General features: G+C 38.7%; 2 protein-coding genes across 3 annotated transcripts; one reads left to right on the top strand and one right to left on the bottom strand.

Annotated features, from left to right (window-relative positions):
- Positions 1 to 87,103: 87,103 nt before the first annotated feature.
- Positions 87,104 to 130,436, top strand: CEP162 (centrosomal protein 162). Of its 2 annotated transcripts, XM_081314244.1 has the most exons (28): positions 87,104 to 87,202; positions 90,839 to 90,943; positions 91,170 to 91,296; positions 93,461 to 93,583; positions 94,947 to 95,096; positions 95,691 to 95,877; positions 96,774 to 96,820; positions 97,484 to 97,566; positions 99,153 to 99,180; positions 100,216 to 100,335; positions 101,490 to 101,681; positions 105,180 to 105,261; positions 107,310 to 107,589; positions 108,236 to 108,491; positions 108,758 to 108,924; positions 110,232 to 110,456; positions 110,929 to 111,066; positions 112,366 to 112,478; positions 113,202 to 113,307; positions 115,576 to 115,702; positions 117,760 to 117,923; positions 119,516 to 119,620; positions 120,773 to 121,003; positions 122,839 to 123,491; positions 124,623 to 124,764; positions 126,389 to 126,487; positions 128,372 to 128,506; positions 129,955 to 130,436. In XM_081314244.1, exons 2-28 carry the CDS (start codon positions 90,884 to 90,886, stop codon positions 130,162 to 130,164), a joined length of 4,350 nt encoding a protein of 1,449 aa, XP_081170370.1. In that variant the 5' UTR covers positions 87,104 to 87,202; positions 90,839 to 90,883; the 3' UTR covers positions 130,165 to 130,436. The 2 variants fall into 2 exon arrangements, with proteins under 2 accessions (XP_081170370.1, XP_081170371.1); XM_081314245.1 differs by lacking the exon at positions 93,461 to 93,583.
- Positions 130,437 to 133,991: 3,555 nt separating this feature from the next.
- MRAP2 (melanocortin 2 receptor accessory protein 2) lies at positions 133,992 to 140,714 on the bottom strand (the record flags this gene model as incomplete). The annotated part of the gene is made up of 3 exons (XM_081313043.1): positions 133,992 to 139,015; positions 140,374 to 140,473; positions 140,585 to 140,714. The coding sequence occupies 3 exons, from the start codon at positions 140,712 to 140,714 to the stop codon at positions 138,649 to 138,651; spliced, it is 597 nt and encodes a 198-aa protein (XP_081169169.1). The 3' UTR covers positions 133,992 to 138,648.
- Positions 140,715 to 144,179: the final 3,465 nt, after the last annotated feature.

The following is a 144,179-nucleotide window of genomic DNA, read 5'->3' as shown; positions in this document are numbered from 1 at the left end:
ATAGCCTCTCCACTAGGTTAGGTTGGCACCAACTTTGATGTTATTTAGGAAGACTGTTGCTCCAGATCACTTTTGATGTAATTGCTGCCGTGGGCACTGGTTGGCTTTGGGTATTATTCTCTACATTGTTTCTTGGTGGCTTGGGGCTATCGTTGTGGTTATGTGCAAACCGTCTTGCACATACTCAGCTGATATAACAGTTAGTGAAAAGAAGAAAGTCTGATTCATTGGTGTTGCTATACTGAATGATGCTATGATTGAGGAAAAAGCAATTGGGGAAAAATATGAAATAATGGGAACTTGCAGATCCAGGTTGAGCATTTATGGGGGAAAAATCTGCTGTTGTACCAATCATGATTGGAGCAATACCTAAAGGATTCCCTTAATAACTGGGAATTAGACTGTAAATCTAATTGTAAATTATCTAACAACAGCAACAACAATTCCCCAGTGTGCCGCTACCTTGATATGGTCATGGGGATTGTGAGCTCTGAAGAAAATGAGCTATGCCAAAGGTGCAAGCATACTGAATAGGTCTCACCAAGGGAGCCAGATGAAAAGTGCCTCTCCCATAAAAAATATGGTGAGATGTAAATTACAAAAGCACATACCAGCTAGGTCATCACCTGGGTCAAGAGTGACATGTGAGGTATTGGACTTCCTGGGCTCCTGGAAGAACTCCAGACTGTTGATTAAGCAATCAGGGCCAGCAGCTGTAGAACTACTGGGAGGAAAGGTGTGTGCCCATCACAAATATACAGAGATAGAAAACAAAGAAATAATGATCTGTTATTACAGATCAAGCTCAACAGGAAGAGGACATTGGAAATGAATGCGCCAATTCTGGAAAGAGCATCATCCAGAATCAGAAATAACACAACGGAGGCTATGAGGTATGTTTTATAATATGAAATAAAGTACTCACAGAAGCAGAATTGGAAGAATTGCAAAGGTCTGTTGTTGTTGTTAGTTGCGAAGTCGTGTCCAACCCATTGCGACCCTATGGACAATGTTCCTCCAGGCTTTCCTGTCCTCTGCCATCTTCTGGAGTCCATTTAAGCTCACGCCTACTGCTTCAGTGACTCCATCCAGCCACTTCATTCTCTGTCGTCCCCTTCTTCTATTGCCCTCAATCTTTCCCAGCATTAGGCTCTTCTCCAGTGAGTCCTTCCTCCTCATTAGGTGGCCAAAGTATTTGAGTTTTAGCTTCAGGATCTGGCCTTCTAAAGAGCAGTCAGGGTTGATCTCCTCTAGGACTGACCGGTTTGATCGCCTTGCAGTCCAAGGGACTCGCAGGAGTCTTCTCCAGCACCAGAGTTCAAAGGCCTCAATTCTTTTGCGCTCAGCCTTTCTTATGGTCCAACTTTCACTGCCATACATTGCAACTGGGAAGACCATAGCCTTGACTATACGCACTTTTGTTGACAGGGTGATGTCTCTGCTTTTTGGCTGTCTAGATTTGCCATGGCTTTCCTCCTGAGGAGCAAGCGTCTTTTAAGGTCTAGTCAGAGCAATGAAATCAAAGCCTTGCCAGAAATAACTCAGACTGTAGGGGCAAACCAGTGGGGCTTGGCAGTAGAGGAAGCCAGCAGAGCTGTTAAATTATTTTCACCACCAATTTCTTGCAAGTCTGTATTTGTGACAGGAGAAGCAGAGACATCCTTCAATCCAGATAACCTCATTTGCTGAATGACCAAGCAGCCTGATCCTGAGGTGGACCAAATAGAATCTCATCCATTAAAATTTGAGATAAATCAAAGGAATGCTGTGTGCTTAAGGGGGTGCCTGTAATGTATTGGGCTTTGTTTTACTGAGTGTATCATGTGGGTTTGAATACTGGAAGGTTGCTTAAGCAGGGAGCTGGCTAACGGCTCCCAGCTCCTCAGACAACTGGTCTCCAGCGCTGCCATTGGCTGCCTCTAGGGCGGCAATAGGTTGCTTTAAACCTATTGGCCGCCACCTAGAGGTCAGGGTATAAATAGCTGCATTCGCAGCCCTGTTCCCCAGTTCAGTTCCTGCAAGCAAATAAAGAATGTTCCTGACTGAACTCACTCGCCTTGTCTCTTCTCTCAAGCAACGAACCCAATACACAACAGTGCCAATATTTAAAAAAGGTTTTCCTAGGTAGTTTGGAATTAATTTAAGAAGCATAGTAATGCAGCCGTATTGGGTCCTATGTGTGCTCAGAAAACACTATCAAATATTTCTCAGAGCAACTGAACCCTAATTTATAATTGCATTATTTTATCGAGAATCATTTTGGCCTCCCCTGTATTTTACCTGGCATCTGAGAGAATGTCTGGAGGGAAATCTAAGCAGGAAAGAATGCTTTGGTGTTCAAGAGACTAGAAATCTAGAGGCAGTCATAAAAAGAGTCCAGCTTTCCTAACTAGGTTTCCTTCGAGTTGGCTTCCATCGTTTTCAGTGAGTTTGATTTCTAAGGACTGCTTCCAAAGAAGCAATTTAAGAAAATGAAACTGACTGTAAAATTATCAGGAGAAAAACAGAAAGAGAGAAACTGAACTGGAATAATTGGCAAGTAATTTCCCCTAGCAGAACTTAATAGAAAAGGAGAGCTACAGTGGTCTAGAATTGCAAGTTTCACTTTCACAGGTGTGGGAACATACCTGAAATAATGCTATAAATGTGAAAGGCATTGGTGGAGCAGTGGGCTAATGCCTCCTTAAGTAACACCAGCTGCCTGCAATTAGTGCAGGTTTGAGTCCCAACAGGCTCAAGGTTGACTCAGCCTTCCATCCTTCCGAGGTAGGTAAAATGAGGACCCAGATTGTTGGGGGCAATTAAGCTGACTTTGTAATAATGCCGCTTGGGGGTGTGTGTGAAAGCCCTAATAAGCAGGCATATACATAGAATGAAGGCTACTGCTAAGCTTGTAAGCCGCCCTGAGTCTTCGGAGAAGGGCGGGATATAAATGGAATTAAAATAATCAAGTTTACAGCCAAATTTGCAACCCTATTGGAAAATCAAAAAAAGGGAAGTTGGAGAAGACAAATTATTCCTTCACAGGATTTTTTTTTTAAAAATAAAGGAGGTAAAATGTAAAGTAATACTGCTAGTAAGCTAAAAATAAACTGCAGAGTATCAGATCTTAGAAAATATAACGCCTTTTCTTGAAAACAGAAATATAAGACAGCAAAGGGAATTCTTTCCTCACTTGTCCCACTTTTATCCCAGAGATCAGAGGAAGCCAAATGGAAATTTCCTGGCATCCTGGGGTAATAAAATAATCTCTGTCTTCTTGTGAAACCACATTTGTGTGGATATTGAACAGTGGCTCTTTGAGAATCATAAGTGCTATATAAGCATCATTTTCCCCAAGAAATTCGGGCTTGGCTTATTTTCACAGACTTAAGTATGAATGTAATGAGAAATAAGTAAAAAAAAGAAAATCCTGAAAATCGGGCCTGTTGGGTGAGAATCTAATGGAGTTGCCAGTGGATGAGTCCATAATCCGCACCTGAAAGAACTGGTAATTATAAGAGCAATAGATCCGATGTTCTTGTCATTATTTCATTTAATTTCTGCTTCAGACTTTCACAAATTCATCTGTTTTATGTAATATAAATATGACCTGATAATCCTGGAAAACATAGTGTAACATCTCTGAAAGGCACTGTTGGGATGGTTATGTGTTTAGCTTTCCCTAAATACAATCTGTTCTTTTTTCCTAAGCAACTTGATTTCCAGAGTGAAAATGCCTTCAGTTGAAGAGCTGGATAAAGCTGAGAATTCCTGGGCTACACATCTGGAAGGGGCCAACATCACTGATAAGTATGGTTCTGCTAGTGCCATTCTCTAGACTAAGGTAAGTAATAACTTACAGCGCAATTCAGATGTTATTACTTCTCTCAGCTTCCTCCTTCCTTCCTTCCTTCCTTCCTTCCTTCCTTCCTTTCTTCCTTCCTTCCTTCCTTCCTTACCCAGTCACCCTCCTACTGAACAAGTAGCATTCCTTTATCCATCTGTTATGATTCTCAGCTCAGACATTAAGAACCATCTCCATCTGAAGTAGTGAGACTGTTATTGAAGATGAAATTTCTCATTATAACATATAGATTGTGGTTTCAGCTGAATGCCAAGCTGCATTACTTACTATCATAAGGTAGAAAAGACGGATTAGGAAATAGCCCTTCCAACTTTAATCAGATGTCTATCTAGATTTTCTGGATCTGCCGAGAGATATGAATGGATAGTTACCGAGAGTATCTTTCACTTTGATAAATTTCACATGATTTGAGTAAATAATTATTTAGGATCTGTAATACATTTCTCAGCTTTGTCATTTAAGCCAAATCAATCACTGAATTCAATGGAACGTAATCTCAGAAAGATTGCAGCCTTTCTAACCAGTTTGTTATTATTTTTAATCTATTGATTATACATTCCATTGTACAATAAAGCATGGTGTCTTTCTAGCACTTATTTTAGTTACCAGGGTAAAAGCAAAGCCTGTTACAATGGAGAAAATTCTCTTTTTGAGGTAACAAAAGTAATAATACTGACTCAGAATTCAAACAGCCAGTATTTCAATAATCCACATCCCCAAAACTGCTTCTCACTGTTAACAAACTCTATATAACTGTGACATAAACATGCCACTAAATTCAAAATATGCACAGTTTCTCTGTTCTCCTTCCTAACTGAATGATATCACCTTCTAAAGCTTAGCAAAGGCCTCAAGGCCACTCTTTCCCAAAAGTGTTGCAGTACAACATCCATCATTGCCTACTTTATGACCTTTGATTGGTGGAAGAGTTATATCATGACTTTTGATTGGGTGGAAGAGTTCGAAGTTATAGTCCGAATAACATCACATTGATTTTAAGTTGAAACTGACAGATAAGGACACCGTAATATATTACCCAGACAAAAAACTGGGCACTTAACAAGTATAGTAAATAAATAATGTACACACACTCACATATACATATAATTGTGTCCTTTTTTCAAGTAGAAATTAGGTATGAATTTAGTATCATTCAAATCTAGTCTAGCTCTTTCTGCTGACATCAGTCTGAAACTATATTACTAGTACCTCTTTCTGCAATGTCTTTTATTTTTCCATTCTAGCCTATCACCCTGGTATTCTTGATATTCCTCATCCAAATACTAATCCTACTCAACACTGCTTAGCATCTTACCTCAGACTACATCTGCCAGGTGCTGCAACCAATCAAGACCTTTATTATTTAATTGCCTACAGCTAATTAAATTTCTGCTGTAGCTATATATGAATGAAAGTTAAATGCTTCCATGTAAATCAATTTAATCTTATGAAACTTAATAAGACTGTAGGGCTTAAACCCATCTTAGTGGTTTGTGGAGTAAGAATGTATAATTATAATGAACTGATGAATTTTTTGGTGGGCTTTGACCTGTATTTTATTTAGGTTCATTTTTTCCCTATAGCCTTATTTCTAAAATATAGAGTTTCTTGTCTAATAACTAAATCCCCAAGGGTTCTTTTAACTCAAAATATAACCGGACTAATTTATTTGATTTAGAGCAGGGTAGCCAAACACTCAAGTTCTCAAAGTATTTAATGGGCTTTTCTGACAAGCTGAGATGCTACAAAATGCAAACACTCCAAATAAATAACTAGGCAAATCCGACCCTCTCTAATTATTAAGTCTCTGAAATGTGATTTGGAAGATAAGACACAGAGACAAAATATTTACACTGGGGAGGAAGAAGGGGGAAATAAGGATTAAAGAACATGTAGGTAAATCACCCAGAAAACATAAAATGATATTCTGTGAGCTAAGGGGACAAATTGAACTTATCTAATCAAAAAGAAAATTAAATATTTTCCTTATATATGTCAGAGGAGAATTGCGGATACCTCTTTAGATTGCTTTGCTCCAGATCGTCAAATATTTATTGCTTTTCTCCAGTTTTCTATGAGTGCCTACAGTTCTTTTCCCAAGACTGGGATTACTAGTTACAACCCTGCTGGTCTGCTAATTTTTAAATAATTACCATCAGGTTTACAGGATTTATTTTGGTTTGGTTTGGGATTGTCTGTGTGTGTGTGTGTGTGTGTGTGTGTGTTAGAACCTGTAGAGTCCCCAGTCAGAACTGGTAAAAAAGAAATACATTTGCAGAATATTGAGGGATCGTCCCGAGCTTTCATTTTTTTAACAGTTTAATTTATAGAAGGGTCATTTTACTGTGGGAACTCAGAAACCCATTCCAATCTTCCAAAATTGTTCGGAGATTTACCAGTAAATTATATCCAGGTCTATCTTCTCTGCATATCTTTTTAAGCAAATATATACTGAGAACCCTAGCCACTGCCTATTTTGTTTTCCCTCACTCCACCGGAAGTACAGTAGACACTCTATGATCATGACAACAATTTTCAATAGAAGCTTAGAGAGGAATCTTTTTTGGAAAAAAATCAAGAACCATACTACATTAAATGTGTGTGTATGGCCCAGGAAAGTAAGTAAATAGGAGAAAATGGAAACGCCAGAGCAAAAATAAATCGGGTATCATTATGTAACGTGCTCCATAAATAATCTGTTTAAAAATTAAATATCTGGGACCTTAGGCAAGTCACTTTCTCTCTCAGCCCAACCCACCTCACAGGGTTGTTGTGGTGGGGAAAGTAGGTGGAAGGAGTATTAGTTATTTTCTCTGCCTTGAGTTACCGGTAGTTACAATATGGTTCTTTCAACCTGAATGTGAATGCTTACCATTTGTCAGTTCATTGAGTATTCCTAAGAGATATCCAGAAACCTCATCAAGTGATTTGTCTCAGAAAGTTGGCAGCAAATCATTCAGCCAGATCTCATTACTAATTATGAAATGAGGAAGAAGGCAACATACATTTCCCAGCTTTACTGCATGTGGATATGCATGGAATAAGTACCAGTCAAGCAAAGAAGGAAGTCCTGGTATCCCCCAAAAAGTCACGTAAAAGAAAAACACATAGGACACCCTATCTCAGTCCATCCCCTACGTGTCATCCCAGATACTATTTTGAATGATAACTCCTTTCACAACTATCCAGGCAAATGAGTCAGATTGTACAGAAGCCATAATTAAAGGAAGCCAATTGTTAATAGTTTGGGCTGTAGGATGATTTATTCTGACATTTCACCAACTCAATATCTCAACATTTATATTTAAGCCACACAAAAACTCAAAAGGATAAAAATATTTAGCATTTTTGGCTGTTCCTTCAGGCAATCTCAATAAAATATTTCTTGTTCTCTTTATTCTGTGGTATCATTATGATTCACAGTCAAATGTAGGTGGTTTTCAGTCTATGAATATTGCTCCGTGTAAACCTCCCTATTTTTCACTGCTGTTTTTCAAGTTCTCAACATTTTTATTATTTTTGCAAGTGATCGAACCATACAGATTGTGCGTCTCATGCATTGCTTACCTACAGTAGCTTGTTGTAGTGTATCCAGCCTCCAACATTTGTTGTGACCATTTTTTTTGTTCCTAACAGATTGAAATTGTTTATAAATCATGATGCTCCCTAATAGTAATTTGCTACCTCATAGTTCTGAAGTGTCTTCTGCCAACCTAGCAGTTCGAAAGCACGTAAAAATGCAAGTAGAAAAATAGGGACCACTACGGTGGGAAGGTAACAGCGTTCCGTGCGCCTTTGGCGTCTAGTCATGCCGGCCACATGACCACGGAGATGTCCTCGGACAAGCGCTGGCTCTTCGGCTTTGAAACGGAGATGAGCACCGGCCCCTAGAGTCGGAAACGACTAGCACGCATGTGCGGGGGAAACTTTACTTTACTTTACCTAGTTCTGAAGTGTGTTGTGACTGGACATATGTGCAAAATTATATGCATCATACACCTATGCAAGGCAGAAATGGGAATGACACTTTTTATTTTTAATGATGGATTTGCCCTTCTCTGAATTTTATAATGCAATCCACTTCTAAGAAAATGTAAAAAAATGAAAATAATTTAACATATATTATTATGGAATGTATATTGTATAAAATTGCAAACAAAAATGCAAATCTTTGGAAAATGTATATACAAATTATATTGTAACTATCTTTTTAAATAAACAAATAAATCTCTAACATGTGAGTAGAGTTGAATTAAACTTATAAATGAAAAATTATTACAAGATGAGGAAATCAGAATAGTATATCCACCCTAACATAAATATATCTTCATTACTGCTCTAAGTAATAATAATAATTTATTACACTTGTATGTTACCTGACATTTCTTACCCATACAGAAATTATATAATAGATTATTTTTGTTATGCAATTTTTTAAAAAAAAATATTTGCCAGTAATTAATTCCTGTACACTGCAGGGTCAAAGTTGTCTGTTTTATTTCTCTTAGAGATGATGAAACATAGATTAAAAGAGCTAAACAATTTAGAGAAGTGTGGGGGAATATAATCTTGTGACAATTAGAGCCCTTAAGTGCCCTACTGACAGCAGTGGTGAAAACAGCAGTAAAATTAAACTTTGATGAAATTAGAAAAGTTCCTGTCTTTTTTATCCCTACTCAAATAAACTTACATGCTTTGTATCACTAGCCTGTTCATTAGGGAAATTTATCTTTCTGGTGACACAGACATAAAAGATAGCTTTAAATATTTATATACTATACTTTCAGTTTGCATTTTTGACTGGCACAGAATTTGAAATTCTTACATATGGAAGTAATTGATGCTAAATCATCAATTGCTCATGAAAAGCAAACTCCCTTTAACTGATAAATTAAAGTTCAAGTGGTATGAGATTCAGATGCAGAGGTATTCATTTTACCTCTGATGCCCAACAGATAGATTGTTGAGGGTAGGTAAGGCTATTTAGCAAGAGAATGTTGCATCCTGGGAGCCACAGGAAAGAAGATTCCCTCTCAATTGGATAATAAATTTCTAGTACAACAGACAATGAAGGAAATCCAGATATCAAAAGACAGCCATCATTAAGCCCTCTATTGACTGGGGCAAGCAGAGCTCTAACTATTATGTTACATTACTACTTGTTCTGCTTATGCAGTTCTATGATGGAAAAATATAGCAGTTTGCCAAAGCAGTAAGAAAGGTTTGGTACTTAGAGGAATTTGAACCCAGGTAATCTCTGCCTCCTCTTCATGGATTACTGCCTTGTTGTCGCGAAGGGGCTTGCATAATTCAATGAAGCTATGAGCTATGTCGTGCAGGGCCACCCAAGACAGACAGGTCATAGCAGAGAGTTCTGACAAAATGTGATCCACTGGAGAAGGAAATGGCAACCCACTCCAGTATCTTTGCCATGTCCATGGGGTCGCGATGGGTTGGACACGACTTCGCAACTAACAACAACAAATCTCTGCCTATCTCCAGCCCTCGTCTCTCCCATCCCAGGCTGGCTCAGCATCAGATGGAAGCAAGTGGAAATCATTTTGCTTTTGCTTGGAGATATTCATGGCTAGCACTGGAATGGAGCATACAATTGTCTCTCCCTAGGAAGAGTGAGTTATGATCAAAATGCCATTTTAGAGAAGAGATAATTTCTCAACTCCTGGAATTCCTCAGCCAGCATGCTGATTTCCTTTGAACCTTTCCTTGTTTGGGGGGGGGGGAAAAAGAGAAGGAACATTTGTTCTTTGATGACCTTAAGTCATCCAGGATGAAAACCAAAGAAAGCACAGTGCTGGCAGAAACCTGCCTCCAAGGTGCCTTCCAGCTCTATTCTACTCTATTTAAATACTCTCTTCTATTAGTTTAATAAGAGCTGAAGGCTTTAGGACCAGCCTACCAAATCCACATTCTTGGGATGAGTTGCTGAGTGAAAAGTTGAAATATAATCTAAGTAAATCCTTTCAGCTTCCCAGTTCGTACTGAATTAGACCAAGATGGTCACTTGTTTAACCAAAATGACAGGCATGTGCAGAGGGATAGTTAGAAAGGGATTTATAGCCCATATTCTGCCTACATGAAATACGTAGTACGACACCTGATGAATATGACACAAAACAAGTTATGAAAGGTTCATTGATTTCAAGTGCACCTTTGAAAGCCACCCACGAAATCTATACAGTAGTTCTCTACATGTGCATATATATATATTTTAATCCCATTTATATCCCGCCCTTCTCTGAAGACTCAGAGCGGCTTACAATTAAAGCACAAATCAATGTGCTTAGCAATAGCAATAGGAATATTCAGCCAAATGTAAGAGTGACAATTGAGATGTGGGTCCCATGCAAAAGATTCCCATTGTAAAATATAGAAATGCCGTTGAGGGGAAAAAGAAACAATACCAGCAAAGTTCAGTGATTAAAGTTTCTTTAACAACTTTGAATGTTTAACTAAAAGAAGTAAAGAGTTCAAAAAAAGTCCCTAACAGAGGATCATCCAGTTTTGTTTCTGTTTGGAAACCGCTTCTGAATTTTGTGCTTGAGATAAAAAAAAATATGAAAGTTTGACTTTGGGTTTTGCTGATTAGATAAATTTGTTGTTATAGAAATGGTGAGTATATATTAAATATGTAAAAGTAAAAAGCTGGGGCTGTAATATTATTTTATTCTACTGCATTGAAAAATGGAAGACAATGCTTTTTTCTTCTTTTTCCCCCCTCATCTGTCCTATACTTTTCTCTCTTTTTTCCCCTTCCCACTTTCCCTCTATTTTCATTTTTATTTGTATTTTATATTCTGATAAGTTTAATAAAAAAAATTATGAAAATTTAGTAGCGAACAAAGAAAAAGGAACACATTTAGGAGAAAGTTAGATTCTTCTTTCATATAAAAGAGAAGTGCAAACAAATGAAGAATGCCTTAGGCTGCCATCCTCTGGTGACTCCAGAGAAAGACCCACAAATAATTATTTCTCTTTCAGGACAACTTTACAAGTACCTTCTCCATCTCCTGGTTTGAATGTTTCCACTTGTTTTCTCATGAGAGTCTAAAAGTACCAGTTCCTCTCCTAAAGAAGCATTCTAACTGCTCTGAAATATTGGTGCAATGGATTTTTCCATTTGTAAAAATCAACACACCTTTCTAACATATAATGTGTGTTAAGGATCCCCATCAAACTTTTGAAAAAGACAGAAATTCCAGAAAGAGATAATGTGACATGGCTGAAACAATTCCCCTTTAAAGGAAAAGAAACATAATGGTTGAAATTGTTTTGCTTAGGAAGAAGAGGCAAATAAGGAGGTGCATAGCAACAAGAGGAAACAACATGTTATTTGTCATTATAATAATAGTAGAAATTGTGATCATGCATGCTAAATTCAAAATAACTGAAATAGGTTTGTCTTTCTATAAATACCTAATCTGGACATGAAAATTCACTGTAACCAATAAACTAATTTATATGGCTTTAAAAGAATTTTTGTAACCAGAGAGAGCATTTACTAATGGTGATAATATAATAAATATTATATACTAAATAATGTAATAAATGATATCATTAGGTGTAATTTATTAGAATATTTGGTATATTTCATTTGGAATAGTTATATTTAGTACTATATGCATTGCATTGCTTTGAACATAGAAAGATTTTTATATGGTTTGCCTAATAAACACATTTTGGCTAGAATCCTAGTTAAATACTGGGCTCCCATGTATCAGTTAAAATGGATGACACATATGATGGGACAGATTTTTGTTAGAACAAAGTATGGTTACTATTATGTATTCCACATATAACTTGGAGGGAGCAAGCTGATTGGTTTAATGTTTAAACTTTATGAACTAGCTGAAAGAGAAAGAGGGAGGGCGAGAGAGGGCAAAAAGCTGAGGGAGAGGGAGAGACTTCATATCTTAAAAGGCTGGCTGATCTGTTGGAATGTTCACATACAGTATATTGTGGGTAATGAGAATGAAGTAAAATAGAAACAAGGAAGTCCAAATATTAACTGGAGAGTTCAGATGAATTTATCATTGTCAATGTCAAATTACACCAAACATTTAGGACCAAAGAAACTGACAATTCCGATAGAGCAGACATGTCAAAGTGGTTTCATGCGGCCCGCGAAGCCATCCTGGAAACAGTGAGGGAACAGCCCCCACTGCCTTGGCCCTGGCCCAGAGACCCTCCTTCTGCCAGAGACCCTCAGATCTGTCCCACTCCTGCCCAGGCCCCCATAGGCACCCTCGATGCGAACGATGTAGAGCTGGCCATGCCCACCCAGTAGGCCATACGCACTCTAGCCACACCTACCCAGTAGGCCACGCCCACCCTGACCATACCCACCCAGCCCCCTGAGGGCAACTGCAATGCTGATGTGGCCCTCAATGAAATTGAGTTTGACACCCCTGTGATAGAGCAATGAATTCACAATGTATTTCTTGCTAGCAACAAATCCTGCAAACTAAGTAGCGACCAGAGATAAAGAACCATTATAATGTTTATATCAACCAGTGTTTCTCAACCTATGATCTGCGGATCCCTGGGGGACCACAATGTCATCACAGGGGCTCTGCAAAGGCTTGAGGAGATGTTATGATTTAAATCTTGAGTTAAATCTTTGGGGTCATTGGCCATGGTTCGTGGCCACAAAAGGTACTTAAAGGGGCTCCATGGTGAAGAGAAGGTTGAGAATCACTGATATCAACAATGCATGACTGTAATGTTAGATGGTGCAAGGGAAAACAGATGGTAGCAGCAGTTACCACCAAACAATTTCTCCAAGGCAAGAAGGAGAGGCCAGAGCATACAGACCCAGAGGATTATGGGAGAAGAGGGCTGAGGACTTCATCCTTTCACTCTATGGGCTCAATATCACAGATTCAGCACCCTTGCTGTAATGTATCTTGAATACTATTATGCATAATAATAATAGTAGTAATCTAGAATTAATTGGGTGGAATGCTTGAAGATAATGAACAGAACTGGCATTTAAATCTGAAGTACAGGTTTCTAAAGAGAAGGAATGAATGAAGAGTTGTGCAAAGCATTTTGAAAAGGTGTTTCTCAAAGCATACAGTATTAGCATGATGAAAGATGTCTTCTTGAACACATTAAAGAAGCCATTGTCCTCTGGAAAGTTTAGGAATTGGTTCTGTGCATGAGCATAGATGCAAAGCAATTGCAACAGCATGTATGTATGAGGTTTGGGGACAATCTAACTTCTGCAAAAGCCTTCCAAAGATGCGGTTGCCTCAAACCATTGAGGAGGGGCTCTGTGTTCTGTTCCATGAATTAGAATATTAAGACATACTGTACCATAAGGATCAACATACAGTTGGAGTTTTCCTGTGATATAAAGATTAAAGAGACATGATGACTGAACTAGCAATTAGGTTGTAAGTAGTGCAGTGGTTAGAATGCAGTGTAGCAGCCTAACTCTGCCCACAGCCTGGAGTTTGATCCTGAATGAAACTCAAGGTTGACTCCATCCTTAAAAGGTCGGTAAAATGAGCACTCAGATTGTTGGCAGCAATATGCCGGCATTTGTAAACTCCTTGGAGAGTGCTGTAAAGCATTATGGAGCAGTATATAAGTCTAAGTGCTATTGCTAACTAGCAACTAAGTCATTTTCCTCCTTAAGAACACAGCTAAAAGATTTTGACGTCAGGATGATCTGCTCCTGGTTATTTATTTCAGTTCTGTATACTAATGTGCCTTAGATACATACTACAGATACTTTCTTCCAGATGCTTTCTTTTCTCAGCAGTGACTTTAATGCAACTTGAACTTGGCCTGGAGTTTTTATGTTATTGTCTCATGGAGTGACCCAACCCTAGTATCATTTATATTGGCATAACAATAGATAACAGCCACAGAATTCAGTAAACCTGGTGTAAATAAGATTAGAATCAAGCAGTAAATATCCTGACATTCCCAGTTTACAACCATGCAAACACACACATCTTTGAGAACTTGATAGGTTCAACAAGATCAATGTTGCTGTCTTCAAAAAAACATTTTAGATATTAAACGTTTCTATTTATGTTGCCTCAACATGGCTCTTTAGGGTGCCATAACATTTTTTGCTTATACATTGCTTTAATGAAAGTTTGTGGTGGGCTACATTTTATGTTTTAAGGAAAACAATATTTACTGCTTAACATTCACCAAATATTCCAATAGCTGGTATTGTTCTTAATGATCATAACGTATCCTATTATACAGATGCCAACAATTCTAGACATTCCCTTCCATTTTAATTTATATCTTCTCAAAAAAGTTCAGTTCTTTTTTTAAAAAATGTCATGTACTTTCTGAGAATACTATGGCAATGACTCAAACTGAACTATGAAAACCTAATCATCATTTATTTGCTCTCTCACTACTTACCGACTCGTGTCAGTAACATGTGAAATTTGCATCTAAAAACCCGTGTGTTTTAATTGGGATCAAGTCATACGAAACTACTGATTTGAATAGGCTGACTCATACATGCAAGCCATTATAATGTTGTTAAACAATACTATCAACCACGTCTAGGATTTAATGTGCATTACTGTTAATACCAAATTACAACTACAATTCTCCTACTGAACTGTCAATGGCAAATCCAGAAATGAACACGAAGGGCAGAGACATATTCAGAGGCAGAGGAGAAAGACTTTAAGATATATTTTCAAATGGTAAAGTTTATTGGGAAACATGATTCTCCTGAAGCACCAACCCTCAAAATAAGCAGAAAGAACTTTCATATTTTAGCCATTAAAGTTTTGGACAAACATTCCAAGCAAAAATTGTTCTCCCACTGATAATTTACAGGTAATGCCAGCCAATGGAATGGAAGAATACATGAGGAAAGAGCATGGCATTCTTAGAGAAATCCATCAAAGGGGGTATTTTTATATTTTTCACTCAGGCCAATTCATTATTTAATCATGCAATAAGAGAAACTCCTGTGCAATATTTAGCCTCCTCTTTTTCACCAAATGTGAAAAATTGTTAATTTATTTACATTTTCACACAACAATAGCAATAGCACTTACACTTATATACCGCTTTGTAGTGCTTTCCAGAACTCTCTGAGTGGTTTACGGAGTCAGCCTGTTGCCCCCAACAATCTGGGTCCTCATTTTACCGATCTGGGAAGGATGGGAGGCTGAGTCAACCTTGAGCCGGTCAGGATTGAACTCCTGGCTGTGGGCAGAGTTTGCCTGCAATACTGCATTCTAACCACTGCACCAACAGGGCTCAAACATGCTATGACTGAATAAATATTTGGGCTCCATACCAATACTGAAGGGCATCCATAATTGCCTTGTGTCATGCCTCGGCACACCATTTCCCATCTCCCTAAGAAAGATAAGTACTCTGTTCTATACTATGGAAAGCCCTACAGTATTTCCCTCAGGAGACTTTTTTTTAAATTGAATCCGGTTATTGATGTCCAAGCAAATTTGTAATGAAATACATTTAAAACTGTTTAAACTAATCTTTCTGATCAATGTTTTACTGAAAGGATTTCTATCAGCTGGATTTCTGTTTTTCATTTTAGCTGCAACATCTTAGTATACGTTTAACTCGCAATATATGTTTTATTCTTAGCTGCCATGAATACTATTTTTACTGAAGAGGTGGGATAAGCTATAATAAATAAAATAAAAACAGATGCTCAAAATCATGAAATGGATTTGTTCAGATCCTTGCAGATATTCTACTATATATCCAGAAATTCTGCACATATGGATGCTGATCAAACCAGGATTTACTTTCATATCAATAACAAAAATGGTCACCCATAGGAAACTAATGCTTGGTATAATGGTCCCCAAGAAGTATATGTTTCTTTTAGTCAATAGGGTTGAGCTGCCATTAGGCACCTCAGGCAGCTGATTGGAGATGCCATGAAAAGGCATCTCAAACTAGTTGTCTGATTGACTAGGTGATTTTGGGCCAGTCATTCACTCTCAACACAAACCATCTCACAGAGTTATTGTTGTGGGGAAAATAGGAGGAAGGCGTATTGGATATGCTTGCTGCCTTGCATTATTAATAAGAATAATAAAGGCAAGACAAATCTAAAAATAAAAATAAAAATAAAAATGCAACGAAGTGGTTAGTTTGATGTATTTAGCTTGGGTTGGGTCAAGTTGGGCTGGGTTTGGGGGGAGTGTTGTAGCAATGAAGGAGAGAGGTTTTTGTGTGAAATTCTGTCCTATCTACCTTCCAGGGGATTTGAGAGGAATAACATAGTTTAATCGAGGATGTTACCTAGCCAATTTGATCCAGTTCTTGCAAGCCATTTGTTAAATCTCCCTTTTCCTCTGAGGAAGAAACAGAAGTCCAGCAAGCTCAGACGGAGTGTCAAGCACATGATTCCCAGTATATCCCATGCTGGCATAGACACACCTAAACTAACAGCAGAGGCTAGGCCCATTCCCTGTTAGGCAAGTCAAGGATGAGAATGCAGCAGGCAAGCCAAACTGTAGGGGGAAGATCCAGGAGAGGCCAAGTAGGCCACCTGGGTCAAATCAGGTGACCGAGAAATAACAGAACATGATGACTGGGGTGCAAACGCAGCATAGCGGTTAAGGATTCAGGTGGGACACAAGAAAGAATTTGCTTTCTAGAGTTTCGAGTTTGAGTTCTGTATCCCTCAGAATTGAGGTGGACAGTTTCTAGCAGAACTCCCATTCCCTATGGCTAAAGAAAGAAAAGGTAACTTTCTTGCCGATTTCATCCACCCACCTGCCGTCTGCCTCTCAGCACAGCAGGATACAACTTGTCTTATTAATGTATTTTTTAAAAAATCCTGCAGCCACGGGACCAGATTTTTCCTTTCATATCTGGCCACTGTTTGTTTCCAAAGTCCAGGTCACAGCTCTGAACCAGTGGCTGAAAAACAGGCAAAGGCTCTCCATTCTCAGGACCTGTCATCCCAAGCCCATATTTTGCTCTCTATTTATAAACAGCAGAAGGAAGGATAGAGGCAGGGAGAGGGGAAAGGGAAGGGAAGGGGGTAAGATTAGAAAATTGGATTTTGCCTAATTTTGTATAGAATACACTTGTCAGGTGTTTAGGGATATTATATGTAGAATAATGAAATTGTCAGTCTAATGTTGTGGTCATTTTGCTTTGAATATGCATTCAAGCCAGTCCCTTGTTTTTGAGACACAGGTTTATATTCTATCTTCTCAATTGCTTTCCACTTCATTGAACTGATTCCATAATCCAGAATTCCTGCCTTGTTTCAGAGCGTATATGACGATTCCTTACTGTTGTATTCCTTCCACAAAAATAACTTATTTGAAAGCATTATCGTGTTATTCTGATCTATGGGATAATAAAAAAACATTCTTTGATGTAATTTGACTTTGAACTGTATCAAATGTTCAGAACTATCTTCAGATCTATTTGCATTTTGCCTATGAAATTCAATTCTCCTTCCCCAGTTCTGTTTTCTGAAGAGGAAGGGATGACATGCAACATGAAATAACATCATGCTTGTTTTCTTCATATTGCCCCAGTGTTAATTCATGGAACAGCATACTTTGGAATATTATAGGCAAAAAATACATTTTTCTTGCTACAAGAAAAGCAGATTTCTTTTTAAATAGAATCTCCTGTCATTTGACCTGTGCAAATGGTTGAGTTCAACTTTCTTTCTTTCTTTCTTTCTTTCTTTCTTTCTCTTTCTTTCTTTCTTTCTCTTTCTTTCTTTCTTTGTTTCTTTCTTTCCTGGTTTAAAATATCAAAGCTATGCCAATTGCCTATAGGAGTTTTCAGCCCTTGTCTAAGGCCCCCGCAGAAGGAATGAGTGCCCTGGTCACTTCTGTTGAAGATTGGTAGAGAAACCTAAGGGCATCTTTCAGCACCACTATCAGATTTACTGTACTGTAAATATTTTCTTGGGCTGCCACCTTGATTTTATTAAAGGTGTTGGACTTGACTATTAAACAGCTGTTCCAAAACTCCAAAAGAGTCTTTACATTTTTTCTGGAATTTATAGAAGCCACTTGTTTTCAAACAACAGTAGCCTCTTTGTCATAGTTAATTTGGGGCATTATTGCAACCTAATCAACTTCATCAATATTAATCTTTTACTAGGTATTCTGACTTGAAATTTCCACTGGAGACATAGCTGGGAAGTATCACATTAAATCTGCTGACTGAGAAGTAAATCAGTGCCAATTAATTAAAATTCAAATATGTGTGCATAGGATTACAGCTACATTATTTTGAGTTAATTAAATTTTCCTGTGCTAAAACACATATACATATAAAAATATTTAAGATCATATGTTTGTACATTTATTTTAACAAGATTCAAAAGTACATATTTTTTAAAAAAAATACTCCAGAGCATTATTTATGAATTTGAAGGATGATCTGTAATTTATGCTATCTTAATTTTCTCTTAAGATCAAACATTTTGGCAAAATACTTTTCAACTCTTTTTTTTAACATTATGGCTGTGCTGCTGACTTAAAAGGCTTTAAGAAAAAATAATATGTATACCCATGTGAAGATCTCTGAGCCTGCTGTTTATACAGCAAGGGTAAAGCAAGTATATGCTTAGAGGCTCCACATGCAAGCCAGAAGATTTGTGTGTGGTCTGAATGAAATTCTTTTTTCTTCTCTTTTTTCTTTTAATCATCCTGTTTGGGAACAAATTCAGGAACTGTTTCTGTTGGCAGATTCCTCCTGTTGTGAATATGCTACTATCGTTCTCCAGGTCTCTGTAGAGATCTGCTGTGTTAACAGTGTGAGCCTGGGGGCTGATAAACTATCAAGCTCCATCAGGTCAGATGTTGGTAATGAGATGAAGAATAAAAGATTACCTCACAAGAAAGAAAAGAGTGAGTGGATACCATGCCATCTGTTTCACCATAAATGTCCAAGAGGGCCTTATCTCGGCTCTGAAAAGATTATGGGAAAGAAGCCGCCATAGTCTAGGGAAACCAAGTGGATCTAAAGATTAACAACAACAAATCATGAACCGTAGAATAGTCCTGCCAAATCAGATCAAAGCCTTATATAATCCGGCATTCTGCTCTCTTCAGTGTCCAACAGCTGCCTGAAAGAGTCCCATAAACAGGACATAAAAGCTGTTGCACCATATTGTCTGGGATTCCTAGGAAAGTACATTCAAACAGGTTGGTGCCATCACGAGTCAGGGAATGTTTTCTTTATAAATATTAGTATCAGTTCCTAACAGTATCAGTTCTTTTTAGAACAGGGGTGTCAAACTCAATTTCATTGAGGGCCGCATCAGCACTGCGGTTGCCCTCAGGGGGCTGGGTGGGTGTGGCCTACTGGGTGGGTGTGGCTAAAGTGCATATGGCCTACTGGGTGGGCATGGCCAGCTCTATATCGTTCGCATCAAGGGTGCCTATGGGGGCCTGGGCAGGAGTGGGACAGATCTGAGGGTCTCTGGCAGAAGGAGGGTCTCTGGGCCAGGGCCAAGGCAGTGGGGGCCGTTCCCTCACTGTTTCCAGGATGGCTTCGCGGGCCGCATGAAACCACTTCGCGGGCCGGATCTGGCCCCCGGGCCTTGTGTTTGACATGTCTGTTTTAGAACATTCAGTCTGATTCCTGGAAAGGGTACATTATAATCATCTCTTTAAGGATCTTCAAATCACTGCTGGAATGCTAGGAGGCTTCATGGAATTGCTTAATAACATGATAGTGGCAAATTTCTCCAGGCCTCAAAAATGCAATGTGAAATACACATCAAACGGAGATAGTTTCAAGGTGAATGCAGTATGCAAATATGTTCAGTATTTTCCTCTTAGTCTCCTTTTTATCTTGCAGTGTTTAACACAAATTCTTCTTTTATACCTGTTTCTCCAACTCCTATATCTCTGCATTTGATTTTTCTTCTTTTTTCTGATTCAAAATACTCTTTAGAATTTGACAAGCCACCTTTCCTTCTGCCTTTCTGATTCTTTCTGTACTGGACCTAAACTACTGTACATAATCTTGCAGTTAGATATTGTTTGCCCTCAACTATACCGATGAGTCGCCGGCTTCTTTCATCTTTGCCTTTTCCTTCTACTTTAGATTGCCAAAAATAGAAACCTAGGATTTCAGTACCTCTAGGATCTTTGCACTAGTGGACAATCAATATATAGGGAGATCCATTTTGGTCTAATGATTAAGACACCAAGTTAGAAACCAGGTGACCAAGAGTTCAAATCCCACCTTAGGCATGAAAGCCAGCTGGGTGACTTTGGGCCAGTTACTCTCTCACAGCTCAACTCACAGGGTTATAATTCACTGCCTTGAGTTAGTTATTAAAAAAAATTAAGCCAGTATATAAATAAAATAAAATAAATATTGCAACCCTATCTCTCAGAAGAGTTCAATCAGGCTTATTATCAGTTGGGTGTGTAGGATTATGTGGTGGAAGTAGTCTGGATTTCCAAGAGAGAGAAGATGCATTCCAGAGGGCAAAGAGGCAGCAAAGCTTGGATAGTCTGATTGGGAAAAAGAGAGTTAAAAAGGCTCCTCCCTAGCCATTCTCAAAGTATATCTACAGTCGTGCAAATAGCTGCTTTCATTTTGGCAAGATTACTGTTTATAGGCGACAAACAGTAAAGGAAACTGCTGAGAAACAATTCCAAGTATCCTTCTTGGTTCTTGGGGCCTGACAAATTGCACCATAAATGTTAGAGAAAATAGGAGAAATAATTTTTTATTGTATATTTACAACCAGTTTTCTTCTGTGCATACATTGGCCATGAGAATAGAATAGAATAGAATAGAATAGAATAGAATAGAATAGAATAGAATAGAATAGAATAGAATAGAATAGAATAGAATAGAATAGAATAGAATAGAATAGAATAGAATAGAATAGAATAGAATACTTTGGCCACCTAATGAGGAGGAAGGACTCACTGGAGAAGAGCCTCATGCTGGGAAAGATTGAGGGCAATAGAAGAAGGGGACGACAGAGAATGAGGTGGCTGGATGGAGTCACTGAAGCAGTAGGTGTGAGCTTAAATGGACTCCAGAAGATGGTAGAGGACAGGAAGGCCTGGAGGAACATTGTCCATAGGGTCGCAATGGGTCGGACACGACTTCGCAACTAACAACAACAGAATAGAATAGAATAGAATAGAATAGAATAGAATAGAATAGAATAGAATAGAATAGAATAGAATAGAATAGAATAGAATAGAATAGAATAGAATAGAATAGAATAGAATAGAATAGAATAGAATAGACCTTGTAGGTCTTCTAGTCCAACCGCCTTCACAGATCCCTTCACAGTTGGAAGGGACCTTGAAGGTCTTCTAGTCCAACCCCCTGGTTAAGTGGTCCAGACAAGAAGCACAATCAGAAGTTCTTGTTCTATGTTTATTAGATTACATTAACAGAATCTTGTAAGGCTGAAAGATTCTGAAATAATCTTTTGAAATGCTTCCTACACCCCCATCCTCTCTCCTGTGTGTTGAGACTTTTTTTACATGCTGGTTGTCCAGTCTGTGGCTGGCAGTCCCTTCTCTCTCCCAAGGTCATTCTTACATACCATTATACCATATTTAGTTCAGGAGCTGGTATTCAAGTTACGTCCTTCTTGTGTTCTTAGTATGCATAAAATTTTAGCCACAGTGAAGACCATATGAGGCATTTTCGTCTTACAAAGATAGAACTGAAAAACAGAGATGCCTTAAGTTACCCCAAAAGCTGATATCTTAGCTTAGATCGGATCTCAACTACTAACTTGAAATACCAAGCTTTTTTTTAATCTGATGAGCAGTCTGCCTTCACATTGTAAAAACAAAGACAAAATAGCACTTATTAAAAGAGCACCTAAGATTTTCATCCTAATTTTCTCATAGGAAAAGTGCAGTTTGTTCTCTGAATGATTAGATAATTTGATATCCTGAATGGCTCTGCTTTAAAAGGATAAAATGCGCTACATGTCAATCAGCTCCAACATAACAGTTACAGAGCTGTAAGAGTAAGAAAGTACTTATAATTATGGAACAAAGTTTCTGTATCTTACATCAATGCATCTGAAATCTTATGCACGTTTCTTTGGAAATAACACAAGGATATTATGTCTGCATTTTTTTTAAAAAAATGTTTTTATGCAACAGGCAATATTTGAGAGAAGAACCAATAAATCAAGGTTCAGAAAATTCTATTCACTTCCTAGATCATGATTCTGATCTAAATTGTTGACCTTTTTCACACAACTTTGAAATGACTAATTTTTTTATATTAGTGTATATCTGAAAATGTTTTTATTTATTATTTATTAAGTTTTCACACTGCCCATCTTACCTAAGTGATTATGGGCTGTTTACCACACCACAATAAAACTATACATATATGAATAAAAGCATACATTAAAATCGTAATGAAAAACAATTTAAAACTTACAAGTAAAAATAAAAATCAAACTTAAACAATCTGAATTTTTACAGAGAGCATTCCAATGTTGTTCTGTTTCACTTTTTTTAACTATTAAGATATATGTAGTCTAATGTTATGACTATATTATGATTGTGGCTATAGAAATTGAATAAATAAATACATTTCCTTATTTAGCTTTTTATTGTTTTATTTTTACCATACATAACTTAATTCCTTTCCTTGAATACATTGTATACCTCCAAGAGTCACGAGATTCTGATGTGACATAGATTCAACAAGTAAATAAACTGTTAAATTTATAAAAGACTAAGGATTCCCAAATATAAAAATGTAATGATTTCCAGCCCTGAAGAACTCAGCAAAGCAAGGTCATGTCTGTGCAGATTATGAGCAAAGCATTCAAAAATTTCAGGAGCCATCAATGATGTCTCTACAGTCTGAGTTTAATTCGAAAGCAATTAAAGGCACTCAGAGAGAAAATTGCTAACAATCTAATCTACCAAAAAAAGAGGGGTAACTCTAAATGCAATGGATGATAACCGATTCAAATGTAACTAATGTAAATTAGTTTTTTCCTACTTTTAATGGATAGTTTTTTCTTTCTGCAAAGACATGAGTTCCTATGCTATTTTAATGCTTGCCCTTTGTTAAAGAAAGAGGAAACATAAAAAGATTAAGCTAATATTCCCAAAATGTACACTTACTTCACATGTAAACTGCTGTTTGCTTACTAAATCTAGCAATTATAGAATATTTAGTATGATGAAGAAACCTCTTCTTGCATCAGGCGGTTTAAGTATAAAAATAAATATTAGGGGCTAGTTAAATATATATTTTTAAAATTCTTTTCTTCAAGTATTTTGTGGATAGGAAAGCTAAATATAAAGGGCTAATAATTCTTTTTAGTAACTATTAAAAATAATATGCTGGCCTCAGAGTATGAACATTATTTTATGTCATTTTTACCCTAATTTCTCTTCTACTATCCCTTGTTTTCTTTGATGTGATTGCCATTCTTATCTCTTTCAGAGCAGCTAAGTTCACATTTTTATATATAAACGTAGGCTATCTAAAAAAAATAAAAAAGCAAAATGAAATACTTAAAAATACTAGCTAATAGGATACAGCCAAACTAGAGTCTTGGACTTTAAAAGAGCTAATTTCAATAAACTTAGAGAGACCTTGGGAAGAATTCCATGGATGAGAATCCTAAAGGGGAAAACAACTCAAGAAGCTTGGGAAATTTTGAAAAGTGACATAATAAAGGCCCAGTCTAGCACAATACCAACAAAGAAGAAAAATAACAGCTTTCAAAAGAAACCAGCATGGCTGCATAAAGAACTCTCTGATAAACTGAAAGATAAAAAGGACACGTATAAGAAGTGGAAAGAGGGGCACATAACTAAAGCAGAATATCAGCAAATAGCCCGTGCCTGCAAAGATGAAGTGAAGAAAGCTAAGGCTCAAAATGAACTAAGGCTTGTGACCAAAGTCAAAAATAACAAAAAAAAGCTTCTTTCAACATATAAGAAACAAGAAAAAAGTTAAGGAAATGATTGGTCCACTCGTGGGGAAAAGTGGCAAGAAGGTGACAAACAACAGGGAGAAAGCAGAACTATTTAACTCATTTTTTGCATCTGTCTTTACACAAAGGGAAAAAACAGTCCAACCTACCAAAACCAGTGCCATAAAAAACAGAATAGAAACGCAAGTTAAGATAGGCAAGAAAATGGTACCTGTCCAGCCTAGACGAGTTCAAATCACCAGGACCAGATGGATTACACCCCAAAGTTCTCAAGGAACTGGCAGACGTGATTTCAGAACCACTGAACTATATTTTTCAAAGATCCTGGAGCACTGGGGAACTACCAGAGGACTGGAAGAGAGCTGATGTAGTTCCCATCTTCAAAAAAGGGAAAAAATAGATCCAGGAAACTACAGACCTATCAGCCTGACCTCAATACCTGGGAAGATTCTGGAAAAGATAATCAAACAACAAATCAGCGAATACCTTGATGAGAACAAAGTTATCACTAAAAGCCAACATGGGTTTGTCAAAAACAGATCGTGCCAGACAAACCTTATTGCATTCTTTGACCAAGTGACAAAACTAGTGGACCAGAGGAATGCTGTAAATATAATTTACTTGGATTTCAGTAAGACATTTTAAAAAGTAGATCACAACCTACTACTTGATAAGATAGAAAAATGTGGGTTAGACAACATCACCACCAGATGGATTCGTAGCTGGCTGACAGGCCGTACTCAGCGTGTGGTCCTCAATGAAACTGCATCTACATGGAAGGAAGTGTGTAGTGGGGTGCCCCAGGGCTCTGTTCTGGGCCCAGTGCTCTTCAACATCTTCATCAACGATTTGGATGAGGGAATAGATGGGGAACTCATCAAATTTGCAGACGACACCAAGCTGGCAGGAATAGCCAATACTCCAGAAGATAGGCTTAAGATACAGGAGGATCTGGACAGACTCGAACACTGGGCACTATCTAACAAAATGAAATTCAATTGTGAAAAAAGTAAGGTTCTGCATTTAGGCAGGAAAAATCAAATGCACAGGTATAGTATAGGTGGTACCTTGCTCGATAGTAGTAACTGTGAGAGGGATCTCGGAGTCCTAGTGGACAATCACTTCAATAAGAGCCAGCAGTGTGCTGCAGGTGCCAAAAGAGCCAACACAGTGCTAGGCTGCATTAACAGAGGGATAGAATCAAGATCACGTGAAGTACTAATACCACTTTACAATGCCTTGGTAAGGCCACACCTGGAATACTGCATCCAGTTTTGGTCACCACGATGTAAAAAAGATGTCGAGACTCTAGAAAGAGTACAGAGAAGAGCAACAAAGATGATTGGGGGACTGGAGGCTAAAACATATAGGGAATGGTTGCTGGAATTGGGTATGTGTAGTTTAATGAAGAGAAAGACTAGGGGTGACATTATAGCAGTGTTCCAATATCTCAGGGGCTGCCACAAAGAAGAGGGAGCCAAGGTATTCTCCAAAGCACCTGAAAGCAGGACAAGAAGCAACGGATGGAAACTAGTCAAGGAGAGAAGCAACCTCTAGAACTAAGGAGAAATTTCCTGACAGTTACAACAATTAATCAGTGGAACAACCTGCCTCCAGAAGTGGTGAATGCTCCAACACTGGAAGTTTTTAAGAAGAGACTGGACAGCCATTTGTATGAAATAGTATAGGGTTTCCTGCCTTAGCAGGGGGTTGGACTAGATGACCTCCAAGGTCCCTTCCAACTTATTATTATTATTATTATTATTATTATTATTATTATTATTATTATTATTATTATTATTATTATTATTATTAATTTTCTATCAAACTCTGGAAAATTGAATATTCACTCTCCAGTATTTTCCCATAGCCATTTATAGATATATTAGCATGAGGATTATAAGCATCCATTTCGGGTTAGTTTTTTTGTTGTTAAGCTCCCAGGCAAGAGAGAACAACTGTTTGACCAGTTATCACAAGCAATTTAGACAAAGGCCATTTCCAGCAGCCAGTGATTAAAGAGGCAGAGCTTGTCAGCTAGAAAGCTGACGGCCCAGTTCAAGAGCCAAGCATCACGCAATGGGATGAGCTCCTATTACTTGCCCCAGTTCCTGCCAACCTAGAAGTTTGAAAGCATGCAAATGCGAATGAATAAATAAATAGGTACCACTTGGTGGGAAGTTAACAGAGTTCCATACATCGCGGCATGTAGTCATGCTGGCCATGTGACAATGGAAGCATCTTCAGACAAAGCTAGCTCCCTCGGCTAGGAAAAGGAGATGATCACCGCCCCCTAAAGTGAGACATGACTGGACCTGGGAAACCTTTACATTTATCTTTATTTCCAACAGCCACAAGAAGGCTCTGACACAGAATCACAAAGAATGCCACAGAGCCGCTTTCAATCCTTCCCTGCAAGCTTCTGGGTGGCTCAAACTAATTTTAGCGAGGGAGAACATTACGCTATGACTGTGGTCGGTTATGGAAAATCATCACAGGACCACCACCATCCACAATTGGGGTGCCAAAAACATGGCATGCACACAGGCATTCATTCCCCCGTCTTGATTTTAATCTACCCATAATCCCGTCCAGGAACATATGAAGAATTTGGAAACTGGTAAATTGTTCTTCTCTGCCAATAGTTATTTGGGAAGAGAGATATAATACCAGAAAGCCATGAATTCAGAAGATCCCTGCTGTCTGTCTCTCTGTTTGTCTTTCTTTCCATAAAATGAAAGGAGAATCAAATGCACGTTCTATGGAGTGTGTTCACAGAATTCTAACAGGGGATGAATAGCAAGTATGTACATAACTACACACACATGTATGGAGAAATTTACAAGCCATAACATCAGACATCGTGAGGTTCTGCTAATAATTTTCCCTATGTCACAGACTGGTTACATTTATGATTTGTAGATTTATTGATTTTAATTATTTTATCCTTCCCATAATAGGAGAACATTTACTTACTCTTGTTATAAATATAATCTTTTTTATCATAGCATAAAACTCCATTCAGGTGGAGTTCTAGATGTTATTTTGAAGAAGGTGGTTATAAAAAAAATAAGATTTAACCTTTCAAATATGTATCTAAGATCGTTTTTAACACATCTGTTACTGCAACCAAGCTGGCTAGCCAAAGGCAACAAGTCATTGTGACAGCTTTGGCATATAGAAACCATGTGGCTCTCTTACTGTGATTTGAGAAATAGTCACTAATCCAAACTGCAAGAATAAACGAGGATCCACAGAAGGCCCATAAGCTATTGATTAAGGGGAAATATTTAGGATCTAGTCATTTGTTATATTCACAGGTCCAGGCTACTACAAATCTTCCCCAAAATTACATTTCATCACCAAACAAGCTACAAAGAATAGTAAAATTTTCCTTAAAGATACTGAATAGGATAAAAGAGATTAAGAATCAGTGGCCCTCCAGATGTGGCTTTGCCCCTTGGCAAAGATGCTGGCAGTTGTAATTCAACACTATCTGGAGAACCACAGGATCTGCCCTTCATATAAATCAGTGACAGAATTTGGAGTGAGATGAGTTATCCTAGAATTGACCAAAAATTATAATAGTCCAGTATTTGAAACAATCACTTTATTTCTACATGGAATGTAACCACTGAAGCCAATGAGCTATAGTAATAAAAAAGTAAAACAATGTTATCTAATATACTGATTTTAAACATACCAATGCTTCTGTCATTAGCTATCTTAACTCAGTACCTCAGCAAGTTGCAACACCTAGCTAATTGTGGGTGATGTCAGAAGCTAAGCATAGTTTGCCTTGATTAGGACAGGGCAAAAAAAGCCTAAGCAACATGAGCAACTACATGGATGGATTAATTATGCTATAAGCTTAATAAATACATATTAAGAATTTTAATTATAATGGTAAAAAGTAATGGAAACTAAACTTAGAGAAAGAGATGAAAAGAAAGTATTAAAAAGTGCAAGAGAAAATAAAAAAAGAAAAAGAGAATATAACAAAAAAATAGGAAAAGAAATATGTAAAGAAATGACTTTCAACCTTCATCACAAGTATAAACAAATTTAATAACTCTTTATCCACTATAAGATTAAACAGATATTTTGTAATCCCATACCCCACCTGTTATTTCTAAGCAAATCCATAAACCATCAACTGTTCAACCCTGGTATCAGCAAAAAATCTATAAAGAATTGTCAGAACACTGCAAAAATATATTATTTTTTAATTCCGATCAAATAACTTCTTTTTGCTTCTAACAGTCTTAATCTTTAATTCAAATATTGTTGTGGGATTCAATTTCTCTTCAATTCTACTTTATTCCATTACACAGATTTCTTCAAGGCTTTAAAATATCTGTTTTGTGGATCCAGTAAGAAAGCATTTTCCAGGTCATTCTCTTGATTTATCACTTGTATTTCCTTAATTTTTAAAACTTCAGTCAGTTTCTTTTGTATATCCAGGAAAGCGTCCTTTAGAAGTAAAGCTTTCACAGAGCCATTTTCAGTTCATCATACCATCCCTGGAATCCTCCACCAGAAGTCTGATGGATTGGACACAATTCTAATTAAGAGAATTTGTTTAAAAATATGTTTAGTGTGCAAAGCAGGAAAAAGTCCCTTTTGGCTAAAAAAAAGCTTCCAGAAATATCTAACTAAATAAAAGATGGACTATACTACACTTTAAATAAGTTTAATCATATTTTGGAAAACACTTTTAGTCGTACAAAGATTTGTGGATGTATTATAGGTGCTATCACAACTGCTGTTGAACACTTGCCTTTGCTCAAAACTTTTTCCCAAAGGGCATTATAAAATACCAATGTCCCAGAATGACCCCAGCCTACTCCTAATTGACATTCCCGCTTAAAGCTGTACAAACCTTTGATTCAGAGATTTGCACTTTAGATCTCCTGATGTTACTTGAAACTGATGAGCAAGTTGCTTTCAAATGTGTATGATATTTAATTGTTCCTGTTGTTTGGGGTCTTTACTTTCTGCTTTGGTAGAGGACAGGAAAGCCTGGAGGAACGTTGTCCATAAGGTCGCGATGGGTCGGACACGACTTCGCAATTAACAACAACAACTTTCTGCTTATTTTTATTTTTCTGTTCTATATAATGAAATAATGGCAGCATTAAAATAAAACTATGTAGATCTACTTATCAAATTAGGAGATAAGAATTGAATGCTTTCTTTTCTTCATATTAAATCAGTTTTTTGAATGAAATCACTTTGAAAAATCAAATCAAATTAACTTGGTTTTTTAAAAAATTTAATTGACAAATTAAATTTTTTAAAAGAAGCTGATTTGCACATTCATACCCCCTATTCCTCCTATTTTCCTTTGTCTTTAGGATTCAAAGAATGCTATTTTAGTTAGGACTGACATCCTTTAGAAAATGAGTTCAGAGAATGGGTGCTTCCAGACCAGATGCAAAATTCCTAACACTGCCAGTTTGTAATATTGGCCAGCCATTCTGGTTTTTCCTCTTTAATGGAAGTTATTTAGAAATTTAAAAGGAGATGGCAAAAAGCTCAAGAATGTTTAATATTTCACAAATTATCCAGGACAGATTCACAACAAAAACTCATCTTAAAGTCAATGCAGGAAAATGCTATTTTATAGATGCAATATGAAGTGCTTTATTGTTATAGATGCAGTTTTCCCAGTATAGGAATGAAAGTACTGTACAAGTTTTTAGGACTTTAATGAAAAAATTATGTTTTGTGACCTGCTCACCACCAGCCTTGGTAACAACAATGAAAGGAATCAGCTCATCTCCCAATTTTGGCTTTAAGGAACTGTAACCAAGACCATGGTCCTAAATTAGAGAGATCAGTTGTCTAAATTCATATTTTTTTAACTTGTCCCTATACTTCTCCAACCAGTAAATTCAGCAACACTGATAGCTTACAAGTGGGAAGATTAGATGGTAGCCATTAATATTTGTCAGACAACAAACAAATAGAAATAAACAATACACACCAACCTTAATTTGCTAACGAGACACCGAGCTTTAATTTAAATATTTTCATGTGATATCTGACATGTGGCTGTAATGCTGAAAAATATATTTTTTATGTCACTCCAAAGTTTAGTAATTAAAGTAACATTGTTACTTGAATCTCTATAATATTACGCTGTTGACTATAGTACTGAAGTTAATTTTAAAAATCAACTTAAATTTTAGTGCAATCCTACTTAGGATATGGTTAGTTTTTTGTAGCTCTTTTCCAGAACTGTTTTCTTCTATGAAGTTTTGTGGATTACTTTAAATTCCTATTATCACAGCATTTCTATACCAAACTATAAGTAAAGATTACTTCCAAAACAATGCCAGTTATATGACAGATAAACACAACAGAAACACGTACACCCACAACCACGTTCTTATGGCAATTTAAGGTATGAAGGTTGTGTTCTGTAGAGATGGTATTTATTTATTGTCCAATTGCTAACTAATAGTTAGGATGACTGAGATATAACAGGCAGTTTAGCAATCTTCACCTCCATATTAAGAATGTAAAATGTGACTTCAGTCCTTCAATGATAGCCTAAGTAGAGGTAGTTTCATAAGCAGAACACATTCTTCTCAGATGTAGCTTTATCACACACAGAGCAGATAAGTTACTCTGAGGAAGCTAGAAAAGGACAACTTACTAGGTTTAAATATTTTATGAACATTCTAACCATGTCCATTTCAAGTGATGAATAGTGTATCCATAAATTATGCAGGGTTTTCCCCTCTGCCTAATTCAGTAGATAAACCTTAGCATTTTGATGTAGCCCTGGGGTATTCAGGTTTTTTGTTTTGTTTTGTTTTTTTGACACTTTAGAATATGATTCTCATCTAACTATGATGCCGCTTCTGAACCAGTGAGGTAAAAAGAAAAAAAAGGTAGTCCTTTGTGGCATACCATAAAAGGTATGATGCAAGCGGTCTGATTATGGCACACACTGAATTGAATATTTCCACATGGGTAAAATATGAGCAGATATAGCATGTGAGGCTATGACAAGACCTCGATCCTTCTGCGCTTGCTAATTTTGACTAAATTTCTTTCATTGTCTCATAGTAGATTTGTCTTTAATGGTGCCAGAAACTAATCTGATTGCAGATCCAAGTGAACAGGCACAGCGTTTACCCTCTTGGATTGCATTTATCACTGTGTTCCTTCTTACAATATCTTTCTAGTTTGTCCAATTGTTTTTCTTTCCTAGTCTTTCATTTTGGGGAAGAGGGGAATTAGGGAAGTTTTAAAGGTGATGATCTACAATTTGTGGAATATTACATCTAATAATGCCAATCTCCAGCTATAGCAACTTCATTATTATTTTTCTTATGGAAGCTTTTTTTCTGGCTAATAACACTATAATTAGGAGAAATCACCATTTCCCAGATTCTTTTCTATTCTTCAGGATGTTCGAAACTATCCCTGTTTTTCTTCACTGTGGAAGCTATATCAATCTATAAATCCTATATTTCCCAGTATAATTTCAAATAAAATCTCACTTCCCTCTCCTCTCCATTTGTCCAACTGTTTTCAATACTTGTAATTGTGCTTGAAGTTGTCAACCAAAAACAGCTTATTAGTCTGAGCTTTTCCTTTTTTAAATTTAAATTTGGTGATTTTGGAGAGCTGTCAACAACCAGCAACTTTGAGCTGTAAGCAGAAAAATCACACTGTATCTCCCACCTAATTGTCTTAGATTGAATTCTGATGCTATATATATGATTTATATATGATTTATACACACACACACACACACACACACATACATAAATCATATTTACGTATTCAAAAGTTCTAACATAGCAACCCAAGGCATTAGGATGTAATAGGCATGCAAGGGAGTCATTTCCTGTCCCTTTTTCTTTCTCATACTATATTTTGTATAGTTTATTGGATTTGAATGTTTTATACAATGAAAATCATCTGGGGAAGATGAGAGATGTGTTCAGCAGGAGTGAGTTTGCAGAGGAATTTGACTGAAAGATCTGTAAATGCTTGGGCACTTCTGGAATTATGAAACAAAAGCTGCTTTGCAATCCTTGTTTACTTCCAAAACATGAATAAGGGTTTTGTTTTTTTGTGGAAGGATTATATGTTTCAACAGTCTAGATTTAATATGTTTGTTCACATTAATGTTCTGTTCACATTAAAAGGAAACAATTAACTTGGAGTCAAAAAGCCGTTAAAAAAACCAACCATTTTAATGTTTTCATTTTAGGGCACAAAGGATCCAATTATTAATGTAGTGTAAAGGAAAATTTGTCTCCCCACCTAAGTTTTAAAGCTTTTAAAAACGATCTGTTGAAGTGACTTAGACATGTTATTATCAGTCTCTGTAAGGAAGAGGAATAGGGCCAATAAAAACAGTAATACAGGTAATCCTCAACTTACAAGAGTTCATTTAGTGACAATTCAAAGTTACAACAGCACTGAAAAAAGTGACTTATGACCATTTTTCACACTTATGCCCGTTGTAGCATCTCCATGGTCACATGATTTACATTTGAATGCTTGACAACTGGCTCATATTTATGACAATTGCAGTGTCCCGGAGCCATGTGGTCCCCTTTTGTGACCTTCTGACAAGCAAAGTCAATGGGGAAAACAGATTCACTTAACAACGGTGTTACTAACTTAACAACTGTAGTGAATCACTTAACAAACATGGCCAAAAAGTCGTAAAATGGGGCAAAACTCATTTAAAAAAAATTCACTTAACAACATAATACTGGGTTCAGTTGTGGAGTTGTAAGTTGAAGACTACCTATATTACAAAAGAAAAGTAAACTGTGTGTCCCTCCAAAGATGCTTCCACAACACCAGCATCACTGTCCCCCTGTCTCTCCTAAGTCAAATAAAAATTAATCTACAATTGTCTTCACTTTGATTGACCTCCAAGCATCAGAGATCATGGAAAGAAGACAGTCAGCCAATCATAAGTCACTTTCTCTCTCTTCAGCCGAAATATGGAAGACAGTAAAGAATACCATCCAATCAGTGCCCAGCCCTATGGACTACAGTGGAGTAGCAAAGAAAATCTCTTCCCTTCACACCACACCAAAAGGAAACCAAGTAAATTGCTAGCACACACACAGATGTTTCTCAGTACGTGTATTTGTGTGCCTTTGCCTGTGGTTTGGAACAGAAACTCAGAGGATGCTACGATGGGAAGCTCTATAGGGGAGGTTAGTGAAACAAAGTGTAAACAAAAATACTGAAATCCTCCCAAGACCTCTCAGCTCCCTGCTGTCATTCCTCTATTGCATTTTAAAGCCACCCTGAATTGTGAAACTCTAATGCTAGCATTGCAGCAATTTTACAAAAGCCAGCAAGATTCCAATCTGTGATGACCATGATTGTATGTTGCTACAGTAGATGAACTGGAAGCTCAAGGCAGTAGGTTCTGAGCAACGCAAACTGAAGGAGACGACTTCCAGAAACATACGCTGGAGCTTCAGGAGGGGTAAAGAGGAAATAATAGATGGATTGAGCCTAGGAGCTAGAAAGCAGGGTGAGACATACTTCTTACCAACAAGAAAACAGATTGCCAGCAAGATGTGCAAAGACATAACAATTCAAAGGAAAATAGCAGATTTGCTGCAGCTTCTAATAAGCCTGAGCATAGTCAAGAATAAATCAACTCAGCTCCCCAACCAGATGACTGGGAGAGCAATCAGATCAGGAATTGATTCTAAAATGCTCAAAGTCTAAATGAAACCATTAAGCTTTGAGGCCCAATCTAGAAGTTGAACTATGTTTCATACACATATAATTTCCTATAATGAAAATGAAGAGTTACGGTCTAGACATATAAAAGAATCCACTCTTTCCACAGAACATGCATCTCCATTGAGGTAAATGACCAAGGCTTTAAAAACGAGGGATAGGTCACCTGGATGGGGAAAAAAGGACTTCACTGCCTTTATGTAAAAGGCTATTGATTAGTGCAGTGCATTTGTTGATTCTTTCAACTAAGATTGTGTGACGGATCTTCTTCCCTGCTATTCTGATTTCAGTCGTGGATGATGATGATGATGATGATGATGATGATGATGATGATGATGATGATGATGATAATGTCCATTCAGTCATGTCCAAATCTTGATGATTCTATGGGCCAGGTCTCTCCACATCTTCTGAGCTTGCACTACTTCTTTATTCTGGAATTTGCCTATCTATAAATGTACATTGATCGATCCAACTGAAATTCCTCTAGAACACCAGGCATCTGTGTGCATGTTGTAATACTGAACAGAAGTATGCTGAAAATGAGCCTCTATCATCGTGAGCTATGACTGGTGGACTTTGGAAGGGTTTGCATGGATGGGCGGTGTTCTGAGTAGCATGATTTCCCATTTCCTCTTGGCTCAGTAAGGATATGATATGGAGCCTTTCAACCAAAGCTAAACTCAGCAAAACAAGATCATTGGTCCATCTGCTCCAGGAGTCCTCCAGCGCTCCAGGATGGATTTTTTCCCCAAGATGAATGACATGGATTAAATCTCCTGTATGGAAAGAACAGGATCCATCACTGAACTGTAATGTGGCATCTCCTGTCCAAATGCCAACAAACACACACACACATGCACACAAATGAGATATAGAATAACTGAGATGAAAGATGAGGATGATATTTTCCTTCATTTCCTGTTTTCAATATTATTGCAGAGTCATTTATATGTTGCTATTTTTGGCAATGTCCCTCCTTTATTTCCACTTTCTTAGGCAAAATAATGGTGGTAGGAAGGAAGGCCAGAGAATACTGCTGATCAGTTTCCATAATTGTCCCTTAAAAGGACACAGAATTCCCTCATGTGGATAGCCAATAAGAATAAAGGCTACCGTTCACTCTCATGGCAGGACATCTGTGGTTGATAAAAAGGAACTTGTCATAGTTATAAAAATTAAGTGGAACTTTACTCCAAGGTGATTTGAAAAATAACTGTACCAAAATTGTAGGATTTACTTCAGAGAAATACATATTTAAAATAGAAAAATCAATGTGAAATCATCAGGGAATTGCACAGCCAGTTTCCAAATGGAGTTTCAGAGACACTGACACAAACATGAAGTTTTATATAATTAAATATATTTTACAGTACATCTATATTTACAAGATAGTCAGGCACATCACTACATCATGTGGTAAATTGTCAGGTAAATCAAAGAACAGCATACAGAGCACACAGAAGAAAAAAGGTGGGAAAAAAGGGATAGTCCCTCTTTACACCCAGCAACCAATCATAATGTAGATTGCCTCATGCAGGAGCCTGCACTCTCCAACCAATCAAACTGCCAAATTGTGTGTTCTGGCCCATTTTCCACTTTACTGTTCCAGCTGTTATATTAAATACAAGGGCAATTCAGAAATAAACCTCTGTTTGGTTATCAATGACAAACACTCGCAAATACAGAACTTTTATTATACACTTTAGAAAACTACAACATTACATTACTTTTCGACATAATCTCCATTCAAATTAAGGTACTTGTCATAATGTCTTACAAGGTTTGAAAATCCTTAGTAGTAGTTTCTTGGAGCCAAATTTGGGCTATTGGGTGGGGGGGAGGTGATCAAAAACATTCCAATGGAACTGCTTCAAAAGTTCTTGGGTGCATCTAGCGGTGTGTGGGTGAGTACTATCGTCAACCAACACCACACCGGAAGTGGTGCCATAGAAAATCCTGCCAAATGTGAAGGTGCCAAAGGAGTACTGCTAGTGAAGTTAATGGAGTGTGGTTTGACCATCAATTCAGAAGTCTACTGTGAAACATTATGAAAACTCAGACAAGCCATCCATAACAAGCATCGGGCATGCTGACTTCTGGTGTGGTGTTGGTTCACCATAATGCTCGCCTGCACACCATTAGATGCACCCAAGAACTTTTGAAGCAGTTCCGTTGGGATGTTTTTGATCACACACCGCCCCCATAGCCCAGATTTGGCGCCGAGTGACTACTGCTAAGGAATTTCAAACCTTATAAGATGTTATGACAAGTGCCTCAATTTGAATGGCCATTATGTCAAAAAGTAATGTAATGTTGTAGTTTTCTAACGTGTATAATAAAAGTTCTCTATCTGCGAGTGTCTGTCATTGATAACCAAATGGAAGTTTATTTCTGAATTGCCCTCATATCTTAACAGAAATATAAATTGATTTTTCTCTAAGAAACGAAACTTCTCAAACAAAATTCATTTCTCCATGAAAGGCACCTAGACTCCTTCCCTTATCCTGCTAAAGTATTATACTTACTGTTAAGTTGGGTTCCAGAATCAGAGACGACACAGGTTTAGGAGCTATGTTGCTTTATTGAGGAACATGGCCGAACTGGGGAACAAAGGATTTCAGCCCTCACTTATACCTGGTCAGGTAACTGCCTGGCCAATGGGTTAAAATCCAAGCGTCCTGCCGGCTGGTCAGCCAATCCCTTTAAATCCAGCTCTCCCGCCGAATGCTGTCTCTTTGTTCTGGCTTCCCGCCAAACGCTGTTCCTGCTTGCTGTTCCTGCGCGGAGCTGTCCAGCTCCATGCCTCCTTAATTCACTGACCCACACGTGCATGCAAAACCTGCATACACTACACTCACCCTGCTACTGAATGTAATACTAATACTCCTGAAGAAGTCCCAAACAAAACAGCAAGAGGCCCTAAGCAACTTGAGACTTTTGAGTAAGTGTTTAAACTTGCATTGTGCAATTGCAAAGATAACAGCACAGATACTACTGCCTTGCCAGCTAATAATCTGAATATTGTTTTCTCATAAAGATAGATTAGTTTTTAAATGTTGCATAATTTTTATAGCAACAAAGCAAATCTAATCTCTTTCCTATTAAACAGAGCCAATACTTGCATTTTATACTATTGTTTTGAGGTTTATTAGCACAAGAGTTTAGGCAGAGCAGAGCAATTCAGATTCGGCATGGACCAGAGAATCCATAATGAAAGAAGCCACTTGTCTAAAGCCTGAATGTCTTTGGCAGAGTTGGCAGCTAGAAGGAGAACAGCCAGCTGTCCCTCCTGAGTGGAATGGATGAAACTGTTGCCATAAAGATGCACTTTGCAATCTGATTGTTCTTTTCAAGTTGCTGGCTATGTCTGCTATGACTAAGAGTTGGTTCAGGGCACCTACTCAGATAAAAGTGAACAGATGATAAAAGGAAAGAAGAACAAGAACTTCACAACAGAATGTACATATGTGAAAAATGGTCATAAGTCACTTTTTCAGTGCTGTTGTAACTTTGAACGGTCACTAAATGAAAGGTTGTAAGGTGAGAACTACTTGTAGTCAAAGGCAACTTATGATTACCCCAGAAGGGATTTGTCAGAAAACCCTCTGATAGGTTTGGTGTAACACCCCTTCTTGAACAGGGTCATGCAAATGACTTAGCAGCCTGTGTTAGATTTAGATTGCAGCATGATCACTCTGAATTCTGCCAACTTTTTAATAACCTCTAGAATGTATTCCGTCTCTCAGCTCATATGAAAGAAGGATGCACTGAACCACATGTGGAGACCATGTGGAGGAAGGTACTCAAATTACCTTCACTTTAGAGAATAATAACTTAGACATATCATCACCATTCCACAGAAAAAGTCACATGCTGCTGAGATCAGAATATTCTGCTAGGTTACCAAAGCTATTACTGCTGTCAAAGAATTAATCTTTTAACATCAACCGAGCAAAATCTACAAAGTGAGAAAAATTGTCTGGGTTAGATATGCTGGAAGAGTACATTTTATGAATTTGGACGCAAACTGGCCTGATGAAAAACAGTTATTTTTCAAAGTTTGCATCTCTTCCACTTGTGCATTCAGGTTTTGGCCCGAGCTCAACTAGGTGGCAGCAGCTATCTGGCCTCAGTTAATCCTGGAAAGCTAAACTAGATTGGACCCAAGTAGTAGTTGGATGGGAAACTTCTAGGAAATACCAAGATTGTGGGATAGTCTGGAAAGTCGAAAAAACAGCCTGGAAGAAGGCAATGACAAGCTGGTTTATATTGCTGCTGAGATAATTACACAAATGTGTTTGTGAAGTTATCAGAAGTTGAGTCTGATCTGAAGGAAATTTTTCTTTATTTCTGAACTCTGAATTTTCTTTTTAATTTGTTTTGCTCAGCCATAGTCATACTGCATCTTCTAGAATTTCCAGGCTGTGGGGCCAAAGATTGAAAGACCATCTCTCAGACATGTCTGGAAGTGGGGGTGGGCTATATGTTGTGAGAAGGTTGAAGTGCCATAATGCATTTCAGAAACTTATCATAACATCATTATGTTTGACAGGATTTCATTTAGGTAAAATCAGTATAGAAAATTTAAAATGCAACCAGCAATTCATATTTTTGCCAGATTAATATGTGATAATGTATTACTGAAATTAAAAATGGCAGTGGCCAGATGGTGACTAAAACTAAAAGTATAAGTAAAGAAGTCCAACATTTTTTCAGCAATTATATTCTATCACCAACAACAGTTAATATTTAAATAAATCTTATAGGCCCATTCCATTTCTCAACTATCTACACTATATTGTTGAAGTAAAAGTAAAGGTTCCCCCGCACATGCGTGCTAGTCGTTTCCAACTCTAGGGGCCGATGCTCATCTCCGTTTCAAAGCCAAAGAGCCAGCGCTTGTCCAAGGACATCTCGGTGGTCATGTGGCTGGCATGATTAGACACCAAAGGCACACGGAACGCTGTCACCTTCCCACTGTAGTGGTCCCTATTTTTCTACTTGCATTTTTTATGTGCTTTCGAACTGCTAGGTTGGCAGAAGCTGGGACGAGTAACAGGCGCTCACTCTGCTATGCGGCACTCGGGATTCGACCTGCCAAACTGCCGATCTTCTGATCGACAAGCTCAGCATCCTAACCCACTGAGCCACCACGTCCCTACATTATATTGTTAGTTAAGTATTTAAAAATGATTATAAATGAAATTGATTCATTATAGATCAATCTGATTTTATTGCAAATCATGATATATCTACCACTATAAAGAAATTATTAAATAATATACAAATTAGAATAATAAAACTTCACTAGCCATGTGTTCTTTAGATATATTTAAAGCCTCTGATTCTCTGGAAATACAATTTTTTAAGATTAAGATTAAGATTTATTGAGATTTTTATACCGCCCTTCTCCCAAAGGGACTCAGGGCGGTTCACAGGGCATAAATATAAACAACAGTACAAACATTAAAAGATAATTAAATTAATGCCCAAGTTAAAACCAGAATAATAAAACAAACCTATAAACAACCCAAGTACCCCCATCAGGCCAGACCCGCTAGTTCGAATAAATGGGTCTTCAACCCGCGACGGAAGGATCGGAGGTCTGATGCCATCCGGAGCTCAACCGGCAGTTGGTTCCATAACGCCGGAGCACCCACAGAGAAGGCCCTCCCCCTGGGGGCCACCAGACTACATTCCTTGACAGGAGGCACCCTGAGGAGGCCCTCTCTGTGGGCGCGCACAGGACGGAGGGGAGTCGACGCCGGCAGCAGGTGGTCCTCGAGGTATCGCGGACCCATGCCATGTAGGGACTTAAAGATCATAACCAAAACCTTGAACCTTACCCGGAAGACAACTGGTAACCAATGCAGCTCACGGAGCAAAGGTGTAACATGGGAGTACCGGGAAACTCCCAAGACAACTCTCGCGGCCGCATTCTGTACCAGTTGGAGCCTCCGAGTAGTCTTCAAGGGAAGTCCCATGTAGAGAGCGTTACAGTAGTCTAGGCGAGAGGTCACGAGCGCATGAGTGACCGTACACAAGGCCTCCCGGTCCAGATAGGGCCGCAACTGGCGCACCAGGCGAACCTGGGCAAAAGCCCCCCTAGTCACGGCCACTATGTGATCCTCCAAAGTGAGTCGTGAATCTAGGAGGACTCCCAAGTTGCGAGCCCTATCCACAGGGGGTAAAAGCTCACCCCCCATAGAAAGAGGTGGAACATCCCAGGTGTCTCGGGAAGCCGGAATGTACAGCCACTCAGTCTTGTCAGGGTTGAGTTGAAGTCTGTTCCTCCCCATCCAGACCCGAACCGCCTCCAGGCAACGGGACATCACAGCGAGGGCATCACTGGGGTGGTTTGGGGTCGAAATAAAAAGTTGGGTATCATCAGCATATTGATGATACCCAACTCCAAAACCACGAATGATCTCACCCAGCGGTTTCATATAGATGTTGAACAGGAGAGGCGAGAGGACCGACCCCTGAGGAACTCCACAAGCGAGAGTCCTAGGGGTCGACCTCTGCCCCCCTGCCAACACCGACTGCGAGCGTCCCAGGAGATAGGAGGAGAACCACTGAAAAACCGTGCCTCCCACTCCCAATCCCCTGAGACGCTGCAGCAGGATACCATGGTCGATGGTATCGAAAGCCGCCGAGAGGTCTAATAGGACTAGGACAGAGGAATACCCCCTATCCCGAGCCCTCCAGAGATCATTCACCAGAGCGACCAATGCCGTCTCCGTGCTGTGCCCGGGCCTGAAACCCGATTGGTAAGGGTCCAGATAATCCGCTTCATCCAGGACCAGAGGGAGCTGATGCGCCACCACACTCTCAACAACCTTCGCAAGAAAGCGAAGGTTGGAGACTGGACGAAAGTTGTTCAATACAGCTGGGTCCAAGGCAGGCTTCTTGAGGAGAGGTCTCACCACCGCCTCCTTCAAGATGGTGGGGAAACAACCCTCACTCAAAGAAGCAGATATAACCGCCTGGAGCCAGCCTCGTGTCCTCTCCCTAGCTGCATAAACCAGCCAAGAAGGGCACGGGTCCAATAAACATGTGGTGGAACTCAGCTTCCCCATAATCCTGTCCACTTCATCAGGGGTCACAGAATCAAACTCCTCCCAGATAACATTGACAAGACCGCCCGTGTCCTGATCGTCAGACTCTGCCCAGCTGGAGTCCAAACCGGTCCGAATCCGAGCGATTTTATCCGACAGATGTTGACCAAACTCCTCGGCACGACCCTGCAAGGGATCCTCCCTCACCTCCTGATTAAGAAGGGAGCGAGTCACCCTAAACAAGGCGGCCGGGCGATTATCTGCGGACGCGATGAGGGTGGAGAAGTAATTACACCTCGCCTCCCTCATCGCAGCGAGATAAGACCTAATGTAGGTTCTTAACCGCAATCGGTCGGGTTCAGATCGGCTGGACCTCCAGCAGCTCTCTAGGCCCCGTTTCCGACGCTTCATCTCCCGGAGCTCCGCGGAGAACCATGGAGCTCGCTGGGATCTGCGCCGGGTCAGGGGCCGCAAGGGTACAACCCGGTCGAGTGCCTCAGTGGCTGCCCTTTCCCAGGCTTCCACTAAGGCATCCGCCGAGCTGTGAGCAATGGAGGCAGGTGGAGACCCCAGCGCCGCTTGGAATCTCTCAGGATCCATTAGGCGTCTGGGGCGGTACCATCTAGTTGGCTCCGTACCTCCACGGCGGGGGGTGGCAAAATGGAAGACCAGCCGCAGGAGGTGATGATCGGTCCATGACAGGGGCATAATAAATGGAAAGCCCCCACCAAGATCATCCAACCACCGTCCAGATAAGAAAATCAGGTCAAGGGTGTGGCCTCCCTCATGAGTTGGCTCAGAAATTACCTGCGTCAGGTCCATGGCCGTCATGGAAGCCATGAACTCCCGAGCAAGCTCAGATGAACCTCCCAGGGATGGTAGGTTGACGTCTCCCAAAACTATAAGTTTGGGGAACTCAACCACCAACCCTGAGAGGACATCGAGCAGCTCGGGCAGGGCTGCCGCTACGCGACTAGGCGAAATGTACACGAGCAGCAAGCCCAACTGCGCCCCAGAGCCAAATCTCATGAAGAGAGACTCACACCCGACTATCTGAGGAACGGTGGTCTCCCGCGGACATAAGGTCTCCCTAACGATCACCGCCACACCCCCACCCCTACCCTGAGCTCGAGGCTGGTGCAGCACCCGGAAGCCTGGTGGGCAAAGATCAACCAAAGGGACCCCACCCTCTGGGCCCAACCAAGTCTCCGTGATGCAAGCCAGGTCCGCATGCTCACCCTCAACTAAATCCCTAATAAGGGGAGCCTTGTTGACCACGGACCTGGCATTCAAGTACACCAGCCGGAGCTCAGGAGGCTGCACATCATCGCTCCCGGAACCTCGGGAAAGAGGCAGAGGGTCGGAGCGCCCCACCGCTTGCAAATAGCGGAGACGGCGCTCCCGGTAACGATATGGCCCCCTGTCTATCCGCCTGCTGCCATTCCCCGTCGTGGGAATTGGTAATCCCACGACCCGCTCATGAGCCCCGGAGACAACGACCCCTCGTTCTCCCCCCGCGCGGTCAGACCCAAGTCTGGCCTGAACTATGGTTGATTGGCCGCCCCCCAAAGCCAGACAACCCCTATCTCCCACCCCCCTCCCCAACCCCGTAAAAAATTTTGATAAAAACAAAATCAGGGGCCTCTTATTACATTTATGTTGACGGCCCCTACCCCTGCCCAGCCATCTCTCAGAGACCCAAAACTCGGGCCCTTCATCGAGGTTAGAATTTAAAGAGGCGGGTCGCACCCAGGCGAGGGGGGCACCCCTGAGGGCGAGCAAGTCCGTGCTGGTATATTGTCGCATGTTAGTCCAGCAAGTCCAGAATAGGTAGTCCTGGAGATGATCAAGTCCATAGGAGGGTCGAAGGCCGGAAAAGAAAATATCTGGATCCACACCCAGCTGCACTGCCACTTAGCTGGGTGCCCCAGTAAACAGGTCCCCCCCGCCCTCTCACGGCAAGTTGCAACTCTGTACCTGGGGATGGTCAAAGATATACTCTGGGTAGGCATGCCCCATAGAGCTCTCACCTCTATGGGGCTGCAGATGTAAAAGTCAGCCACTCTCCCACCATGGCTGATACCCAGGACCGACCAAATCCAAAGGGGAGAGGGGGAGGCAGACAAAGTTATATATTCAGGCAAAAGAGTAGACGGGCCAAATAGGCGAAATGGTCTAAAAGCGTCACCGCCGTTAGAACGGTCCAAAGGTGGTATAAAGACCGCCTGTTGCTCCATTGAAGCGGTCCAAAGACGCCGTTGCCAACACAAGCGGTCCGAGGCAGCACAGGAAACATCATCGCCGCTAGGATAACTCTCAGTCGCCCTCTCCGCCGCCAGAACGGCCCGAGGACGATAGCGTCACTAAAAGCAGCCTGATGCAGTCTGGGGTAAGATGGAAGCACCACCGCCGGCGAGAGGGGCCAAGAGCCCCAGAAACATCGCAGCCAGTCACTGGCCTCCACAAGCGGCCCAAATAGGCCAGAAAACACTGATGCCGCCGAAGTGGCCCAAAAACAGGTCCAGTGTTGCCACTCGGGCCAGGAGGCCCCAGGAATGCCACCGCTTAGTGCTGGTCGCTGAGAACGGCCAGAGCCCACTGCTGCCGTCGTCGTCGTCGCCGGATGCAGGCCATCTCTGCCGTCGAATGCGGCCCCAGGAGACGCCGCTACCAGCGGCAACGCCAACGCCCACGCCGTCGCCGCCATCGCCGCCGCCAAGCCGGACCCGCAGGCGTCTCTCTCGGCAACCAGAGGCAGCCCGAAGATGTTAAGGGCGGCCCGAAACGGCTCGGGGAAGCAAGAAACGCCGCCACCGAGCGCAGCCCGAGAAACTGCCGCCGCCAGCGCCGAGGCCGCCGCCCACACCGCCGCCGCCATCACTGCCGCCCCAAATGAACCCACAAGCGTCCTCCTCGACCTCCTCGCCGACCAGGAACAACCTGAGAACAGCAAGCAGCCCAGCTGGTCCGGCACAGCAGGGAACAACAGGGAACGCCGGAGGCGGCCACAAACAGCTGAGAGGCGGTCCGGAGAAGGCAAGCGGCAAGCGGCAAGCAGCAAGCGGCAGAAGGCAGAAGGCAAACAAAGGCAAACAGATGAAAGAGCTCGCAGGTTACCAACTGTTCTCTGCCCGTTTTCATCAGCCACTAGCTGCCTCGTCCCCCCAATCCACATCCCAGGCAGCCCGAAGGCTCCTGAGGGGCTCCAAAGGGACGCCTCATAGCTGGGACTCACGGAGCTCACGGAGCTCGAACAAGCACGTCCGCCATCTTGAAGCAGGAAGTAGTTCTTAGTTTTAAAACAAATATTACACAAATGTAAATGTAAACTCAATTAAAACTCAGTAAAATTTAACAATTGTGATTCAGATTCTATTATGATTTTAAGATGTACCAAGCAGAGTTGCCCCATTACCTATATTATTTGACCTAACTATAGAAGCATTGGCAATAGCACTTACATTCAACCATCAGATTGAAAAATGAGTGACAAGACAAATCTTTTAAATCTATTTGAAGATATCATGATTCTGATATTATGACTATAAGAAGAAGGAGTTAGAGAATCTGCAAATGTTTCTGGGCTAAAAGTTAATTTCACAAATAACTTGTGTTTTTTAATACACTCCCCCAAAATTCACAAGGAAATTTCTACAGATTTAGGGATTCCAACATAGTAGTACATAAATCTTAAAATATTATTACTAAAAATATTAATATTTTTCCTAACAATTATGTATCAAAATGTGTGTTTGAATGTGTGTATTTTTAATATGGGTTTTTTATGCAGACTTTTTAAAAAAGATAAAACAACTTCATAAAGGTAGTTGAGGAATGGAGAGGAAAGGGAAAGGGTTTCTTTTGGATCTGCTGAAACCTTTGCTACATGAAGCTAACAATGAATGCTTTATTGATTGTTGAGTCACTATTTTCATTGCAATTTCAAGAGAAAAACCAAAACAAACAAAAGTGCAGCAGTAGGAAGCCTCTTTGGTATGTATTAATGCCAGCATGTTTCATAAGTTCACGTGAATCATCTGATCAATTGGCTTGTGCCATATTCAACTCATGCGTTTCAAAATCATGCAAAAAAGGCTTTCAGATCATGATGGTGTTTTTATCGGAACAGCATACCGTATTTTCCGGCGTATAAGACGACTGGGCCTATAAGACAACTCCCTACATTTCCTGTTAAATTATAGGGTTTGGGCTATACTCGCCGTATAAGACTACCCCTCTCCAACGCACACCAAATAAAAATTTAAAAACATCAGATTTGATTTCAATATGGTAATTTTAATTCAAATGCTTATGACATGCAGGTACTTAGTAGGAAAACTGTCACTTATAAGCATAAGGCTATTTGTCATCAAACATGTAAACATAAAACAGTGCAAGTGGATTAAACTTTTCCTAATTCACTCTAAAGCTTTCCCTGCGCAGACCAAATGGGAGATCCGCTCCAGGTTTTCCAGCCAGCCCACCCAGTTCCTGAGTCAAATGTGTCTTTAGAGCTAAGCAGCTGCTCTGACTGCTGCATTCCCAACCTGCCTTTCAAGTTGGGATAGACTGCAGCTGCTCTTCAACTTTAGAAGGAAAGACGCCCAGACCCCAGCCTGTAAAAAATCACAGACTGCAGCTTCTTCTCCAATTGGTCCCGCTTTCCCTGCCAGACCAAATGGGAGATCCGCTCCAGGTTTTCCAGCCAGCCCTGTCCCTAAAGTTTCAGCACCCGGCGTATAAGACGAACCCTGACTTTTGAGAAGATTTTCATGGGTTAAAAAGTCGTCTTATACACCAGAAAATACGTAGCTATTTCTGGCATGCAAATTAACCTCATCTTCTGCAAGACCTTCCTTAAGAATGCTCTTTCATATATCACCATGCCGAGTCCTCTTTGGTAGGTAGCACTTGTAAATGATATGCCCTACTCAGACCAGGCCATTCGGGGAAGGGGAAACTGATAACACACATCACAATGCAAGCTCTTCCCCTTTTGTATATGAAGTACACTAACCCATGAACATGCATAAGGAATGAAGCTTGTGTCATGATGTCACAAGTTTTGACATTTTAACAAAAACCTCCAGATCTAGTATGGGTCTCCTTTTTGTTCTTTTTTTTCCTTTTGGCATTCAGCAATTTTATTGGCATTAGATGCATTCTGAATCTAGATTAATGCTGATGTCAAGCCACCACGCAAGCTGAGAACTCATATGTAGTTCGATTAAACCATGGTTGTGATTGGCCAACCATAGGAATTCTTTGAGTGTTGAGAGCAGAAGGCAAATGCAGCACTGATCACTGCTCTTTGTCTTTGTTACAGCTTTTAAAATTTCCAGGCTGCTTTAGAATAAAAGAACATTTTCCTCCGCAAGAGAGGGGGATAATCCATTAATTCGATCCAACTGCAATGCTGAGTAGTGTGAAACACAAAAGCACCCCCTCCTGCGATGGTAGCATCCTTTGATTTGCTTTGTAGGGGAAGAACAGTTTTCTGATGAGTGCTCTCCTTTAATTGCTTTCTTGTGCTTTCCTAAATCCACATGAGATTATAAATCAGGAGCTTCATTAATGTCTACTGAGATACACATACACCCCAGTTTAGCCTCTCGCAAAATCAGCTTCCCAGTCCTCTAAAGCTTTCCAAAACACAGGAAACTGCTCTTCCGTTATGTGAAATTTGCAATGTGGGGTCAACTGGTGGGGGTGGGGTTAGGGGTGGGGAAATTGAACTGTTATTGAACTATTGAACTATTATTAGATAGTTTATAATGTGCTGGAGAGCCAGTTTGGTGCAGTGATTAAGACATCAGGCTAGAAACAGGGAAACCCTGAGTTCTAGTCCCGCCTTAGGCACAAAGCCAGCTAACGGACCTTAGGCCAATAACTTTCTCCCAACCCTAGGAAGGAGGTCATGGCAAACCACTTTGCAAAAACCTTGCCAAAAAACCCTGCAAGGGCTTGTCCAGGGAATCTCCGAGAATCAGACACAACTGAACAGAAAGAGAAAAAAAAATGTGCAAAAGTAAGATAGACCAACCTGATGTACGGTAGTAAATGTAAACAACCTTCATTGAGGGTCTGATAAAGGTTTCCAGACAACTAATATCAGTTCTAAATGTCTGGTTGTTGGAAGAAACAAATCCAATTGAAATACTGCTGAGAAATGTTAGAACTATAGACCCGTGAATATATAGCCTTGTCCCCAAATTAAACTGGAATTATTATTAGTCATGCCTTTTTTTAAAAAAAAAAAGTTTTCTTTTGAATTTGTTTGCTAATTTCCTTTCACACAATACTGAAGAATAATCAGCCTGCAATAAAAATCAGGGCTTGAAGGTTTGAGATGAGCTTGTCCTCAGTGGATGCTACATTCATTACTAGGAAGAAATGTGACCAAAAATTGTTGGTAAACATTCTTCATTTCTACTGTTTGTCAATTTGGCAATATCATTCCACATAGGTGATCACCCAACCTGCTTAACTACCAGATCCAGAAGAATAGTTTGTCAACCACCGCAGTAAGCAATGTGCTAATAAAATATTCCTTTTAAATAATTAGATTTTACCACCCAGTTCCTTCAAAGAACACAGGATAGAATATACAGTTCCCCTTTAACTCTAAACCCCCACCTTTAGAAAAAATAAATATGAACATAATACTTAACAAAATAAAGCATATAGAACTATATGACGATGACTTTTCTTGGAAAGGTTTTCTCAGAAAACTGGTGCCACCACTTTCAAGACCCTTCCTTGTGTCTTTGGGCCATGTGTTTATGTACATGACTGGAGGAGTGCATATATGAAGAACAGTTGCAGGAATTGGGTATGCAGGGGGTTGGACTAGATGGCCTCCAAGGTACCTTCCAACTCTGTTATTCTATGATTACCTGTTTTTTTTAAGAAGCAAATTGGCTTCTTCTTCTCTCAGAGCACAGAAGCTGAAATATGCCTCTCAGGCATTTTTCACAGCCTTTGCTTTCTGTTCTGCAGCTGAAATGGAATGAAAAACTTCTGTGCAGCCTCTGATGCTTCACTTGCTGTTAATTCCCCAAGGATCAGCCCCCAAAGTCTTTTCAAAGCCTAGTCTCAGCTCTGCTGGATATATGAGAGTTATAATAAAAACAATAGTGTTTTCAAGCATGTGCAGATTGCTTTTTCCATCACCACAAAATAACTAAACTCAGTCCCACACATTTAAGATGAAGTAGACATATTACTGCAATAAAAATGTGTGATTTTTTTTTCCGGGAAGTATGAGTTGTGGTTTCTTCTTCTCCCTTCCCCCACCATCTGGCAAAAATAATTTACAATAAATCCTGGCTGGAGTTGTCATGTTTTCTGTTGTGTGAGACAGAGACTTATACCCAATTTAGCACTTAGGAAGAACAGAACTATCTTAATAGAGGAATTGAATTCAGAGCTTGTGTCTCTACTGACAGTACCTGGAATTGCTCATGTTTTGCATATATTAGATTGCAACAGGAATTTGCAAATCATGGAATCAAGATCTCACACATGGTCATGAACTATTTAGTGGCAGTGGAGGTGGGGTTTCAATATTATTTTTTTAATTTTCAGGCTTATGCACAGCAGACTGGCTCAGGCAGAGTAGACAGCAAAACCTGGAGCACGTTTTTAGAGAAGTCCAATGTTCCAAAGTTTCAAAAGATCTATAAAAATATGCTGCAATTTAAAAAAAGATCAATAACCATATTGTTTATGAGCAAATATGTCCATTTTTCCAAAGCCATGTTTCAATCACAGCAATTTTATTTATCTGTTCATTATTCCATTTTAATCATGGGAGTGGCCCGGTGGCCTAGAGATGCAGATGCTCGCCTCACACTCAGGAGGCTAAAAGTTCAATCCTAGGCAGTGACAGATGTTTCTCTATCAGGGCGCAAAGAAAAAATATCTGCTGCGAACACCGCGTAAGTGTCAGGAAGGGCATCCAGCCAGTAAACGCTCAGCTCCATTCAGTTGCCTCAACTCCACCCTGATACAAGGGATTACAGGGTCACAAAAGGGAAACATTCCATTTTAATCATAAAAAGACCTTTTCAGTGGGCAACAATATAACAAAATTTGACTTATGACTCAACAAACTAATTGAGAAAACAGATGGCCATTAAAACAGAACCTCTGTTAATCTGAACTGGAGTTTATGCATACATGTTGAACACAATTTAATTATACATCTGCTTTATTTTTTATACCCCATACTCCCTGAGGTATAAAATGAGCAACAAATAATTCAATTAAAACAATGTTTCACTGGGTTTTTGGCAATCTCTGAGTTTTATTGTTTTCTTGCAGATGCTTTATTATTAGGCTAAGTATCATTGGTTCAACAGAGGGTGGAGTTGGGGGGGGAGGTATATATAGTAGTTTCCCCTACCAATCTTAGTGGGAGTGTTGGCTTCTTGTTGATTAAGAAGTGTTCAAAAATGCAATTCCAATCATGAACATTTTAATTAACGTATTTGGGGGGGGACTCATGTACATCAGTTTCGTTCTAGTTTGTCAGTGCTTCAAGATAGCAATGTTAAAAAAACGGGAGATTATAACAGTCTTGGAATATATTTTAATGTGGTTTGGGGATCGCGACAGAATTCTGAAAACCTGTCGAAGCTCTTTTCTACTTCACTTTATACCTACCTCAATCACAGCAGGGTTGTTTTGAGTTTTGTTTCTCTTCCTTTCTACTTGCTACTAGTAGCAACATAAGCACTATCCATCCATACAGTACAACTACAAGTATAACTGTTTTTCATGACTTACTGCAGATCCGTGGTGGGATTCAGCCAGTTCACACCACTTCGGCAGAAACGGTAGCTAATTTTTTGTTGCCCAGGCCCAGGCAGCATCCACACAGAGAACTGGTTGTTCGCATGTTTGAATCCCATCACTGCTGCAGATATGCAAGTGTTCTGAAAGGTTTACAATCCAATTCTAATGTATCTACAGATAGTCCTCAACTTACAACAGTTAATTTAGTGACAGTTCAAGGTTACAACGGTTAAAGTAAAGGTAAAGGTTCCCCCGCACATGCTTGCTAGTCATTTCTGACTCTAGGGGCCAGTGCTCATCTCCGTTTCAAAGCTGAAGAGCCAGCGCTTGTCCGAGGATGTCTCCGTGGTCATGTGGCCAGCATGACTAGATGCCAAAGACGCACGGAACGCTGTTACCTTCCCACCATAGTGGTCCCTATTTTTCTACTTGCATTTTTACGTGCTTTCGAACTGCTAGGTTGGCAGAAGCTGGGACGAGTAACAGGCGCTCACTCTGTTACACTGCACTCGGGATTTGACCCGCCAAACTGACGACCTTCTGATCGACAGGCTCAGCGTCCTAACCCACTGAGCCACCGCGTCCCTTTACAACGGTTACAGCACTTGATAAAAGTGACTTATGACCGTTTTTCACACTTACGATCATTGCAGCATCCCCATGGTCACATGATCAAAAGTCAGATGCTTAGAAACTGACTTATGACGGTTGCAGTATCCCGGGGTCATGTGATCACCTTTTGTGACAAGCAAAGTCAATGGGGAAGACAGATTCACTTAACAACCATGTTACTAGCTTAACAACTGCAGGGATTCACTTAACAACCGTGCTGAGAAAGGTCATAAAATGGACAAAACTCACTTAATAACTGTCTCACTTAGCAACAGAAATTCTGGACTCAATTGTGGCCATAAGTTAAGGACTATTTGTACTCAGTAATGAACCCACCAAAATCATGCACCTGTTCCTATGGGAAAATTGTATTGGACTCCCACCTTTATCTGTATTCTGAAAAAATGTGGTAAATCCTTCTGAAAGAAACTGCACAATGAGTTACTGCTAGCAGTCTTGGAAAATGATAATCTATAAAGTTTACCTTTGTGAACTTTTATCCTTTCATAGATATAGAAGAACGCAAAAGCCTGCAAATTTATGTGTGGCTGTAAAAGTAAAGGATGACAAATCTTAGTCTGTCTGTAAAACTCAATGACTTCAGTATAAATTCACCTTCCCTTCCCCTCCTACATTTGGGCATGGATTCCCCTATTCCACACCAAGGCATTCTGAGTTTCCTGTTTGCATTAATATTTTAAGTTCTTAAGAAGCAAATAGCCTTTCTGACTTCACTGCTCTTCTATCATCTTTCCAGTCTCTAGGAATCATGTACAGTTTCTATGGAATTGTTTTGTCAGTAAAGTCAAAACATCTGGATGAGGACATGTGGGACGCAGACATCTTGCATCCATGCTCCATGTGCACCTCATTATCCCCATCCTTCTCTTCTGGAAGATGGGACTCAGTTCTTGGCCCATTTACTGTTTTCTTCTGCAACAAAATTGTCTTGGCCAATCCCCCCCCCTTAAATACAAAAAGCACTTGGAAGATTTGATGCTAAACAAAACTAAGCAGAGGGGACAGGAGAAGACTTTGTATTTGTAGGAGGCCTTTGCTGTGAAATTCTGCCTTAATCTGGAAATTTAGAGCACATTTTAGAATATGTTGAATATTTTTAAGACCTCAGATTACTACAATAAATGTATACAAGTATATGGAGGACTTAGTTACCTGAAAGCCCCACTCGACTGAAAATGGAAAAAATAAAAGTATAACTGACCCCAGTTTAAATACATTATTGTTGTTGCATTAATTCATAATAACTATAACTTGGGCATCTTTTAATAATTGATCTGGCTGAGTATCAATATTTTTGTTTCAGCTAGCTATTGCAGCATTGTTTTGCTAGCATTATGCATAATATGTGGATAACCATTTAAAGTGGGCAATCGAGGCACACTTAATTTCGTTGTGAGTTACACAATGACAATCAAAATATTCTATTCTATTTTCCGATACCTCCACTGAAATGAATGTAAAAGTCAATTGAAAAGAATGTTGAGTACTACCATCATGCTAGCCTTCATGTTAACTAAATCCAAAACAGCCTGAAATTTAAAATTTTAATTTTGTCATTGAAGAAATGCTCATTGCTTAATTAAAAGTAATCTGTTACAATCCATATTGCAAAGCAGCCACAGGAAATCTCTGAGCCATTTCATCCTGACCTTTCACATTTCTCACGTTCCTGTCCATCTGCTTGAATTGTTAGCACCACATCTTTTTTGTTTTGTTTTGTTTCCTTTTTTTTCTGACTGTACAAAGTCAGCTGTCACCAAAGCATATTTAAACTCCAACTGTTAGATTCCACTGAATGACATGTATGTCCTCAGGGCTTATGAAATCTAAAGAAGAGGAAAGTAATTTTCTAAGTACCCTACAGAGAAATGTTTCTTAAAAAGCAGGTTCTGGGACCGTTTTGAATGCAACGGTTAAGTTCTAAATCAAGTAAACATGTAACATATAGAGTAAAAAATGTAGTACAAGTAGTCCTCAACTTAAAATCACAACTGAGCCCAAAATTTCTGCTGCTAAGCAAGACAGTTGAGTTTTGCCCCATTTTACGACCTCTCTTGCTACAGTACGTTAATCACTGCAGTTGTTATGTTAGTAAAGTGGTTTTTAAGTGAGTCTGGCTTTCCCATTGACTTTGATAATAATAATAATAATAATAATAATCATCATCATCATCATCAACCTTTATTGTCAAAGTACAACATGTGTACATTGAGATTAGCTGAGCCTCCCCCCGTGCTCTCTCCCCCCAACACACAGTGACAACAAACCCTCCATCCTACCACACCATGTGAACCAACTACACCACACACCGGCCTCACAAGTCAATTCTGCATAAGTTCACAGAGATTATGTGCCATTTAAAAGCCTAACAGCCCACGGATAAAAGCTATTTTTCAGCCTGTTGGTACGGCTGGCTATACTCCTATATCTCCTACCGGATGGTAGGAGAGTAAAGAGATACCGTCCAGGGTGTGAGTCATCCCTGAGAATCTTCCTCACTCTTCCACTCTTATAAGATGTTTGCAAAAAACCGTCATAAATGTGAGTCAGATTCCAATTTTGATCACATGACATGCGGATGATGCAACAGTCCTAAGTGTGAAAACCAGTCATAAGTCACTTTTTCCAGTGTCGTCATAACTTCGAAGGGTCACTAAATGAATTGTTGTAAGTCAAGGACTACCTGTACAGACTTTACAGTATTCAAGTTCCAGAGGTTTGACACTACCAATGTGATGAGGAGAATCCATCTTGTCCAATTTTCTGGCCAAGCAACAATGCTGAAGAGATATTTCATGGATGTCAATATGTAAGAAGCTAAATGTTCATAGTGGAAGGAGATAATAGCAAAGTTCTTTGTTGACTGCAGTATCAAAATTGGATCAAATATTATGTAAAGAAGGTGAAAGCAGGCCCTGAATCACTCTTACCATCTTGGGTCTTGCATTAGCCAGCCCACCGTCTCCATCTCCCAGAAATAGCAGATAAAGTAGCTCTATTTGCAGTGAAAAAGGTCCATCTTGTCACATAAGGGAGAATTTCATTTTGAATTAGCTAGAATATTTGGCTAAAAGGCATCTTATTAGTCCTTTTTAACATTGTTAATTCCACAATGAAAGAAGAGAGCAATTAAAGGAGCAAAGCATCATTACAAACCACTAGATTCTACTGTGTTTTTTATTTTAAAAAATGCTAGATTTTGAAATAACATGTAATTTGACAGCCTTGATCTTCTTGATGTGCTCTACAACTGTGACAAATTTCAAAGCAGTTTCATGCAAAATGTCAGAGATTCCTTAGGTATCCACAGAATGGATCCACACAGATATTACATCCTACCAGCACAAGAGCTATATCATTTAAGGAGCAAATGGTGCATTTTACAACTCATTCTTCTAAGTCTATTTTCATTCTTTTTTTAAAAAAAAATACTTTTTTATAATATGACTTAGAGCAATCATCACTTCCAAGGGGCTGCTGAACACAATGTATAAAAGTAATTTTACCGTCATTTTCTGCAGCTACAGGAAAATGCATGCTGCTTATACCACTAGGGAAAAATAAACCAGGAAGATTTATTAGCATTATAAAAATGATGATAGGATGATGAAATTGACCAGCATGGGCCTTTTGATGAATGAAGAAATGTATAATCAATTAAAAGACATGCAAAGGACTAAAGAGACAATGGGCTTGGAGTGTTCTTAAATCTATTTCCCCCTCCCCCCACCTCCAAGATTTGCAAGATAATTGCTTCTTTTGAAAAAAAAAATTGCTGTACATACAATTACTCAGAAATAAAAGAAATGACAGTTCAGACTCAGTCTTGGGCTAAAGCTAAACAAAATGAACCATCACTAAAGCTGTGGTCTGCAGGGCTATTGGAAACGTAGAAGCACACGACCTCTCTAACACCTTCCACTTTTGCACTTAGGCTGTGGGTGTCTTGGGCTCATGTTTTGAAACAATTAGCACACAATGCCTCACCATGTGTCCTATGCACACTTAGAAGCCAACTGTGAACTGGAAAACTCTCCATTGCGTTGCCTCAAACCCCCAGAGATCTGGTGGAGATCCTAACAGTTTTTGAACAACCATATCATATACTGACCCCAACATATGAATAAGAATATTGTAAGTTTCTCTCTAATTTTGGCTTAATGCAAATTGTATCACAGCATTATGATTTTTCCTGCCTTATTAAAGCCTAGGCAGCAAGCATAGCATATTTAGTTTTTGATGCTGAAGGCAGAAGGCTCCTGTTTGGAAGGAATTCCTTGCAAAGGAGATATTCTGGTAGATTTGGAGCACAGTTGTCTATTTCTTTAGCTATGGAATTGACATGTAACAGTATCATAATACAGAGCAATAAGAAGCTTCACATTTTTGCTTTTCTGAAGGAAACTAAAGTCTAGTCTTCTTTGGCCTCTTTTCTATGGAGAGATGCCATAGGACATTTGAAGGAGGGATTTAAGATGGATGCAGGAAAGCTGTCAGAAGAATAATTAGGCATCGGTATACTCATGTGGGATCAGTTTCACAATCCCAGTATCGGTTTTATGAATGCAAATGAAATATTTGCAGCTCTATTCCAGCCTAATATTATGTACTACCAGAGAGGGAAGCCTACAATGGAAGAAACTGAACGCTGATACTGGAGAAAATAGGTTGCATTTTCCTTAAAGGAGGGTCAGAAGAGCTGCCATGCAATGCAATGCATTGAGCAAACCTTTGACTCCTTTTGCATTGTTTAATCAGCTGCGTCCTTTACAAGGCAGAGGCAGCTGCCTCAAAAGCTGCTTCTGGTTGTCTCTGTATAAGTATAGGCAGTCCTCTACTTATAACCACAACTGGGGCCACAGTTTCCATGGCTAAGCAATGGTGTGTTGTGAGGTGAGTCACCCCAGATTTTACTATCTCTTTTGCAATAGTTGTTAAGCAAATCATTGGTTAAGTGAGTCATGCCACTGTTGAGCAAATCTGGCTTTCCCTATTAACTTTGTGGGAAGCTGGCTGGGAAGGTCACAAGCAGTGATCACATGAACCTGGGATGCTGTTGCCCAGCAGCAGAATTTTGATCGTGTGACCATGGGAATGCTGTGAGAATTGTATGTGTGAAGAGTGATTATAAGTCACTTTTTTCAGTGCCATTGTAACTTCAGACAGTTGCAGTGGTGGGATTCAGCCAGTTTGCACCAGTTTGGCAGAACCGGTAGCTAAATTTTGCTGCATTCAGAGAACCAGCTGGCTTCCAGAAGTTCAGTCTAGGCCTCGGAGGCCTGGAGGAGGCTTCCCAGGCCTAGAACAGCCCACTGGAAGTGTGTGGATGCCACTTCCGGAAGTTCATTCTAAGCCTCAGAGGCCTGGAGAAGGCCTCCCAGGCCTAGAACAGCCCGCCGGAAGTGTGTGGATACCACTTCTGGAAGTCCGTTCTAGGCCTCAGAGGCCCAGGCCTGCATCGAATAAGAGGACTGGTTGTTCAGGTATTTGAATTCCACCACTGGACAGTTGCCTAAACAAATGGTTGTAAGTCAAAGACTACCTATATGCAGGTACAGCCTCTTCACTTTGTTCAGTGAAGACTAGTGCTTTTTCCTAATGCTTCAAACATCATGCTAGAAACAGAGAGCTTGAATTAATAGGTGTGCTCCTTGACAGAAAGAGAAAACACGATATGTTTTTACTGATGTAGAGAAGTATCTGTATCTACAGGTAGTCCTCAACTTACAACCGTCCATTTAATGACTGTTCAAAGGGACAACTGCACTGAAAAAAGTGTCTTATGACCATTGCAGCATCCCAATGGTCACAAGATCAAAATTTAAACGCTCAGCAACTGTATCGTATTTATGACAGTTGCCATGTCCTGGAGTCAACCTTCTGACCAGCAGAGTCAATGGGGAAGCCAGATTCAATTAACAACTGTGTTACTAACTTAACAACGGCAGTGATTCACTTAACAACTGTGGCAAGAAAGGTCGTAAAATGGGGCAAAACTCACTGAAAAAATGTCTCACTTAGCAACAGAAATTTTGGGCTCAATTGCGGTCGTAAGTCAAGGACTACCTGTATTTGCTTTTAGGATTTAAATGCATTTTTCTTGTATTTATTGGAATTATCTATTTATTCACAGATGCCTAACTTTTAGTGGAAATACAGCGCAACTATATTACACCATTGCTGAGAGGCATATGAAACAATTCATGGAGGAAATTACAGAGCAACTGATAGAGAAAAAGAAAAATAACACCCAGGGTCTGCATTTGTATCTTAATCCTAACCAAAATCAAATTTCCCATATTACAAAAGGTCTATGTGCATGTTGATACATTTTTGTGGAATATTTCCTATATAGTCCAACCTCAAATCCTAGAAGCTAAAAAAAAGTTAAGAGATAAATCAGCTAGTTGATTTATTAAAGTATGTCTTGAAGCTGCAGAGTCAAATTGTACCTCTAGTTGTAATTAAATTATACTGTAATTGTACTAAAGCAAATAACTTGAGCTACGTAAGAAACATCTTTTACTGAAATAGCAAGCAAGAAATCAAGGTGCGGTTGTTGTTTTTCTGGTATCCCTGAGAATGTGTTTCTCAGAGAGGATGTGGCTGTGTACATGTGTGTGATTGCAAGTATTCTGCAAGCTTTATGGCTTTCTACAAAACAGAAGTCTTATGATACAATTCTTATATTAAGGAATGTGCCTTACTACCAATGCTTCATATTTATTTACCAGAGAATACTTGAAGCTTTGCAGGCGCACAACTTCCAGAGACTGAGCCAAATTGTCACCTAATCTTTCTTATTCGGGATGGGTTTTTTTTTTCATTATGCTAGGCCAAAACCAACCAACCGCATAATAGTTTATTGTTATGTGTCAACCAGATTACGGAGTATCACAGTAGTTTAGGGAAGAACCAATTTATGATGGTATCACTTTTCATTATTAGATGCATGTTATGTTATCTTGAGTTACAGATGTATGATTAAAGAAAGGGATTAAAGGAATTGTGAACAGAAGATTCTGTCCACACATCTGCATGCAGGGAGAATACTTTCCAGCGGTTATCAACTGGATGTTAACTAGCTTACTGTGGCCATTTTTATAATTAGTTTTAACTTTTAATATGTATCAATTACTACGGGCATAGTTGTTTAATCACTTTTGAATTTTTGTATCTTGTTTTTTATTATGTATTGCCCTGTTCACCGCCCTGAGTCCTTCGGGAGAAGGGCGGTATACAAATTAAATTATTAAATTAAATTAAATTAAATTACTTAATGCAGGGAAAAATCATAACTATTCCTTTATGACAACACTTTTTAAAAGTGGTCTTTGTATGCCATACTATTGCCCATCTCAACCAACAAAATGCCTTGGATTAGCATAATGTTCAGATGTGACCTTCCTGCAGTACAAAACACTTTATTGTACTGAGATTCCTATCAATTCTTAAGTCAAATATTATTCCAAAGTTCTTTGATAGGTCCTAATAAAGTTTAGGTTTGTGTGTCTTCAGATCATAACCCTGAATTGCTTGATGGCTAGACCTTAGGGATCAGCCATCTACCAGAACACCAACCCTCTTTGTTTGTCAACTCTCCCAGCCTAAATAGCAGCTCTCCAGGCACAGAGAGGTGGCAAGAAGCTTTTTATTTTTTGTAAATCTCTGAGCCAGTTCCCACAATCCTATATTATTTGAACTGCTTTTGAGTATGGATGGAATGGTTTTCTGGAAGAAATCAGTTCCACGGCTTATTGAACATAGTTTGCCTGTCTTCTTTTTTTAAAAAAAAACAAGTTTTATTGGTTTTTCAGTTAAAATCTACATATTTAGAAAGCATCATGATGACTGGGTAATCAGAGATTCAGTAACAGAATTTTCAGTACATAATTCAGGTTACATTATCAAAACATCCTTCTCAATTTCCCTTAACACTTCATACCACCAGTTTAAACTAATAAATTTCTAGAAATAGCATAGTCAGTTGAAAAAATTGTCAATTCAATTTCATTGAAATATATCTATGTCCTATATCTATGTCCATTGAAATATATCTATGTCCTTTAATATATCTATTAAAGTTTACCTAATTTTAATTTTTATAATATTATTCAAATTTAGCCTTTAACATCCCAAATAATATTCACAACCCAAATTTCCCTTATTTCACTACAGCAAAAACTATAGCATCTAACATGTACACAGTGGCTGAGTAGCTACGTTCTACTTAATAAACATTGTCTGTTTCACATCCTAATACATCACACATTACTGACAGGACCACAGCCTATGTTTATCAATCTACAACTATAGACAACCAGATTCTGTTTTAAATTTTAGCTAATTCTTAATTCTTAAATAGAATAATCAAATGTCTTTTAACATCAAAAGTGGGATCTATAAACCAAATTTCCATTATGTCAGTGCACAAATTATAATGTCTAAAATAAGCCTAATAGATACATAAACACATTCTAGTTCTATCTCATAAACATTTTCTATTTTAGATCCTGATAGATCACTGATTACTAAAAGGATAACCTTTAATGTTTCTCTAAGAACTCACTTTTTAAATCTAACTCTGGGTTTCTTTTTTTGCCAATCAGGTTTCCAAACCAAGGCTTTTGAATTGCCAGATAGGTCTCCCTTTGCTCCAATACATATTATTTGAATTGAAGGAGGCCATTAGTGATCCACAAAAACCAACCATTTGTAATCATTATATTGTTTGTTTATTTATTTATTTATTTATTTTTGGGTCTTATATGCCGCCCTATCTCCCGAAGGACTCAGGGCGGCTAACAACAATAAAAACAACAATACAAAAGTTAAAAGAAATTAAATAAACAGCCCCAATAAATAAGTTAAACTAAACAATTAAAAATTAAAAAACATTTTTAAAAACCCTGTCGTCAATCCAGGTCAGCCTGATGAAAAAGGAATGTTTTAAGGCTGCAGCGAAAGAACCAGAGATCCAGGGCCATCCGTAGCTCAAGGGGGAGTTGGTTCCACAGGGCTGGCACTCCCACAGAGAAGGCCCTCCCCCTGGGGGTTGCCAGCTGATATTGTCTAGGCAACGGCACCCTGAGGAGGCCCTCTCTGTGTGAGCGCACTGGGCGATGGGAAGTCATTCCCGGCAGCAGACGGTCCTGCAAATATCCCGGGCCTAGGCCATGTAGGGCTTTAAAGGTAAGTACCAGCACCTTAAATCTCACCCAGAAGACAACCAGTAACCAATGCAGCTCACGCAGGAAGGGTGTAATATGGGAGTATCAGGATGCTCCCATCACTACCCGCGCGGCTGCATTCTGCACCAGCTGGAGCCTCCGGGTGGTCTTCAAGGGCAGCCCCATGTAGAGAGCATTGCAGTAATCTATACGGGAGGTAACGAGCGCATGAGTGACCGTACGTAGAGCATCTCGGTCCAGATAGGGGCACAACTGGTGCACCAGGCGAACCTGGGCAAATGCCCCCCTGGCCACAACTCCAATATGATCTTCAAAACTGAATTGTGAGTCCAGGAGGATGCCTAAATTGCGTGCCCTATCAACGGGAGGTAACACCTCTCCTCCCATAACCAAAGATGGAACCTCTTGGACAGGTCGAGATGCCGGTACATAAAGCCACTCAGTCTTGGCCGGGTTGAGCTGGAGCCTGTTCTTCCCCATCCAGATCCTTACTGCTTCCAGGCAATGGGACATCACATCGAGGGCATCGCTGGGTTGGTTCGGGGTGGAGATGAAAAGCTGGGTATCATCAGCATATTGATGATACCTCACCTCGAAACCACGGATGATCTCACCCAGTGGCTTCATATAGATGTTGAACAGGAGGGGCGAGAGTACCGACCCCTGAGGCACCCCACAACTAAGGGGCCTAGGGGTTGACCTCTGCCCTCCTGCCAACACCGTCTGCAAATGGCCAGAGAGGTAGGAGAACCACCGTAAAACGGTGCCTCCCACTCCCAACCCCTCAAGACGTTGCAGCAAGATACCATGGTCAATGGTATCAAAAGCCGCTGAGAGGTCTAATAGGACCAGGACAGAGGAATAACCCCTGTCTCGGGCCTGCCAGAGATCATCCACCAGCGTGACCAATGCCGTCTCCGTGCTGTACCCGGGCCTGAAACCCGATTGGTATGGATCCAGATACTCAGTTTCCTCCAGGACCAAAGGGAGCTGCCGTGCCACCACGCTCTCATCAACCTTCGCAAGGAAGCGAAGGTTGGAGACAGGTTAGTGCCAAAATCAGTCCAAAATGTAAGCAAGCTTGTTTGTCAATAGTATTCACTAGATATCCCCAGAATACCTCAAACCCTTTTCAGACAGTATCTTTTTATTTATTTCTCTCTTTTTTGTCCCCCTTTTTAGATTAATAGGTAGAATAGTCCATTTCTGTAAATATAGGAACTTTGGGCCAAAAGTAGAAAGGGGTAAGTCCAATAAATCAGTATAATTTAGTAGAAGGCTTTTTCTTTTCTCTCCCAATGTAGACAAAGGCTGCTGTTAAGGAGGGTGGGGGACAAAAATCCCTTCCCTCTCTCCTCACAGGGGGAAGCAAATTCAAGAAGTTTTGACAGGGAAGGTAGACAATTAGGAAAACAAGAAGGCAATTCTCACCCAGTTTTCAAGTGCTTTCAAGTGCTTTGTTATGCTTTTGGCTTCAGCAGGAAACAGATAAATGATGGGCCATGGGAGTGGCCAATCCTTTCTTCTTTGGTTCTAAGAGTAGCTCCAAGCCAACGGGAGGGTCGCCGCCCTTCTACCGCCGACTGGAGAGACCTCTCCCCCACTCATCACCCCTCCAGGGCGACTTTCCACCCCTTTACAGGGGCCCCCTGATGAAGAAATCCAGGCGACACGAGGAGCAATTCCCTCGCACATCTGGCTGCACCGAAAATCTGGAACCGGAAGCCATAATTTACCTGTCTTCTAAAAGAACAATAAACCCATGTTGAAAAGGAGTCCAGATATCAACTACAAGTGTGAAGACAAGTTTGCAAAAAGAGAGTTGGCTCTCTGCCTCCCCTTTTACTGTGCACCCTTACAACCAGTATTAGTTAGCTACTTTGGGTTAATCAAGGTCTCTAAACTGGGGATTAGCTCACAGACCTGGCAATATAAGAAAATAGCTTGATTGAGATAAGAAGATTCTATCACTGCCCAAAGCACAATGAAACTTTAAGCCAAATATAACCAAAAGGTTACATCCAGATTGATCCTAGGGATCAGACACTCTTGAAGGATCACCTGATAGTGCCAGCACCAAGATGATCATTGAGACATGTCATAGTGTACCCACAATGAAACTGCCATGACTTGTTATCTGCTTGAGGGGGAAAGAAACTAGCTAAGAACCAGAACAGCTAAGGACAACTTAGGATTCTCTGAGATTGGGATGGGATGAGTAGAAGGCAACATCGTGAAAACATGCAGATAAAAACAATTACTATGGCACATTCATTTCATGGCCGCCCAGAGTTACCTTGATCCTCAAGATGGGTAGCATATAAATTTTTAAAAAATTACTAAATAAAAAACAAATGATTAGATGAGGGAAATGATTAGCAGGTGGGGAAAGGCTTAGAGAGAGGTTACACAGTTCAGTGTCTGAGTTAGCTGGCACAGAGAGAACATGATTTGTGTACATCACCAGGGAAAAGGAGAGAAAAGTTTAATTATTAAATATTTCCATTTTCTCTGTGAATTGGAATTTTGCAAGAATATAGTCTATGGTTCTTTTATGTGCTGGAGTTCAGATTTCATGTCTGATTTACATGTTTCTTGCTTATTGTCTTTCTTTCAAATGCTAATGAGTTCCCCTGTCTGATGCAGCATCTATTTTGCATTAATATCCAGATCACTTTTAGTGTTCACTAAAGAGCCTCTTGTTGCGGGTGAAGAAGGAGAGTGCAAAAGTTGGCTTGAAGCTTAACATTAAGAAAACCAAGATCATGGTATCCGGCCCTCTCAATTCCTGGCAAATAGATGGGGGGAAAATGGAGATAGTGACATATTTTATTTTCCTGGACTCCAAGATCACTGCAGATGGGGACTGCAGCCAAGAAATTAAAAGACGCTTGCTCCTGGGGAGGAAAGCCATGGCAAATCTAGACAGCACACTAAAAAGCAGAGACATCACCCTGCCAACAAAAGTGCGTATAGTCAAGATTATGGTCTTCCCAGTTGCAATGTATGGCTGTGAAAGTTGGACCATAAGAAAGGCTGAGCGCCAAAGAATTGAGGCCTTTGAACTATGGTGCTGGAGAAGACTCCTGTGAATCCCTTGGACTGCAAGGCGTTCAAACCGGTCAGTCCTTGAGGAGATCAACCCTGACTGCTCTTTAGAAGGCCAGATCCTGAAGTTGAAACTCAAATACTTTGGCCACCTAATGAGAAGGAAAGACTCACTGGAGAAGAGCCTAACACTGGGAAAGATTGAGGGCAATAGAAGAAGGGGACGACAGAGAATGAGGTGGCTGGATGGAGTCACTGAAGCAGTAGGCATGAGCTTAAATGGACTCCAGAAGATGGTAGAGGACACGAAGGCCTGGAGGAACGTTGTCCATGGGGTTGCGATGGGTCAGACACAACTTCGCAACTAACAACAACAACAATCCATTGTTTGATGTCCAAAGTAACTACTGTGAAATGGACTGCCATATAAATCAAATAAATAAATAAATAAATAAACAAACAAACAAACAAATAAATAAAGTTGCTCTGAAGGATTTGTTTTTCTTTGGTATCAAGAATATCTTATGTATGTTTTACTGATTCCATAACTTCTGGACTTGACTACAGCTTGTGCCTTTCTTGAAACTCTGCTGTCGGATTAATGATTAGAATCCCGGTTGTTGCTTCTGCTTAGCTCTCACAGCTCTGATGAAATGCTGCAATCTGATTTATGGCATTAAGAGTTCATTCAGTTGTGGGTGACTCTTTTATGGGTGCTCTAGTTTACTCTTTACCTGAATCTCGCCAGTCTTTGGAAAGAAGTTTAGGAAGTTTGTTACAATAGGTTGCCTAAACGTACTTGTACTTGTCCTAATCTGCAGGGCTGTAATATGTGGGCTGAGAAACTGGATAACCAGAAACATGGCAAAAAACAAATGCTGAAAAATGTCTTTGCTGCCATTTATAGTGCCAGCCTGGATGTGGTAGCTCTAATGGCTGAATTTGTAGAAAAAAACACTTGAAATGCTTCAGCCAGCCAAATAATACATTTATAGGTGTCTTTCATAAAAAAAATCAAGTGTCACTTTTATTCAATGTCATTTTTCCCCCTCGTGTCTATACATTATATATTTCCCCTTCCTTTGATTGTAAAATATGTAGTAAAGGAAGGAACTATTTTTTTAGGCTTGCTGTGCAAAAGAAATCAAAACAGATCTTTGATACTCCATAAATACAGCCCATGTATTTTTTACATAATAACCTCTTTGTCTCGTATTGATCCTGGCGAATGAATATGAGTATCTAAAATCAGTGTATGTTGCATTTTAGCATGCTCTCCTATACCTGGGTACATAGTTTTGTTAATCAGTAATAATAAAAATCAGCAAGTAGAACTACAAAATGGTTGTGGATTACCAGTGGAGAGAGACAGTAGATTCATAAAGATGAAATGAATTATGATTATTAGAATGAAGGCATGTCCAGGCTCAACTTTCTACTTCCAGATGTCAGACAAAAAAGAAGGGGAACTTTTTTTTTTCAAATAAATATGAGCATGTTTGTTTCATTTTTAGAAAATGAAGGATAGAGACTACTTCAGAGTCATTCTTTTAAGTCTTGTGTTGAGCTTTAAAGATCTGGTTTGAATAATGTTTTTGTCTTCCTTGAATAGAAATCATATGTGATTCCAGGCAATAGCCTGGACTATTTTCTAAAACTAATTGTTGGTTAAAAGTAGGGTAGAAGATTGCTAAAGCCTTCCCTGAAATTATAATGTTTTTTGCAAGTTAGGGGGGGGAAACCTCTTTTCAAAGAATGGCAAGGGATTTAAGACAACTATGGACATGTGACATCTCCCAATCTCCAACTGAAGAGATCCCTACACAAATGATGTCATTTTCCTAGCTGAATGATTACATGTAATTTGCTTTATTCTCCCCTCTTCTTCCTTCTCCTTGTCCTCTCATACATAAAAATGCTAACAGCAAAATCAACCAAAAAAAAATCCCAAATTATATTTTACACTTGAAATACTTGCAATGTGAGACTGGGCTAATCCTCATGGCCCACTATCTGCGGTATGAAGACATCTCATTAATGATTTTCATGATGTCATCTTTGTCTCATCCTCATCCCATTGCGGGAACATACTACATTTGTCTGTACAGTAGTTTCTTTCACTTTAGAAGTAATGTTTGCTTCCTTGGTCTGATGCGAATCTTGTCTTACAAATGATTTATAAACCCTGTTCAATCTTGTTCAACATTTGTGCTGATGCAGTGGGGATGGTTTTCCAAGATCATTCTGCTTTTACCAGCAAGGGAGCTTACTTCTTTAGAGCTTGTCTCTTCCCCTGGACCTACTGGGTTTCCAAACCTATAAAACATGGGTCAAACATGGGCAACAAAAGAACTGTTCCCACCTTTCTCCAAAGGCTCAGAAGAGCAGCAAAACAAGTGGTGTAGAAACAGACTCTTTCCTCATCAATCCTCCAATTGCCAGCTGATCCATGGGACTGGATTCCTGTTAACAGGAGAAATAAGGAGGAAGAGCTGTCTCCAGCCAGCCAGCCAGCCAGCCAGCCAGCCAGCCAGCCAAGACTCCAATGACATGGAGCTAACCCACGTGATTGGAGAGCCAGTGAAGGAAAAGTTAGCACCCTGCCATAGCCAGCAAAAGACCTGACACTTCCCACCCCCAATGTGGGTGGGAAGAGCTCCTGTTTCATCACATGGTCTATCTATCTCTTTTTCAAGCTATTTGGAAACATAGTTTTTGTGTTCTTGTGGTAGAGTTGTACTTAAATGCAGCATAGTGTTCCCTAATCTCCTGTCGTATACAAAAACAGATAAGGGATGGTAGGATAGTGCAGTGAAGTAGTGGCAGATCCCATCTGCTATACAGATGGACAAGCTATCAGGAGAAATGAAAAGAGCTATTATTTCTAAACCAGATCTCGTATATTTCTGATCTATGGAATGAGTGAGCATTTTTCATTAAAGCAAACGAGCTTAATTGCAGCCAGCACACTTTGGGAAATGACTCCCTCATCCTAAACATTTGTTTACCATAGGTCACCAGCAGTACATTAAAATACAGAAAAATGTAGCCAGAAAAGTCTTGTTATATAAGATTATGCCATCTCCTACCTACTACAAATAAGCACTTCCTCTGTTACTACTAAATGTGGATTGGCATGCAGACTGCAATTTCATGCACATATATTAGAAACAAAGTCATAATATGATTGGCTTTACTTTTGAGTATATTGTGTTCTAGATTTTTTTTCAGTTAGTTGCTTCTAGAGAGGAAAATAAAATATAATTTACTCATGTCCAGTGGTTCTCCTGTTACAAATCAGACCTTGTCCTAAATACTGGTGTGTTGCTCTGGGGGAGAATTAAATACACCATCATCTATTAAGTCAATCAATCCTAGCTATTGTTTTGAACAGTTGGAATTCAGAAGTTTGAATTTATTAGGTGATAATAGATATTCCACATAACTCTTGCATTTCTTTCTGATCCTGCACTATATGCCCTGGGAATGATTTATTGCCATAGGACAGACATTTTTAAATCTCATTGATTCTGCTTTGTTTACTCATTTATTAAATTGACTGCAGAGAAGTTTATTTCTTGGTAATCCTGACTAAGTACTAAGTACTACAGACTTAAAGAGTGTTGGAAAGTTGCTAAAATAATACCACAATTCTGTCGTGTGTGTGTGTGTGTGTGTGTGTGTGTGTGTGTGTGTAAAACTCACAATGTCACATGACGTTGCACAACATATTGGAACTTTTTCCCCCTTGCTGGCAATAGGGTGGGCGCACTTTCCTTGTGATGCTTCCAACCCGTGGGCAGGCAGTTTGACACCCCTCTCTTAAAGGATGTAATTTAAAGCAACAATATATATAATCTACAACTCCAAAGAACTGACTGCAGTATCATTTTTTAGGTAAATTTTGAGGGGTAGAACCTGCCTTCCTTAACTTTCATTCACTTGAACCGAGCTTTTTAAAATAAGCTTTATTATGCAACTCAGTTGTACAAGACCATTTCATGTTACCTGGCACACTTTTGATTTTGATTTTGATTTCAATAAGCATTAAGTCAAATAACCAGCACAAATAAACAAAGAAAGAGATAGGGCAAAGCTATAAGAATAGCATCATTTATCAGTATTATATTAGAAGAAAACATTTAAGTGAAGTAAGTTCAAATCCTGATGAAGAGACAATATTTTTGATGGCATCCTTTGCAGCATTATGAAATTTTACATAATTTTACAAGAGAATTTGAAAATAAAACATTTTGGATTAAAAGTTATATTTGATAGTTCATATACATATATGGGATCTTATTTTCCTAGATTGTAGTCTTCCAGAAAATGTCTTATTAAAAAAACAACCACACAGACTGTTCTATATTATTTATTCATTCATTTATTTCTCTATATTACATGGAGCAATTTTTATTTATTTACTGGAATATTTTTAAGAAGCATGAATGACTGCATAATCTTCTACTTCCTCCACAATGGTAGCACTATATTTACATCCTGGGACATGTGATCCAACTGTAAATATAAATTACAAGGCATACCTGATCTTTCAAACTCTGCCTGCTATTCTCACATTCAGAATAGTGTGCACGGTTCTGTGACACATGACAGTAGAGGCCAGAATAGGAACTGCACCACTGTACAACCACAAAAAGTAAATGGATTTTAAAAAGGGGAATACTGGTGGCCAGTGATGGGATTCAGCTGGTTCGCACCACTTCGGCAGAACTGGTAGCTAACTTTTTGTTGCCCAGGCCCAGAATGGACTTCCCAAAGCAGCATCCACACAGAGAACCAGTTGTTCACATATTTGAATCCCACCACTGCTGGTGGCCCTTGACGTACAACCACAATTAGGACCAAAATTGGCATTGCTAAGCAAGGCAGTTGTTAAATGAATCATGCCAAATTTTATAACCTTTTTTTGCCACGGTGGCTGTGCAGATCATGGCAGTTGTGGACCAATTCACATGCATGTGAAGCAAAAGTACTTCCCCCATTGACTTTGTTTATTGGACGCCAGCTGGGATGGGGACAAATGATGATCACATGACCCTAGGACACTGCAACCGTCACAAATATATGCTGGTTGCTAAACACCCAATTCTTGATTATGTGACCACAGGGATACTGCATTAGTCATAAGTGTGAGGACTAGTCATTAGTCACTTTTTTCAGTGCTGTTGTAACTTCATTCACTAAATGAATGGCTGTAACTCAAGGACTACCTGCATACATACGTACATGCACTGTAGCACCTTTTAAACAAATAAAGGCTCCAAAGTAGATTCGCCCTTGGTTTCAGTGAAAGACTAGATGATGGAAATGTAGTTAATGACTAACCAAATGCAAGCAGTGATAGGGCAGGTCTAAGGGCTTTTGAAGGAAATTCCACAGCTGGGATGGAACATCAAGGGCCTGATACAATTTTGCAGTTTGGTCGCCTGAGTCATCTTTTTGTTCCAGCAAGAGACTTGAGCCTCAGCAGGATAGTTGGCAAATGTTGCGGAATAATTCCACAAGAACTTCAAAGAGCTCTCTGGAATCGATCCATCTACTGAATAAAGTCCTCTGTCGCTGGAGAAGAGAAAAATCTCAGTAGATAATACCTCTCACTCAGTCCTATACAAAATGTCAGCTACAGCTTCCAATATGATAGTCTAGTAGGAATGTTGTTTCAAGTATCATATTTATAACATGGAGAGCAGTTGACCCTGAGCATTATTTACACTGTTGGTAAGCATTTGGATGCACTGGACTAGTATCTGTTTGCTCAAGCCAGGTGGTTATTACATGTCTGCCTTTTCCTCTTGCAATCAAACTAGACAAATGTATCTCAAAGTATTTTTTGAAATCCTTCTTCTCCAAAGCAATGATGCCACTAAGGACCTGCCAATTTCTTTTTCCAATCACTTCTTTATAACTCTAAGGAAATGTCAGAATATATTCTGAAATATTATCTGAGAAGTCCTTCACATCCCTGTTTCCATGAACTATTGTCCTGGAATTTCAGATTTTGTCCATCTGTAAGTTACTTCCTAATGGGTACACACATAATGAGTAGCCACAGTAGTAGCAGTAGCTGTCATCCTAATGAATTAGCAATTTCAAGGCCATGACATTAAAAAGAAAACAGAATTTGTTCCTACATATCTAAAAGTCAAGCTTCCGTTTTTGTCAGTTATTTTTGCACATCCATTGAATATTGACCTCAGCCCAAAGCAAATTATAGAGAAGCATCCAGTTGGTACTGCAATTTGCTAAATGGTCATCAATTAAACTGGCACTTTAGGATATGCAAGTTTAATAGAGCTAAACTGTGCATTGAAGCAAATGCACGTTCCATAATTTCAATAACAGATGATGCCGTAATGGTAGAACACAGTACCAGATGCATGCAAACTAGATTAACAGCATTTTATCTTCATCTCACTTCCATGGACATTCGCTGACACTCCTAAGTAAATCAAGAGAGACAAAGCTGAAAGTTTATCCCCTATAAATGCTGGCTCCATAAGTGTTTTTCAGCATTATATCAAACCCACAATTACTTATCTTACTATTTTTCCAAGCAACCCTCTTTGCAGCACAGTCTACGCAAAACTGGAGTCGCCAAGGGCATCACATTCTCTACTAAAACCGTTCTAATCTGGCATTTTCACACATTACTAGTCAGTCACAGCTCATACTGACTTCAGCCAACAGGCTCATAATCTTCACGGTATGTTACAATCCCATTCTCCCACTCATCCATTTCTCTTATATCTTATCCTCAACATGTGCAAATATTACCTCATCCACTCCAGCGCAGCTCAAGAGATTAACCCCAAAGCGATATGATTAATGTCTCATTAAAAAGAATCCCCTGATATTTATTTCTACATTTTTGTTTTAAGCCTTCTGGAACAGTATGACATTGCTACTAGATATTGATTTACAGATTTCCCAGGCTTAAGACCAAACAGAACATTGAGTTTATATGCATTTTAGAAACTCAATCTTTGCTTAAGATGGGCAACAAGGGATTGGCAATTTATTCTAAATTTTCTTCTTGCAGTGGGCTATGAAAGTAAATATATCATCACAGACCTCTATCATGGCACTACATGAAGGTGGGGGAGCATATATGCGTTTCTTAAATCTTATCTCAGTGGAATTTCCCAAGGCTCAGTTTTAAATTGGGCCATTGTTCCTTTAGCATAAAGCATTAGCGTGCCAGCATTTTATAATCTGGATGACTGCTATGTTGATATGATACAGCGTCACATGGAGGTGACTAGACAGATCTTGACCACGGAGTACTACACAATGGTCATGTTTAAAAAGGAGAAATATTTCCTTTCGGAAATCAGTAGCCTTTCTTTTTTGTTTTTTTACATTTTGATATAAAAATAGCTGTTAATAATCATCAATGTACAGATGGGCCAATAGTCAGTTTCTTTAAATAGAAGAAATCACTTGCATAGCCAACAGCTGGAGTTAATTTTTGTTTGTGGCAAATTATTAGAAAGATCAGGAACATCTGTTTGACTGTCTGTCACTATCTAAAGAGAGGTTTTTCCCACTTACACCTTCCTTGTGAGTCCCCTCTAGCTATTTTGTTACTCAGTGCAGAAAACACAATGATGACCTAAATAGATCTTTAGTCTGATCCACTGTAGCCCTCCATTGTTTCTTTTTTTTTAAATAACTGCAGTCACATATTCTCCAAAACTGCATGGCAAAGTTACAAACTCCAGTAAGAACCCTCCCACTCCATTCTTGTTTTGTGGAAGTGGAAAGTCTGACTTACACCACCGGTTTTCAGCCTGTTTAAAAAAAAAGGTAAGAGATCCTTGGTGCTGTTTGAGCATGGTTGTTTCCTTTGAGATGTTGCATTACCCAAGCTAAGTATCATCATCAGTGCTAGTCATAAATAAAATAAAGGTGTTCTAAAATAATGGAGATATCCTATAGACGCTGTGAAAACTGCTTAGAGCTCTTTGGACTGCACAGTGGATTATGGAGCGTAGTAAAAAAAAACATGTAGTACACTGAAAAATGAGTTGTAAATTCTATTCCTGACGAAACTGGATATATTTTTTTTTAGCCTCTCTAATCTAGTTCTCTTATCCTGTACAAACCACTCATCACAGATCCAAATTGGTTCGAACCCTTTTTAAAAACTCCAATCATTAGGCAAGTAAGAATGAAAAAAGTGAACAATGATCAGCATCTGTGGAGACTTGAAGTCCCTAGAAGAACACCCACGCAGGACATTTGTCATAAGAAAGCAGCTGCTGTAGCTTCAGAAAACAGGACTTTTCTGCTGGTCAAAAGGAGCAAGTGGCAAATGGGTTTGGTTTACGTACAACTAGTTTTGTTTGTTTTTGTTAAACGCCCTTATTGATTTTAACCATCTGTATTTGTTAACTCGGTTCGTTCTTTCGTACTTCGGAGTACAAACAGTGCCAGATGTGCATTCGTACTGCTGTCTTCTTGGCTCAATACAGTGACATATTCCTGTAGGACCCTATTTCCATTCAGCGTAGAGGTAGATGAGCTTTGCAGTGGAACTGGAAATATTCAAACGGACGAGAGGGATTGAGAAAACATAACATCGATAGCATTATTCCCTGATAAAACATTCAGCTATGTGTGTTTTTAGTCAAGGTATACGAGCATTCAAAGGAAGAGATAGCTTTCAGTTTTCTAACACAATTTTTTTCATGTCACAATGTCAGAAGGAAATTTGTGTTAGAATAATCCTTAGCGACCCAGCTTTTCTGGCCAAGGACAGTGTGAGACAAGAACAATAACATCCGAAATTATAAGATGGATCAATATGAATAATACTAAAATTGGGAAATGGTTAGCTTAAAGATAATTAAATGGGCTGAAGCCAAAGGGCAACTTCATATCTTACAATATTAATGTCACAGAGCTGTGAGTTTTAGAGCTATATATTAGTATTGTTAGGTAGCTGTTTTTGTGTAATGGTTAAGGCATCAGGCAATATATCAGGAGATAGTGAATTCTAGTCCCACTTTAGGGATGAAGCCATCTGGGAGACTTTGGGCCAGTTACTCTCTCTCAGCCCTAGGAAGGAGGCAATGGCAGACCACTTATGAAATCTTTCCAAAAAGACCTATAGGGACTATCCAGGCAGTCTTCAGGAATCAACACAGACTCAAAGACATAGACACAAAAATGCACTGCTGTTCCTAAGCACTACAGAAATTTCATCAAGAGTTTATCAGAATAGAGTTGGAAAGGATTATTCAAGTCATGGAGTCCAACCTGTCTTCAGTGCAGGAATCCAAACTAAGAAATCCACAACAGATTGCTACAATAGCCTCTACTTGAACTAATCTAGCAATACAGCATTGACTGTGTCACTCTGCTGTCAAACTATTCTAACTATTTTTCCTCAAAGTCATTTAGAAACCACTTTCCTGTAACTTAAGCCATGATTCTGTCTCTTGTTTCTGGGATGATGAAGAATGGAACTTGAACCCTTCGGATAATTAAAAAAATACCATAATATTGTCTCTATCATCTTTTCTCACACCTAAACATGTATATACAGTACTCAACTTCTGTTCATATACTGGAGGACTTAAACTTGAATAGCTCAACTAAAGGACTGTCTATGCAACTTGAACAATCCAAGTTTTTGTTTAGGGCTGCAGGAAATGTTAAGCAAAGCCACTGATTAAACTCTCTGGCTTTCCTGCTCTCCCTTTTTCCCCCTAAAATTACCACCCACCAAGAAACCATCCACCAATCACAATTAGCAGAGAGATTCTATAGATGGGTGAGCCCATGAGTTTAACTGCTTGTCAAAAACTATTATCTCCCCCAACTGCCAAAAGGCAGATCCTTGGGATAGGGATGCTGCATGAAAAAGCAGCCTCTCCTGCTTTATTGGGAAGCCCTTATCCTATGCCCAGAGCATAGAACTATTCAAAGAAGTAGTGCAAGACTAGAAAAAGTGGAAAAACCTGGCCCATAGAAGCATCAAGAGTCAGACACGACTGGATGGATATCACCATCATCATCCTCTAGCCTCCAGATCAAGCACTGAGCTTGCAGATAATCTATGTATGGGGTATGGGAGGCTATACAGTAAAGCAGAGAAGGTTCAAAGCAAGCCACACAAAAGTTGGGGGGAAGGGAGGTGGAAGTGCTGTATAAATTTCTGACACCCTCCCTTTGTAGGTAGCCAAATAGATTGTCTGTTCTATAATTGCCGGAAAACAGACCCCATTCTTCTCATGTGCATCAATGGCCTTCTGGTGCAGTTGTCCTATATTAATTTCCCATCATCCCCTCTCCCCATCCCCTCTCTTTTTCACTCTCTTACTTCAGAACAAATTCTGTCCTTCAGTGGTTGCATTTAACTCATAAGAATCATACTCTTTGGTCTCAGATACATCTATTAAAACCAAGGTGCCTTCTTGTAGTAAGCAATCAAGCTCCTTTTGCTTGCTTCCTATGCACATAAGCATTACTGTATCAGCCACAAAGTCCATGCACTCTATGCATCAATGTCCTTCTTGGTTTTTCATTTTAGCAGTTTAATTGACCCAATTTACTTACTCTCTCACTTATTCCCGAAAAACCTAAATCCTTGTCCAAATGTCTTCCATTCCCAGCAAGGGATTCAGATTCTGATCATACAAGACATGTTTTGCATTATATATGCATGGCTTATTAACTTGCAGGTAATGTATGTTCCTGGCTGTAATTTAGAAGGAAAAAGTGGATTGTGCATTTGGTCAAACACCTTAGGATTTTAGGATTTAGGATTAGGTGTTTGGTCAAACTGTCAGGAGAAATTTCTTGACAGCTAGAACAATTGATCAGTGAAACGACTTGCCTCCAGAAATTGTGGGTGCTCCAACACCGGAGGTTTTTAAGAAGAGACTGCCAATGTTCTGATTATATTGTCTGAAATGGTACTATAGGGTTTCCTGCTTGAGCAGGGGATTGGACTAGAAGACCTCCAAGATCCCTTCCAATTCTGTTATGCTGGTGATCCTAAGGTAATACAGTATATTCCAGAGAGTGAAATACTACATGTAATGAATCTAGTGGAACTTTGTGATGTTGTCCCTGTCCCTGTTCAAACATTGTTTGTATAACCTTACAAAGAAATAAAATGGTAATGTAAATATATGAACATATGTGAAATTGTCTTATGCTAAAACAGGATGTTGATCCAGGTCTCCAGCTGAGATCCTTTGCAGCTCTGCTACATGGGGTCCTTTATCTGGAGATATTTGGAATTAGATCAGGGATATTCAGCACATCCCGGTACCACAGTGATACTGCAGCATACATTGGCATTTATGCAACACAGTCCTCCTCTGGGTCAGCAGGTGCTTCAGCAGTTACCTTTAATAAAATTCCAACCACTGACGCCTGTGGCCCAGCCAGTACAAGAGGAGGTATAAAGCTGCTGGTAAAACCCAGGATTAATTGACTCGTCACACTAATGCTATAATGAAACACCACTAAGCTCAATGGTAGCCAATGCTCTTTCACAGGATAATTATAGGAAGGAAAATGTGACTGTACTTTGTTGTGTCTTATCAGGATAGTTGGACTATGCTTTAAACTGAATTATAATTCATTCACTCTGGGGAATATAGGTCTTCTTTTAAAGAGTTCTAAGAGTTTGCCTACTGAGAGTAGAGTTTTTCCAGAAATAGGATGCTATATTTCCTTCCCAGAAAGATGCGGCCACTAAAATTTTAGAAGTCTGAAAAGATAATCTTCTCTTACTTTATACGTTTTCTTTTCTGTTAATAGTTTAGGATGGGAAGATTAAAGGTCGTTTTATTAACATTGTCATTGGTTACACTGTCAGCCAGATGGTTAGACTGGATTTGGCATTTTTTTATCCACTTATCAAGTCCTTCCCGAGGAAGGATAGGCAGATGTTATTCTTTGATGGTATTAAAGGTATTGTCACAGGATGTAAGCTGTTCCAAGTAAAGCCGCCTTTAACATTTGACTAATGGTAATTTTGTCAATGCTGATGCTGTTCAAATGGGCTCCATATGCTTTGGGATTGCACCCAAGGTGCCTATTTCTATTGGCATTATCTTTGCTTTCTTTTGCCATAGTTGTTGTATTTGCAGGTTTTTGTATTTTATTATTTTCTCCAGTTCTTTCTCTTCTGTTCTGCTGTCTCCAGGTATTGCAACGTCCACTGTCCAGACTTGTCTTTCTTAAGTCTGTTAAGTCGGCAGTGTTATGTGCCAGGTGCTTATCTGCTTGAATTCTAAAGTCCTTTAGCTTCTTAATTTTCTATTACTTTGTCCATTTTGTGGTCCCACCAGTTCTTGCTTGCAGGCAAAGGATATTTCTTGCAGATATTCCAATGCACCGCTGTTGCTAATTTGTCATGCCATAGCTTGTGGTCAGTCTGGGTGATCTTTTTGTAGCAGCTAACTAGGTGGTCTACTGTTTCTTCAATTTCTTTGCAGAGGTGGCATTTGCTGTTAGTTGCTATCTTCTCATTTCTGGCTTTGTATGTATTTGTCCTTAAGTTATTATTATTTTGTTTCCAATACACACACACACACATACAGTATATTGCAATGTATATATGAAAGCCAGTGCAAAGCATTAGAAAGTTAGAGTTAAGCTGAAGCTACCAAATTCAGGCCTTCAATCAGGTGGGTCAGGGCGAAACTGGGATATCTTGTATATCACTGCGAGGAAAGGTGGTAAGTTAAAGAGTGAAACTCTTATTTGAGTAGTATTATGCAGAGAGACCATATTGTGTCAATAAAGCTCAGGTCTAAAACTTTAAACCACATCATACATTAGAACAAGAAGCAACATTAACATTTCACTGAAAATTATGCCTGCTATTATAATTTATCTATTCAGATCAAACATCCTCTAGTGTTATTTCCACAAGATCTGATTGCAGTGATTTGGTTGGCATCAAATAAAATCAAACACGATTTAGTAATGAATAAATCATCCCAGGAAGCTGGGGAGAGAAAAAAATCCTCACACATGCCAGTGTAACAGCCCTTGCCTTTCCTCCCACACTTGGTCTACAAGTTAACATATGTTTTCCCTTATGCAACCATTTGCAATACAGGTGGGCTGCTGCATTTTTTATTTTTTATTTTGGATGGAGCGTTACTATTCTGGAGTTCTTTGTCCAAAACACAATTCCACACATGCCATCCAAACCACCAAAGATGAGTCAGACAATCAATCAGGGCCACAATAATTACTGTGCACATTTTCATAGAAAAGTACAGAATATTTATCATTAGCCACTAACTCAGCAAAAGCAGTTGTTCCAGAAATCTTCAAAGCTGAAGAGTCTTGAGTGGTGAGGAATGAATAATTTTTCAAAGACTTGTCCTAGGAAATCTATATCTGAATCAGATCAAATATCAAAGACCAGAAAACCCAACTTTTAAAAGCATGTGGATGTTTTTCTATGCTTTGGGGTAAATTGCAGAAACACTTGAGGATATATCTCAAGGAATTTCAATAAAGCAACATATAATCAATGAAGCCTGACATATGTTCTAAGCAATCTGAATTAATGTTGATCATATGTATTGGGACAGATCTTTAAAAAGCATGAAAAAATGAAAGGGAGGAAGGAAGGAAATTAAATAACCCAAATAATTCACCGTGTTTTATGCTTTTTTCCTGGGACTATTGAAAAGTACTTCCCATTTTCAGTGATTTATAGTACTTACAAATATGTAAGCTCCATCATGCTCTACTTTGGGACATATGGAATCTCCACCCATTCCAGAATGTATTAGATTACAGTGCTCAATCCTTCATCCAATTCAATGGTGCAAGTTAAACTTACCTGCTGCAATCAAAGCAGGAAATGAGTCACCTTAAGTGTAAAATGCTTGAATGGTACTGTACCAGCATAATGGGCTGCAAAATATGGACATCAATGATGATGAAAATATATTTTCTGACAACTCACTGACACTGTTTTATGCCCCAGATGCTGTATACCTGCTCTTGCATTTTGATTGTTAATTTCGATTTCTCTCTAAAAAAGTAGGTATGAATATTATTTCAAGAAATAAAAATAATGGGAGTAATTCAAATAAAACTAATTAAGAGAGATAATTGGAATCAACAAGGTTCAGCATCGATCCATAAAACCTACAGTAAACTCTTGCTTTTTTTTCTTCTTAAAATACCAAGGCATATTAATAGAAAAGCACTTAGTACTATTTACAATAAACTAGAGATTAGGAAAACTATAGAATAATTAAGCAAGTTCCCAGGAATATACTTTCCTGACAAATACATTATTGTTTTGCACTGAAGATCTGAGGACATAATCAAATAGAACATGGAACAAAATATTAAATACTCTTCCATTTTGAAGAGCACCTAACGCACTGTTTAAGTACACACTTTGTGCAATTGTAAACGTGATGGGGGAGAAGTGTACTTTCAGATTTGCAAAACTGAGTTAAATTATCAACAAGTGGGAAAGAAAAAAGGCTACAATTTTGTCTTTTAGATGTTAATGAAGTTCACAGCATTCTTCACCATCCCACACGTTGACTGAGGCTTCTGGAAGTGGTAATTTAGTAGCATCAGTAGCTTCCCCACCATTAAACAACTTCTCCAATATTAAAGAACTATTTATGTAGGACTCAAAAGTCCTCCTCAGATTAATCAGTTGGCATTAGAGTAAGATTGCCAATCCTGCAGTATGAGATATTTCTAACCAAGAACTCCACCATGGTCATGATGCTCTGTTGTTTTGAAAAGGAGACTATCTTAAGTTGGGTTTCATTGGCCAAAGCGTCTTCAGTTATGATGGTCCTGAAACCCATATATTTGTCCCACGTATTTAAGCAAATATCATACTTTAAATAGTTGGTTCAGATTACATCAGGTGACAACTTGTACATAATGAGGACCCAGATTGTTGGGGGCAATAAGCTGACTTTGTAATAATGTCGCTTGGGGGCCCGCAAAAGCCCTAATAAGCAGGCATATACATAGAATGAAGGCAATTGCTAAGCACATTGGTTTGTGCTTAAATTGTAAGCCGCCCTGAGTCTTCGGAGAAGGGCGGGATATAAATGGGATTAAAATAAAATAAATAAAAAATAATCCTGATTCTGGAACTTCAGTTCCCAAAGGGTTCTTGTAATGGATTTCTTATTTCCTGAGACATGGATTTCAGGAGGTTGGTGAGAATCTCTTCCTAAAGATCCTCAGAGGAAACTTTCATTCATCTGCTGTTTATTATACTTTAAAGGTACCCAAACAAAAGTGAGTGAACAAGTGAGAGCAAAGGATTTTTTTTTTTTAGGCTGAAGAGACATCTCAAGATGTGGGAAAGTTGCCTATTGCTTATGTTATTTTTACACCCACTTTTGAGTGCCTTGAGGCTACATTTCCCTTGAGTTATTACAGATATTGCCACCCACCTCAGTTCTTCCTGCCTCTGCCCTAACAGAACCTCTTTGTTTTTTTATCTAATCAAATTCAGAGCCTGTGCTATAGTTGGCTCTTTTGTCTGTTCAAAGTAGCTATATTTCTGATTTCCCAGGCTTCAGAAGGACTAAAAATAACCAAGCAAGACTCTGAAAGGGATGGCTGAAACCTCTGCCAGCATTTTGAAGCAAGTTTATTAGAAGAAATAAAAAATGGGAGCAGAGAAGCTTTGATGCTGGCATGTTGAGGAAACAGGCCTGAGAAGATGGCAAGAGGATTCTTTTTTTCAGCTAGCAGTTTTCCATTGAGTGACATTAAACAATTTTCTTTAAAGCACTGTTTTATATTCAGTGGAACTCCTTCTCAGTCATAGCCTAGTCATCCCTCAAAAAAAAATAATTGTGTAGCAGCCCACAAATTTTGCTTGTTGAGCATTTGAAGGCTGACTCTTGTTCACAATTGGCTGGTTTAACATGGAATTTGCTAGGCCAGTGATGGCGAACCTTTTACAGACAAAGTGCCCCCAAACCGCCCCCCGTCCCCGCTCCGCCTCCCACCCTGCCTGCTCCGCCCTGCCTGCCCCCTGCTCCGCCCGCCCACAGGGCCACGCACCGCCTCCATGGCCTGCTGCAGATCGCCCAGGCAGCCCTGCAGCACCATGGCAGCCACACCCTCCGCCCACACCCCACAGCATCATCTGCACACTATGGGGCGCAAGAGCAGAGTCTTGGCCCTGCTACCCGGCTATCTCCTTGGCTGCGCTGCTCCATGCGGGCCGCGCCCGGGGGAGACTCTCCTCCAGGTGGGCTGCTGGTGAGGCGGGGGCCATGGGGGGAGGCAGGGCTGGGGCGATGGCACACGTGCCCACAGAGAGGGCTCCGAGTGCCGCCTCTGGCATGCGTGCCATAGGTTCACCAACACTGTGCTAGGCAGTGCAACATGAAGAAACCTCAAAGAACCTCACCATGCTCTGATGAACTAGAGCAGGGGTAGGCAACTTTGGCTCTTTTATGACTCATGGACTTCAACTCCCAGAATTCCTGAGCCAGCATGGCTCAGCTTGGAAACCTCTCCCTTTCCCCTCAGCATGGCTGGCTCAGGAATTCTGGAAGTTGAAGTCCACGAGTCATAAAAGAGCCACAGTTGTCTACCTCTGAACTAGAGCAAATAGCTAACATCTCCAGAATGCACAAGTTGGGGCTCCAAGAAAATATCCTTCTTCACATGTGCTTTCATGTGTTTACTAAGCATGCCAGGAGTGATGTGAATTAAAGTTATTCCTCAACTGAACTCTTTCAGAGATTTAACTTCTTCCCTGTTGTTGTATCTGAGGATACAAGGAAAGTAGTGAAGAGAATTGTGCACCCTACTTGAATCCTGATATATACCAACACTATTTCTCCTACGTTGCCGACATCTCCACACCAAATGGTCAGGCCTCCCTGAAGTTGAACAACAATTGCCAGAAAAAATGTAACCTCTCTCTATTAGAATCACTTTCTGTTTGGATAATGGGAGTAATGTATCTCAACCCATTAGAGCAGGGATCTCCAACCCCCACCCCCGGCTGTGGAGCAGCACTGGTCCAGACTGCCAGGAACCGGGTTGCGCAAACAAGCAAAGCCCCATCTGTACATGCATGAGATCGAGACAGCACGCAAAACCACACACCACCAGTCTTGGAAAAACCGCCATCCTTGGTGCCCAAAAGATTGGGGGACGCTACACTAGAGGATTATTAGATTGAAATGTTGCAATATAACAATTATTACTTACACTCCCCTTGAAAATTAATAAGCAGTCTTTGTTCCTTGTAGTGTAGTTCTCTTTTTAAGTAACTACAATTTTCAAAAAACGGCTGGAATTGTTCACCTTTTAATTTTTGTATGTTCTGAATACGTCAGTAATACTACTTGGACGTAGAGATCTGTGTTTATAAATATTAGTAATATTCTTTGTATGTATTCAAATTACATACATAAAATTCTGAAATTTTGACTAAATCTGGGAGCAAAATCTTTATACCAGGGTGACCTCAGTATAGATCGGGGTGTCAAACTCAATTTCATTGAGGGCCGCATCAGCATTGTGGTTGCCCTCAGGGGGCTGGGTGGGCATGGCCTGGGTGGGCGTGGCCTACTGGGTGGGCATGGCTAGAGTGCCTACGGCCTACTGGGTGAGCATGGCCAGCTCTACATCGTTCGCATCAAGGGTGCCTATGGGGGCCTGGGCAGAAGTGGGACAGATCTGAGGGTCTCTGGCAGAAGAAGGGTCTCTGGGCCAGGGCCAAGGCAGTGAGGGCTGTTCCCTCACTGTTTCCAGGATGGCTTCGCGGGCCGCATGAAACCACTTCGAGGGCCAGATCTGGCCCCCGGGCCTTGTGTTTGACATGTCTGGTATAGATGGATCAATGATTGAATTGCCAGCTGTCCTGGAATACTTTGAGGATGTACTATCTTCTTATACCATAGTAGGGAAGAGATGTGATGTTACTTTGTTCTAAGATGTCCTGCACGGTATGTCTCTATTTGGGATAAAAGCTCCTTTCACCCTATGTTATTATCTTCAACTATGAAAGTCAGAGTAAAGTTGCATCAATAAAATTGATTGAATTTCCATATTTTCATACTGTGTATAAAAAAATATCTTCCAGAAAACTAATGGAAATTCTGAGCTCTGTACAACTTAACCATGTGTGCTAAGCAATTCTTTTTCTCCTTCTTCTCCTCATTTTTGCTGTGTGTCTGTGTGTGTGTGTGTGTGTGTGTGTGTGTGTGTGCAGCTGTTGTGTGTTATTTTTACTGCATAGTCATGTACGGAAGTTCTAGCATTGGCTATGAATAGAGATTGTCATTTAAGGGAAAATCTCCATTTACTGCTGTTTGTTTGCTTTTCATCTTGTATAAAGTCCCTAATGTTAAAAATGGCTTTTGAAAACGGCCAACAATTTATTATCATAATCTCGTTTCCCATTTTGGCTAATCCAGTCCTGAAATCTATCAGATGCCTTAGTCAAACACATACTGTTCCTATTCTCCCACAGTTATAAAGCATCATCATTTAGGCTGAATGCAATTCTGGTAATAAAATATTTTTTAAAAAAGCATAAGGGTTTTTTTATAAAGTACCATGGCATTGCTACCATCTTCAAAAATACATTGCTTAATAAATCTAAAAGAAAATATGCAAGAGCTATGAATATTTGAAACATCAATCCACAGAGTATTTCTCTGTCACATTAGTAGCCACATTAGAAGATGCTTTTAATTTGTTATAGCTATCACAAACCTATGGAATATTGAAGACTAAATATTTTTATGACATTCTTTATTATGACATTTTGTTGGTAGCCTTCTTGTGGTTGATGCTTATGGTTTCTCTACTAACACAGCTATTTTGGATAAGCTGCCTACTCCACAATAGCTAGGGCATACACATGACCTCCATATTCCAAATATGGTTACTATGACTTTCAGGGAGGGCTTGGCAAATTGAAGAACTCTCCACAAAAATGAAGCCAACAACAGAAGCAAAGACTAAAGAACCAATGAGTAGACCAGAACTTCTCTGGATAAGGAGAGGATGGAAGATAGCCTACATATGCTCCAGTTGGCTGCTTTTCACAAGGAGACAGGAGAGCAGTCTTCTGGGGGTTTGACAACTAGGAGGCAAAAGAATTAGCCACCTTGCTCAACATTGTGCAGAGCCTTTTAAAAGACACTAAGTTTGCAAGCTTCAGTTTCTAATCACTTTTGGAAATTGCCAACTAACCATTCTTAAAGCTATAAGGGATCTTCGGAATCACAAAACTGAAAACTCACTGGGTGAGTTCAACTTCAACACTGGAAAAAAAGAAAAAAACTATTTACAAGCTTAATAACTTAAAAGAATTTCAAATAAACAGCAGAGAGTGAAATAAGTTTTTGATTTAAGGACATTACAAACAAATTTCAGAGTCCAGTTAAATTAGGAATATTGACTTTTACTATAAAATTTTGGAATTAACTATAAAATAGAACTAGCTTCTCATGGGAACCAAAGTTACTCTGGCTATCTTGCCTCGGAACAAAAATAAGCAACTTTAGGATTTTAGAAATTGACACTATTTACAATTCTAAATAGTAAGAAAAAAATAACATTGGAACTGTTAAAGGGGATCTTTGAAAAACTGAGCCAAAAATTAATAGCTACAATGTCAACAGTCTCAATAATGTGTCTGATTCCATGGATAGATTACCTCCAAAAGATGTCAATGAAGAAATGAGAGGAGCAAATTTCGCTGACAAGACTGAATAAGTACCAGAAGTGGAACTATAAAGGACAGAACAGGAGAATGATCTGAAAAAGGATGCTTTATTGGGTACAAAAGAAAATGGATGAAGTTTTTCTAATTAAAGGGAAAATACCAATGACAACCAAGGGAACTACCTGAAAAATGTTTTCTTATTGGCTTTACAAAAACATGATGTTTTATGGACTTTCTTATAGATAGGGGAAGGTTTGTAATCTTATAAGGAATGAAGAGTTACTAAATTTGGCTATTCTTGTTGTAAGGATGGTTGGAAATCACTTCTTTTTATATTTATTTTCTTTTTATCATATTCTTTTTTTCTTTTTCTTTTTTCTTACAGTTTTTTTACTACTTTTTTGCTTTAAGTTTAGTTGGTATTAGTTTTTACTACTGTATGCTGCCCAGTCATTTATCATCAATTAGGTTATATAAATTTAATCAATCAATAAAAATTACTCTTTTTTAAAAATATCCAAATATGTCGATCAGCTAAAAGAATAAGAGGCATCTGCATATTATTCTGCAAAGGGATTATGAGAATTGTTGTCTGGGTGAAACAATTTATACAGTGAGCTCTTGATTCAAAAGCTTTATTATAAGGGATTTAAAAAACAAATTTAATAGTTGCTCCATATTTCTTGTATTGAGTATGAATGAATAGGATGATCGGCTGCTGCTGAACTTTCTACTTTTATTTATTCAGCATACCATATAGGCAGAGCACAATAAGGTCGTATAGGCAGATCCCTTGTCACCGAGTTTTGTGTTATTTATTTGCTCTGGATCCACCAATTTTTAATATAGTCAATATGTAGCATATATTAAAACTATATGAGTTTCTTTCAGTGTAATCTAATTAATACAATGTCTCATGGAAGCACAGATTCACATCTGGTAGCTGGGCTAATGCCACTTTGAATATGGCTCAAATTTGAACCGTATTATATAAAAATCATATTTTGCCCTTTGATTCTACATATGTTCCTTTTATTTAAAAAAACTACTAATGGGTATACTTTAATAAGTAAAACTGGGAACCAATGTAAACTTTAACCAATTAGACAAAGAAAACAGAAAAAAAATCTTCAAAATCCAAGTGTAGTTTGATTAGCTTACAAAATGACTTGACATTTTCGTATGAGGAAAATCAAGAACTCAGAAACATAAACTTGCTTTCTTCAGCAAAATAGTTTCACTGAACTGTGGTGCAAAACTCCTAAGCCAAATGATCCTCATAGCAAGCATTTAGCCAGGTAACACACCTACACTACTTTTGTTCTGAACATAGTTGAAAGCTGATGTTACCAAGGAAGCTAGGATCTTTATTTTGTTTGCACCAAAATTCTGAAAAAATATTAAAACATTCATAAAAAGTAGAGTCTCCCTTAAGTTTAAATCCTAGTGAATATATGGGCATATTGGTATTGGCAACAATATGGAAACAGTTTGTCATTCTCTTCTTGCAGGATGTTTTGTTGACTTCCCAAACTAGCCTTCAACCCTGAGAGTGTCTGCTGATCTTCCATCCAAATATTAGCCAAATCTAACCCTTAATTATTTTTTTCAAAATTAGACATATTTGACTAGGTGCTGCCACTTGTGCTCAATAATAAAGCATCAAAAGATCAAGAGATTTAGCTAAAAGATTGGGAGTGTAATGGCAACAGATGCTTATCACCCTTGGAATTTGTAGAATCTGTCCCTTTCTCTCTCTCTCTCTCTCTCACACACACACACACACACACACACACACATGCGCACACACTTTCATTTTGTTATCCACCATAAGCCAGGGCAGTACATGGTAGCCATGGACAAGAAAATTTGGTTATTTTCTATATATTTAGTTCTTGTAATCTGTTCAGAATATTTTTGATATTTTGGCACACCCAATAGTTCAGATGCTGAAGAGTCCAACAGGCAAAATCTCTCTCAGAAGTCAATTTTAGAAGGTACTTCTGAAGCTCTGGTATATAACCAAAGGGGGAGAAATGTCTACATAGAAATGGCAGATGCATTAATAGGATTTTTTTGTAGTAGCCCGTATGCAGAGTTCTACATTCTTCCCTATTGAAAACCCCACACCATCTGTATCACGCTTGGAAACAAACAAGGTATTCATACATCAGCTTTAATCTTTTATTCTTGCTTGCTGCTTAAGCATATCCTCCCGTTTGTTGCAAGAAACAAATCCCTAATGTACATTTGCTGTTGCGAAGCTAAAGTTTTATTCATCCATTAGCAGAAAATGACACCAGTATGAAAAATGCTTCTCCACTGCTGATCCCTATCTTGCCTTTATGGTCTCTATTTTGACTCACTGCCAATGGTGCTGTCCTGATTTTGCTTGTGCACTGAATGATAAACAGCAGCTGGTTGATTCCTCCAGTATTGCTGACCTCCTTGTTCTGAACATCAAACACGGCACTGCAGGAGGAATGGTTGCAGATCTGGCTATAGGACTTTGCCTATCTTCTCTAGCTTCCTTTTCTTCCTGCATCCCATTCTAAAAAGGTAAAGGTAAAGGTTCCCCCGCACATGCGTGCTAGTCGTTTCCGACTCTAGGGGCCGGTGCTCATCTCCGTTTCAAAGCTGAAGAGCCAGCGCTTGTCCGAGGACGTCCCCGTGGTCATGTGGCCGGCATGACTAGACACCAAAGGCGCACGGAACGCTGTTACCTTCCCACCGTAGTGGTCCCTATTTTTCTACTTGCATTTTTACATGCTTTCGAACTGCTAGGTTGGCAGAAGCTGGGTCAAGTAACAGGCGCTCACTCTGTCCCATTCTATAGGTGCCCAAATGGAGTACAGTAACTAAAACAAAACAAAAACTCAACAGTTTGGAGTTACAAAGGAAGCTGAATCACAAAGAACAATTCTGACTATGACGTCCCTCCCTTTTCTTTTTCTTCCTTTATAGAGGCATGATCATTTCCAGATGCACATGCTCTGTTCAAAAAGTAAGGAGGGGGAGAGTTCTATCATTTAGCCTGTTCTACTATTTCAAACTTTGGCAAATAAGTCAGTTCCTTAAGGAAACAATAGGAAAATTGAAACAGATAAGAACGCTCAGGAATCATTCAGAAAGGAGCCTGAAACATCAGCCTGAAACAGCCCACAAGTAGCTTTCTGATTTTACCTACCACTGGCCACTCCACAGGGTTTATGAAATAATACTTTTAACACTGGTAAAACTAAGGATGACTCAATCCTTACTCATGGAGTAGGTTGAGATGAAAGCAATGTCACAGGAATACGGGAGGGGAAAAGGATGTAAGTTTACACTGTGATTAAATGTAAGTAGAGAAAAATGGCATGTTGAGTGTTTCTCCCAAGGCCTTTGTCAGAACCTCCCATTTTGTTCTGCTGTCTCTATTGAGCCATTTAGGATTCAACAACGCTGTTAATTTTAAGCAAGGATAACCTGGTAAGCAGCCTAATCTATAAACAGTACTGTCCTGGAATGTTTTAAGAAATTATCCAAAGCCCCAGCAACTTTCTAGCTCCAAATATTTGAGGTCAGAATGGCACAATTAAGACAATTTTTTGTTTTAAGCTAAGGGTAGAGAGAAATATTATGCGACTCCATTGCCTTTGTGTAATTTGTTCCCATTTATACAGTTTTGGGGCTAAAGTACATGCTGTTAAACATTTAGAGAACAGATTTTTTTATTTCCATATATCATTTCAGAATTTGTAGGGAGTTTTTAGATTACTTTTTTTATTACTGATATATAAAGTTGGTAAATACCAGTTTTGTCTCTTTTCCCCTGCTCTTTAACACTTGCTAAAGTCAAAATTCTCTTTTCCTAACCAACTGTGTGTTACACCATCTAGCAAAGACAGCAAGCAAGCCGATACAGGCAATAATTTCTTTCACTTTGAGAAATAATCAATACAATCCTGAACCATTTTGTTCTAGGCTCCAGGACCTGTATGCCAAAATTGCAAAACATATGCCTCTGAATTTGTCCAGGAAAAGAAAAGGCATCCTTAGCTTTGAAATGGCACAATTGAAATTATTTGCAATGGCAGGATTCACACAATACACCAAACTAGTGGTTTTCAAACGTTTTTTATTTTTATTTATTTTAATTCCATTTATATCCATTTATATTTTCTCTTATGCAGATCACTTGCATTATTTAAAGTTCTATGAATTGAATATTTAACTCCCTATATGGACAACGCTAGTTACTGCTTCTTCCCAAACCATCTATCAGGGGTGGCTTTTGGCCCTGAGAGGGAATCAGTTACGAGGCCTACATGAACCCCTCCAGCTTTGATATCACTACCTTTTCCACACAAACAAGATACTACACAGAGCCGAATATGCTCAAGACAAGGCACAACTTCACAGCTCGCTCTTTTTTTTATCATCAAGCAATCTCAGAATCTTAAATAATTTCAATAATCTGAACGTCAACTAGATGGCCAAGAGGAAGTTTCCCCGTGTCTTTTTACGATCCTCCGGATTTTTGCAGCCCAGTTTTGGGGACTAGCCCAGGATCCAGATAGGGCGGCTTTCTCGTGCTTAGGGCATCCTCTTGATGCCGAGCCGCCCAGAGGACTAGCAAGCTGCTCTGCCTTTGGGAGGATGTACCGCAGGGGTTTTCAAACTTGGCCCTTTTATGACTTGTGGACTTCAACTCCCAGAATTCCTAAGCCAGCATGCATGGCTGATGAATTCTGGGAGTTGAAGTCCACAAGTCATAAAAGGACCAAGTTTGAAGATCCCTGATGTACCGCGTCGCTACCGGACACCGAAGGCAATGCTGGTCCTGCCGCCGAAAACCAGCGAAGCTCAGTCTCATTTCTCCCTTCAGTTGAAAAGTATCAAGGCGCAAAATCCCTGGGAATTAAACCTGCTTTAATTCCACCCCCCCACACACACACACACCAACTTTCGCCGTCCAAGCAAGCGCGCGCGCGCGCGCACACGCACACACAGAGCCCTTTAGGTTACGGAGTTCTGTTTGCATCACGTGACAACGGAGAGAAGGAAAAGTAGCTTTTCCGTCCTCCTCCTCTTGGCGTTCTGTGTCTACGTCACCGGCACGTAACCTATTGCGGCCCTGAGCGCGCGCTTCTGCGCTACGGCGGCCGCACGGGTTCAGTCGGGTTACCTAGGTTACCCCCCTCCGCTGACGCCCGGAACTTTCCTCTTTAACGGCTTTTCTCTTCGCCGGTTCCTCCTCCGCAGGTGAACTTACTTCGGCGCCCTTGACCTCCTTCGCCTCAGCTCTTCCCTGAGGCGCGTAAGCGAGGTGGTTGGCGCAGCAGCTTGCGCGGGGCCGGAGCGGCGTGGCTCTCTGCCCCGCTCAGCCCTCGGTAGGAAGGCCTGCAAGAGGGGGGGGGGTGACCGAGATATTCCCTGCAGTTGTCATTCCCGCTTTCGCGTAACGAGACCCGGCTTTGCTTTCCAGATCCCGACTCCCCCCCCTCCCCCCCAAACCCCCAATGGATTGATTCCCTGAGCGCCTAGAGATGCTCCCAGAAGAAATTGGCGCGCAGGAGGTGTAGCAGGTCCGGCATGGCTTACAGTGGCGTAGCGTGGGGGGTGCAGGGGGGGGCGGTCGCACTGGGTGCAACATCTGGGGGGGGCGCATTAGATGCAATTTACTTTAATTACATCAGTATTTTCATAACAAACAATACATGTGCTTAGGGGGTAAGGGTTTCTTTAACTCAGGGGTAGGCAACCTTGGCTCTTTTATGACTCATGGACTTCAACTCCCAGAATTCCTGAGCCAGCTATGCTGGCTCAGGAATTCTGGGAGTTGAAGTCCATGAGTCATAAAAGAGCCAAGGTTGCCTACCCCTGCTTTAACTAATCTAGTGGAAGAGACTCGAGTGCTAAAATCCACGGGTTAGGGGGCGCAAATTACTTGCCTTGCCCCCGGTGCTGACAACCCATGCTATGCCACTGATGGCTTATGCTCGGGTGACCAACGGCGGGGTTGCGGGGAGGGGAGGATAGGAGAGAGAGAGGACCTCCAATTCTTCGCTACTACCTAAAGATCGCCCAGATGTTTGCCGCCCTATCTGAGCAGACAAGCCGTTCACCGGGGCTGACACGAAGTCGTCGACAGAAAACCCCCGTGAAATTTTCTGCTCGTCTTTAGCTTGCGTCTCTTGCCTTGTCCTGTTGAACGGCAACGCCCGGATTTCCTTGTGGGGAAGGTTGCGGGTTAAGCAAAATGGTGAAGTCTTCTGAAAAGGTCCTTGGGAGAAAAAGCCTTTTGGGGTGAAATAAAATAAAACCTTTGGGTTTAGAGGCCGAAAGACGGTCAATGGTTCAGTATTACCGGTACAGCTTGAGGAGTATTTTGACAATGACCCGAAGACGAGAGGACCAACAGCCTCATCTGATGGGACCGGTTCTCACCAAAAGTGCTAAAATACAAAACCCATTGAGGAGCTCTGAAATAAGTTGTCTAAACTGGTGGAAAGACGGACAATGTGATCCAAACTGTGCTTATTTAGTACTGCTTGGTTCAGTGGGTCTTGCTCTTTGCTGGATTTCAGTTGCAATCAGACATAGATAAATTTGAAATTTGAGGCTGATAGATGTAGTGATTAAAGTATTGGACTGGTACTTAGGAGACCCAGGCTCTATATCACACTCAGCCATAAGCTTCCTGGGTGACTGAGCCAGTTATTCCCTCCTAAATCCAATCTACCTCATAAGGGGGTGATAGTGGGGAAAAATATTAGGAGGAAGCACTCTATATGATGCCTCCTTTACAGTATAAAAGGCAGGATACAAACCTAATGAAATGAATTAATACAGTCTTGCTCCATTTAAGTTTTACTCCTGGCATTTATTCTAATCTTATCAAATACAGTTCTTATTGAATTTTATGCTATATCTTTTCAGTAATGTCATTTTTGTACCTTTAAAATGGTAGGTTAGATATGGAAAATGGATTTGTCATAATTTTATGTTGGAGACTTTTTCCGTTAGAATGTTTTATTAAATTCAATTTTCTGCATCCATTGTTGTTTTATATTATTCTGTATAGACATTCTTTAATGATTGGAGATGAGTGATTAGAAATGGAAAATGTTCTTAATGTGGAAATCATTATTTAGTGAATATTTTGTGCAATTGGTCACTATACCTAAAGAGCTTAAAACTTTATATTAGAGATCATTCTGCAAACACTTTCTTTTTTATTAACAGAGTACACAATTGATGGAACTTGAATTATTTCAACTAAGTCTACTGTCCAGTAGTGTTGAATGAGGAAAATAGAATTGGATCATTGGTTAGCATGAGTCAATAATATTTTTTATTTAAATTTGGTGTAAAAATAATATTTACATTATTATTGATGTCTGTGTAAAAACATGAAAATTGCATATTTAAAAATAAGGAAATACCATATTTTGAAATTTTGGTGTTTAGAAATCAGCATAAGGAATATTCTTAAAACTATGTATTGAAGCCAATAGTTTTCTGGTTATAATTAGTTTTGACAGTTTATTTGAGTTTATTAATATTACTGAGTAATATTAATCACATCTCCACATCACAACAACCATATAGTCCATCTCAAAATTAAGGCCTTTGTGAACTGGTATTAATTTAATGGTTCTGTCTCTTGCACAAACATTTATAAGTAAACAGATGGAGTCCAGTGCTTTTCTACATCAGGTGATGATAGAAAGTAGACTGATATCACTTTACCCTACAGCCTTATTCCAACAACCACCCCATTTTTAAGGCTTCTCAATATACAGAACAGGTTTGGAAGAGAAATGGGGAGGGGCTGCTGCAGAAGAAGGTCTGTTCTGTTACTACAGAATTAGAATGTATGAATCATTATATTCATAACTCCCCAAAGGATGATTTGAAGGCTGTTTTCAATCAACACTGAATATATAACATAATATACAAAATGGCTATCTATAGGGTGACACAATGGTTTAGCGGTTAAGATGCTGGGCTTATCAGCTGGAAAACCAAAAGCCTTACAAACCTGTACAGGTAGTCCTTGACTTACAACAGTTCATTTAGTGACACTTCAAAGTTACAAGAGCACTAGAAAAAGTGACTTACGACCATTTTTCACACTTACGACCTTTGAAGCATCCCATGATCATGTGATCAAAATTCAGATGCTTGGCAACTGGTTCATACTTATGACCATTGCAGTGTCCTGGGGTCATGTGATCACCTTTTGCAACCTTCTGACAAGCAAAGTCAATGGGGAAGCCAGATTCACTTAATAACCAGATTACTAACTTATCAACTCCAGTGATTCATTTAACAATTGTGGCAAGAAAGATCGTAAAATGGGACAAAACTCATTTAACAAGTGTCTCACTTAACAACAAAAGTTTTGAGCCCAGTTGTGGTTGTAAGTCAAGGACTACTGTATATTGTATAACAATATACAAAATTGCTGTCTATATCCATACAGAATACAAAAAAAAATTGCTAACTGTATGTACCATATGTGCTTATCCATCTGGAAAGAAAAAGAAAATGAATAGTAAGCATTCTTAATAGCTGAATTGAGAACTATAATGGAAGTGCCATCGGTGCAAAGTGCCACATCATACATATGAACAAAATACCAATTTAAATTAGGATGTTTCTGTGGAAGCATTGAAACAGTTATGGTTTAGTCTAAGGCTGTTTTAAGCTTATTGTATGGATTTTGCATTCCTTGCCCCAAAGCAACAGGATCTTAAATTTGGTGATGCATTTGAAGAAATGTACTTTAGTCCATCCTCATTATTGGCCAAGTGAAGTTTTATAATATAAGTTTAGAAAGTAATAGATTTAAAATTCTGGCTACAATAATTACATACTCCTTTTTCATTTCAGGATCTGTTTGATCATTCCAGTGACTCGGGAAGTTGTTTTCTAACTATGGCTCACCGGTTTTCAATTAAAGATATAGATGAAAAATTTGAGCAGTTTTTAAAAGAGGTACTAATATATTTTTATTTGTCTATTTCCAGTGTACCAGTAGAATATTGTGCCCCTCCAACAATTTATTCGGTGCAAAATTTTATTTTAAGAACCACTGTATTTTAAGCACAGGATTAACCCTCGAAATCATAGACCCTTAAACAAGCTTAAACTTGGCTGGCTGATAAAAAAATTATGAAGCAATAATAAATAATAACAGCAAATTTGCTCTCTTTTTATTCAGTCTCTTTCAGATGATTCACTTGGAAATGAACAAAATCAAAATGTTACTATTTCTGAATCAGTTGAGCAGTCTAAAAATAAAAAGCATCCTGTGCCATGGTGGATAACAGAAGATGATTCAGATGATGGTACAGTATTGCACTGAAATTTATTCTATGTAACATCTCTGCCACAAGGTGTCAGTGAATCACTTTTGTTCTCTTTATTAGTATGTGTGTAAAGTTTGGGCCAGTTATTGTCTTTCTGGCCTAGACTGGGAAGTAGGATACATACCAACTCATAAATTACCTTCAATGAAGATGATTGCAACCTAAAGTGGATTGATTTGAGCTGATTTTTATTCATATGTATAGAGATGGGGCTGTTTATGTGTGTGTGAGAGAGAGAGACAGAGAGAAAATGAAGTAGAAATTGTAGGACTGCAAATTTTTTGAAAGAGGAGCTTAACAGGGTTAAGCATAGTGTCTTTTTCTGAGCTTGGGCAGCTGTTTCAAGAGTTGTTTGAAGCTATATTGTGCTATATTCCACATAATTTTTGTCAATCATTTAAACTGTAAATCATTTTTTAAAACTCTATATAAGTATAAATAAGTTCATTCTTTTTATAACAGTTCAAACCACTTTGTGATTGTCTCCATATTTACATAAACAAATAAGATTTAGGAGAAGTAGATATCGGAGGTCAAATTTACATTCTTAATCATATATATTAGAATCAAGTACCATTCCAAATAAATATTCAAGGGATTGTATTGTTAATCCATTTCATGTGTTCATTGAAAAATTAACTATTAAACTGTAAAGCACACTGAACAGGAACACTTAGAATATTCTCTCTAACTAAATACCCATATAGTGGATTTAGCAAATATCCTTATCTGTCATATGGCACTGTCTTATAATAATATAGTTTGGGATTTTTATGTATTTTACTTTAAGCATAAATTTCTGTAGCCTATCCTCTAATGAAACTTAGTTGGAAGAAGCGTGAAGATCAATATCCTTTCTGAAATGAGTGAAAATCAAATAATATGATCACTACTGGATAAAATTTGGTAGTAGATACTGTTGATTTTTCATAACTTCTGCAAAACTTATCAGTTGGGGAAGTAAAGCTTACTGAACTGTACAGTATTTCAGTTTTGTGAAGAGTTAAGTTTGCAATGAAAATTCCTAATTCAGTGCCCTGTTTTTAATATAAAACACTTGTGAAGAAAAAACCATTATAATATTTACAGCTCTTAAGCTACCATTTCAAAAAGATACTTTGAAGTATTTTTTCTGATGAAGAGTACAAAAAAAATATTTAGCAATAAGATGATAAAAGCAAATTAAGTTGTTTAGCCTTATTTTTTTAGTAAGCGTGATCTAGATTTGCAATTCTGCAAATGAAAGGACTTTATGATCCACCATAAGCAGAGGGATTATTTTTTTTACCAAATGTCCTTTCCCACATAAGTCCAGACATCTTGGGAGAGCAGGGAACTAGAGAGGAAAGAATAAATTATTACACTCGTGCCAGTGGGAGCAAGAATTACCTTATGAGATTCTGGAATCCCACTATGTAAGTTTATACAATCTTAGATTTTAGAGTGTTATGAGTATATGATTTGTAAACTGAGATTTTCAGTGTTACATTAATTATCGTTATTAAAGTTTTTGGAATACACAGTCTGAGAATCAAAATGTATCTTTAATATTAATGCTTAATGCTTCTTGGATTTTTTTGCTGAAGAACTAAATATTATTATATGAGAAATGTGACACTTTTCTTACAGCAATTTCAAAAATAGAAAGGCGATATATAAGCTGTGTATAATTCAAAATAAATTGTTTATCTTGAAATGTCTCTTGAGACATTACCCCAGTCATAGGAAATAGAAAGTAAACCATCCAGAAATGCAGTCAAATGAAATAATACTTAGAAGTAGAAATTATTATTTTTTGTTATTTTATTGCTACTTGAGAAAGGTTAGATTTGCAACATTTAACTGAAAATGCAACTTTAAATAAAACAAACAAAACCATCTACATACATGCTTGCTAGTGCATAGCAATTTCTCTCCTTCGATTTAGTAGTGTTTTCTATAGTTAAGGAAATTATTATAATAGTACTCTTGGGTGCTATTATTTTTAACTGAAAATTGTTTCTGATTCCAAACTTTCATATTTGGCATGTCTAGAAATTGACACTACTGTATATACTCCGTTTCTTTTTTTATTCTTGGTGGTTTGATTTTTCTTTTGGCTGACTGTTGCAATCTTTTCTGTTATTTCCTTGAATTTCCAAAGTTTCAAAAAAGAGCAAGTTTATCAAAAGTGTATCAAAAGGGAATGAGAAGAAACTTACTGGGATAAAAGATCCAGTGGCCGAGGATTGTGAAAAGAAGATATCATTTTCAGATAATGAGCCTGGTACCGGATTAAATTTCCTGTTTATAAATGCCAGTGTTTAATGTTAGTTGTGATGTGTTGGGACTCAAAATTAATTTATTTCAAGTAACAGTGCTTTTACTTTGTTACTAAGTTGTTACTGAGTTGTTGCCAATTATAATCTCAATGGGAAGGAACTTGCTAAAATGATGGTGTTAATTGGTATATATGAGATCCTTAGTTAATTTATGTCATCTACAAGCAAAATTGAAAATATTTTTAATCTGAAAATCTATTGAATCACTATGAATCAGGGTATTTAATCGTATTTACTCCTGGACTGCCTTTTAGGTGAGTCTTTTCTACACCTTAAGCACCAATTAGTAAAGAGCTAGGTGGATAGTTCCTGTGTTTCTATGAAATATTTAATTCTATAAATTGATCTTGAATCAAAAGCCATGTACATAAGCCATTGTTAAAAGATCTTCCAATATGATTTAAGTTAATGTTTAAATGCACTATTCTGAAAAATTACAACAATCTTGGATGATTCAAATTAAGCTAATGACCAGAATATGAGAGATTTGATTTGAGTGGCCAGGCAGTCAAGTGAGAGCCCATGTTATGAAAACTACATTTTTAAAAACTAGTCCTATGAAGAAGCTATGTGTATTATATAAATATATAAAGATGATATTGGTTCTTCAGTCACAAAATTTATTGAGTTCTGTTGAAATATTTTGGTGAATATTCTGTGTAATCTTTAGCAAAATTATAGACCAATTATATTTATAAAATATAATGATTTATTCATTTGTATATTTAGGATTCATCGAGCAGCTAAAGAGTTATATTCTCTGTACTACAGTGCAATTTGCTTTTAGTTCAAAACAATATATATAATCCAACCTTAAAAATGTTAACCAGGAAATGCCATGTTTTTCTGTTTTGTAATTAAACCTGTTGTATGAAACTATTTAAATATTAAGTATTTTTCAGTAAGGTGATTTATCCTTAAATACAATTACATTGATAAGATAAGTAGATCCTATGTCCTGGAGTGTGAATCTAGTTTTTTGTTTTTTAAATTAGCAGTGGAACAAATAAGAACTGGATGTTTGTTTGTTAGCAGTAATCTGGAAACCAGAATTGCCAGTTTATTGTGTTAATGAGTATAATTGCCATAAAAAAATCTAAAGTATTCTGTGGAGAACATACATTGGGGATATTACTTTTCACATCACAATTCTTGGGTAGCTTATTAGACCAAATGCAACATGTAAACTGTTTTGAAAATTGAGATTTTAAGCAGGCAACATACTTGAACCCATCATTCAATATATTTCTGTGCTCAAGTATTGATTTATCCATATTCATTCCCCTTCCTCCCTGGTTTTGTTTTAAGGTATACCTGACACCAGCAATGACTTTCTGAAATCACAGAGGCTTTCTCCTTCTATTGAGGAAGTAGATGAAGATTTTGAAGAAGACGTCCAGCTCCCGCAGCTTCATGGTGTTTCTGTCTCTTTAAGCAAAGATAGTTTGGAATCAAATGGTAAAAGTGCTTCTGACATTGTCTCTTCTACTCTGCTGTATTTTAAGAATTTGCTAGCAAACATATTGCAAGTATAGACTGGCTATTTTTTTAAAAAAAGTGGTTTTTATGTTGCATAGTTCTGAAGAAATGAAATGGTCACTTCAAAATGATGTTATATATTTATTTATTTATTACCCTGGTGCCACAGTTTAAAATGCAGTATGATTGATTCAAGGAGTGTTTTACAACTTAGCTCTAGAAAATACATGGGCTTTAGGTTTCTGTACTAGTTGTATAATTGCCCCAGTCCAATAGTTCATTCAAACCATATGAGCTCACAAAACTGTCCCGCTATGCGAAGACAAAGCATGTTTCTTTTTTCCTCTTTTTTGTTTTTTTTCCCCCCTCTCTCCATTGGGAACCAGTCTGCCCACACATTCCTTTGTAGTCTTGGACTTACTTCCTATGTTTAAACAAATGGGAATTTAGAACCATATGCTAATATTCTTGTTTTCTTATTTAAAATGCCTGAATGTCATTTGGCAGCTACAGTACTAAGGTATAAATTCATATGGTTATATATATATATATACCGATATTTTTATCATTTAGATTCAGTTGTTGCTTTGGGACCCGGTGAGAATATTTTGGGAGATGGATTGGATACTTTGGAAGAAGAAGAAGAAAAGGAGAAGTTTTTTGCTGACCTTGAAAAAGGAGCATCCTCTACCATAGACTACTCAAAATTAAATAAGGAATTAGATTCTAATAATTCTGAAATTCTGCACACCTTTTTACGGTAAAGTAAACAAAGATAACAGTGGTACTTATATGTTGAATTTCAGCAGTTTGGAAATATAACAGTGAAACACTGTGAAAACAAATTGTGCGAAATAAATATTCGTATTGTATTGTAGCATTGAAAAGTAGGGTGGAAGCTGTAGAGTAGAAAATGACACTTTATGGATGACAAAATGAATTTGAAGAGGGAAATGAGATTGGAAGTTGAAAGCAAGCAGATATTTATGCATAGACTAGAAAAATTGCTTACCATTTGTGATTCTGTTCATTTATGAAAATGTTCACTTCTCAATGTTAATATAAATAAGTAATTATCGGGTGGCCGATATATATTTTTTTTATAATTCCATTTATATTCCGCCCTTCTCCGAAGACTCAGGGCGGCTTACAAGCTTAATAAATTTACTTAATAAACAAATGAACAAACAAACAAATAAATAAATAAAATGTTCAGTGGCCATCCATAATTTTTACAGTATTTTTCTTAGGTCCAATCTAGGATTAATGCCGATACAATCTAGGAGCAATACAGTAGTAATTGAATACTGGACTAGACTGAGATTTAGTCTTTATTAGTAAAGGAATGTTCACTATTAAAGCCATAATGGGCTAAAATATTTTTCAAATGTATATATATAAATATAAGTAAAGCCAAATTGGGTGTTATAGCTTCCTTTTTTAAAAAAATAGATTCTGTATTCTAAAATCTTTGGATATAGATATTCACAGACTACTTCCACCCATCCTGCCTGCCTTTAGTTGTTTAGGAAAAATTTGTGGGTAGCTGAAATGAATGTTTTTGTTGTTAGAACAGCATAGCATTAGAATGAATATCCTCAGTCAAGTGTAAAGAGAAAAATATTTTGTCATAACTAATATTTTTATATTTTGCAGCAACCAGTCTCAAGTGAATCAGACAAAAGGAGAAAATGACAGTGAAGGTATGAGTCATGAATAATCTGGTAATTTCAAATAATTTGCTTAGTAACCTAACATTTAATGACTATTTACTTACATGGCATTGATTTCCAAAGGATGTTGTCAATTCATTATTTCATCATAGAGATTCATGAAAGGTAGTCATGAGATATTACATTAATTTAAAGGGCAGTTCCTCATAAGTCAAGAGTTACCTGAGACAAATAGGAAAATATTGTCATTAGGCCATTGAGGGAATCCGCTACATTGCAACAGCATGTGAAGGCTTTATGCAACCAGTGACTGTAGAATAAGTTTGGGTTTGGGTTTTTTTTCAGTATTGTTTTATATATATATATATATATATATATATATAGTTTAAGACAGAACTGGACACATTTTAAATAGAAAGAATTTAAACCATGTCTTAATGCTTACTTGCACCATTAAAATTCAGTGAGAAACAGCACATTTCTGTTACTCCTCTAACATTATTCAATTTATAAGGACAATTATATAGCTGGCTATTCTGCTGAGAGAAGAACATTTAAACTGTAACTTAAGGTTTTCCCATCTGTTTGATCTGATCCAATAAAAGAGTCAAATAGATCCGTGGAAAGGAAAATTGCATTGTTCCTCTTATTTCTTTTGAAGAACTAAACACAGACTTTCCTCCAAACGTTCAGGTGATTATAGTGAGGATTTTGAGGAAAATTCAGAGTGTAATGAAGACATCAAAGCTGAGCAGGCGGTCACGTCTGAAGCTACTGTGAGCATTTGTGATAAGTATAATCACTTCCTATTTTAAACATTCTAAACTTTGTGGTTTCAATGTTTTATCCGACTGTGGGCTTACCTAGTTATTTATGGTACTTGTCTGGATGTAAGGACCACTAAGGTCAGTGGAATAAGCATCCAGGTGAGCAGTCATGGGATGGCATGCACTGAAATCCCAAATGTCCCAGTTCAAAGATAGAAATGTGACATAGAGTTGACCTTGAATGCATTTATTGGCTTTGCTCCTGAAGATACGTATTGTTTATAACATTTCATAGCTGGCATCTAATTATGTTCAGAGCTCTTCAAAAATGTATACTTCTGGAATCATAAAAAGATAGATTACCGCTTTAAAGCAAAACTATTGTAAGGATAAAAGAGCAATAAGATTTCAGTATCAGTGCCAAAATCACATTACAGTAATGATATGATTAAAGATCTTGATGCCAAACATAACTCTCTTGAGACATACATAGTTTTTTTAATATGTTTTTAAAACAGATTTGCAAATCTCAGGACCCTATAATGGTAGAGCCAGGAATATTGTTTACAAAGGCATATGTTCCTGATTTAATAAAAGCTGAATCAGGATTCTAATATTTAAATGATATAATGATGGTATTATCAATCTGTACAACATTAAAATTTTATCTATAAAACTTCTAAAAAATGAACTAACGGGCATGTATAGTATTGTAAATAAATAATACATTCTAAGCCAAGAGTATAAAATATCACCATTTAAATGTTCTTGTATTCATAGCCATCTTCTCTGGTTTGTATTTTCATGTGTACTCAGGTGTATGTCCAGCATAGCTGAAGCATTCTGTTCAGTAAAAGGGCCAGATTAAAAGCATTGAATGATTAATCAATTTTCTGCACCAAAATCATTCAAGGAATAGCAATAGCATTTATTCTTAGGTATATATCACTCCATTGGGCTTTACTGCATTCTCTGAGTGGTTTACAGATGTCAGCACCTTGCCCTCAACAATCTGGGTCCTCAGTTTACCAACCTGGGAAGGATGGGAGGCTAAGTCAACCTTGAGCCAGTCAGGATCAAACTCCTGGCTATGGGCAGAGTTTGCTTGCAATACTGCATTGTATCCTCTGTGCCACTATGGGTATTAATCATTTGGCTATTGGAAATCAATACATACATTAGAATTCTTACACCCAGAACAGAATTTTGAGGAGAAAGGCACAATGATTGGAATGATTTGCACATGTATTAAATGCTTCCAAAGTATTGTTCAGATTTTGATTTACTTTTTTTGAAAATAGTACTTATTTTGCTAATTTTCTGTACCCAGAATTATAACTTTGATTTTCAGTAGTGTATATTTTTTTACTTGATGCTGCTTAAGTTTTATGCAAGTGAAATATTAGTTTTATAATATATCAAAAATTTTAAGTTGTTAAATGGTAAATTACTTCAAGAAAGTTTCCTATTATTCAAAATAATTTCTTCCATGTATGAGATTTATATATATATATATATATATATATATATATATATATATATATATATATATATATATATATATATATATATATATATATTATTTTATTTTCTAGGAGGAAAGGACAGGCATGCTGGCTAAAGGTACGGAATTCATATAATATGAAATGTATATTATAAAATGAGTTTGATTTTCTTGAATTTGGGAAATAAATAATCAAACATAATGGAGCCATATTTTTTTAAATTGGTTTCAATGCCAGTTGTAAATATGTTGGCAAAATTGACTTCAGAAATGCTCTATGGATACCTGAAAAAGCAAATATTTTTCCTTTAATTCTACTTATCATAGACCTGGCTTCCCCATGGAATAAAAGCAAGCAATATTTATTATTATTAATCCTGAATTTTATTAGAAAAGATTACAGGAATACTTTGATGTCAACAGTACTCATATCAGTCACTGTAACTGGAAAAAGAAAGATTTTACAGATTAGTATTACACAAATAACTTTGTCTAGGAGTCATTTTCAAACACTGGTCAAAAATAAAAATGGTAATGTAAGTGAACAATTGACATCAACATTTATTTTTCAGTTTCGGAAATAATTTAAAGTTTAAAAGAATAACAATTTACGAGTATATATTGGAGCTGTGTACTTTGTTATTAGAGGCAAGCTTCAGTAAAGCCGCCGTTAGTCTCTCTACAAAGAAAAACATACTACAAACTGGGGGGAAAATGCTGTCCCTTTGTATATATGCTTAGTTAAAAGAAGTCCCACTGAGTGACACAGCTTTCTTCCTAATTAGAATACTTGATATTGGAGTCTTTTCCCCAACCATCTCCTGCAAGCATGACATATGATTAGATCCTACTGTTGCATAAGCAAGAACCATTTAAGATTTTGTTGCAAATAAGTTGATGGTGAATTATTTATCATTTTATACATAATTTTATCTTTTTCATTTTCTTATTTAAAGCCTTTTGTATTTAACGTATTTATTAAATATTTATTGTGTTATCTTAAAGCTGCTTATCTAAACAATTTTTAGTATTTCTACGTATTAAACTTTACTGCATGTTGCCCACTCCAGTGTTACAGGTTAAGCATAAGATTGGCTTTACATTTTCTTCATCTACACTAATATAGAGAAGACACAATTCTTTTTCCTTTGTAGTTCTTCTGGATTCTCAGGAGTCAGTTTTAGAAACTCCAAAAGCCAATGAACAGCAAGATGCAGCTGTGGTAGAGCAACATCCAGCTCAAGAAATTACTGTAGAAGAAATGACTGGAACAGGTAAGGCTACTTTTCGTTTGTTAATTATTTCTTCTATTAATCATGCTTTAAACCAGGCATGTCAAACTCGCAATGTCACGTGACGTCGCACAATGTATCGGGACGGTTTTGCCATTGCCAGCAATGGGGTGGGCGTGGCATCTGCATGACGCATCCGGCTCGTGGGTCAGCAGTTTGACACCCCTGCTTTTAACGGATGTGAGGCAGGAGCAGTTTGTCTCATTCTACTTTGGTTCATTAAAATTACTGTTTGCTCATGTAAATATCCATCTGAGCAAAACAAAACTTCCCATTGACTTCCCATTTATTCCAGTGGCAGGAAATCCAGTATTTAAAATCAAACAGTCCTAAAGTATTCAACTGTAGCTTAGATACTGGGTTTTTTCCATATGATCAGATAGACTACCTCTAGCCCTATAGAACAGAATATAATTCTTTATTGGCCAAGTGTGATTGGACACAAGGAATTTGTCTCCAGTGCATAAGCTCTCAGTGTACATACAAGCTACAAGTGCTTGTGCCAAATCTAGTTTTGAGATGACGATAAATGCAAGAAGAAGCATAGAATGCTATTTTTCTGTTCTTTGGTCTTACTAGCTACTGAATTTAAATTATAGTAATGTCTATAGATGTAATGTGCATTTTTTTACATCAGTATTTACTGGTTGGTTAGGATCTGGTGTTACCATCTGACATAATTACATTTCAATCCTAAGTTTTTTTTATTGGAAATAATCCTGTTGAACTTGATGAAACTCATTCCCAGATACGTTTGTATTTGAATCTCAGCAGAAGATGCTTTATAATAAATATATATATATGTGTGGGATTGCAGTGAAAGGGTCCAATAGCCTGTTGCCACTGACAGAACTCCCTTTGTCAGAAGCTCCTAACAGTGGAAAGAATCAGAGGCATTTCCCTTTCCCTTTGCTCACTCATAAAATCTGCTCTGAGCGTGAAAAATCCTGAGCTGAATTGAGTCCCTGCAAAGGGTTAAAGGTCCTGTTGCCTGATCAAGCTTTGGCCCTGTGTGACATTAGAATTTTGTTTAAGTCACACTAGGTTACTAGTGCTGTTATTTTACTGATTTGTTCCTCATGAATATTTATTTTCAGCCTACTGCATCTGGAATCGTTTATTTTTTCTCCTTTCAGGTATTTCCAGTGGGCAAACCAACAGTGACATTGAAGCCTTGCATCAAGCTTACCGTCATGTGGAACAGTCTTTAGGAGCTACAGATGAACAGAACGTTCACGATGAAAAAATTGAAGTAGAAGGGAGCTTAGTCAATGACACTTCACAAAATAAAGAAAGCTGCCCTCAAAATACTTCCATTACGAATTCTGGTAAATTCTGGTACTTCCCAATATTGTTTGCATTTATTATTCTGATCACTGGACCATGTTCCCCTCTGTCCCCCTCTGAAGACGATATAAATACTGTAAATACTAAAGTGTCCATTGCTATTGCTTATTCTGCTTTATCTCTGATGACATCATTGTTTGCACCAGAGAAAGTGCAGAACCCACCTCTGTGAATTGTGATCCCACATGACTGCATTATGTTGCTGATTTCCAAAATTGTGCTAATGAAGCTAATTACGTGATTCTTTCCTATCAGAGTATCCTTTTTCTAGAAAGGAGGTTAGGCAATTGATTGGATGGAAAAGAGATTTGTGCCATTGATTTGGACTCCTGCATGTGTAGTTTTATTATTCATGTCCAAGGTCAATATTATGGGGTTTCCCCAGCCTTTTAAGGCAGAGGCCCCCAACCTTTTAGGCACCAGGGACCAGTTCTGTGGGGAAAGGCTTTTCTACGGACTGGAGGGGTGGTGGTTTCGCATGCTGCCTGCATCCCATGGGTGAGGCTATGCTTGTTTGAGTGGCCCGGTTTCTGTTGCTGCAGCCCGGTGCTGGTCCACGGACCAGGGGTTGGGGGCCTCTGTTTTAAGGTCTCTGTGAATAGGATGAGTAATTCATTTTCTCATATTGTAGCCGTTGTGCATATTGTTTTTTTCATGGAATGAAACTCTTTCATGAAATCTCTTTAATGAAATCTCTTTCATGAAATCTCTTTAATGAAACTTCTCAAAGGAGAAACATATTCTATTTGTAGAATGCAAAAGATTTTACAAATTTGACCACGAGATTTAAAAACCTAATTTTTTTCCTTTAGTATTTTTTTAAAATGAAATACATCAAAGGATGTATAATATACTAGTCTGTTAGTAAGAAAATTAAATCTCTATATACATAAAGTTGAAGAAATTTAAAAAACAGAACTAAACAGAACTAAACTAATACTGACAGTTCATTCCTGCCCTTCCGTCTTTAGTAGTCACCTTTTGTATTTTGTGATTGTATTAGCATCAGTCTAGAAGTCAGTTAAACATCAATGTGTATGGTTATGCAAACCAGCATAATTGGTGTTGTATTCTAGCATGGAAATGCTTTAGAACAGGCATGTTAAACTGCCAGCCTGCAGGCTGGATGCGTCACGCTGAAACCACGCCCACCCCATTGCTGGCAATGGGGAAAAAGTTGCAATATGTCGCGTGACATCACGTGACATCACAAGTTTGACATGCCTGCTTTAGAAGCACAGTCTAGGCATCCGAGGAAATATATTGAAAGCTACACTTTATATCTTTATTGCTTATCTTGATTGACTAATATCTGATTATTGTGAGTTCTTTCCTCAGCTTTCAGGATTTTATTTATTTGACATCCAAGAAAATGAGTAATTACTTAGTCAGCCAGTGCATTTATGATCTCTCAGTGGCAGCAATGACTGCTCAGTTATTCAGTGTTAACATTCCAATAATTTCTGTTACTTATATATTTGGTTGATCTCTTAAATAGAGCTAACAGTATAGAGCTAATGTAGCTATAATGGTTAAAATGTTGAAACCTGGACTCGGATGTACAGAAACTCACTGTGTGATTTGTGACCAGTCATTGTCTCTCAGCTCAACTTGTCAAACAAGGTTGTTACTGTAGGAATAATAGGATATACCACTGTAAGAGCCGTCATGGCGCAGTAGTTAGAAAGCAGTATTGCAGACTAACTCATTGCTCACTCCAGGAGTTCGATCCTGCGGGGCTCAAGGTTGACTCAGCCTTCCATCCTTCCGAGATTGGTAAAATGAGGACCCAGAAATATGCTGACTCTGTAAACAGCTTAGAGAAGGCTGTAAAGCATTGTGAAGCGGTATATAAATCTAAGTGCTATTGCTGTAAGACCCTGAGTAAAAGATATTATAGCTAACATATAGTTAATTAAATATATAATTTCAGTCTAATACCCTTCAGTAGCATTCTTTACTAACCAACTCAATAATCACTAAAAAGTCATACTTTAGAGAATTGCCTCAAATTTGTTATTATTTATTAAGTTTTTATCCTTCCTTTCATCCAGGAGCACAAGATGACATTTTTGAAAGCTGTAATAGTATTCTCGCAACTATGAGGAAGCTTGGGCATAGAAGTTCCAGTTGCCCTAAATCACCCAATATACTCTGTGGCTGAAATTTGATCTCACTGTTTCATGCCTAGTATTTGGGCTTTGCAAAATAGTAAAGAATAGGAAGGCTGCTATAGAAAATAAATATATTAAAGATTGAAGTAAACTATGTATATAAGAAAAATAAAGGTTCAGTAGGTTCATTGTTGTAATTAGGAGATCACAAATTATCTTGAAGAAGAAAAGTTGAAAGTAATGCTTGTTTTTAGTTTTGTTTACTGTCCTTATTGTGTACAGAGCCAATGTCTCCTAGAAATGTACAATAAAATGTAAAATCAAAGCTATTCAAAACAGTTTAAATCGTTAGTACACTGCATTAATCACTGCAGAATGTAATAAGATGGACAAAACAAACCAGTCCCAATATAACCAGATATCAGATAGATAGATAGATAGATAGATAGATAGATAGATAGATAGATAGATAGATAGATAGATAGATAGATAGATAGATAACCTTTATTGTTATTTTTTACTGTGGGCACAATGGCACACATTAAAAATGAAATTTAGCTGCTTGCTCTCAAAGTGTACACATATATAATGCACATTTAAACATACTATATATAACATATGTATAGACCTACACCCTTACATATAAGCAACATATAAATATTAATCACTTCCATCTTGAATACATAACGGAAGGAGGAAGATTTAGAGTTCACAAGGTTAATATTGTATGAAACAAAACTGACTGAATCAGGATGTTCTGCTTCGAATACCACGGAGCCTCCTCCCAGAAGGTAACGAGGAAAACAGGTCATGAAGAGGGTGTGTAGTGTCCCAGACAATCTTACATTTATGTGCTATGTCCTGGATGGGAGGGAAGGGAACTGCCAAAGATCTTTTTGGCCATCCTCACCACTCTGCACTGCTTTCCTGTCTGAAGCATTGATGCTTCCAAACCAGACTGTGATGCTGTATGACAGGATGCTCTCGATCGTCCCCCTGTAGAAAGTGGTCAGTACAAGGGAAGGAAGATGTGCTTTTCTCATGCAACAGAGAAAATGCAGGCGCTGCTGTGCCCGCTTCACCAGTGTCTTGCTGTTGAGCGACCAAGCCAGCCTATTTGTTAACTGCACACCCAGGAATTTGATGCTGATTCTCCACAGGCGAATCATTAATGCACAGGGGAGTGTGGCTGTGCCTGCCTTTTCTGAAATCGACAATAATCTCTGGTTTTTCCAGGATTTAAAACTAAATTTATGCCAACCTTTTAGTAATTTCTGACCAAAAAATGAAAATTTCTTCTAATTTTATTTGAAAATACTTTTGCTACAGAAATGATAACAAGTGTGCTGTTTTCCTTCTATCTAGATTTGCCCACCATAGAAGAACTGATGAAACCTATCAGAGCAGATTCATCTTTTGTCAGGGGATTTGAACTGGAGCCTGTTAGGTATTCATTCTGGAAAAAGCATGACATAGTCAATGAAATTTTCATGTTTTTTTTTCTTTAACTCTTTTTAAAATGAAGATATTACTACTGTAGTGCTAGTAGGATGTCATTTGCTCCTTGGGTATATTATTCATAAGATTTAAATATATCTTTGCTGCAAACATCTGTTTAATCAGTCAGTGGAGAGAAGAATTTAAGATGAAAGCTTGCAACCTTAAAATGGTATCTGTTTGCTCAGTTCTGTAGCTGGCAGAACTAAGTATAGGTTGATTTACAGCCACAATTAAGCCCCAAATTTCCATTGCTAAGCAAGATGGTTAAGTGAGTTTTGCCCCATTTTACAACCTTTCTTGCCACAGTTGTGAAGTGAATCATTGCAGTTGTTTAGTAACACGCTTATTAAATGAATTGGGCTTCCCCATTGACTTTGCTTATTAGAAGTTGCAAAAGGTGATCACATGACCCCTGCAACCATCATAAATGCAGGCCAGTTGCCAAGGGTCTGCTGTCCCATTCTCTCTCTCTCTCTCTCTCTCTCTCTCTCTCTCTCTCTCTCTCTCACACACACACACACACACACACCACAGGTGTAAGGAGTCTTTGTTAAGGCTTCTGAGCCTGAGTTGGTATTCCCCAGCAATTCCCTGTGCTGGCACCAGCTCAACCCCAATAAGTTCCACAGGCTGCTCAAATGAAGCCAACACTAGTCCTCAAGGCAACGGCAAGTCCAGTCCACTAGGCAAAAGCAAGTTCCCAAGGCAAAGGCAAGATCCAAGACCAAGGCAAGTCCGCAAGGCAAAGGCAAATCCACAGGGCAAAGGCAGGGCCACAAGGCAAGGCAGGGCAAGGCCACAGCTGAAGAAACACGGTCCAAAGTTCAAGGCAAGAACACGCAGCAAGGAAACGAACACCTTCCCAGCATCATTTCACTCCCCTTGATGGGCTAAATGACCACTTCCTGGTGCAGCTCATCAAGAGGGATGAGGCTACCTTCTCACGAGTGGCCTGGCTGACCTTTGTGCTGCCTCCTCTCAGCCCTACATGCTCTCAGATCTGGAGGAGGAGGTAGTTCTTCTTCATCTCCACTGGCCAGCTGCAGCTGTTTGCCCTCGAAGCCTCTCAGCTTCCCAGCTGCAGCAGAGTCTCTCCTGTCTCTAGCTCAGTCGGCTGCTCCCCTGTGCTCAGCCCCTCCACTCCTGTCCTGTAGCCCTTGCCTGCCAGCTCATCCTCCTCTGAACGAGCATCTGGGGACGCATCCGGGGAGTCATCACAGGTCCGAACTTTGATCACGTGATCACAGGGATACTGCAATAGTCACAAGTGTGAAAACAGTCCTAAGTCACTTATTTTAGGTGTTATAGCCTCGGACAGTCAGTAAACAAATGGTTGTAAGTCAAAGACTACCTGTAAAATAGATGACTTAAGGTATGATGGGAAAGAATCCCCCCCAAGCCAGATCTCCGTACCCAGAAGGCAAACCTTGATAGAGCTTCAAAGGGGTGCTTATGGGGCCAACAATAACCTGTCTAAAATACATTATCTTAATAGTGCATGTCCATGAAAACATAAATCATGAAATCATAGAGCCACATCTGATTATAGTTCATCCCTTCCGCCTTCCATAAGGTGATCAGCCAACTTAGTTTACTGATTTTTTTGCATCCGCTGTAGGAGACAGAATATTTTTATTTTTTATTTTTATCTTTTGTTGTATGCTAGTATATAAAACTGTAAAACAAATAGGTAGGGTTCATTATTACTGTATTGGGTATAGTTTTCTTTTTATAGTCAATGAGTTTTTGAGTGTATGGGAAAGAACATTACCTGGTCAAATATGAGATACTTGTTTATAATTGCTGCAGTGTGATCTATTGATAGTGCCATTATTGCTTAGTCCTGTCCTGCTGGACTAGGTAATTGTTTTGCTGCACAATTATGTAAAACTAGTGCGCAATTCAGTATCAAATGTCCATAATTTTTATAATCTATTATTAATAGAAACAACAGGACCTATTCATATATGGCTTTCTTTCCCTTCCATCTCATAGTCCTGTGAAAGTCGCACAAGATCACACAGATGGATTAATGAAGACATCTAAAGAACATCCTAATGATACTTCAGTGGAATCTCAAAACATTGGCTGTCTTTCAAACCATCACGGTGAACAAGAAGATACCTCTGTTTTAGAAGTTACAAATGAAAGTAGTAAAGATAGTCCTCATCTGAAAGTTATCAAGAAGAAATTAGCTGATAAAATTAAAGATGTTATGAAATTAAGCACTCTGTCAAATTGTTCAACACTGTATCAGGAGAGGAAATCTGGACAGGTGAGCAGCTATTACTTGTCACACTTAAGGCACAAAGAAGAGTTTTATTCTTCTACAGCTTAAAGCCAGTCCAAAATAAGCCATTAAATAAAAGATAGCCTTTCAAAAAAGGAACCAGTCATCAGCAGAATTTACTTATTTCATAATCCCAAAATTAAAAAAATAAGTCTCTGCCAATCAATTAGGAGCCATCAGAGAGGAATCAAAATGATCCTGTTTAGTAACAGAGTTTAATACTTTGCTGGTTGAAACTTTGATCCTATTCCTCCAACCTTTACTCCCTATTTCCTACTTATCTTCAACTTTCCTCACTTTTCGTGAAGCAGCTGATTTCTAGGATTCTGAAATATTACTTTCAAGACGCTCATGTTGACCGCTGTGATTAGGTTACTGCTTAGGCAGCTGGGTATCTACTTGTTTGCATGATTTTATAGCTGATGTTTGAGTTGCTTATTTGGGATATAATCAAATTAATATAATTTTGGCAAAAATTTATTTGGTAGAATTAGATTTACAAGTTAATCTTGCCATTCTATAGAAATATAATTCAGTGATTACATAACTTTTATTTTAAATATTAAGCCTCTATTTTGCATTCTGAAACCAAACTAGTCAATAATAATATACATGTATGTGTCATTTGTAGGTGCATCAACCCAACACTTCGAATAAAGAGAATCCAAAATTAGCACCAAATAAACAAGTAATGTATAAGAATAGTAAAAACACAATGATTATTCATAGAAAGAAACATTTGGGTGGATCACATAGTTCTGTTAGAAGTTCTGGATATGGAAAACCCAATTCTTCATTAAAGCACCTTCCTACAGTTAATGAGAAGACATTGAAGGAAAGCAACAAAAATCCACTTCTGAAAGTCAGATCTCCACCAAGACAGAAAGGTGTGTGAGTGTGTCTATTTTAAATTACGTGTGTGTGTGTGTGTGTGTGTGTGTGTGTGTGTGTGTGTGTGTGTAATTTTAAAATGAAATAACGTGAAGTAATATATATATATATATATACTACAGTATTAAAGGTAATGATAATAGATCTTTTTGGCATAAAATAATTATTCCAAGAAATATAAGGTATCTATATCAAAATCATATAGTCATTGTTGCAATGTTTTTTTTAAAACAAGACATAATTGATTGTTTCCCTTTCAAAGGCACATCAGTGACTAAAGTAATTCAGACAAAACCCCCTTCACTCTCACCCAAAAGAAATGATTCTACTAACCCTGGACAACCATCTTCAGGTGAATTTCCACCAGAGGCTAAAGAAAATGACATCCAGTGTCACAAGATAAGTGATACAACCACTGCTCTTCAACAGGTATTTTTTTAAAAAGGGAGAATGCTCGAGAAATGAAAATGTAGAATAGGAGGAAGGCTCTTCGTTCTAAGCGTTCTTAGTGTCACGTACAGCTTGTTCTCCTTCAGCAACTGTTCGCAGTTACGACAGTGATGAAGAAGTAACTTTGCTATCTTCATTTTTTACAACCTTCACTGTAAAGCAAGGTTTTACTTTTTGTAAAGCGAAAGAAAGCTGAAGTAAGACAGGAAGCACCATTGCGGTTTCCCTTAGTGACCACTTGGCTTAATGACTTGAGTTGGTGGTCCCAACTGCGGTCGCTAAATGAGACCTGTATACCCTTCTCAGATGTGAGAAAGGAGAATGAACACCCAGTTTGGCATTCCCTTATTTGATTTGATCTAGCAAATGGATAATATATACACTGAGCCCAAACTGTAGCACAAAAAGTATATACTTGGGGGGGGGGGTTGTTTTAAATAACTCTTGTGCTACCATAGACAACTACTTGCTATTGACTTCATAATCTATGAATTGGGTTCCATTAATAGAACTCAGAAATTGAAGGAAAGGGGAGAGGTAATTTTGACTTTCCTCAATCTGCAGTCCCTCAGTTTACTCAAGACCTTATTTTAGGTGCAGAGACAGAGTATGAGGTGATACAGAAGGCGGGAGGAGGAGGGGGAACTGGCAACCTCCCAGCCTTCCCCTCCTCTGCCTCTTTTGTGAAAGTGTCACTTTGAACATGGTCATTTTGAACATGGATAGATTGGGGTTCCAACATAGGAGGCTTGTCTGGGGAAGAGATATGTTAAATCCAATCAATAGTAATATCGTTTTATCTCACTTATCTCCTTATTTTTTTGTAAGACAGCTTTGGGAAATGTTGGATTTCAATTCCCAGCAGCCTCAACCGTTATGATTGCTGTTGAAAATTCTTGGTGGGGTTGTACCAATAGCCGGAGGAATACAGATTTCCCCATCTTTGCTTCAGGGAGCTTAGACCAGTTTGTGTTTTTCCATCTTGGTGCTTATTCATTTTAATTATAATAAGCTTGGGTGCTTATTCAAATGCTTCCTCAAGCATAGCACTTATTTGTGTGTATTTTATGTACTTGAATTAATTTGCTCCGGTGCTAAAATGATGCATTTTCCTAATGAACAGCAGTGTTTTAATTCCTTTCTACAGTGTGGAAATATTTTGCACGCTGGAATAGGCTTGGAAGACATTAAGCATTTAATTTTTATATGAAAAAAACGGAAAGGAAAATTAGCACTTGAATCTGATTCTGCATTCCATATTGTATTTATTTCCTGTGTATCATCAGGCAGCCCCAATTTCCTCATTTCACAATGAAAGAGAGCTTTATTTACTAAAAAGAGTGCAGGAAGCAGAGGAAGAATTGAGTGCAGCCAATACTTTGATTGAACGTCTGAAAGCCACCTCTCTGCAAACAGAGAAGGAAATGGAGGCAAAAATTCTGGAAAGGAAAGTGCAGCAAGATAAAGAGCTTTCCCAGTTGAGCCAAGAAAATTATGTTCTTCAAACACAGGTGCCATCTTACATTCTTTTGCTGGATACTTTTTAGTATATTCCTTTCAAACAACATTTATCTTACATTTGATTAAAATGTCCATGAAACTGCCTGCCTTTTCTCATTGTTTTGGGAGATGCAACCCAGTCAGTTGTCGTGCAAGATTGTCTTTCTACTCTTATCCAGTTTTATGCATTGAAATGTATATTACTAAACAAGAAAAAAAACTGCTACTCAGTTCCTAATAATCTCAAAAATACTGGGCAGCTTTATAAAATACGATAAAGGGCCATACATGTTAGTTGGAGGAAAAACAGAATGCAGATGTGATTATTCAGGTTACTAACATTTCAATAAATGAATACTATGTACTTGAACAATGATACCTACATTCTGTTTCTCAACTATATATGTATTTGGCTTACACGTAAAATTATTTTTTCTCAGCATTTTTATAAGATGCAATAATGCTTAGGCATTTTCTTCATAGCTAAATAATATAAAAGACCTTAAAAAAGGAACAATGTGGTCAACTACTCGGGAGAAAAATCCTAACGATGAAGACATGTTGAAAGAAATCCAAAAAGAAATCCAGAATCAAGAGATTCTTCTCCAAGGATACCACCAGGTAAAGATCATTTAATATTGTGACTCTGGCCTTTTTGTCCTGTCTACCAGAAGTGTTAGACAGAAGTTCCCATTGGAGCTTCTCAGTCAGTGCAACTAGCAGTTGTCTTGGTAGAAAAGAAGCTGAAGAAATCTGAAGTAAGTAACTTATTTTTGGAAAATTCAGTTTGAACCCTCACATGTATTTATTTGTTTGCATTTGTTAGATTTATAATCACCTTTTTTCCATGCAAATTAGACATTCTGAAATAATTTTCAACTGAGAAAGTATCATCACTTTGGCAAGGCATCTAGTGTTTTAGTGTTAAAGTAGATTTGAACCCAGCCTCCTCAATTCTAGTTCAGTATCTTAGTACCCCACTGGCTCTCTAATGTCCTGTTCCAGAGGGAATAAGGATAATTTTTGATGCTTCACATTAATCACTGGTGGTACATGAATTTGGTTCTTAAGAAGTAAATAACTTTGCATGCAGCTATCTATATTTTGTTTGTATGAGTACTTAGTATGGCTAGTCAAATCTAAATGTTCTAAATTTCATTTTTTTAAATTTGAAAATTCTTAGTATGTTTCTTCTTGCCTAATTTGTATCAGGAAATAAATAAGTATATCCTGCTGTCAATTTTTGACTGTGACCGGTTCTGATAATCCCACTCTGTTGATAATCCTCTTGTTAAGCATAGATTAAGCTTCCTGTTGTTTCTCAATCAGCATGTATTCTTTTATTGAAGCAACATTTGAAATGAGACTTCAGAAATAGTATAGCCCCTTCCTCCTGCCAAATTTGATCATCTTATTTAATATAATTTAACATACAGCCACTTTAAAACTATAAATGGTACACACACCAAACTTTCAGTGCAATGTAGCAAATTAATCTGGCTGATTTAATTATATGCAGAAGTCCATAGCTTCTGTGCTGCTGTCCATACAACATTATTCATTTGATAGGTTCCCATTCAAATCCTGAAACAATTTACTCTTGTCCCATAAAGTAACAAGACATTGTTGGATCTGAGTTGTTTTAAAGACAGTTTTTTTATTAGCACATTTATTCAAAGGTAAGCATCATGAGGTTTAGGTTATTGATTCAGGAAATTGAACACCGGGCAACAGCCTAATCTATTTTATTGTGATATAAATTTTCTGAGCCAGGGAGAATGTTGGATGAGATCTCTCAACAATACTTTGATTTTATATAACAAATTACTATTGGTCTGGAAATTAGAAACGGCAGATACTGGTGCACATCTTTTCACATGAACCGGTAGTAACTAAATAATTATTCTTTTTTTAATTCAGGAGAATGAAAGATTATATAAGCAAGTTAAGGAACTTCAGCTAAATAACAAGAAAAATGAGGAAATTATGTTTAAAGAGAATCAACGTTTGATGACTCAATTAGCAGCTTTACAGTGAGTTTATTTAAGTGTATGGCAAAATCTATAATAAGTTTGCATAAATTATTATTTCTGTGGTAAATAGAGGAACATGTCATTTATCTGGATATGTAATTCCTTTTGAACATAAGTAGGACTTACTTCCAAATAAACATGATTATAATTGTGCTGTGTCTAATTGATTTTTTAGCTAGCAAATCAGTTGTGGCTATTCCCACCAAAATCAGTGGTTTAATCAGACATTCTAATATTGGGTGATAGGTAAGAGTTGCCTTTCAAATATTGTCTCATTTCTCAACTGTACAAAATGGGTAGGATTATATTGACAGAGGTGCCTTATTTTAACTTACTACTTTTTAAAAGGTTTTGCAGAAAAAAGCCATTTTAGAGAAGTAGTTTGGGTCAAGACAGATTTCTTACTAAGTTTGTAAATAAGCCACCTAATATAAAGTTCTGAATCTCATCTTCTTGCTATTCAAATTGAATAGTTTCAAAAAGGAAGTTATTCAAGAAATCCCAGTATAGAAATTAAAAACAACAACTATATTCTGCTTTGAAACAGTACCATCTAAATTATTCTGAGATATTCTTGTCAATTGCAATAAACTAAGAAGTCAGCAATGGAGTATGTGTATACATATAAAAATTAGATCCATTTGCATATATATCCAAAATAGAGACACTTTCTATCTTAAATATAAAACTCTACAAAAGTGGTAATCTTTTAATTTAAAATAGGGAGAAGCTAGAAAAAAATAATGTTTTATCACATGGAGTGCAAAATGATAAACCATCTGAGAATCAGAATTTCACAGACTTGATTTCAGAACTTCGAGCAGCCAAGGTAGGCCTTTTTGAAATTTCTGTGCTTTAATATTTAAAATATTGCCAGCAAGTTTATATCATCAATATGTAATGTTACTAATTTTATAACTTATCTATTTTAATATTCTTTCTAAACAAACACTAGTTTGGACTGATAAGATACAGTGGGACAAAAAAGTATTTAGTCAGCCACCAATTGTGCAAGTTCTCCCACCTAAAAAGATGAGAGAGGCCTGTAATTTTCATCATAGGTATACCTCAACTATGAGAGACAAAATGGGGGGAAAGAATCCAGGAAATCACATTGTAGGATTTCTAATGAATTAATTCGTACGTTCCTCCGTAAAATAAGTATTTGGTCACCTACAAACAAGCAAGATTTCTGGCTCTCACAGACCTGTAACTTCTTCTTTAAGAGGCTCCTCTGTCCTCCACTCGTTACCTGTATGAATGGCACCTGGTTGAACTTATTATCAGTATAAAAGACACCAGTCCACAACCTCAAACAGTCACACTCCAAACTCCACTATGGCCAAGACCAAAGAGCTGTCGAAGGACACCAGAAACAAAATTGTAGACTTGCACCATGCTGGGAAGACTGAATTTACAATAGGCAAGCAGCTTGGTGTGAAGAAATCAACTGTGGGAGCAATTATTAGAAAATGGAAGACATACAAGACCACTGATAATCTCCCTCATTCTGGGGCTCCACGCAAGATCTCACCCCGTGGGGTCAAAATAATCACAAGAACAGTGAGCAAAAATCCTAGAACCACATGGGGGGGCCCAGTGAATGACCTGGAGAGAGCTGGGACCAAAGTAACAAAGGCTACCATCAGTAACACACTATGCCGCCAGGGACTCAAATCCTGCAGTGCCAGACGTGTCCCCCTGCTTAAGCCAGTACATGTCCGGGCCCATCTGAAGTTTGCTAGAGAGCATTTGGATGATCCAGAACAGGATTGGAAGAATGTCATATGGTCAGATGAAACCAAAGTAGAACTTTTTGGTAAAAACTCGTCGTATTTGGAGGAGAAAGAATGCTGAGTTGCATCCAAAGAACACCATACCTACTGTGAAGCATGGGGGTGGAAACATCATGCTTTGGGGCTGTTTTTCTGCAAAGGGACCAGGATGACTGATCCGTGTAAAGGAAAGAATGAATGGGGCCATGTATCGTGAGATTTTGAGTGAAAACCTCCTTCCATCAGCAAGCGCATTGAAGATGAAACGTGGCTGGGTCTTTCAGCATGACAATGATCCCAAACACACCGCCCGGGCAACGAAGGAGTGGCTTCGTAAGAAGCATTTCAAGGTCCTGGAGTGGCCTAGCCAGTCTCCAGATCTCAACCCCATAGAAAACCTTTGGAGGGAGTTGAAAGTCCGTGTTGCCCAGCAACAGCCCCAAAACATCACTGCTCTAAAGGAGATCTGCATGGAGGAATGGGCCAAAATACCAGCAACAGTGTGTGCAAACCTTGTGAAGACTTACAGAAAACGTTTGACCTCTGTCATTGCCAACAAAGGGCATATAACAAAGTATTGAGATGAACTTTTGTTATTGACCAAATATTTATTTTCGACCATAATTTGCAAATAAATTCATTAGAAATCCTACAATGTGATTTCCTGGATTCTTTCCCCCCATTTTGTCTCTCATAGTTGAGGTATACCTATGATGAAAATTACAGGCCTCTCTCATCTTTTTAAGTGGGAGAACTTGCACAATTGGTGGCTGACTTTTTTGTCCCACTGTATATTACTCTGATTTAACAGATCAACTCAGAAAAGTTTCTATTAATACTTTCCTGTTCCTTTGTGACCAGATTATCATCCTTTTCCATTCAAAGTGTGTATTATCTTTCCAACTATCCCCAAATTTCAGGAGCCTTCTTTACCCTACTACGTAAGCTGATGCCCTTAACAATTGGGGAATTTTTGACAAATTTTATTGCTGGGGAGATTAATTTATTTTCCATATAACTCTTACGAAGTATAGCCATAATCATGAATTGAAATTGCAGATTAATTTTTGTTTAGTTTCCTACCATAAAACTGCATGAACTAAATTATCTTGTTTTTGTGGGAATGGCAGCTATAAATGATTAAGTGACAGTTCCACCTGGGCATTTGGACAGACTGATTTCTTGATAAAGAGAATATCGAGCATGTTGCTGGCATAGAATTATTCCCAACCATGTGGAAGGCTCAGTTCAGTGGTTAATAATAAGTTTTGTCTTTCTCTTTTCTTTGATATCCCTGTCCTGGGGTTGGGTGGGGAACAAAGGCTACAGAAGCCAATTTGATTGAAGAGAGAAAGCATCTAAAGCAAGATAAACAAGCCCTTGAAGTTGATTTGGCTCAAATGAAGAAAGAACGAGATTTGGCAAGAGCCCAGATTGTTTCTGCCTCAGGTAACGTCCTGTTTTAGGAAGACAATTTCCCAGTGAATAAGATTGCTGTTTAGTTGTGTTCTTCAAAATGGAAAATATTGCATCTTGTTTAATATTCAATGTGTCTGTGCAAGGAAACCTGGAAAAATAGTGTCTTCCTTGCATATACCGTATTTTCCGGCGTATAAGATGACTTTTTAACGCATGAAAATCTTCTCAAAAGTCGGGGGTCGTCTTATACGCCCAGTCGCCTTATACGCCGGAAAATAGTAAATCCTCGGGAGCAGAGACATTAGTGGAAACGGACAAATCCAGCGCTCGAGAATGGCGAAAGACAGCCTCCTCATAAATAAATCGACCAGCCCAACTGAGGCTGAGGCTCCAGCTTACCGGCGTCCTAGGGCAGCAGACCCCCTTTTTTTTGGAAGGGAGTGGGAGTCAAGCGCGTGCCGAGCCGCCGGCGCTTGGTGAGCACCAGAGCTCAAGGGAGCGCGGGAAGCCAGGCGGAGGCCGACCTGACATATTCGCGCAGAGCTGAGCTTCACCTGACCCTGGGAGTTTGACTTCAGGGCGTGATGCTGTGGCCAGACCTACAGCAACACCCGCCCGGGAAGGCGCAGCTCGGGAATTGCGACAGGCAGACCGCAGCGGAAAGCTGGCGCTGGGGCTTCAGCAACCCGGGGTCGCCCCTCCGCCCTGAAGTAGAAGGCAGCCTTGGGGAGGGGGTGTGTGAATCTCAAACTTGCGGCGCAGGGCTGAGCCCGTTTCTTTCACCACCACCACCCACCCTCCGCCGCCCTGTTCATTAACTAACCTACGGAAAGAACCGCCTTCTTTCAGACCTGGTGCCTTCCCGAAGTGTTGGGCCACAATGCTCATCGCTCCTGGCCAAAACAGCCAGCGCGTGTGGCTGAAGTAGACGAGAGGAGACGAGGTTTAGGCGAGGCAGAGCAAAGCTGATCTCGAGGCTAAAAGCTCTTGATAAACCTTCACCTCATTGAGAAGCAGCCCTGACTTCCTACTTACCCGTATTTTCCGGCGTATAAGACTTTAACCCATGAAAATCATCTCAAAAGTTGGGGGTCGTCTTATACGCCGAGTTTTCTTATATGCCGGAAAATACGGTATGTATATGCATATGTAGAGAACAATCGCACTGAGTCTTCAAGAGGATGCAGTGACTTCGGCCTTTTGATGTCAGGCATTTTGCTAGCCAGAATGCTCCATTTAAAGCACTAGGGGTGAGGTGATCACAGTGTTCCAATATCTCAGGGGCTGCCCCAAAGAAGAGGGGCTCAACCTATTCCTCAGAGCATCTGAAGGCAGAAAAAGAAGCAATGGATGGAAACTAATCAAGCAGAGAAGCAACCTAGAACTAAGGAGAATTTTCCTGACAATTAGAACAGTTAAATCAGTGGAACAACTTGCCTCCAGAAATTGTGGGTGCTCCCATACTGGAAGTTTTTAAGAAGAGATTGGACAACCATTTGTCTGAAATGGTATAAGGTTTCCTGGACTAGAAGACCTCCAAGGTCCCTTCCAATTCTGTTATTCTGTTATTCGATTGCTGTGCACAACGCTGGTTGTGAAGAAAACATTAAAGCAGCCACTTCTTTAGTAAGGCTTACACGGCGCCTCAGAAACAGCTTTGCAAGAAACGCAGCTGCTTTAAAGATGGGAGGAGAACGTGTTCTTTGAAGGTCCCATGCATTGCAAAACACCTCTTTTGCTTTCTTTTCATTATGGATGGGAAAAAAGAAACCCAAAGAATATCACTCTTGCATCCAGAAGTCCCGTCTTAGCCACGAAAGCCAGCAGGGTGATTTTGGGCCAATCACTCTCTCTCAGCCCAACCCACCTCCCAGAGTTGTTGTTGTTGTTGTAGGGAAAATAGGGGGAGGAAGGTGTGTTGGATATGTTCGCCGCCTTGAGCTATTTGTAAATATAATAAGTCAATACAAACAAACAAACTTTTTATACACAAAAAATTATCTCACAGTTTAAAACCAAAGTAAAGAAAAATAACAACGATGCTTCTAAAAGGATTAAGCTAAGCATGAATCGTTTTTATCTCCTAGGTGAGAAATCATATGAAATGAAAATTATGGAAGAGTCCTATAAAGGTGAAATTAATCGCTTACAAAAAAGACTCCAGTGGTACGCAGAAAATCAGGAACTCTTGGATAAAGATGCAGCTCGCCTTAGGGGAGCAAAAGAAGAAATCAGTAAGCTGAAAGTAGAGGTGATTATAGTATCAAACGTCAACTAGAAGTAAACCACTGCAAAGCCAAGGCATTTTGTTGAAAAAGACAAGGGCCAGATCTCCTAACTGCCCCCTCAGACAGAGTGTCATACAGCCTGAAGTTCATGTATTCAGGGGGAAACACCTATTGCCTGCCTGATTTCTTGGTGGGCAGCAGTAATGGTCACATCTCGCTTCTCATTATAAGTATATAATCTGGCCACTTATTGCCAAAACAAGGAAGGGAGGAAAATTGGCCCTAGATAAGCAATCGGAGTTTTAGTGGAACTGCTCCAGCCTGTTAGCTTATGAACAAAGATGGCTACTTTTGCTGCATTTTCTCTATTAAACAGAACTAGGTGATGGAATCAGCCTGGATTTCTGCTTGACATCCCAAGGTCCTAAATTCAAGAGACTGTGTGGCTTGTATCCTGACATAAAACTGTTCTGTATTTTAGTGTTTTAGATTTCTCTGTTGAGAAGTAGCCCAGAAAATGTTCAATTGGAGGCCTAGAGCATCTAGAATGCTCTCTTTTACTTGTTAGCTGGCCAGAAATATGGCTTTTGCACAATCAATATGACCTAAATATGCTGAAATTTCGAGAATGTCAGATTACGACATTCATTCACACAGAAAGTGAGATCAGCTGTTAAATAAAGTGTTCTTTCACCTGTCATTTTTGTGATGGTTTCTCTGCCATGTTTAATAAGCCCAATAAAAAGGAAGATAGAATTTCAGGTTCATTATTCATATCAGCTCGCTCCTTCCTTCCTTCCTTCCTTCCTTCCTTCCTTCCTTCCTTCCTTCCTTCCTTCCTGTATATGCTGCTGTTACTCAAATTGTGATTTGAAACACACAAAATTAAATATAAATTAAATATTCCAATATGCAATATTAAATATTGTGTATGCATAAAACAAGAGAGAGACAAAACAAGGCTATCCTCTCCTTTATTTTCATTAGCATTATTAGCTAATAGAGCTAGCATTAGAACTGTTGGTAATACATAAATACATAAAAAAATAAAATTCTAGAAGTCAAATTAGTTGCACAAGAACATAAACTGAAATTACTTATTAGCGATATTGTACTTACAATCCAACCTAGAGTCTCCGCAAAAATGTTGGTGGAACATGATATGGTTCAGTATCAGACAAATCCATAAAGAAGAGAGCCCCCCTCTCCCCATGCTGATATGGAATTGACAGAATGAAAAGAAATTTGTACGTTGACAGGCTTTAAAAAATACTGCTGTAAAGATCAAACACTTAAGAGTTTTTTTAAAACAAAAAACAGTAAAGATCTGTTCAAGAGAAATTATTCGATAATGTGAATGCTATCGTAGAGAGAATGACTTAGCATCTCCTGATACATTATCAGAGCAAGGCACACCTAACATCAGGGGGAAGCAAGCTGTTCCAGAGGGACAACTGTTACTGAGAAAGTCAGTGTCTGGGTTCCAGTCCTGTTTTCATGAAGGAAAGACTTCCATTGGGGGGGGGGGAGAAAATACTTTGTGTTATGGTAGTGATAAATGGATTGTTTAGGTTATTATACATTCTTTGGTATACTTTTACTTTTTATTGCACAGGTTGAAAAACTTAGAAGTGAAGCTGGGCATCATTCTGCCCAGCAAAGGACAAGGCTAAAAAACAGGGCGGCAGATGCTAAACGGATTCAAGACCTTGAGCGGCAGGTATGTAATACAGTCCTTTTTCCGGTATTATATTAGTGCCTACTTTCATTAATAATTAAAGTGGTGATTTAACTGTGTTTGCTTTGAAGCTCTTTTCTGGGGGGAAATCGTTAAATAGATTTACAGAGTGGGGATAGGGCAGACATGTCAAACACAAGGCCCGGGGACCAGATCTGGCCCGCGAAGTGGTTTCATGCGGCCCGCGAAGCCATCCTGGAAACAGTGAGGGAACGGCCCCCGCTGCCTTGGCCCTGTCCCAGAGACCCTCCTTCTGCCAGAGACCCTCAGATCTGTCCCATTTTTGCCCAGGCCCCCCATAGGCCCCCTTGATGCGAACGATGTAAAGCTGGCCACGCCCACCCAGTAGGCCATACGCACTCTAGCCACACCCACCCAGTAGGCCACACCCACCCAGGCCATACCCACCCAGCCCCCTGAGGGCAACCGCAAAGCTGATGCGGCCCTCAATGAAATTGTGTTTGACACCCCTGGGATAGGGAATTAAGGCCAAATAATCTTCGTACTAAAATAATGTCCAAGGAAGGATGTTTAGTTCATTTACCGTAACTGAGAGGTATTTCAGTCCCTTTCTGAGATGGACAATCTATAAAAAATTATATATCTATGTCTTTTCATTGCTCTTTCCCTAGACCCCTGAAATATATAGGTTTTGGGAAATGATCAGTGTGCATGCATGTCTGCCCCAAATTTAGATGGAAATGTTAAAGGGTGATTCTGATATTTTTAGCATGAAAAGGATTTCTTTGCTACTGAGTTCTTGTTTTCTCTCTTCTCATTTAGTGAAATCATTTTCACAGCTGAGGCTTGTAAGAAAGCAGGTGTCCAATAATAATTAGAATTGAATTGTTAATTATAAATTATAATTAGAAATGTCAGTTATAAATCCCACTAGTTATATTCAGTATAATCCTAGGATTCTCACTTTAGCCTATTAACAGTATCGTTTGCATATTTGTACTGTTCAACTACGAAACAAGTATCCTTAGGTATGTTTAAAAGTTCAGTGTAAAATATGATCAGACACTTTTCTCTTTCACTGAAAATGTAAAACTAAAATACCTTGGCTCTAAACCTTCTGATTTCCTAAGTGGTTTTTTTAATTTTAATTTAATTTAATGTGTCTTTTGAAAGGTTAAGGAAATGGAAGGGATTCTGAAGAGAAGATATCCTAACTCTTTGCCAGCTTTGATATATGCTGCTGCTACCGCAGCTTCTGAGGGAGACGGCGATGCTACACCAAAAAGTAATACGGTGGAATTTCTTGAAAAAAGAGTTAAGAAGTTAGAAACAGAACTGGAGGGTAAAGATGATGAAGCCAAAAAAAGTCTCCGGGCCATGGAACAACAGTTTCAAAAAATAAAGGTGAAATACCTCACTAACGTTTTAAATACTTCTTTTAAAATCTGCTGGCTGACAGCTGAAAAGATTGAAGCTGTTAAGATGCCCGTTAGACTGCAAGTGAAAGGCTTCGGTATAGATGAGGCCATTGCAGGCTTCAATCTATTTTGTACCGGTAGAAATGATAAGGAATGTATTACGTGCCTCGGTTTTACCTGTGCAGAACAGGCTCTTCTTTACTATTCAGTAAAAACGCTGGTGAAGATGAGCCGGGGCTTCAGTAGAAACCCGCTTTGATTCAAAAGATTTTGGCAATTATAGACCAGTCTCAAACATATTCTGAGAAAGGTGATTAAGAACTCTGAGTGCTAATTACCTAGGCCCATTTCAATTGGTCTTTCTAGCAAGATAACGATACTAAAATTGTTTGGTTACTTTGGTAACCTTGAGTCATGCTGGAAACTGGCTTGGAGGGCTTGGCTCTGGTTGTTTTCCTGGATACTTCAGGAAGTTTTAATACTCCGATGGCATTCTGGAGGGCCTTTTCAATCTGGCTCTTCTCCCAGGCTTTCAACGTCGATGGTTAGAACCCCTTGTCGCATGGATGATATGTTGTTGCTGATAGGATTCGCAGTGTTGTTTATTGCTAAGTATTTTTTTTATTTTACTTAGTTGTTTTATGCTGTGAGCCAGAGTCAGTTAAAGATGGACAACATTACAGTAAATAAATAAATCATAGTATGCTTCTGAATTGTCTGGCAGGATTGGGCCTTGTTTTCCAGTGGTTCCAGTTCTCCTTATCAGGCCATGTCCAGAAGATAATGCTGGGAGACTACTTGTTGACACCTAGGTTATTGCTTTCCAAAGTCCCTACAAAATTTCTCGTCCATCATGTTGATCAACATTATCAAATTTTCCTTAAGTTCCCTGCTGTGATTTTACAAAATCCAGTATTTGTGTTTCATTTTACATTTATGTAAGCTAAAGCAGAAGGGACACGGTGGCTCAATGGGTTAGGACGCTGAGCCTGTCAATCAGAAGGTCGGCAGTTTGGCAGGTCGAATCCCGAGTGCCGTGTAACAGAGTGAGCGCCTGTTACTCATCCCAGCTTCTGCCAACCTAACAGTTCAAAAGCACGTAAAAATGCAAGTAGAAAAATAGGGAGCACTACGGTGGGAAGGTAACAGCGTTCCGTGCGCCTTTGACATCTAGTCATGCCGGCCACATGACCACGGAGATGTCCTCAGACAAACGTTGGCTCTTCGGCTTTGAAACGGAGATGAGCACCGGCCCCTAGAGTTGGAAACAACTAGCACGCATGTGCGGGGGAATCTTTACCTTACCTTTAAGCTAAAGCATGCATGTAAGTGAGCCTACTTTGTCATTTTAGCATCACAAGTTGACTTTAGCTTTCATAGAAAGGAAGGTATAATTGGGCAAGTGTTTGGACTTGGGTTGTTTATGCTGCACAACAAGCTGCATTTTTAAAAAATATTTCCACTCTTGGTTATTGGTGTCAGAGTCTTTTTTAAAATGAGTGTTGTCAAAGCGGTTAAGAAAAATAACATGGTCTACCATACTTCATTGTTCATACCATTGGTATTCTTACGGGAACATGGCTTGATGGCTTCCCTCTAGGAAAGCTGGCAGATAATACACTTCTCAGGTTGGTATGCAAAGTAACATAGTTGGATATTTCAGTCTGGATCTATCCTGGTGATTGCTTAGGAGGCCATCATGTGTTCCCTGGGAAAGCATTAAGGAACCATTAAGTATTGCGCCCTCACTCTCCTTTGAGATTCAGAGCAAATAAAACCAAATATAGGTGAATCTTTACTTCCTGCAATCTGTCTTTACAGCTTCAATATGAGAAAAGAATTGAGGAACTTGAACAACTGTTGGCATATAAACTGCTGAATGAGCCTCAGAAGCTTCAAGACAAGTCATCCAGCTTTGATCGGGAACTGTGTAAGGTCAACGAAGCCCACCAAGAGACTGTTCGGAATCTCCAGGCTGAAATCGATTCCCTCCGAAGCCAGGTAGCCCAGCTAGAAAGTCAGAAGCGTCCACGAGATGACGATGCAGATCTGCAGGCACTAGAATATCAGGTGGAACAAGCTCGTGCAAAAGCCCAGTTGGTTCGGCTCAATCAGGAAATGATTGCCAAAAACAGGGAGATCAAAGATCTCACCAAAACTGTCGAAAGGCTTCAAAAAGAGAGGAGGAGGATGCTGTCCAGTACAAATTCTGGAAGAAGGCTTGATAAAAAAGGAACGCTAGAAAAAGACTCTGTGAGTCCTGAGAAAAAGGTCCCTAGGGATTTGGGGGTTTTTCCCGATCGTCTCAAGGATAAGATATACCGGCCCAATGTCTTTGCTGACGCTCACATTTCAGAAGTCCAACAAGAAAATGCCCACCTGAAAGAAGAATTGGAAAAATTGAAACTGGAGCTAAACGAGGAAAGGATGACATCTCAAGCAGCTTTAGCAAATGCTGAAGATCTTATGAGAAGGTAATCTTTTGATGGTCTAGAGTTGTTAACCCACGCCCAGGGCCATTGATCCCTGTGGAGTAGTAATGATTGCTGATTTGAAGTCTTGCCCGTCTCACGAGTGCATTCCTGGAAGCCTGTTCATTCGAAGCAGCTCTCCTCAGCCGGGCCAGGTTAAATTAAAACTTTTTCCTTGCAGTTGAAGTCAAGCTTCCACTGGCATTTGTTGAATTTTTCCCATTACTTTTTAATGCAGTGATGTTACAAATACAATCTAAATTACAATTGTATAGTATTATTTGCACTCTACCCTTAAATAAATTATGGAGTTTTATCACATGATCCTTGCAGTTAATTGGACCACTAGAAGAAACTTACACAGGTTTTTTTTAAGTGTTTTTTTTTTAAAAAAAAATTAAACAAGCCATTTTTGATCAGCCAGTCTTACATAGAATCTTTTGAAGAGATGTATTGTTAGAATAGAAATCACACATATATTGCTTTTCCTTACAGTGAATAATTTTCCTAAGATGTTTGTTTAGTGCACAAACTATTTCATTTTGTAAAATGAGCTCGTTCATTTAAAATTGAGAGAAATACCACAGTTCATTTCCTTTTTGGCTCTGTCTTGATCCTTTTTGCACTGTCATTAATGCTAATGCTGGTACTTGCTTTATTAGAATTAAAGATTTAAATATTTCTTCTTAAGATTGGTCCTAAAGCAGACATATTTTTTTCTCCTTTCTGTCCTCTATCCCAGGAGTCCCCAACCCCCGGGGAGCCATTTGGAACTGGGCACGGAAGTGTGAATGCACACACACATCTCCACGTGCGTGAGCAGCGGGCAAGCGCATGCATGCGCAAATGGAGCTGCACGTGCACGCACTTGCCGGCTACATGCATGGAACCATCCCCTTTCCCTCCCCCCCCCCACTGGAAAGCCAGATAGATTGGGGAACTCTGCCCTATCCCTCATGTTTAAGAGTGGTGTAAAAAAAGAACAATGGGAAGAACAATTATGGTTAATATACAGCTGCAGAAACATTTGAAAAATATAGTACATACAAGCCAGATGGGATATTCATATTACTTGGAATATGTAGCTTACTATCAATGCAGCAAGGAGTGTTACTTTTTTTTCTCTGCTTACAGGGCAAAAGAAGAGTTACAAGGTCATATTGCTACTCTTAAAGTATCACACCAGAAGGAGCTGGAGAGAATTCTTTGTCAGCAAGCAAGGGAATATTCTATTTCCAAAGTAGCAGAACTGAACAGCAAGATTTCATCTCAAGAGGTAAAATTGGCCAGAGAGAGAGAGGTAGACACACACCCATACCACAACATACCCCTACAAATAGACAGTGTCTTGCAGACATACTTGCCATTATAGCAAGTAGTTTTTTCATTCCATGAGCTGTCATAGAAACCACTGTACTATATATTTGTCAGTCCTGCTCCAGCTTGGTCCTTTAAGTAAGAATGACTCTCAACTCCATTCGGTGTGAAAGGTTTACTAAAAGCCAAGCGGGTTACGGTATAGCCAAGCCAGAACTGAAGTTTGCATGCCAAAATTTTCCCAATTCACTTTTTGGCCTTTCTCCAACCATATTCAAATAAAGTGTTTTGGGAACGTGTCTTCAACTGTAGACTGGGTGGTGCAGAGCACCATGCCATTCCCAGCCATGGGACCTTGAACGTACGTTGAGTCATTAGCCTTCCCCCCTCCCATCCTTCTCCCTCCCCCTCAGTTCATAGTAGACTGGCAGCTAGTGAATGCAAAGTGCAGGCGTAAGATGGCAGTTCTGACAATATTACTCCTAAATTATGTGTTTACACAATTTGTAAAACTTAAGAAATATACTAAGGATATTCTTCTGCACTTTGTCAGAAAGAACAGCAGAGATCAAGTTTTATAGCAGCATTTCACTAATAGATTGAAGATTAATAATGTAGATGTGATTGTACTTAAAGAAATCCCAGTTAGAAAACTGAGCAAAAAAAGAGTACTTCTTTTTGACTGGTCATTTTATCTTGCCTGGAGAACTTGTAAAAAAAGCCAGAAATTTCTAGGTTCAAATGCATATAATGATAATTTTATAGAGCAGTCTTCAACTGAAACCAGAACCTTTCATTCTGGGTTTAATAAATAATTAGAAAGAGCCATGGAAGATTGTTTTTATATATGATTACTGTTGCAAGACTATTATATGCACAAAAATGAAAGATTCTGAAACACCCATAATGGGAGAACGCTTTGTGAGGATAACAGAACTAGCAGAGATGGCAAAATTTATTTGATTACAGAAATATCAATAACTACATTTTTCAGTGACTGAAACTCCTTGTGAACATTTTGCTGAAAAAGAGAAAAGTGTACCTATGATTTATAGGTTTGTGTATTGATTCTATATACTTTGTTAATTTCTGCCTCCATGTCATCTTCATCCCATTTCAAAAACTGTTACAAATTTTTCTAGGATTAGAGGAGATAATTTATGGAAAGAAGGAAATTATGATATAGCCTTATAGAGAGGAGTAAAATATAAACGCATGTATAAGTAGTATAAAAAAGATTAGAAGCCGTTTCTTTATAATCTTTTCTTTTTTTCTCTTCTATTTCTTTTTCTGTTCTCTTATTCAGTATATTTTCATTGTTTTCTAATATTTATAGTGTTTTAACCTTCTTAAAAATTTCCTCAATGAAAATAATATTTAAAAAATGAAATTGAAACAGTTCTTTGCATGTTATCTGCTTTTAAGTAGAACAGCTAGTGCAACACAATTCTCTTTTGCCTAGTCCTAATCAGTGCAGATTCTGATTACTGAAGTGGATGAGCCACACAGCATCATACCTTTAAAGAAGTGTGTCATATTTTAGAATAATCTAACCATCAAGAATATTTATGTCCTCCCCATAGAGCCTTATTAAGTACCTTCAGCAGCAGGTTCATGAACTGCAAAAGGAGGAGGGAGCCCTGGCAGTTTCACAAAGGAGGGAAGCCATTCTCCAGAAGGAGGTAAATTGAAATCTAAAGTATTTTAAGATTATTACAGCAGTTTGTAAATTCGGTTTATTTCTGAATGGCCCTCGTAAATTGGTGTGTTTTATCCAATAGGTCCTGATAGCATTTTATCATGATTGTGATATCTATACTTTGACCTTTATCCACCTGTTCTTGCCTTGTGTGCTGGCTTCAGCATTTGTGCCAGAATTCTTTAAACCTATTTTGTTAACTAGTTCACCAGTTTGTTATAATTCAAACTGGAGTGAGAGTGGCTTATTAGACATTTTCACTGAATGCTAAGAGCATCAGATGAAAGTTGGTACATAGGTAAGTAGGGAGGTAGGTAAAGAAGATAGATAGATAGATAGATAGATAGATAGATAGATAGATAGATAGATAGATAGATAGATAGATAGATAGATAGATAGATGATAGATAGATAGATGATAGATAGATAGATAGATAGATAGATGATAGATAGATGAGAAAGAAGAGATGATAGAGATAAGATAGACAGACAGAAAGATAACAATAGCTCTTAGACTTATATACCGCTTCACAGTGGTTTACAGCCCTCTCTAAGCGGTTTACAGAGTCAGCCTATTGCCCCCAACAATCTGGGTCCTCATTTTACCGACCTCAGAAGGATGGAAAGCTGAGTCAACCTTGAGCTGGTGAGAACTGAACAGATGGATGGATGATAGAGAAGATAGATGAGATAGGTAGATATAATGGAATGATTTTTCATTTTAAAAATAGCTATTTCAAAGAGAATTTCTTGAAAAGGATACAATTTATGTGGTACTGCTCTGGGGAGGGGGGTGTTGTGTATGAGAAGTTTTCAAACGTTCAACCTGCCCCATGTTGTCTAGAATGTTGTACCATCAAATTTAAGTTGCAATACCATGCATACCACTAAGCCCTACTGAAAGCAGTGAGACTTATTTTTAATATGCATTTCTAGAATTGCAATACTTACCTGTAAATGTGCAAATATTTTTTAAAACTGTAGAAAATATTTAATAATTATAACTTTTTAGTCAGTTTAGTCCAGTAGTTAAGACATCAGGCTAGAAAGTTAGAAACAGTACGTTCAAGTTCTGCCTTAGCCATGAAAGATGGATGACCTTGGGCCAGTCACTCTCTCTCTCAGCCCAACTCACTTCAAAGAGTTGTTGTTGTGGGGAAAAATAGGAGGAGGAAGGGTTCTTGGCTATGTTCATTGCCTTATGTGTGAAAATAACAATATACTTTTAAGTTCTTTCAAGAAAAAGCAGCGCAAGCACTATAGGAATCAAATAAAAGAAATAATTATTCATATTATTATATGCAAATACAGGGAGTCCTCAATGTATCGCCACTGTTCGCAGCCACGATGGCACTGAATGAGAGGGACTTACATAGTTGTGTCTATCACAGCTTTCCCATGGTCATATGAACACAATTTAGGCACTTGGCAGTCGGCTGTCAATTACAGCATTGTAGCATGCCCTAGTCATGCGTTCACCATTTGTGACTTTCACTGCCAGTTTACCACAAGCAAAGTCAGTGGGGAAACCAGCAAGTCACAAATGGCAATCATGTGACTACAGGATGCTACAATCACGCGTGATTTGCCTAACAGTGGCAACTGGGACTGCTGCAACTGCCATTTTAAAATGGCATAGTCATGGTCCCAATTACCATTATTGTATGAGGATAAATGTATGTATTTTGAGTAAGTATGGTAAGTGTATGATACATAGAAGAGCACAAAAGATAAACATAAATGTTGTATCCTTTACTCTCCCAGAAGTAGAATCATGCTTTTATATAGTTGATGCAAGTTTGTATAAGCAAAATAATTGAATACTTTCTTAATCAAATGCTGGATCATTACATAAATTGCCCTTCCAGATGGGGAAGTTGTTGGAAGAGCTCAAAGTAGCTAGAGAGAATCAGAGTCCTGAGCTGAAACACTTTTCGTGTCTGGAACGAAAAATAAGACAATTGGAAACCAGTTATGAACAGAGAGAGCAAGAACTTCAGCAGGTAAGAAAACAAGGAATTATTCATCTTAAAATGTAACTTATTTTGTAACTTTGTAACTTTTCTGGCTTCAGGATTCTAATCTGTTGTGAAAGCATGCCGATATAATTAATTTGTATATTGAAAAATCGTTAAAAGTATTATGGGTTTACGGTGTTATGCAATAAACTTCTCTTACTGATAGAATTCCTTCTATCAATGTAGTGGAAAGACGTTCTTCCCACTTCCATTTTTCATCTCCCAAGTAGCCCCTAAGTTTGCGTTGGAGAGTTTGGAAAACTCCCAGAGCAGCCTTGGGAGAAGAATCAAGGGAAAATTGAAGGTTCTCAGTATTGCACTTAGTAGTTCCCATGGCAGCAAAAAGAGACTGGTTTAATTACGGACTTCTTTGATGTCTATGTAATCTACTTCCAGACAGTAAGAAGTGGTCAAATTGTTATTTAAAAGCGCATGTTGGATGGAGAATGCTGCAAGACCCCTTCTGGTTCTTTGATTTAACGTAAAGGTTAAAAGATTCAATTATAGATCGCCTGCAGCACTGGATTCTGAAAAAGGAGTAAAGGATTGAATTGTTGCCAGGCTCCTGTGATTCAGCATCTGCCCTTGCAGTAGGGTCGACTAAGGCTTCCGAAAGGTGCTTTCTTAATCCTGCCCTACCTCCTTAGACACGAGAATGAGCATTTGGACAACAAGGGAATTAAGGCCTTTCCAGATGAGAGGTCAGAAGTCAGGAAAGAAAGCCTCCCTTCCCACTCCTTGCTAGTGCTGGCTCTGCCAACAGAACCACAGTCTTTTCTCAGTTCTAGCTTCTGACAAAAGAAAACAAAATCATCTGTGGCAGTGGTTATAAATTTGTTAATACACATCTTCCCCTGTCAAATTTTTTGCAAGTTCTCTTCATAATGAACAGTCTAGAACAGGGCTAGGCAACCTCGGCTCTTTTATGACTCATGGACTTCAACTCCCAGAATTCCTGAGTCAGCTGACTCAGGAATTCTGGGAGTTGAAGTCCATGAGTCATAAAAGAGCCGAGGTTGCCTACCCCTGGTCTAGAATTAAGAGCTAAAAGCAGTTCAAAGACTGTTTCATAGAATTTTTTGCGTGAAGAATTAATTCTCAGAATTACTTTTCACGGCCTTTTCACATGTTGCCAAGTTGCTATTATTCTAGAATCTGTGGGCCACCCCATCTTTTTCATTTTACCAAGGTACCCGTGGGCAATATCCTTCAGTATGCATGAACTGAATTTATTACAAGTCATGGGTTTCTTTCAGAGAAACGTCTTAAACCCCATGGACTGATACTGTGAGTGTATCTGAGGCATCTCCCTTAGTGCAAGAATTTTTTTAAATTAAACTTTACCATAATTGCTGTAAATGCTCTAAGAATAAAACAGAGTTGGAGATATTGATGAGCATGTGTTTTGAAACAACTCTTCTCATACTGTACAGGTAATACAACAAGCAAGATATAATGCAGAAGTCGAACATCTTCGGGAAACAGAGAAATGGAGGAAACTTGCTCTGTTGAAGAATCAAGAACTGGAAAAATTTCGCATTGAACTAGATTCAATGTTAGATGTTCTACGGCAATTGCAGAAACAAGGTGTTGTTATAACACCAGGTAGCTCAAATATGCCAGAAAATTATTGGAAGATTTAAACATCTGCATTAATCAGAGACTGAGAGCTCTAATAAAAATAGAAATATGCTGAAATTCCATTAAAGGTCACTGGTTAGTGTTTTTGACTCGGTCCAGATTTCTGCTGTAAAAATGGAGTTAAATCTAGAATTTAAATCTGATTTTTTTAATCCTTTAAAAATTTCATATTTTAAAATAAATATATTTTAGTAAATATTTTAGTAGACGTGATTAGATTTTTGTAAACATTACCAATTTTTTAACCTTACCAGAGTTCTGGGAAGGTTGGATGACAGAGACAGATTGTTCAGCAACTGGAGGTGATGAGGCACTGGTCACCATAGGGAGAGAAGATAATGGTTGCTTTCACGAGTCTTGCTTTTTTATTTTAGTCAGAAAAAAAAATGATTTCCAATCATTGCAGTAAAATCTCTGAGGCATAATTTTTGTTTCTGAAAATATTTAGTGAAAAAAAAACCTATTCAGTTTTGTAATCTCTAATTGGATTCTTGTCCTATGCAGTATTGTTAAATGCCCGATATTACAGCTGGGTTAGCTGATTGTGGCCTAATCCACTGCCCAATTAGAGCACTGCATGGTGGTTTTCTGAATGGATGTGGAGGAAGAATAGGATATCTTCCCTTTTTAATTGCATAACCTAGATCAGGGGTAGGCAACCTTGGCTCTTTTATGACTCGTGGAGTCATAAAAGAGCCAAGGTTGCGTACCCCCGACCTAGATCTTTATGGTCAAAGGCCAACTATGTAAAATTATGTAACTTAATGCAGCTCGTTCAAGGTACAAACAATTATTGCAGTCAAAGTCTACTGAATAGGGGTAAGCAAGTTTTAAGACTGCTAATATCCAAGTGTCATATAACGATACTGTTTTTTGCATAAGAATAATTCATACAATATTCTTGAATCTTATTTGGCTTTTAGAAAATATTTGAAAACTGTTGTGATGGCTTTGTTTTTCAGTAACAAAACATCAACTTTCTTTATACCTGCTCTCCTGACAGACAAATTTTCCCTTTACAGTTCTTTCCCACTTTTCCACAGTTCTTTCCCACACGCTGATGTTTCACAGCTCTCTCCTTACTTTAATGACAGCATTGTCAATCTCAGCTGCCAGGTGGTTTTTCTTCAAGTGAGAAAGCAGGACTGAGCTTAGAATTTCTTCAGGTTCCTTTAGAACAGGGGAGTGTCAAACTGCCAGCCCACGGGCCGGATGCGTCATGCCGAAACCGCACCCACCCCATTGCCGGAAATGGAGAAAAAAAATCACAATATGTCATGACATGTCACGTTGTGAGTTTGACACCCCTGCTTTAGAAGAGAACCCCATCCTGCAATCTGGGATGTCCCTCCTAGAGTAAAGCAACCCTCTCCTGCTGCCTCCAAGGGTAGAGGAGAAGGAAAGAGAGAGGCAGATGATTTCAGGGAGGACATGGCCACTGTCTTTAGAAAAGAACAATTCTGCACTTCCCCACTCCCTGGTCCATTGGCAAGAGAGATGGAGTAACATAAAGGAAGAGATTCATGGAAAGATTCCAGATAATGCTATCAGCAAGCAGCATTCCCATTAAATGGGAAAGGAACAATATTAGGACTAAAGTATGGCCAGATGATGTTGATAAATGAAACTCATCCAGTTGTTGCATAGAAGCAACGGCCAACACAACCTTAATGTTAGGTGGGAAGGAAGTAGGCTTTTCGGGATTTAGAAACTGCCCCACTGACAAGGGGTTCCGTTCAGCAAGCACTTCCAGTGGCTAAAAAATTTTTTGTCAGTGGACTCAGTTACAGTGGCGATGAGTATGTCATTAAGGGACCTGAAAGAACTGGTTAGGAATAGGTTGTCTTGGAGAAAATCTATGCTGTCCCTAGGGATCAAAATGACTTACATACATATCAAAGAGCAAATGTCCTTCTAAGGTGTGTTGAATTACAATCTCCCAAAAAATTCTGGCATTCAGACCTGTTTGATGTTGAGAGCCAAGTGTGACCATCATCTTTCTGGTCTAGCTACATTTTTTTTTGTAATGACTAAATGTGATATATTTCATTATTGATCAGAGTTCTTGGCATGTTATTTAGTCAATGTAAATGCCACATTTCCAAGACAGTGTCATTGACTCCCACTAGCTTGTAGCCTTAGGGCAATTCCACATTGTAGCATTTTGCTTCTTGTGTACCAGATTGATACCAGCTGGATATGAAGCCAGCCTAACCACTGCTTGGATGTTAAATTTTGGCTAAAATGCCAGCCAGGTGCTCTGTCTGCTCATGGTTTCCTTGGCTCCAATCTTGGGATCCCTGCTTCTTTACCTCCAACACTCAGAAAGCAAGAACCAGTCACTTTTCATGGGTGGGTTTTTAAAGACAGACAGTATTACAGAATCATATATTTGGGAGGGACATTCAAGGTCATCTAGTCCAATTTCCTGCTCCTTGCAAGAGTTTCTTGCTCACAATAAGCCATTCATTCCCCCTTAAAGTACCAATGAGGTGAGGAGAGACACCCTTATTTTACCATTATTGTCATTTAAGCCAGAAGGGATTCCACTCAGTTTTCAGCTCCACCCAAAGTGATACTTTCCATCAGCATTTGGTTAGCAAGACCCACTAACAGAATGTCAACAAGCCAAAAGCATAACAGGATTCTAAACTGGAAGTCCAGTATCCATTTGTGATGTTGAGAGAAGGGAGGGGATTGAGGGAGAATTATCCCTCTTATTTGTTAATTTAATATGCTATCCATTTTGGTAGCTTACAATAAAAACATGAAAAATTGACAAAGAATTTCAATTTTGTTCTTTTTGTTTTTTGTGGTTAGGAAAAGATTTGCTTGTTCCTTCCTATACTTGTACTGTGGGATTGTACTGTGGGAGAAGGGCTAGCAGAGCGGGGGCAGGGGGGGAGTTAAAAGAGGCATCAGTTAAAAATCGTTGTTGTTAGCTGCGAAGTCGTGTCCGACCTATCGCGATCCCATGGACAATGTTCCTCCAGGCCTTCCTGTCTTCTACCATCTTCTGGAGTCCATTTAAGCTCACGCCTACTGCTTCAGTGACTCCATCCAGCCACCTCATTCTCTGTCGTCCCCTTCTTCTCTTGCCCTCAACCTTTCCCAGAATTAGGCTCTTCTCCAGTGAGTCCTTCCTTCTCATTAGGTGGCCAAAGTATTTGAGTTTCAACTTCAGGATCTGGGCTTCTAAAGAACAGTCAGGGTTGATCTCCTCTAGGACCGGTTTGATCGCCTTGCAGTCCAAGGAACTCGCAGGAGTCTTCTCCAGCACCATAGTTCAAAGGCCTTAATTCTTAGGCGCTCATTACATAGCCACAAAAGCCTTGGTGGAGCAGTGGGCTAATGCCTCCTTAAGTAACACCAGCTGCCTGCAATCAGTGCAGGTTCGCATCCCACCAGGCTCAAGGTTGACTCAGCCTTCCATCCTTCCCAGGTAGGTAAAATGAGGACCCAGATTGTTATTTATTTATTTTATTTATTTTATTTAATTAAATTTTTATACCGCCCTTCTCCCGAAGGACTCAGGGCGGTGAACAGGGCATATCTTAAAACTACAAAAGTACAAAAGTTAAAAAAGAATTAAATTATTGCCCACAATAAAAACAATAATATATATATATAAATATTAAAACCCTAAGTAATTCCCCATCAGGCCAGGCCAGCTTGTTCAAATAAATGGGTCTTTAACCCGCGCCGGAAGGAGCGGAGATCCGGTGCCATCCGGAGCTCAACCGGCAGCTGATTCCACAAAGCCGGAGCGCCCACAGAGAAGGCCCTCCCCCTGGGGGCCACCAGTCGACATTCTCTGACTGGAGGCACCCTGAGGAGGCCCTCTCTGTGGGAACGCACGGGGCGGAGGGGAGTCGACGCCGGCAGCAGGTGGGGGCAATTAAGCTGACTTTGTAATAATGCCGCTTGGGGGGTGTATGAAAGCCCTAATAAGCAGGCATATACATAGAATGAAGGCTACTGCTAAGCTTGTAAGCCACCCTGAGTCTTCAGAGAAGGGCGGGATATAAATGGAATTAAAATAAAAATAAAATAAATAAAAATAAAAAAGTGCTGACTTTAGTTGAGAATTGCATAAACTTTTAACAATAAATCCATTAATTTGAATCTTCATGTATGGATCTGGTTTTTCACACCTGATATTAAATACCTACAGAGGATCCTGCCCTCCTATTCCCACAACCACCAATCACTTCCTGCCTTCCGTCCCTCCATTTCCTTGCTTTTAGTTCATTGTACATCTCTACCACTTATTTTCACCAACGGAGCTCTGGAAGGAGCAGTTAGTAACAGAAGTTCCTCAAGGATTTTGCTGCAGATGATTTAGGCAATTGAATGCCAGGTCACTTCAAGCCTGGCACTCCAGCTCCACTCTGATGGGATGAACAAGCAAACAAACAAGTAAATAATCATTATTTCACTTATCTACCAGCAAATGGTTAAAAAGTCAACATTTCACCAGCCTGCCAGTAGGGTTAAAGAAAGAGTCCATTTTTCATAGTACTACTTATCAATGATGTTGAAGAAACCCATGTAATGTCTGAGAACTGCCTCACAAAACAATGGGGATCAGGCTTATATGGAACTTTCTTTTCCAATGCAGAATCCCCAGAATAGTAACCAGCAACATAGAGGATGGAGTTGACTGACAACCCCATAGAGTGACCAGTCAGAGGGGAGCCACTGCTTAGGATGGAATCAGACTGTTGGGGATAAGCTGGTGGGAAGTTCTGTTCAACTGTCCCAGCATGGTAGCTAAAGCTTTGTCTTAATGTAGTTGGTAGAAGTGAGCAGAGGTGCCCTTGGTGTTTTAGGAAGCACTAAATGCAACGCCACTGAAATCTCACTTTAACCTAAGCTACCGCTTGCCTTGAGCAGTCTTAAAAGAATAAGTAAGAATCTTCCCATTCTAAAAGAAGGGCATTTCTTATAGCGTGGTTCTGGAAGTATCTATGTGCTTTGTTCTTCCCATACCATAAGAAGGCATGCCAGCCAATCTGTAAGTCATGCCCCTCCAGATATAATAGTCTTTTATTTCTAAGTGTTATCCATTCTTTGATCCACGTTAAAATAGCTGCTTGGTAATATAACTTCCAGTCTGGGAGTCCAAATCCTCCCCTTTCTCTAATGTCCTGTAGCATTTTCACTTTGATTCATGCTTTTTTTCTTGGCAAATAAATTTCAATATTGTAGTATTTAATTCATCAAAGAAGGCTTTTTCTAATTTTACCGGGATGGTTTGAAATAGAAAAAGTAATTTCAGTAAAATATTCATTTTAATTGTAGCTATTCTCCCCAGCATTGACAGTTGAATATTTTTCCACTTTTCTAAATCCAGTTTAATTTGTTTTAATAACTATATAGTTATCCTCTTTTGCTGTTATACACCTTGCTGTTAGATAAATTCCCAAATACGTAACTTTTTTAACTATTTGAAGATTTGTTTTTCTTATAAGTTGCGTTTTTTGTTTTTCTGTTAAGTTCTTTGTCAAAACTTTAGTCTTTTCTGTTTATTATCAGGCCTGTGACCCTCCATGTTGTTCTATTGTATCCAACAATTTCATGCTTGTTTCCAAAGGTTCTTCTAATATAAAAACCAAGTCATCCACAAATGCTTGCAATTTGTATTTTTCACCCTTAATCTCTAATCCTTTAATCTCACAGTCTTGTCTAATATTTCTATTCAGTACTTCCAAGGTTAATATGAATAGTAGTGGAGATAGGGGACATCCCTGTCTTGTGCCCTTTTTGATACTGAAATTTTCTGTATAGTCTCCATTTACAATTATTCTGGCAGTCTGTTTATCATAAATTGTATGAATGCATTCATAAAGTTTTCCCCGAAGTCCATTTCAATGAGTTGCTGAAACATAAATTGCCAATTTAGATTATCAAATGCTTTTTGTGCATCAAGAAATATCAGCGCCACCTGTTTCCCTGGATGGGCTTTGTAGTACTCTAAAACATCCAAAATTGTTCTTAAGTTTTGGTTTGTATGTATAAGTTCATTCAAAAATTTCTTAGTTCTTTCTGCCATTATTGAAGCGAAGATTTTATAATCTATGTTTAATAATGATATTGGTCTATAATTTTTTATATGTGTCAAGTCTCTATCTTCTTTGGGTATTAAGGTAATATTAGCTTCAGTCCATGTCTTTGGTATTTTGGTTTCCAGGAGAATTTCATTACAGAGATCTTTCAAGGTTGGAGTTAAGACATCTTGCAACGCAGTGTAAAATTCTGCAGGTAGTCCGTCTGGCCCCGCAGTCTTATCTTTTTTTTACCTTTTTATAGCTTCTGTAATCTCCATCATTGATATTGGTTCATTTAATATAAAATTTAATAAAAAAATTATATTAAGATACCTGAATGGCTTTCAACAATGGAAGCCTTCGCTTACCCAAATTTGATTAACTATGAGAAACTTGTAACATATAAAGACTTATTGGACAATGAAGGAAAATTGAAATCTAGAGAAGATCTACAGCACAAGTATTCACCTAGCATAGGGGCCATACCTACATATTCAAACAAGATATGAAAAAGACGTGAAAATAACAGCATTTTACAAGGAACAGACAGAACTAGATCTTATATTGTTAAAAACAGATGAAAAGCTGATCATATAGACTAGCTGATCATATAGACTCTATAGACTTACTTAATTTAAAGATGAAAGAACAAGTCAAAGAAACAGTGATAACTTGGGCAAAAAAATGTCGGACATTCTATAGAGCTTGAAGAATGGGAAAAGTTATGGGACACAAATATTAGACTAACTAAAGCTGTATCATAAAGAAAATTTATATAAAATGTTCTATAGATGGCACATGATACCAGTGAGATTAGCGAAAATGTCTAAAAACACCTCAAATGCTTGTTGGAAATGTAGTCAAAGACCTGGTACTTACTACCATATCTGGTGGACATGTCCTAAAGCTAAAAGATTCTGGATTAAGATACATTTATGGTTGGAGAAGGTGATTAAAAAACAAATAGGATTTAAACCAGAATTGTTCTTGCTAGGAATGATAGGTCCTAACTATGACAAGAAGAGCGGTTATTTAATATTACATGTATTAACAGCTGTGAGAATTATCTATGCCCAATACTGGAAAAATGAAAATTTACCGACTCAAGAAGCATTAATAAAGAAAATACTAGATTGTGCAGAAATGGATAGATTAACGTTAGAGATTAATGAGAAAGAGGATTCAGTTTACTATAGAACTTGGACTAAAATTTATCAATGGCTATATAACCGAATTAGAGAGAAAGGAAGGTGATATGTATTTTTGAATGTATTCTAGTAAGAAAAATATTATGGTTTGAAAACTTAATATTTTTTATTATAATTTACTATATTTATTATATCAATCATTAACTAATATTCTCATTTATATATATGTACCCAGACAATATGCTGTTTGCCAAACATTGGATGTTATTGGGGGAAACCCCAATCCCTATCCCAACCTTCCCTGTATTCTAACCCCAATCCCCACCCCTCCTTTTTCCTTCCCATCCTTATAATAAAACCTTTTTAAAAAAGAAAAGGATAAGTAAGAATCAAGTACTTTTGAAGCCATCAAATTAAGAGAGATGTTATATATACTGCAAGTCACAGGTGTCAAACTCGATCGCATCACATGACGTATCACGACAGTTTTTGCTTTTACGGAGCTGGGGTGGGAATACCCTATCCGTGATGCATCCAGCCTGTGGGCTGCCAGTTTGACACCCCTGCTATAAGTTATAATTATGCATGTACAGGGTTTCTTATTCTTCTTTAATAAAAAGTCAAAAGCTGTAGACTGGAATAAGTACAATCTTTGTTTTATTGCTCATAGTTTCATTCTCAGTAACAGACATCCATTTATTCCTATAAAATAGGATATGACTCTAAGACATTGAAAACTAAATTTCATAAAAACATTTGATCCCGTCACATCACAGTACTTTATAAATGCCAGCTTGCTGCAACATTACCTGCATCAGTGCAAAAGAGTGAATGCAAGCACTTAACACAGGCCTTAAATCGGTAAATGCGTGGTGATTTATTTCTAAATATGACTGCACCCAATTTCTTCAACATTAGATTTTTCTACTCTGATGTTTAAATTCAGCATGTATGTTCTAAGAGAACTGTGGAATTTAAAGACTCCAGACAAGTTGATAGAACACTTTTGTTTGTGTAGAGCTTAATAGAATCTCATTGCAACTTCAAACCTGTTTTTCTAAAGAAAAAATGTATAAATGTAAAAACACGGGACCTTAAAAACCCACAGGAAATGCATTCCGAACCAAACCCATGTCATGCACTAAAGCATGTTTCAATAGCCAAAGTCCTGAAACCCATAAAAGTAGGATGAGATGGGAATGCAAGAAAACAAGTATTCTCTTTTCATAGACATCCAAAGAGAGTGATGCTACCAACTTGCAAGCTTAAACATTTTGCTCATGTTTCTTTAGTCAAGAATCTGGCAAGAGACTTGACTCACTGTTTTGTTCTCCAAAATGATAGATGGCTCAGAAATTAACAAGTCATCTTCACCCAGAGAATCATAATTCACAAAGTTAGGAATGTTGAATTTTATATGACAGTTCACCTCCTCTTCCAATCGTCCACCATTCTCAATTACTTCTTGCAAGTGGATGCTAGTGTCCTTAACTGGCACCTTATGACACTGCTTGGTTCTATTCGTGTCCTCCAGTTCATTGATGTAGCAATGGAGAAACAGTTGCTGAGAAAAAATTTGCTCAGAATCCAGTGGCTGTTCAAAATCAGCTACAAAGTTGTTTGTGCAGAGTCTTTTCTCAGAAGAGCTTATACGCCTATGAAACAAGGAGTGAAGAACAATGGATAAGAAATTTAGTACAGTGTCATTTATGTGCATGGTCTGAAATAGGATATGCCAAAACAGATTTATTAATGTTTGTTATTTAATTGGAATTATTCACTGCCATTCCTCCAGGAACTCATGGTGGCCATATCACATTCTATCAAGGTATTGATTTAACAGCTTAACCAGCTTATGTAATGTAAAATTTAAGATGTAATGATGGAAATGACTCAGCAGGATGTGTGTCTCTTGCTGATGTGTTCTCTCTCTTCTGTTTCCTGCTATAACTGGTTTGTTGGTTCTTGCTGTATTAGCACGTGTATGTATATTGTTCCTATTTAAGAGCCTTTGTATAAAGGGAAGTCTCTGCTGATGTGTTCTCTCTCTTCCATTTCCTGCTGGTTCCTGCTGTATTAGCAAGTGTATGTATATTGTTCCTGGTGTACAATATTGTAGATAGTGTAATATAAACCACCATTTACTGTGTTTACTCTTGGGTTATCTTCCGCAATAAGACTGCATGCTCTAACACATTCCCTTCATTTTTCCGCTAACAATCCTGTGAGGTAGGAGGTCTGCTAAGATGGAGGGATTCACCCAAAATGTCAGTGATCTTCCATGGTTGAGGATGAACTTAAAGATCTCCTACTTTAAACAGTAGTTCTCATTTGATATGCACTCATTCAATGACCGTTCAAAGTTCTGATAATTCTGAATGAGAAATACGTATAATGGGTCCTTGTAGTTGTGGCTGTTGCAAGGCCCTGCATTATCACCATTTTCTACTGGCTTCTGACAAAAGTCAGTGAGAAAGCCAGCAAGAAATCATAGATGGCGATCAAGTCTCTTGCGACTGTTCAGTATTTGCCTAATTATGGCAACTGAGATTGCTGGAACTACCATTGTAGGTTGGCATGGTCACATGATATGCCTTACAATTGTGCTGCTTAGTTACACGGTTCCCAATCCCAATTACAGTTGGTAAGTAAGGACTACGTGGGCAATGAAAATCGATAATATTTCTCAAATGTTATCAAATTGCAATTCTTAGCGTTCTGAGTGAAAAGTGTCTTTCTTGCTCAGCTATGCCAACATCAGTAATGTGTTTCAATAAATCCTAATAACCGAGGGCAACTCTTACATTCTCATGTAGAACAAAGTACATACATTTGTTATGAAATATTTAGATTTAATTGTGAACATGTAGCATTTCTGGCATTAGCAGTATATTTTGGGGAATTCTTCTTAAATAGTAACACAAATTGGCTATTTGGTCCACAGAAATGAGCCACTTGCTCAAAAAAGGTAAGCTAAAAGGGACGACATTTCAGTGCCTGCAGCAGGACTTACTCTTGATGTGGTACTCCTGTCTTGGTCAGCAAGGTCAGCACGAAGAACATAAAAATGACAAACACAGCAAGGCCAACCCAAAATCCAATCACAATGGAATCTGTAATGGAGAGAGGGGAAAAACCTGATTTCAAAATGTGCATCTTAAAAACTATAATTGAGAAGGGGCAAAAGAGGATTTGGACATAGAAAACATCCAGCTAAGACTTACATTTGTGAGCTTTGAGATCTTTAAAGGAGACTGGGCCATATTCGTAATATTCATATTCCCACGTATAATCAGAATGAGATAATAAGGCATGTTGGGACGTTTTGTTGGAAATATAGTGAGGTTCCGTCATCTCCAGACTGTCAATACATAAATGAGATAAGCTTTTTCAGAATAACGCAATCTCAGTGTCAACCTGCTTTATCCTATGGTATCTCATATTTCTATCTACTACTTGCAATGACTGATAGTCATTCTATCTTATTGCAAAGATTAGGGTTTACCTACCTCTTTCCAGTTTATTGCTAACATAGCTAAAATCAGCAATGTCTTAGCTACAGAATAGGTGATTCCCAAGGCCAATTTTATGTCCAAACTGAGATGCAGACCAGTGCTCAACATATAAAATTAAATGCCATATTCATTCTGAGTTGTGAAGAATTTACATCAGCCTTTCAAACTAGACCAAATCAGAAAAGAGACCATTCACAAATGAATCCTGATAATCTGACAGAAATTCTCTCCTTTTCTCTTTTGCTGTTTTTTTTTACTTACAGATGAATGATGGACTATGCAAAGTCAGATAATTGGTTATTTTTTTCTACCAGAAGATCATCAAATCTTCTAGTTGCAAAGTTGAGCTTCTGAAATTTGATAAGCAGTTATAATGCTCAGCAGGGGAAGGAGAAAAAACTGTGGAAGGAAGAGGAGGTGGAAGGAAGAGGAGAAGCAGAACAGGGCAGATGTTGTAAGATTGTCACAGAATATTCGTGCAGTCTCATCTATTTCACAGTTTTCATCAGAGACAGGTTCGAGTGGAACCCGTTCAAGTGGAAAAGAAGTGTTGGAGAAAAATCTAGAATTATTGTCTTCTCTGTAGGCATCTTTCTACTTTAATACAGCATCACCTCTTTTGGTTATCTCAACCTTTTCCTTTCATTGATGCCTTAGTCCACTTCTCCATATATCAGATGATCTTGTCCTCTTTTCCCAAACTTGTTTTTAGCATGCTATAGCAGCTTGCTGTTTGGGAATAATTACCAGTTGTCTTCTTCAATGCTATGTATCAACTCAACTACATCTGAGAAAAATATATGAAGAGCAGATTGGGTCAGAGGGAGTCCTTGTATTCTAAGAAAATGCATTTTTGCAGAATAAAATTATACCCAAGCAAAGTAAGAATCATTTTATTTTATTGATTTTTCACATTTTTGAACCACCCATCTCCCTGAGTGCTTCTGACACAGCTTCTTTCATTGTCTATATTGGAAGCGTATGCCCACAAACAACGTCAACTAATCATATGCTGCCCTGATACAGGGTCCCCCATGCCATCCGATGAAGAAAATCTAAATGACAATTTGCCAGCCTTCCTGCTAAATATATCTGTGTTGCTGTGGCACAACTATTTTGGAAGATATGCTACACATGACTTATCAAAATAAATAGAGAAAGGTGTGCCTTCATGTGGCTTTACAATGCTTCTTCAGCAACGCCCATCCATTTTAATAAGAGTCATGAAGAGGATTTGCTTATGCATTGTGGTCTATTAACTCAACCTGTCCATTTCTTAGCATAGGAACAACATAGTGTGATAAGGAAGAAGGTGGTAGGAATAAGTCAGAAATTTGCCCTCATGAAGAGTCTATGGATTCTTGCCAAAGAATAATCAGGCAGATGAAAAATAGCATTACTCAAAACCAAATAATTAACCATCATGGCAATATCTCATCCACAATCAGAGGCTGTAAAACAGCTAATAAATTATTCAGACAGCAAGTAGTAAACTCCTCTATAAAAACTGACACCTGAGCTTAAACTACAGTGCAGTAGTTCAGATGGGATGGCAGCAGAGCTAGAATGTTAATTCAAAAGGGAAATAAGATTCCCTCTCAGGTGATATAAAGCCACAATTATCCTCCTCCCAAATATAATCCAAGTTAGCAAAGCATGTTAAATGGTTTTTTTTTAAAAAAAAAGTCTCAGAAATTCACAAATGCCTAACTATTGAAAGGGAATTAAATATATGTAAAAGAAATACATATATTTAGAGTCATCAATAGAAGACAGGCTAAGGGAAAAGCGCTTTGATGATGAAACACCCTAAAGTTATTTTTCTACTATTTGGATTTTCCATTCAAGGAGTGTAACCTATTATATAGGCTAGTCCTATATAAGAATGGACAGTCATCTAGAGCAGGGGGTCCCCAAAACCTGGTCCATGGTCCAGCACCGATCCGCAGCATGCCAGAAACCGGTCCGTGAAAACAAGCAAAGCCCCATCCGCGGGATGCAGGCAGCACGCAAAACCATGGCCCCTCCGGTCCGTGAAAAAACCTTTCTCCATGGAACCGGTCCCTGGTGCCCCAAAAGTTGGGGACCTCTGATCTAGAGTGCTAGAGGACTGTCTTCTTTTTCTCCCTCTCTGTTTCTCTTTAATCATTGCAGGCATCCCAATAAGGTTGAGGGAGTAATTCAGCAACATCAAGAAGGTCATTGGTTGCCAATCGTGGCACACAGTATGAAATCTGTAATGTTTTCTTTCTTCATACTACCTTAGAGAATTAGAAGCATATGGTAGCCAAAAGAAAAGCAATTAAGAACCGATGCATTTGCCAGAACAAGCCAGAGAGGTCGTGGTTTGGGGGGGCGGGGTTTATAACCTTCAGGGTCAGAAATCATATCCATCAATGACAGTTGCGTGAGTCACCGTGGCGGAGTGAAAAAGGAGAGGAGGCGATGGACTGTTCATTGCATGCAACTACATAAGGAACAGAACTTGCAATGTGACATGAGAGTGTGCATTTGGATATTTTGAGGAAATTTCAGCTTTCTGTAGATGTCCCTGACCAGTTGTTAGGGGTCAAATGGGAGATACTATCGTCATGTCCCTGCTGTGGAATTCTCACAAGCAAGTTTATCCCTATTCTTCTGCTTTGATGCAGAAGGACCTCTTCTACATTCTTAGAATGAGACTTACTGTTCTAGACATTAAGACCAGAACATGTTCAATAAGAAAATACACCTTTCTTTTAAAACCATAGAAAAAAATAAAAAATACACCTTTCTTCAACTCTCTTCATGAAACACTTCTTAAATCACAAAGCTGTTTTCTGTTGTGAAATTTACAACCCCCCCAAAAATTAAATATATGCCATTGTATGAATAAACAGTTAAAATTCTATATCCATTTGTCTATTGCAAATATTTTTTTCTTAAACGGTTGAGACTTGTTGAATAATATTTGCATTAGACAAGCCTCACTTATTTAAGAAAAATGGAATCCTGAGCAGGTCCTTCAGTAAAGATAATTCTATTTCTGACATTACTGGTACAACCTTCTGATCAGTAAGTTATTTAGTGCTCCCACCTGCTTTGTTCTATCCTCTCTGAATTTACACATCAGGTATCTAGTTTCTAGGAATGCAACATTATGAAAGAATTTTAGGCGTCTATACAGAAACCAAGTTCAGAATAGATGTCTAGACAGGTTTCTCCAGAACAAAAATCTCAGACATTCTAAGTGATACATTATTAAGTTAATGTATAATACTCATTGTTAACTTGCAGCTGCCGAAATAAAATACAATAGCTTATT

This window comes from Vipera berus, assembly GCF_964194415.1.
Source record: "Vipera berus genome assembly, chromosome: 1".
Taxonomy (NCBI): Eukaryota; Metazoa; Chordata; class Lepidosauria; order Squamata; family Viperidae; genus Vipera; species Vipera berus.
Note: the sequence above shows the minus strand (reverse complement) of the source record. Positions and strands in the feature narration are given on the sequence as shown.

Coding starts and splice junctions, on each gene's coding strand:
- CEP162 (XM_081314244.1), top strand. CDS start 90,884: ATGGCTCACCGGTTTTCAATTAAAGATATAGATGAAAAATTTGAGCAG. Junction 93,584..94,946: donor ATTTTCAGATAATGAGCCTG/GTACCGGATTAA, acceptor TTTTGTTTTAAG/GTATACCTGACACCAGCAAT. Junction 128,507..129,954: donor GAGAGCAAGAACTTCAGCAG/GTAAGAAAACAA, acceptor CATACTGTACAG/GTAATACAACAAGCAAGATA.